The 121,896-nt window shown below is 44.8% G+C and overlaps 3 protein-coding genes across 5 annotated transcripts; 1 reads left to right on the top strand and 2 right to left on the bottom strand.

Moving 5' to 3' along the window:
• Positions 1-1,433: 1,433 nt before the first annotated feature.
• On the bottom strand, positions 1,434-8,309 carry ATOX1 (antioxidant 1 copper chaperone). The gene is made up of 4 exons (XM_056502031.1): positions 6,594-8,309; positions 4,694-4,769; positions 3,336-3,492; positions 1,434-1,634 (listed from the first exon to the last, which is right to left on the bottom strand). Exons 1-3 carry the CDS (start codon positions 6,597-6,599, stop codon positions 3,359-3,361), a joined length of 216 nt encoding a protein of 71 aa, XP_056358006.1. The 5' UTR covers positions 6,600-8,309; the 3' UTR covers positions 1,434-1,634; positions 3,336-3,358.
• Positions 8,310-8,475: 166 nt separating this feature from the next.
• G3BP1 (G3BP stress granule assembly factor 1) lies at positions 8,476-27,338 on the top strand. Of its 2 annotated transcripts, none has more exons than XM_056502174.1 (12): positions 8,476-8,889; positions 19,846-19,959; positions 21,111-21,192; positions 21,559-21,732; positions 22,521-22,611; positions 23,124-23,217; positions 23,598-23,802; positions 24,225-24,326; positions 24,717-24,828; positions 25,140-25,265; positions 25,372-25,481; positions 26,247-27,338. In XM_056502174.1, exons 2-12 carry the CDS (start codon positions 19,865-19,867, stop codon positions 26,451-26,453), a joined length of 1,398 nt encoding a protein of 465 aa, XP_056358149.1. In that variant the 5' UTR covers positions 8,476-8,889; positions 19,846-19,864; the 3' UTR covers positions 26,454-27,338. The 2 variants fall into 2 exon arrangements, with proteins under 2 accessions (XP_056358149.1, XP_056358148.1); XM_056502173.1 differs by having other exon boundaries at positions 25,351-25,481.
• A 12,395-nt stretch (positions 27,339-39,733) lies between these two features.
• GLRA1 (glycine receptor alpha 1) lies at positions 39,734-79,022 on the bottom strand. Of its 2 annotated transcripts, none has more exons than XM_056502326.1 (9): positions 78,056-79,022; positions 62,949-63,079; positions 58,854-58,921; positions 50,304-50,527; positions 47,673-47,755; positions 46,877-47,014; positions 45,930-46,144; positions 45,195-45,341; positions 39,734-42,008 (listed from the first exon to the last, which is right to left on the bottom strand). In XM_056502326.1, the coding sequence occupies exons 1-9, from the start codon at positions 78,109-78,111 to the stop codon at positions 41,718-41,720; spliced, it is 1,353 nt and encodes a 450-aa protein (XP_056358301.1). In that variant the 5' UTR covers positions 78,112-79,022; the 3' UTR covers positions 39,734-41,717. The 2 variants fall into 2 exon arrangements, with proteins under 2 accessions (XP_056358301.1, XP_056358300.1); XM_056502325.1 differs by having other exon boundaries at positions 41,409-42,032.
• Between the last annotated feature and the right edge of the window lie 42,874 nt (positions 79,023-121,896).

Here is a 121,896-nt window from a genome sequence, read left to right as displayed (position 1 = left end):
GAACCCAGAAGTGAAGAAATTAATCAAAAAGAAAAAAGAAACCAGCCGTGAAGTCTCGCTGCAGCTGGGATGACATATGCATGGCTGGCAATGCACCATGGACCTGGCCAGCTGCTGCTCATCCTGCTGACACATCACTCTTCCAGCTGCTCACTGGGATGTCCTGCACAGCCGGGGTGTCTGTGGTATAGGAAAGCTCCTTGTCCAAGTGCCACCCTTTCCTGTTTGCATTGCAAACTGAGCATTTCCTTGTCTGAAAACAGCCTCACAGCCTCAGTGTCTGGAATATTGTTTCCTGTGGAAAATATTGTGGCCAAGTTATTCATGTGGGCTTGTCGGGGTCTCTCTCCATGAGATGTAGTCAAGTTCAGGTTAACATGATAAATGAAGATGTTGCAGTTTGGGCAGTGGTGGAACAAAGAAACTCTGCTTAGGTTGTGACTCTCTTATTCTTTTAGTCTATGAAGTTGTTTTTTCTCCCAAAGCTTTTCCAGAAACCTCTCGGGCAGCCACCCTGCAGACCTGCAGCTCTGTTCAGACTCAACCATCCTGCCCTAACTTCCCTATCCCAGCTGTATTCAGACCAAATGCAGCCCAACACATTCCTTGAAGTTCCTCTCCAGCCCCTGCAAATGCATCTACAGCAATTAATCATGCTTGGATCAAAGGTAAAAAACGACTTTGAAGCAGTAAGCTACTCTAAAAAAGAATAAATTGCAATTATGTCAAAACGAATCTGAATTTGTTGTGAAAAATCTCTAAAATATAGAGCAACATTTTACTCCAAACTTTAGTTGCTTTTCCTTTCTGTAGAACAAGCTCTCTGTGACTGGTAGGCGTGGGAGACATCCCCCGTGTGAAACAAGAGACAGCAGACTGGGACACACACATGCAATCCCTCCACTGGGCTGAAAACCTGAATTAAATGAAAGCATCAGTACATTTGCTTTCAACTGTAGTGAAAGCAACTGTAGAAGACTGGTCACTGGGCCAGGAAATGAGAGACCTTGGATATGCCCACACCCTTCTCCTTCCTCCATCCCTTCTGTATTTCTCATCAGCTCAGGCATTCTCTTTTGTACACTTGTGTCTCAAGGCCACATCGAGCTCAAAAGGACACCTGGTTATCCTGGACTTGCAGGGGCTGCAAAAGCCCTTTTTCCCAGGACTTGAATCCCAAATGGAAAGTTTGTTTGTTCTGTGATGGAAAAACAACTTTCAAGATGCAGATTCTCTGAAACTAAGTGACATTCAAGCACAGTTCTCCTGAGATGTGTCCCTCAGGCAGAGGCTGCAGTCAGCTTCTAAGGATAGCTGCAATTTCCTGGGAGACTTGTCTTGCATGGAAAGGAGAATTTTCCATCCCTAAAAGCTGCCTCTTTCACAGAAAACTCAAAGCAGTACAAAGACACACAGGACACACAGACATGCACTGAAAGTTAAAAGCAACGCCTCAATTTACTGTGGGACTAGAAACCTCCTCCAGACCTCTCCACTTTTAGAATCCAAGGCCCAGCTGTCTCCTCCTGCCAGCCCTCTGCTTTCCAACATCTGGCAAAGGTCAAATGACACAGCAAGTTGGGAAGACATGCAAACAGTTAAGCCATCTTTTTGCTGAAGTCATGTGTGAGTTCCTGCAAAATAAATACATAAATGAATAAATGAATAAATGAAGGGAAAAGAACACTGAGGCTCAGAGGAGATAATGTTATACAGAGATGCCCTCTGCTGGTCAAGCAGGAAGAGGGCCAAAGGAAATCCATCCATCAGAGCCAGGGGTTTGCAACTTCCCTCCTTTTACAGATGGGCCCCTAAAAATATTCCCTATGTGCTGTGCAAAATTTAAATTTGTGGATTTTTAGCCTGACTACTGAAGTGATCTTGCAAGGGCAGCCCAGCCCCTCACTCTCCTCTGTTCTGGGTCTTAAGATCCTTGGGTAAGTCAGAAAGCTTCAGCTAAAATGCAACAGGAAAACAAAGGCATCCAGAGAAACATTCTGCCACGCTGGCCAGCTGAACTGACTCACCGGCTGCCTTGATGTCATGTAAGGAAAGAAATGGGAAAACTGGGCCAGGAAAAGAGACACATCCTCATTATTAGAGACTGACTTTACTGTAATAGTTAAATTCTGAAGACACTTAACACATAGTGCACAAGTCCCTGCAGTTTTAACAGCCCTTGCAGTCTACTAGGAAACTGAAATACACTGAAAACTATTTGAGGCACTGATCAATTCAGAGCATGCCTCCCTCTGTTGAAGTGGGGTTGTTATTTGATTACAGCTATGATTTTAAACAATTTCTAAGAAGCACTGAGAGCTTGCTCAAATGATACAAATTGCAGATTTTAAATCTGTTGTCAGTCTATTAAACTATGCAGATCTATTGCACACACATCACTATCAGCTCAGCTCTTTCTTGTATCAGTTTAATTCCTGCTGGTTTAAATCCCTGATTTAATTTACTGACTGGGAATTAATTCAGCATGAACTGGTTTCAGTGCATCTGTGCTGGGTATTTGTGATGATCCAACTAGACCATTAAAAAAAATGTCACTGGATGAGAAAGCTCCACTGACAGAAACAAATTCTTAGGAGATGCTATGTAATAATTTTGTACACTAAAAACAATACATGCAGTGAGTGGGCAGCCCTCTCCCACTTTGTTATTTTCCACTGAAATTGAACCTTGTCTGCCAATATATTTTAAAGGCAGCAGAGTTTTGTACATGTCTAGATAATGCTAAATTCTGGGAAAAATGACAGGCTGCAGCAATGAGGCACAGACAGCTGGCCAGGGAATGTGTGCACTGGGAGCTATTCTGAAACCCAACATTTTATATCCAGAAGAGTGCCAGGGAGCTGCTGTTTTCCATCCTTGAGTTTAGTGGAGGTTAACAGCCTTATCAAGAGAATCAGCTGTTGGAGGTCCTTGTGCTAAGAGCCAACCCACAGCACCACACACCCAAAGGGGTCTTTGTGTCCCATCACCCTTCCTGCTGTTGCTGGGACCCACCACTCTCCCTGGCCAGCTGTGAAGGGTGTTTGGGATTTGTTTTCATGCACAATATGCTCTGGCACACTCTAGGTTCACCCAGGAATGGCACAGAGGCTGTGTTCTACCTCTCCACTAAAGCCAAGGCTGGGATCACACAGGCTGTGCAGAACAGCTAAGAGGTCCCTGTGTGTGCTCCAGCTCCTTCTCTTATATGAGGGGTTTGCTGAAGCTGGACCTGCAGGTCTTTTTAAATCTGCTTTCCAGGAAGATGCCTGTTTTACTGGGAGAGCTGGAAAAAGCTCAGATGTCTCTCTTCCACACTGGATACTGTTATATACCTAGCTCCTCACACCAGGCAAGGCTACTGTGCAGACTTCTCCCCGAGGTAGGAAGCATTCTTTCCAGTCTTCTTGAGGGTTTCCAACAGGGTGTCAACGTTGTGCTCTGAGTCAATACACACCTTCTTGTTAGGCAGGTCAATATCAAAGCTGACACCTATGAAGAAAAAAATTTGCACAGTTAGAAGCAGTGAAATGGTGTGAGCACAGGGAAAGCTTACCTTCACACATCTGTGCCCCCCAGGGCATCAGTCAAATGGATATTTATCTCCTGCCAGCACACTCTGATACCACCACCAGCCAGCAAAACCAACCTGGTGTCCTGCCAGCAGTGGTATGAAGGAACTCAAATCTGCTCTAGCTCCACATCAGGCACCACAGACTCTCAACTGCTTTAATCTGCTCACCCCACCTTGGATCAACACAATCACTCATGTAAGAATCAGGGTAAGCTGAGTTCAAACCAATCACTAACATTTCCATCCAGCTCAGTCTATGCTCTGCTTTAGTGTGGATAGGGTTAAAAAAGGTTCAGGACAAAAGATGCTTATACTGGTAGTACCACCTAACAGCTGGAAGTAAAAGGATAGAAAAGGTGAGCCACTCTCATCCCAGTGAGAGGCACTGGACATGCAGCCTCTATCCACTTATGTATCTTCACAAAACCTGTAGGCATGAATCAGCTTTGAGAGCTCTGTAACATCATCATATGAGGCTGACACCAGCCAGCCTGTTGAAGGGTGATGGAGGTGCTCACAACCACACACAGAGAAAATGGGATTGTCAAGCCTTTGCCTTGGTGGCTGGAAGCTGTTCTCCCTCAGAGGGGAGCAGGTCCTCATAACTGATGAGTGCAGGTCAGATCCTTCTCTCTTGGAAATGGCAGCAATCAGGAGACATGGGCTATAATTTTCCAGGTAGTATTAAAAATAGGCTACACAGACAACCACCAAACGCTCTGCTCAGCAGCTCTTCACTGTGACTGCTGATGACAAATCTCAGGAAGCTCCACAGACACCCCAGGCCCCCTTGGAAACAAGGCCAGGCAGGACATTCACTCCCTTCCCTCTGGCAGCCTGAGCAGGGGTCTACCAGTGTCCTTCCCAGAGGGTTCAGGGTGAGGCCCTGGTGACTCAGAGCCACCTGCAGCCGTGGCAGCTCCTCCCTCCCTTGACACTTCTCCAAGGCTCACAGACCTGCAAACAACCAGCAACTTGTTACCAGCTAAGGAGCAGGCTCAGAGCAGAGCAAGGAGAAGTTTCCAACTTTCAACTTTTACCCACAGTGTTACCCTTCAGGCTGGAGGTCCCCAGGGCACTGCCCTGGAGCTGGCTGTCCCACACCCAGCACTGACTCACCTCCCAGCCTGTGCAGGACACGGGTGACTGCATTGGAGCAGCCCTCACAGGTCATGTCCACGAAGAACTCGTGTTTCTGCAAAGAAAAGAGGCAGTCAAGGGGTCAGGGAGAGCACAGCTGGAAATACACCATGAGCACTCCAACACTTGCCTTTTTCCTTGGGGAGGTGGGTTCAAAGCCTCTTGAGCCAAAAGGACCATACATACCCCACTAAGGGATCCTCAGCAAAACTGAGAACTCTTGGTACTCCTCCCCACGGTGTCCTTGTGCTGTCCCCCACAGCATAATCCTGAGGGCCTTTGGAGATGGTGTGGCTACCTCCAGAGTCAATATGAATCACCATCCCCATGGCCTCTGCTGCACTTACTCAGCCTGTCCAGGGGAGCCATGGAGAAGCAAATCTGCCTTCAGCTACTTGCTGTCCTAACTTAAGTCCGAGAGGTTTTCAGTCTTCCCCATCCTATTCTTCGTGCATTTACAAGGCTTCTGGTCTCCAACATAATAAAAATATAAGCAAACCACGAATTTAATGAGCATTAGTACTGTTTTTTCATCCTTCCACTCCACTGGGGCCCCAGTGATATCTTCACTACTTGTGAGCAACACTGGGTCAACAAAACACTGTTTGCCTGTAACTGAGCACTGCCTTCAACCTTTGGCATCAGATGCCTCCTAATTTCCTTCTCTATCACGTGTTTTTTACTTTCCTTAAAAAAGAAAAGTAAAACTATTGCTCATTTGTTACTTTCAACCCATATTTCCTTCTATTCAAAACCACCCTGTGCCCCCTGCCACTGCAAAACTAAAACCCTCTTGGGATCATTGACCCAGGAAGGAGCTTGGGATGGAAGCTCCTATTAGGTTTTTTTTCAGTGTAATTGCCGTTTTCGTTTTTATTTCCCAAAGGCTCTGGGTGCTTTGGGGAGGTGTGTGGGCAGTGGGGGAAGACAGTTCCATCAATGCTGCCCTTCTGTGTCCGAGCCCTGGGAGCTGGGGAGGGCCTGAGGTCTGGGGGAGTTCGGGACTGAGGCAGCCCTGGGAGACTGGGGGAGCCTCGGAGTTTGAGCGAGCTGCAGGATCTGATGGAACCTTGAGGGGCTCAGGGAGCCTTGGGGTCTGAGGGAGCTGCAGGATCTGAGGGAACCTTGGGGGGCTATGGGAGCCTTGGGGGTCTGAGGGAGCTGCAGGATCTGATGGAACCTTGAGGGGCTCAGGGAGCCTTGGGGTCTGAGCGAGATGCAGGATCTGATGGAATCTTGGGGGGCTGGGGGAGCCTGGGGGTCTGAGCGAGCTGCAGGATCTGAAGGAGCCTTGGGGGTCTGAGGGAGCTGCAGGATCTGAGGGAACCTTGGGAGGCTCAGGGAGCCTTGGGGGTCTGAGGGAGCTGCAGGATCTGATGGAACCTTGAGGGGCTCAGGGAGCCTTGGGGTCTGAGCGAGATGCAGGATCTGAGGGAACCTTGGGGGGCTCAGGGAGCCTTGGGGGTCTGAGGGAGCTGCAGGATCCGAGGGAACTTTGGGGAGCGGGGGAAGCCTTGGGGGTCTGAGGGAGCTGCAGGATCCGAGGGAACTTTGGGGGGCGGGGGAAGCCTTGGGGGTCTGAGGGAGCTGCAGGATCTGAGGGAATCTTGGGAGGCTGGGGGAGCCCCGGGGAACTAGGGGAGCACCGAGGACTGGGGGATCTCTGGGGAAGCCTTGAGGACTGGGAGAGTCGGGAGGTTTGGGGGAGCCCCAGACTGGAGGAGCCTCGGGAGGCTGGGGGAGCTCGAGGAGCTGAAAGAGCCTCGGAGGTTCGGGGCGTACCGAGGGTCGGGGGAGCCCCGCGGCGCTGCCGGCAGCGGACAGTGAGTGCCCTCCCTGCCCCGCCAATCCCCCGGCCGCAGACAGGCCCCGCACCCACCGGCATGGCGGAGCCGCGCTCCCGGATCCCGGATCCCGATCCCCGCCGGCGGCTGCGGGCGCGGCGCGGAGGAAGGGGCGGGCCGAGGCCTCGGGAGGCGGGGATGCCGCGCAGGGTGAAGGAAAAAGCGCTGGGGAGCTCTGGGGTGGTGGCTGGTCCATGTGGAGCTCCATAAACTGGTGCTCTGCTCGCTTCCAGGCTAAGGATCAGCACGGGCTGAGGGAGGAGGTGGGGGGAGCCATGAAGATGGGGCCGGGCTGATAAAGAAAGCTCGTTCCGCTCCGTCGTTTGAGGTTTTGAGATTTATTGGCTTGGGAGAGCTCCAGTAGACTGGATATTGAGGGCGAGGGGTTCGGGGGGAGTCTCTAGTGCAGAGCAGGTTGAGAAGAAGGGTGCTGGTTTCTGAAGATGTGTTTACTTTGTTTTGGGTTTTTTTCCCCTTCCCTGGCTTTATGGTCCTTTGAAGGAAAAACGAGCCCCTTAGTGGAAAACTTGAGTCAGGGTGGAGGAGGCTGTGGCAGGGCCGGGAGCAGCTCAGGTGCTTTCACGGGGAGCTGGAGAGGGGACAGAGCATCCCATCAGGGCTGGGAAGAGCTGCCTCTTCTGGAGCTGTGGTGTGTGTGACGCTTCCCGACCAGTGCTGGGTGTGAGCATCTTCCTGTGGAGAAGCCCAACCTGTAGCAGGGAATGTAACCAGCGTGTTTCTTGGCCACACCAGCTGGGGGTCAGGGCATTTCTTTTGAAATGCAGCAGGGTGCTGCTGCTGTGCTGGTGGTTTTGTAAACCATCTCCTCTGCAGATGGATGTCCAGGATCCCCCCCGGCAGAGTTTATTCGGGATGGGCTGTTGTGCTGGGTCACTGGGCTCACGTTAAACTTTTTTTTTAAAAGTCTGCAGTGCTGATTTATGAACTGGCAGATTGCAGCGTGGCTTAGGCTAAAAATAGCCAGGAGGTATTGGGGGAGGATATTCATGCCAAGCGTGGCCTCGCGCCAATCCACTGTCTGTATCTCTTGCTGCAAGGCATGGCAGGGAGGGGTTCAGGCAGCGCTCAGGGATGTGCTGGTAGGCAGGAAGTCGTTTTTATAGGGTGAAATCTATTTCTGAGTGCTTCATGTCATAGATACATGTGGGATGGGATGTGACACAAACAAATGGAAAGCTATGGCTGCCTGGAAGCTGCTTAGCTCTGGCTCACTGCCTGCTCCCATTCTCTCCTGCTCTCCTGGGTCCCTTGACCAGCACCTGCTGGCGAGCAAAAGGATCTGAGAACTTCCAGGCCTTTCTCCTCTTTTGTGGGTGTGTTAGAAAACGCTTGGATTGTCTTTCCTCCGGGGCAGATGATGCTGAGCCTGCTTTGCTCAGAAGCTATGAGTGAAACTCAGCAGCTGGATGAGGCTGCCAGGATGGGCAGGGGTCAGTGACCACCAGTGACCCCAGTGACCAGCACTTTCCGCTTCGTGAGCGGCCGGGGCTGTGTGTGGTGGAGGCACCTTGAGGCGAGCAGCTCCTTTTGCCCACCCCCGCTGGGGGTTTCTCTCAGGTGCGTGGGCCAGGTAAGTCCCAAGCAGCCTACGGAGACACAGTCAAAGCGGGGGGTCAATGCCTGCTCACTGCTGGGAGCCCGCAGCCCTCGGCCGCAGGGGCCGGGCTCCCAGCGCCCCCTCAGCCCGCACATGGCGCCCGCCGCCATGTCAGCGCCGCCGTTCCTCCAGCAGGGGGCGGTGCGGAGGGCGGGACGCCGCCCCGCGTGGCCGCCGTCTGCCCCTTTAAGAGCCGCGGCGGGGGCCTGTCCGTCATTGCCCGCTGCGCTCTTCCATTGGCCGCCGCTCCCCGCGGGGCCCGCCCCATCTATAACGGGGTTTACCAGCACCTTCTCAAGGGCGCTGCACTGCGGCTCAACCACACTGCGGCGCCCAGCGCGCGCCGCCTTGCGCTCCTGCTGGCGCGGGGAGCGTCGTCCCATTGGCCAAAAGGCAAATCTATCAGCAGTCGCCCACCGCCCATTGGCTCGCCCGTCTGTCAGTCACTCTCACGGCCCCGCGAAGCTCTGCCGCATGGTTGGCTGGCTGAGCTGCCCCTCAGCTCTCCGCCCGCCTCCTCACGGCTGCGGGCCAACCGGCATCCGAATAAGGGCGAGCGCCGCTCTCTGACTGGCTGGGCCGCGCCCGCTGGGGTAGGCTGCGCGCCGGATATATGCAGCCGGCGGCAGAGCACGCCGCTGCGTGAGGCGCTTCTCGTCCGCCGGGCCCTGTGGTGAAGCGGCGCCTCCGCTCCCGTCCCGCTCTGCCCGCAGGTGAGGGGGTTGGGGGGCACGGGGAGGCACCGGCGCGGCCGCGTCTTCCCGGGGGCACCGCGGGCCGCACGCACCGCCCCGGCTGCGAGGCGCCCCCGGCTCTCAGTAGGCCGCGGGCCGTGCGGGACGGCGCTGCCGGCGCCCCCCTCCCCCTCCATCCCGCCCGGTGCCCGCGGCGCTTTGTGGCGGGCGCCCTCCCGCCTGCCCCGCGGCCGCGCAGCCCTCGTGCGTGTCCGGAGCCCTCGCCCTCTTGTCGGTGCCGCGGCGGCCTCGGGGCTCCCCGCGGGAGCGGTGCGGGGCAGGGGGGCGACGGGGGATCGGCTCCTCGCGGGCCCGCATTGTGCGAGGCGAGGTGTGCGGGTCGAGCTTTGTTCTCGGATTTCCACGCTCGGGGGCTTTTTCGCTCTCTCCTTTTGGGTTTTGGTGGGGCCGGGGAGGAGCCCACCCGGAGGCCGAGGTATTCCCAGTTTTTAGTGGGTTGTAACTGCGGATGGAGGGGCAGTGCTGGGTGCTCGCACGGCCGCACCTGGCTATCGGCTCGGGGTGGCTCCCTTGGTGTAACTTTATAGGTGGAGGAAGTTATAATTCGAGCAGGAGAGCATGGATCTTATCCTGGTTTACCGCATGACCTTGGCTGAATCCGAGATTAAGCTAAGATTTAGATGCGAAGTAGTGCTCGTAATGAGACTTTCCAGCATCCTTTAAGGCCCCAGATGTACGTGCTGGAGAAACCCCAGAGAAAAGGTTTCGATACATCTTCCAGTACCTCCTAATGTTGATCCGGATGTTCCAACGTGTTCCTGATTCTCAGCGGGCTTACCTGGTGGCTTTCTGTGTTAAGGCTTGCATGCACAGAATAAGTACTCTTTACCAAAAAAAGGATTTTTTTGTTCCACCATCGGGAGAAAGCAGCATTTGCAGCAAGCCGCCATGTTTCCAGTGTGTGCTATTTTTGGCAAGCCCCTGCTCTCACAGCCAGGAGTGACAGCTTTAGGAAATCTGGACACTGCTATCAAGCTTTGGAAGCTGATGCTTCCAGATGCCATAAATCAAACGTGGGGAGGGGTGTGTTGGAATATTTTTTTTTTTTTAGCTAACAGGGCTTGTTAGGTTGATGTCAATAAAGGGAAGTGCAGAAGTTGACAGACAAAAAACTGCATTTCTGACCTTTCCTGATATTCTTCCGTTCGGCCAAATTTTCACTTTTCTTACTCTCTTATTCTTCTGTTCTCTGCCTGTGAAGAATAAGCCAAACGATTTTGCTAGATAGCTCTGTGATACTTCCACAGTGCTGATGCTAGCATCTTCTCATCCTGTGAACTGAACTCACCTTTCCTGGGCTGTTTCAGGCACCATATGTAATGATGTAAAGTTGTGAGTCTAGATTTTTTTTTTAAAGCTTAGTGGATGGCATATGTGGCTAATTTGGAGGTTGGCTGGTAGTATTCATGTGCTTAAAGTCTTACCTCCTTATCTTTATGGTGGAGATCTCACGACCTTTTTGACAGCATCACATGTTCCAGAGACTAGTTTGCCTGAAAGGCACTACTAAAACCTGCTAAAAAGTGTAATTGTATAAAGACTGTTAGGGGGAAAAAAAAATCAATGCAGGAACCTTTGCAAACGTATATCATAATTATATAAATCTTTTAAAAAACCTTAATCTTGTATACATCAGGGCATAAAGAGTGGCCTCAGTTCCTGGCTGGTGTGAATTTGCCCAGTTTTTGCTTGGTTGTGTTCTTTTAAGTGTGGACTCCTTTAGTTGAAAGCAGGGAAGCATAATGAAAATTAAAGTAGAAAACCTGGTGGACAAGACTTCATCTATGTGTGCCAAGCACATCAGGATCTTCTGTTGGGAATCTTTGCATTTGTAGTCTGAGAAACAACAAAAGAACACAAGAGGATTTGTTTGTGCTGTGATGGCAAGACCACTGCTCTGCTGCTCACTTTGCTGCTGGCACAACAGCATCAGTAGAGTTCAACACAGCTGATGGAGTTTGAACATCTGAATTTTAAACAGAATCTATAGGAACTCGCTGAAACAGCAGATTCTTTGTTTCAGAGCTTTATTTTGCAAATTGTAAGGCAAACATACAGAGTAATACTTACTGCAAGGGAAATAAAGAAAAGGTGATGTTCTTTAAATATATCTCGGCATTTCTGTTGAAAACAGTAGGATCTGATGAGAGAGCACTCACAAGACTGGCATAAATGGCCATAAATGAATTAGAAAACATTATTCTAGTTTTTAGTATTAGTACTTGGGCCTTTTTATCTGAGGTGATGACTGACGAATCAAAGAGGAAATCCAAGCAGAGCAGGACTTTAGCAGGGTGGTGCACATTGCTGGGCTGGCTGCAGTGTGCTCTGCTTGGAACAAACCAAAACCAAAAGTGATGGCTTGCTCTAGAGGAGTGGGTGGTATTTTTTTTTTAATGAGTACCTATATAAAATCTGCAAAGTTGAAGTAGTCATTTGTCTTCGTGGGGTACCTGCTAGTGGACTTGATAACCTTAAATAACCTCATAGAGTAATTAAAAAGAAAAACTGAAGTCTGATCCTCAGATACTGTAAAAGAATCCTTAAACTTTGCAAGCAGTGAAGGTTGTACTGGCTTGAGGTCCCAGCTTGCTATATTAAGTCTGGACCTGTTCCAGGAGGACATGGCTGGTGCAGTGCTGCTTTCAGAGCAGGAGCTCGGGTGCTGTCAGTTATGTAGGAGTGATCTGTGATGAACCTGATTCCTTGCTGAGGCAAATGTGCAGGTCTGCACTGGAAAATGCTCCTGCCCATCTTCCATTTTCATCTGCTCTGCCCTGTGCTGTTTCCTGGCTGCTGCTGGGCTGGCTTTGTTTTGTTTTTAATGTAACAGTGCCCTGATGGGTCAGTCCTGAGTGCCAGGATACAGCTGATACATCAAGTTTGAGTGTCTTCTGTGACCTAAGTGGGTAGAGGTAAAAGAGTTGATTCTCTTTGCAGTTGTCTGTTGCTTGGCATGCAGAAAATATTTTGAATCTTAATCTTGGTGATTCTAATCTGAGTGGCATGAAGCTTGAATTTCGCTGTAGTGTTGGTATAGCTCAGTGTTCTGATCTAACTCTCCTGACTGCTGATGAGTAACTTTTGCTGTTTTACTTTAAGAAGCTGCACTGGAGCCAAATGGAAAATTTGCAGACCTAAGAAGATGACTGGACCTGCTGCCAACTTCATCGAGATGTTGGAGCAGCTCTTGGATGTCAAAACAAAACCTGTTCTAATGGCAAAATCACAGGGTCTAAGTAAATGCTTTATCATGAAGTGGTTTGGAGAGCAGTATAGGCAAAAAGCTGACTTACTTTTTACTTAAGAAGGAGTAAACAAACCACTCAGCACTACCCTACTGCCCTTAGGATGAAATTTGTGTGTTTAAAATGTAATTTTGCAGAAAAACATTGCTTCTACTTGAGGGGTAAGTGAGGTTCAGTTAGAAAGGCAAGTCCTTCTCCCCACATTAGAGAGCCCATTTAGGATAATCTGATTTTTAGGATTATTAAAATGTAGAAATATTTCTGGGAATTGTTAAGGCTTTTGAGTTTTCAGAGAACTCAGATTTTGAAGAGAAGTTCCTTTTGGACTTCAGTCAAATCACAAGAGCCATGTGTTTTTCTGTAGTGCTAAATGCAGCAGAGCTGTCTTTTTGTGAGGATATGAAGTGCTGCTCATTAGGCTCAGGACAGATCAACTTAGCTTAATGTTACTGCAGATAACTGCTGAATAGAAGTAATGATTGACTGGTATCAAGTAGAAACTTGGAAGCCAGATGAAACAGCTTTAAAAAGGAGGGGAAAAACCCTCAAACCCCTACCATATTAAGCTCAGCACCCAGGTAAGGCAAAGTGTTTTGACGGAATCCCAAGCACCTTGTTGAGAGTTTCTTACTATATAATTTAGTTTTAACAGCAAATTTTCAATATCTTCCGGGTTAGGTTTTTTTTTTTCTTGTCTTTTGCTGTTTGTCTTTGGAGCTTTATGCTCTTAGCCATAGGAATAGTGTCTGGAATAATTTTCCTTACCCAGATGAATGTTCATCCCTCACTGTAGAGGTACAGATGCTGATCTCAAGTACACAACTTACACTTCAGGTTTTTTAATCTGCTTTTGAGCTTAATGCCCTGGAAATAACATTTCTCCAAAATGATCTCTTTTCTTTTAAAATCTGTCTGAAAGCATTAGAAGTATTCAGTTTGTCTCTTCCCTTCTTGGTAGAGCTGGAAAATACAAGAGCTGATTTTTGTCTAAAAAATGGCAGACTCCATTGTATCCATCAACTTGTGGATCACACTTAGGTTTGTTAGCAAAAACACAGGCAGACTTCTACACTGACAGCTCTTCAGCAATTGCTGGTTTGTTTATTTGTATTCTCCCAGTGTTTGAAGGGCTGTGCATTGCTGCTGAGTAAGGCTTCCCATCTGCCACTGGCAAGCAGAGGGATTTTTTGGTACTGGCACAGGCAGTGCTGAATGTAATTCTGAAATATTTTTTAATCTTGTGATGAAAACTTTTTTTTAATTGTGCCTAAATTGTTTGATTGCTTGGATGATTTGGTAGAAAATAGTTAATCTTGTAACTTAATTTTTCTTATCCATATGTTGGTGTAATATATGGCTTTTCTAGAGTGTCCCTTGTCAGTGTGGCTCAAAGCTTCAGCAGGGGCTCAAGCATTGCTCTGTCTTTCTGCTACATCTGGATAATTAGGCACAGAGAAAGCTGTTTGCCTGATGATTCTGGTTGCTGTGTGATTTATTTTTTTAGGATCTAGTTCCCTGTAACACCTCAAGTATCTTATGAATGTAGGCACTGCCTGTCTTTGTAGGTTGTGTGGGTCACAGTGGAAATGAGTCACAAGTGAAAGGAGAAATAGCTGTGCTAAGTCTAGATCCACGTTTTATTAGGTGTTGGTTTGGGAGATTATTAAAGGCTCCTCTGTCTGCATGATACATCTGATACTTCATACTGCTCTCAAGTGCCTGCTTCTGGTTGGTGGATACAGTCATCTTACAGACTATCTCAATGTTTCTTGGAGATGCTATTAAGAATTGAGTGTTGGTGACTTCAAAATTTGTCCCAGTTTGATCCTCAAATGTTTGTTTATTGCATAACTTATCCCATCATTGAGCTTCCATTGACTGTGGCTACCAGTGTAGTCTTACCTCCTGTGAAATAGTGCTGACTTTAGGTAACTTCTTCCAGGGTGAATAGTTTGCCTCTGAATCTGTCAAATGGCAGAAAAGGCGAACTGGTTACAGGTAGGCAGCTGTAATGGCTTGTGTCTGAAATACTCAGGGCTGTGCTGCAGTGACATTGTCTGCCTCTGCATCCAGTGGGAGGCGAGTAATGAGACCTATTTTTTAAAGCAGATTAGTGTTTTGGGACTTCATTTGCCTGCTTATTTGAGGGGCATTTTCAGCTCTATAATTAAGGCTTAGGTCAACAACTGGATTGTTTTGGGTTTCTTTGTTCCTCTTGGATAGTTAAGGCTGTATTAAAATAATAAGAGTATCTCAGAGTATCTGCAGTCTTTGTTTTAAATACACATTTACTTAACATCACTCTTCCTACTTGAGAGCAAGCTGGTGTGATGATGTTAATCCCCAGCTGGGAGGGGCCCTGAAATTTGCCGTAGGGTGCAAGTTTAGCTTGTGTTCCGTTGTTCACTTCAGTGTTTTGTATCGTGGTTCACACAGGTACCAGCCTCATGGTTTTTTTCTTTTATTGCTTAGTCAGCAGCAGAGCAGATGCTAGTCATGTAAAATGTGTGGAGAGTTGGAATTAACTGTATTTGTTGTTTTGTTGTTAAACTTTCAGTCTATATCATGCCTCTTAGAGGCCTACTGGGCATTTTCTTCATTACTATTTTTTTGGTCTGTAGCAGCAGCAGTAACTGCTTCTAGAGCTGGTTATTCCATCTAGATAAATGGTTTGTGGCTTTGAGCATGCTCACCTGTTGCTAAGCAACTTGGAGAAATCCCAAATGACACTTAATTATGCAATCCTATTAACTATTGACCAGACCTTTAATTTCCAGCAAACTTGCTGTTTGCCACATTTGTGGTGTGTTGTGCTTGGATACAGACACTTCTTTTCCATGTGAGCTTTTCCTGCTGTTTCTTTGGTTTCCAGAAAGCCTTTTTAAGTAAGGAATTCACTGATACCAAAATGAGGGAGTGTAATTGTGTGAAAAGTTTTGACATTCTGAATGGCTGTTTTGGCACCCTGTAAACTCCACCAGTTTGTAGAGATGGAAGGAGTGGAGATCAGATGGTCACCTTATAGCACTCGAGTAACCAAAGGAGAAGGGGTGAACTGCTGTGTAATGTTCCAGTCAGGACTAGAATGCATTGTAGGAACTTTGGGTATCTTAAGAAGGTTCCTTGTATTGAAATAAAAGTAAAAAAAATGTAATTAAAGATGGTGAAGAACAAAGAAGTGAGGCTAATGTTAAAAACACATCAGAGCCTGTTAAGATTATGATTCAATTTTAACTTGTCTTCTTGTTCTGACTTTTTTCTTGACAGAAGATGTTTAAAGTTGCCACACTCTTTGAGAAGTAAGATTTGGGGTTTGATCCTTTAACCTGTTATATCAGTCCAAGGGGATTTTGCCTAAGTCTTGGGACTGGTTGTCCTGAGAGCCCAGACATCCTGTGGTCTTCATAAGAAGCACTTCTGTTGTGTAGGAAGTCCAGTTGAAGCAATATTCAGGTGAAACTTGTCTGATTCAAAAATTAAAAAAAGACCCAAATCAACAAAAAGCCCAAACCAGTTGAATTAGGACAGCAGTGATTAGTTTGCTTTCACCATGTTGCAGTTTGGTAAGAAATTAATAACCAATGCCAGCTTTGAGTGTTGAGTCCATTTTTCTGAACACTAACATACTAATAGGTTTTGTGGACCTAAATCTGAATTTGCTAATGTGGAATTTACATAAATGGCTCTAATTTACATAACAGTATTTTAGAAATTCAGTGCCTGACATTGATTTTCTGCCAAGTGGGAGCATTGTAACAGATGGTGGAATTTTCCACCAGCCAGGTGATAACCACTGTAAAGGAGGTATTTGTCTTCCTCTAAGCCCTTGGCTTAAGGAAGGGACTCAGTTATGCTGCAGAATTGTTATGGTGCACTTGTTATAATTTGACTTATCCAATTTGTTTTACATATGGGATAATATGAATGCATGATTAGGAATGAATCTTAAATAATCAGATTTTCGGCTTTTCCTGTCAATTTTCACCCTTTCATCATTATGTCAATTGACAGGAAAATGTGTGGATAAGCTTTTATCAGGAGTAGTGTAGTGACAGTTCAAACATTTGGTGCTATTATGTGCTGTGCAATGAAAATGCAGTATAAAGTATTAAGTTTTTCTTGGATCAGGGAATAGTGGAGTAGTAAATTGCTCATGAGAGGTAGGGAGTAAATAATCTCTGAGGAGGTGCTTGGCTTCCACCATTCAGGTTGTGCTGGCTGGAGAACAAGAGCAGATGGCAGCTGGCAACGTAGCAGCAGGTGCAGCAGCAGTAAAACCAGATTGCTGTCCTCTGATTAGGTCATGTAAAGGTTTTTCCCATTTCTTTTCAGATCTGCTTGAGAACAACTGGGCACTCAGCAATTCCTCTTTTCATGTTAGGGGTTAGTTCTGATTTTTTTTTTTTTTTTAATACCCTTAGCAGGAGGGAAGTGGTCTTATGTATATTTTTAAGCATGTAAGCATGACAGACCTAATCAAGCCACTTGACTTCCAATATTTCTTGAGACCAGCATGGAAGATAATGTGCCTGTGGGTTATTGCAGGTGAGGGCTTTCACTGAAGAACAGAAATCTGAAAGAGCTGTTGATGAATCAGCTGTTGAGATTTGAGTGCTACAGGAAATTTTGCTATAATGGGAGAATGTCAAGTTTTGTGCATTGGTTTTCTAGGAAGCACTTGAACATAATTCTCAGAAGAGCCCAATTCATCATTTATCAGAACTGGGTAGGAAACCTACCTATTTCCATCTGTAGGAATAAGCTTGAATTCCAAGGAAACTATATCTTCACAAAGAAGTTAAGTGTATCTCCTGTCATTCTCCAAGTGGTGAACTTGGTATATGGTAGGACTGGCTTCCTGTAAACTGATAGCACAGAAGCAAATTTTTAAACTGTTGTGAAGCAAATAAATCCTACATTGTGAGTTAAGCTGACTGGAGCTAGAAGTGCAGGTCATTTCTGTCTACCGTCTGCTCCCACTGCTTTAGTGTTGGCCTGCTCCTAGAGCTTCACAAGTACTCAAGAGGAAACAAAGTGGGATGAGGAAGTCAGCAGTGTAGCCACCACTCAGCTGTACTTTACCTTTGCTGTGTTTTCTTATTGCCTGATAATATTTTATGGGGATCTCATTTAACATGCAGTAGAAGGCAAGAGTTCATCTCCTGGAAGTTTTTGTCACCTCAGGTTGTGCTGGGTGTTGGACATCTATATCTGTAATACATTGCACTTAGAGTTCAAAGGCTTCTGCAAAACCACAGATGATGGAACCTTCCTGAAATGAAAGTGATTTGCAGAATCTGAGCATTTCCTCCAGGCCAGACCCAGCCGTGGACTATTTCTTCCTCTTCCTTTCTGCATGGTTACCTCTTGAAAATCTCCTCAAACAGCTGAAAGCTTCTGAATGTTTTGAAAAGCCTCTTTGAGTTTTAGGTCATATTTAGTTTTATTTTTTCTGCATGTTACCATATAGGTAGCATCTCTTCTTGTGGTGGTAATATACACACATTCTGCTGAAAGAGAGGGAGTTCATGGGCACATCCTCTGGAGCCCACCAGATCTTTTTCCCTGTGTTTAAACCTAGGAAGAAGTGTTTTAAAATAGAATGGGAAGATTTCTCATTTATTCTAAACCTAAAAAGATGATCAAGTGTGATTGTATTAAAAGCAGAGAAGAACAAATCAATGTGTACAAAATTACAGTTCTTCTAGCTTGAACCTGCATTCCTCCAACAAAGTTGGATGCAGTGCATTCTGGCCACTGCTGAGAGTTTGGGTGTGATCACATCCTTGGATCTATTACCTGGGTGTTCTGACAGTGTGGTTAAACATTGCCTTGTCTCTTGATTATCATGTGTTGGGTGTTTGACCATTGATTGAGATATATGAAATTTGCCAGGTTCATTTGGATGTAGCTTTACCCAAAGTACCAGCTTCCATGGCATCTTTTTAAGTACATTCATCTCTTTGAGGCTTAGAGCTTCTGATTTGCATTCCTGGTCCCTCCAACAGTGTGGTTGTGACTTGCTTTGCAGCCCTGTGTATGTTGTGTGTTTGAAGTTGTCACTGCAATAACACCAACCTGGTCACCTCTGTCTTCTGAAGCTCTGCTGTCAGTTCTTGGTGTCTAAAGTACAAGTTCTCTGAAATACATTAAATCCAGTGGATATGTAATGTTTAAGATCCTTGGATGAACTGGGACAGGGCTTAGTACAAGTAGGTGGGAAAGCCAGTCTTTTTCTTTCCCTTTTTGCTATGTTTGAAGGATAAGTTGTGGGCAATTTAGTTTTCCCAGGATATGGGATGCTCTTGGTATAGTGACAAGAGAAAGCTTTTCCTAAGACATGCCTGGCTTGGCATGAGCATTTGCAGGCTCCATCTGGATTAGTCTTTGCTAAAAGACTGCTTAATTTGGCTTTTTTTCCCCTCATTCTGTATTCCAGCTGTGATCCACTCTGGGTCTTCCCCCCATCGTTGGTGCCACTGTTTCTTGTTGCTATTTATAGTTATCAATACTAAATAAAAGCAGATAAGTAATTGATGATTCCTGAATTGCTTTTTAGAGTGATGTCCTGGAGTGACTGAATAGTGTTGGTTTTGACTTGCACATCACACTTGGAGAGTGTGCATATGGAATTTGAATACCATGTATTTGGGAAAAGGGTTGTGCAGTGAAGGAGATTAGGCATCAGTAGTGAGGAGAAAGTTCTTTCAGCAGCAAAACTGTTTGCTAAGCCCCCATTCTCTACTGATTGGCACAACTGAGTGTGATGCAGAAAATCTCCTGTTTATTCTGTATTTGGTACCAAGAACATGCCCTGGTATTGGTGTTTACCCCTATGAGTTTAAAACTATTTTGAATGAGTTTGAACAGTGTTTGAGTATTTAATAACAAGGAAATGTGTGAATGTCCTTGATTCGGACTGGCCTGTCCTGAAGATGTGTATTGTGTAACCTACCTGCAAAGACTTCTTGTAACTAAAGATCCATGGTAGGTAGGTAGAAGGTACCCAGATGGATTTGTCCCTGGGCATGGGTGATGATGTTCGCTTAAATGGTGGTCTGAATTTAAGTGAGAAGTGACTTGCTGAGATTGGTGGAAGCAGGGGAGGAGCAGTGTATGTTTCTTTGTAGCATAATAATTTTAATATAATGTGATATTCCTCCAGAGCTCTTGACACGCACAGCAAATAGTGCTGTGCTGCTGATAAAAATAGATTGCACTTATTCTGACCTTCTGAAAATGCCCCTAATACAGTAGCACAGGCTTTGCCTGAGAACATCTGACTTTTAATTCTGATTGTGAAGTCAAGTGAGGTAAGTAGAATTTGGATCGACTGTAAATGTCTTAGCCTCTTAGCAAATCCTCTTGAAGGACCTTTGCTTGCCACCTGGTTTTTACTGAGGGTGTGTGGGATGATTACCTACTGGCAGGTTATGAGGTGATCTCTCTCGGCCTTGCAGCCTCTCCCACTTCTGGTTTGGTACCCAGGAATCCTCTCCCTGGCACCAAAACTCTGACTCTGAAAACACATTGCTTAAACTGCTTACAGGGGTAAAACACAGTCCTGTTGTGTGCTTTCTGCTGTGATTAGGTGGCTTATGCAATCAGGATGTGAACAGCCGTTTGAAATGCTTGTGCTTGATGGAGCTTTTGTTTTTTTCCATAGTTTTCAGTTGACCAAAGAAATGGTGATGGAGAAGCCAAGTCCCCTGCTGGTCGGGCGGGAATTCGTGAGGCAGTACTATACCCTGCTGAACCAAGCACCTGACTATTTGCACAGGTAAAGCTCTGCTTCACTTTCACCTGGTTTTCTCTGTGAATGTCTTGCCTGCTAAAATTGGTGAATGATCTAACTACGATGTCTTAGCTTGCTGAATTTGGTCACTTAAAAAAATGATTTATTCAAGATGCTGAGTGCCATTTACTTTTGGTTTTGATCAGCTGGGTTAAAAGATGGATAATAAAGATTACAGAAATTCTTTAATTATCTGAGTTCTGGTTCTAACTGAAATTCTGCTTGCCACTTGTGCTTTTAATTGAGACATTCAAGTTTTTCTGTAGTTTTTGGCTTGATAAAATGCCCCCTGACTAGGAGGAAACATTGAATAAGTTGTGTGCTTGTGTGCTGATCTCTCTTGGGAGTCACACCAGCTCTTTCTTAAAGGAAAGTCAGAAAATTTTGGATATGCAGCAAATTATAATGCATTACCTAAACAAATGGGTCCTGTTTGGTTTGACAGGTATTCTTCCTGAGACTAGTCTTGTTTATGAAGATACACTTTGTTTTGCTGTGTTTTGAGCAGCCAGATAAAGTTTTTGAAACCTTCCTGCTTCCACTCTCAGGAACACTTTCTCAGAGTTTCTCCACTTAGGTGGGCAGCTGACCTCATCCATTTGGGTCAGAGGACAGTTGACTTTGTGCCACGGAATCCATTCAGTCTTTTATGTCCTGGCAGAGTGTAGTACCATGGTGCTTAGAGCTTTCTGCTGGTAACTTTTCAGTTACAGAAAGGAAGATTTACCTGCAATAATTTTTTTACTGTAGAAGAGTAAAACAGTCCCATTGCTCCCTTCTCAAGCTTGAAATCAGAACTTGAGGGGGAGTCTTCAGCATTCCAGATGTTCAGGGTGTTGCTCTGGGGACCTCATGCAGAAAGGGGATAATGGGATTGGATCATGAGCTCTCCCATGAGACTTTGGTTGTGGCTGTTGGTGCCTGGGTCTCTGACATGCCTGAATGCTACAGCTTACATGAGAAAACTTTGTTTTTCCCCCACCCCCAGATTGGTAACAGGATTATGAGATTTTGTGGCTTTATTGTAGCAATTCAGACAGGAAACTTGAAAGTGTATTATTCATACTGCACTCTAATGTAGAGGCTCAATATTCTTACACAGCAAAGCTTGGCATTAAAATACTTCTTTCCTACAGGTTTTATGGAAAGAACTCTTCCTATGTCCACGGTGGCTTGGATTCCAATGGAAAACCAGCTGATGCAGTCTATGGGCAATCTGTAAGAACTTTGAAAAAGAAAGCTGTTCTTTCCTCCTTTGTCACCTTTATTGTTGAGAAGAGAACTGTATCCAGCTGTGATTCACCCCCTCCCTGTTTAAGTGCTTTCTGTAAACGAAAATAAAAATGGGGAGAAAAAACCTCTTGACTGTAGACAGCAATAGTTGGGCAAAATGTGCTTCCTTTACAGAAAGCCCATAATGTAAAATTGTTTGCAAAGCAAACTTAACAAGCATCCTGCCAGCTTTCTCCCCAGAGTTAGGGAATGTATCTTAAACCAATTTTTATGGTTTTACTTTCTCTGAAGTCTGCTAACTTGACAGAAATGGTTTCTGCAGTGAAACCCACGTTATGCTTCCTTTCCTAGGATATCCACAAGAAGGTGCTGTCACTAAACTTCAAGGATTGCCACACAAAGATCCGTCACGTGGACGCCCACGCCACGCTCAACGACGGGGTGGTGGTGCAGGTGATGGGGGAGCTCTCCAATAACATGCAGCCCGTGCGCAGGTTCATGCAGACCTTCGTGCTGGCTCCTGAGGTGGGTGTGCTGGCCTGCCACGCCTTCTCTCTGCCTCTGGGCTGCAGAAGGGTTACTCTGGGAAGAGAACTTGCCACAAAATTCAGCAGTCACATTCTGAAAATTCCTTTGGGAATTATAATGCTTCTGTATGATTGTACATTAACCTTGGATATTGAAATCAGTTATAAATATCCTGACTTTGGACTCCTAGGTTACTGCAACACAGTTTTTTTTCCTTAGGAATATTAAAATTATGTTCTCTTTGATTTGCTGTCCTAGCAACTGGTCTTTTTTACTGAAAAAGTAGTAGTAGAAAGAGAGGAATGCTTCCTGTAACTAACGTGCATTCCAGATTTTCTTGTTCATAAAGTGCTGACTTAGCATTTGAAGTGACATTTTTAAATAGGATTTTTTTTTAACAAAGCAGTTCACAGATTTAAAGATGATAGTGGAAAAGGAGTGTTGCAAGATCACTCTATTTTCCAATGTGACTTGGAGATAATTGATACTTTAGACACCAGGAATTTGTCACTCACACTTCTTCAGGGTTGTGAGCTATTGGAAATAAAACCACTTCAACGAATGTTTTTTTTCTTTGTTCCACCCATACTTGGCTTGCTAGGAGTGATGTCTTTTTTATTTCTTGTTTTCCTGCCCCAAATAACATTTTCTTAAAAGAGGCAAACTTGGATTAGTCTTGTGATAAGGATAATTTGCTCAAAGCTTTCTTGTTTTTACATTATTTCAGTTTTTACATTACTGGATTGTTGTAATTGATTCAGTTCTTCCCTTTGATTTGCTTTTAGGGCTCTGTTGCAAACAAGTTCTATGTCCACAACGATATCTTCCGCTACCAGGATGAGGTTTTTGGGGACTCTGATACTGAGCCTCCAGAGGGTAAGCAGCAAAAGTTTTTGGATGGTTCTGTTGGTGTTTGGTTCTGGATCTATATCAACATTCTGTTCCCAGATCAAAGAAAATCATCTTGCTGGAGAAGACAGATCAGTGTTAAATTTCATGTGCTTGTAGGTTTTTTTTTTCCTTGCCTGTAGTTCTTTACAGTCCAGCAAGGAGTTGTGACATGCAGGTAATTATTTTTCTGGTGTGATCTGTTTCTATTACAAGAGCTCTAAGACTTATTTTGGCAGTTGCAGTCAGATTTGTAGGCTATAAATCTGGTTCTCTGAAGTATTTGGAACATGTTTTTTAACCTTGGTCAAAACTGAGTAACCAAAGTGATAGTGGAAATATAAAGTCTGCTTCATGTCACATCTCTAAAGTGCTTTTTCTGTGCTCTTTGCTAGAAACTTCACCTGTATTTTGTGGTAGCTACCTTGTGTTTGAGCCTCATACTAAAGATGTGTTTTATGGTTTGCTCTCTTTTTCTTTTCTTTTCTAACCTTATTTAGAATCAGAGGAGGAAGGGGAGGAACCTGAGGAAAGACAGCAGACACCTGAGGCTGTTCCTGATGATAGCGGTGCTTATTATGAGCAGGCTGTCAGGTAATAGTATATTTATAGATGAAGTCAGGTGTTGTGTGAAACAGGCTGCTTGTAGAACAGGTCACATGAATCTTTTGCTATTAATAGTTCTCTCCTGACAGTCAAAACATTTCTATTTATTGATCAGCTGAAATCAAAATACTGTTAGGCTGAACATGGAGACTCTGGAATTTTTTATTTTTTTTTTTTTTTTTGCTGCTGTATAGTGTACCAATGCAAAACTTGCATCCTTGTGCAATGTGGCCTTACTTGGCCTTGTTCTTCCTCTCAGATGTCATGTGCCTGACTTCTATATTGGATAAATAGCACTGCTTATCACCAGTAACAGCATAAATACAATACCACCTTTTTTTCCTGCTTTTTGTGCTGCTGTATAATAGCAATGACATTGAGGAACACCTGGAAGAGACAGCTGCAGAGGCAGAGCCTGAGCCAGAGGCAGAAACTGAGCAGGAGCCTGAACCAGAGGCGCAGGAAGAAAAGTCTGAGCCAGTATTAGAGGAATCTGCTCCAGAAGAGACTGTGGAAAAGAGTCCTTCTCCAGCTCCTGCTGATCCAGCTCCTGCAGTGCAAGAGGACTCCAGGGTAATGACAGTGTTGTTTTATCAGTATGGCTCTCCTGTCTATTTACAGAGCTGTACTTTTACCTGGGGATTTTTGTCACTTCTCAGTGTTAAGGAAGGTAGAAGTGGACAGATTGGGACTTAGGAATCCAACACTTTGGTTAACTTTGGTGTGATTCTTGGTGTTGGGCCTTTGCTGTGTCCTGTTTCAACTCTGGAATTCAGAGATGGAGTAGAAGTATGACTCCATTGTCATTACACTGAGTCTTTTCAACTTAAGTAATTTGAAGGAAATTGTGGGGAAACTGCTATTGGCTGGCTCCTGATTTCCAAGTATAAGTTAAAATTTGTTCCTTTACCCTCTGTCTGTTACCTGTCCTATCAGTAATATATTTCAGCAGGAGATATAGTTATGTTATTATCATTCTCTTTCTTTTTTTTAAGACATTTTCCTGGGCGTCAGTAACCAGCAAGAACCTTCCTCCCAGTGGGGCTGTCCCAGTATCAGGAATACCACCTCATGTTGTGAAAGTACCAGTCTCGCAGGTAGGAATCCAGCACCTGGGGAAGTTTAAGCATTAAACTCGCTGACAGGGGAAAAAGAGTGAAATCTACATGCTTCTGGTTTGACTCCCCAGGCCCCAAAGACTCTAGCATTCTCTGATTCCTGATAGACTTCATGAAGATGTTATTCCTTGGTTTTGGGGTTGAGAATTCATGGTTTCTCGTGAAGGAAAACAGGGAATGTTCATATGACTGCTGCTTGCTTTTAGTATATAAGCTGACATGAGCTAACATGTATTTTAGTCACAGGTGGAAAATACTATTACCTTTTCCTGTATTTTTTTTATTACCAACTTGACATTGAGCTCTTAAAAGCTGAACATGCTGGTATGTCTGAGTCTTAACTGATCACTCCTTTTTGAATCGGTACAGCCCCGCCCTGAGGCAAAGCCTGAATCTCAGACCCCTCCTCAGAGACCTCAGAGGGATCAGCGAGTGAGGGAGCAGCGAACGAGCATCCCACCACAGCGGGGTCCTAGGCCAAGTAAGAGAAGCTATTTTCTGTTACTTAAAGATTTTGAGGAAGCAATGTGATAATTAAAGCTTTAAAATCTCATTATTTTTGTCAGTAAGCAAATGATTTTTACTCAAGTAAAAACTTCAAGCTTGGCCTCAGCCAGGTGATAAAAAAATCATTACACACTTGATAGTGTAGAATGCTTTTCTTTTTTATATATGAATGGATAGACAGTGTGAATTGGTTCTTTCTAATGGTGACAATTCTGACCATGCCTTGTTTTTCTGTTTGTTGTGGGGACTAACTTTTCTAAAATCAGTTTTGCTTTTCTGTTCAAGTTCGCGAGGGTGAACAAGGCGATGTGGAAACCAGGCGGATTGTGAGATACCCAGACAGTCATCAGCTGTTTGTTGGGAACCTTCCCCATGATGTGGATAAATCTGAACTTAAAGACTTTTTCCAAAGTAAGTTGATTGCTTTGCTGTCCTCTGGGGGTTGGGGGTACAGCCATGGTCGTGGTTAACAGAGCATTCTAATGTATGACCCAAGAACTCGGCTTCTCTCTTGCAGGCTATGGCAATGTTGTTGAACTCCGCATCAACAGTGGTGGAAAGCTCCCTAATTTTGGGTTTGTGGTGTTTGATGATCCTGAGCCAGTTCAGAAGATCCTTAGCAACAGGGTAATTAAATAAATTTCTAGTCAGTGGTTTTTGGTCTGTTGACAGCAGACAGTGTTTTTCAGCTTAAGCGGAAGAGATTGTACTTGATCCCTTTAGGTTTTCTTGAGCATATTAAAGTAGGTGTGATGTCTTTTCCCTCCTGTTACCAAGATTTGTGCAATCTTTTGTCATTGAAGTAGCTTGTAGCAGCTTATTACAGAGCCTTTTTCTAGTGGGAGGATGCTGAACACAGGAAGTGTATAAACAGCTTTCAGGAAGACGAGGTAGAGAGAGTCTGATTCTATGGACAAGTAGAATCTTGTTTGTCAGAGGCTGAAAGGAGAAGCTGTATTGGTGTGCACACTGAAAAGAATTTTGCTAACAAAGGCAGGAGGTACCTGCTCAGCCTGTCAGCAGTGATTGCTAATGCAGAATGTGTGCCCATGCCTGCCTGCTGTGGTAGGCAGGGACTCTGAATGCACCCTCACAAGCTGTGCAGTGAGCTTGTTTACAGCCCAGCTCTTTTCTATGACATTTCTATCAGAATGCTCAGTGTTAAGCCCGAGATGACTTTTCAAGGGTCACTCCTTTACATCTTTATTTTCTCCAGTAAAGCCCCAAGACTGAATGCATGGTTTAGCTATTGTCATTGTTCAGTAAGTAATCCTAAGATCCTTCAGTCCTTCATGGAGAGAAGGGTATGAGACAAAGTTGTAGGAATCTGCTTGACCTTGAAGAGCTCCTGGTGACCCATTAATGACAGTGCCTTCTCTGCTTCTGTTGCAGCCCATCATGTTCAGGGGAGAGGTGCGCCTGAACGTGGAGGAGAAGAAAACACGAGCTGCCAGGGAGGGTGACCGCAGAGATAACAGACCCCGTGGACCTGGAGGCACTCGTGGGGGGCTGGGAGGTGGGATTCGAGGGCCTCCACGTGGAGGCATGTCCCAGAAGCCAGGATTTGGAGCTGGAAGGGGGATCGGGCAACGCCAGTGAATTCATCGCCGATGTTGACATGGTGGCGCAAACCTTTTTCCTGCAGATTTGTGAATTTCAGCCTTGGGTATCTTGGAATGTGGCCCTAGCCCGTTATAGACTGCTACGTTTGATACTATTTTGGCCCCTTTTTGTTTGTGTTATGGTTCTGTGATTTATTTTTTTCTAGTCCTTGTCCCAGATTCCAGCTTTGTGGAACAACGTTTTAGGAAAAGTGGATTTTAAAAAGAACTGAATTTTCTTGTTCACCTCACACTTACGGACTGATTTTTGGTTTTTTGGTACCAGTGGTTTTTCCTAAAGGAATGTCTTTCTTTTTTTCTTTTGCCTTTTTTTTTTTTTTTTTTTCCCCTCCTCTCTTTCTACTGAATTTGGGTGCAGTCAGCGGAATAATATTTCACGTGCATGCGTTCAAGAGCCTGTAGGAAAACATAGTTCTTTGCAAGTATTCCAAGGGCAGAAAAGCAAAACTCTTGATGTTTCTTTGAGGGTCATATGAACATCCTCCAGTCTGGAGACATTGCCACTTGAAAAATTGACTTTCAGCTTTCTCTCTGTGGCGCTGTAAAAGTGGAATAATGGGTATCTGTAGAATCTCTTTTCCTTTTGATACATGATCACAGCAAGGAATTCGAACTACTGTTTTACCACTTTGAAATTTTGGATTGTGGGATAGGTTTTAAATGTCTAGAACTTGACTCTTCAAACACTTTTCCTGAACTTGTGAAATTTTTTATTGAAATAGGGAGTTTTTTTCATGTTTAGTTTGTATTTGTATAAAAAAAAAAAGCAAAATTGTTGTGCCTTCTATTTATCTCTCATTCCAGTTTTGGCAAATTGTTTTAAAAAAACAAAAATAAAAAAGGTCTAGATTTGCTTTATCAAGTCAAGAGTATGTTGGAATTTTTCCAGGGGGAAGAGACTCTTCAGTCACTAAGTTTACAAGGTAGAGGTGGTTGTAGCTAAAGTTTATAACACCTGTGCATCACTTTGGCTGCATTTAAATTACTGAAAACAAATACTTTTTTGGATGCAGAAGTTAATAACTTGAACTTGAAGGTGGGCAGGTCCTGTTGTTGTGACTGTTGCAAAGCAGAAATACTTGTGTCACATCCTTTACAGTTCCAACTGCTGTTATTTTTACAGTACTTCATTCCTTGCTTCAGACCTGAAGTGAGTAAAGAAGGAATTTTTTCAGAATATGGAAGGTGCTTGTCTGTTCTGGTGTTAAGATGTTGAACACTCTCCACTGCCTGCGAAAGAAGATGAAACTGAAAATAAAATACAAAACTGGGTAATCTCAATCCAAGAGATCCTGTAAGATGGTGCTGCACAAGGCAGTATTTTTGTAATGCCTGATGTTAAACATCTGGATAAAAATGGTGGATTTGTGTGTACACCAGACCTCCAGGTCTCTTGGTAGCATGATAGAGCTGCATAGGAAGTTTGCTAATTGTGTCAGGTGTCACTGTTTCCATGTGTCTTGGTTTATGACCTATAATGACTGTGCATATGCAGTGTGTCATCTCTTGACCTGTGCTTGCTGTAAGCTCTGGTGCAGAGCTGCCCTTGGTATTACCTGTCCCCAACAGTCATGTTTTGCCTTTTTGCTGCCAGACTTACTGGTTGGTTGTACTAAATGTTGCTAGAGTGCTGGTTTTGATTTTATTTTTCTCTTTGCATTTGTTACACTGTTTGTCCCTACCCTCCTTACAACTGTGTCTCAGATTGGCCTGCTTACCATCTGTACCTGGAGATTTGATTCCTTAGTGAGCTGGGGGAGAATGTGAGCTGTGGTGTGCTCTCACAGCCAGCATTTGGGGAAATTCTGCTGCTTCCTCTTGTGGTGGTAACTGGTATTTTTTTAAAAAAACAAAAGTTGTCTGCATTTTTCCTGTCAGGAATGCCTGTGAGCTGAAAGTATGCAATGGAGATCTTTCACTGAACCCTGTCCTTGTTGTTTGTGATATGTTTTTTTTCCCCTTTGTTTGGTTTCTACTGTTCTTGATGTTAAATCCGAAGACTGCAGTAACAGGTTGCACTTCAGACTTATCAAAGTGCTTTTAATAGAAGCTTTTATAGCTCTTAACCAAATCTGCAAAAGCATCCGTAAGCTTGAACCCCCACTTCTGTAGTGGGAGCTGGACAGTTCTGGCTCATTGCTGTTTGATTTGAAAGAAGAGTGTCAGTAAAGAATTTAAAAGGGTGAAGTGTGTGCTTGTTCTCATATGAATCATACTCAATATGTTGACCCAGAAAGTCATGTTCTTGTCCCAAGATGACAGGCAAAATAAAATATTTACGTAAAATTCTGTTGGAATGTCTTGTAAAGAAATACTTTTCCAAAGCAAGTTATGTTGTAGAGTGACTTGGTGGTTGCATTTTGGTGGCTCTGTGATTCACTAATAACAAGGTCCTCTGAAGAGACCTGCTGTAAGATGTTGCACATTGGTTTTGATGTTTGGGCTTTCTGTAGCCTCCAGCCCTTCTGGTTTCTGCCTTGCTGGACTGTTAAAACCTCAGTATCTCTTGTCTAAGGCCTCCAGTGCTTTGCATACATTCTTGGAAGATGGTGATGAAGAAAAAATTTGATCTTCCTCAGCTGGCTGCAGTGGGCTACACGAGCTCCAAGAAGGCTGACCTCTAGTAACCAAGGTAGTCCAGCTCTTTCTGGGAACCAAATGCTACAGTCTGAAATAAATCAGACTGTGAATGTCTCCTTTCTAGTCCTTCAGTCAAGACAGGTGGTGGTACTGAAGTGCTCTTGGTGTCCTGCAGGGAGTTGGGGAGTGAAGAAAAGCTGTCTAGAACTGTCAGTTTTTCACCCATAGCAGTCACATGGAGAGATTTGGAATATACTTCAAGATCATGATACTTTGAGTCCTTCTGAGAGTACAGAGAGTGTTTCCTGTGTGACTGATATGATCTGGCCTCTCCTGGCTGATCTATAGCAGAAGACAAGTGGAAATAAGGTCATTTCACTTGCAGGGGTGTTTTGTAGCACCCAAACCAGAACTGGAAGCCATGCTCTGCCTCTGCTGCCTTTTCTTCCAAGAGCATTGCACAATTAAAAAGGTTTAGTTACCCCTTTGTGCACAGAGGAACATCTGGAGTACTGGGATGTACCAGCAGATTTGTGTGGGGTGGTTTTGCAAAGCTGAACTGAGATTGTGTGTTTAGGAATACAGATGTAGGTAGGTTCTGCATTTAAGGATTCAGACTAGGATCACTTCCTTGCTCTGCAGGGCCCTATTTTCTTATTTTTTCTTTAAATTTGCTCAGACTGAAGCTCTGGTGTTCCTGGGTGTCCATTATCCACATACAGGTGAGTATAGAAGTGGTGAGCTTGCTGCTGGAAGCAGAGCTTAGCAGAGAGGATTTACTCCTGGGGCAGAAAGCAGCCTAAGTGGTAACAGTGAGCTCTAACTTGAATCTGAGAAACTTCCCTCTGGTGCCACATGGCAGAGATGTCCTTGGGACCTGGGAGTTCACTGGCCATAGTGAAAAGAGTGGTTCTGGGTGCTGATATGAAGATCTGCAGCTGATCTCTGCAGCTGCTTATTCTGCACAGCATGGAAGGGCATATTTTTGAAACAGTGTGTTTCTTAACTGTTTTTGCTCCATTACAAGGGGTTTTTTTCAGGGTAAGGAGCACACACTATGTGAAGTTTTGAGCTGTGTGTGCTGTGGGAGGAAGGAATTGCCTCATTGGTGATTTAATTTCCCAACAGTAAGATCTTTATCCTTATTTGCATGTTATATGGATGAATGGGGCAAGGTGGTCCATAAATAAATTTTTTGGTTATGGGGCAGGAAACAGTAAAATTGTTTCAAACCCCATCATTACTTAAAGGCAGATTTTAGAGTAGTGGCATGTTTTCAGAATAGATTTGAAGGGCAGGATCCTGCCCTTCTATTTTCTGCCACAAAATGCCATTTGCCAAGCCAAGAGGGATCTGCTGTTCACTGGTGATATTTCAAACTTGACAATACACCTGACAGTGGAAGGAAAAATACCTCATTGTGACTATCTTTGTGATTCAGTGTGAGAGGCAGTCCCCCTGCATTCTAAAATGTCATTTTGGGTGTTTGCACCAAGGTCACTCCATCTACCCAAGAATTTTAAACCTGTGTATAAATAATGTCCTAGCTTGCAAGAGTACAAGAAATACATTTTTCTTTGTGTTTCCAGCTGCTGTGTGGAACCTCCAGCAGTAAAAATCCATGGAGAGAAATTTCAGAAAAATCTTTAATTTTTTTTTATTGGAATCAGCATGAATGTATGATTCAATAAATATATTTTATATACATTTAACAGCAGAAACTTTACATTCCATCTTCAAACTGCTGAAATAGAACTTCTGTTTTAAAATCTTTTTTACAAGCCAGAAAAATAATTTTCCCCTGTGGCTGTGTGGTCATGCAAACTGTCTTAAGTTACAGGTTTATGTCTTCATGATGTAAAAATACTGATTTGAAGGAAGCAATTGCTTTGCACTTTGACCAATGTAGCAAAATATCCTTAAATGGAGCATAAGGCCATACCAATTTTGTGTATGTATAGATTTATACATATGTATATATAGTAAATTCATACAGAAAATACAGGGACTTTCCTTTTTAAGGGAGAAGACATGTAAGTACTTCATGATTAAGCTGATTTATTCCTTTTGAAGAATTTTACATCTTACATTTTAAACACAACTGTACTTTATATTTTGCATTTCTCACCTGCCTCCTTTGTTCTTGAAGGGAGAGTAGCATGAAAATTAAAAAGCACTGACTTTTCCATTCTTTTTTCACTTGTATAAATGAACCAGTAGAGGTACTCAGAGAGCACTTGCATTTCTCACTTCTTTCCTCCTTACATTAACTCTAGAGCTTTTTACTCTGAATATTTTTCTGACTATCTCCTGTGAGATGTGGGTATTTCAGCACCCACTTTGCAAAGAATAAAATGAAAACAGCTGCATAAGGAGCTCTTTCATTGTCTGTTTCAAAGATGCTCGTGTGAAGTTAAAAGGAGATGAGTTTTGTCCTATTAAGAGCAGCTGCTCGTTTTTCCTATGCTGAAAAGTTGATCAAACTGGGCCAATTTTATGTCACTACTTCTGAGATCTTGATAAGATTGAATAAGAAAAACACTGACCTTGTTGCCAACTCTTTCCTGTTGATGAGCAAGCTTGGGAAAACATCCTTTTAAAAAAAAAAAAAAATCAGTAAGCACATGAAAACCCACATAATTAGCTCAAATCTGGATTTAGTGCTTACAAAAGAATACTGATAAAGGGGCTGTGGTTGACGTGTGTGTGCTAAGAGGGTCTGTGTTGGCAAACCTCACATTCCTGCCTAAATGGAGGGTGGCAGGCATTGCCCTCCCGGGGAACAGGGAGTGCTGGCAAGGGATGGGACACCCTGTAACATCTCCCACCGCTGCTGTTGAACCAGCCCAGCCCTCAGCTGCCCTGCTGTAAACAGCATCAAGGCTCTGTTGTGTTTGGGAACAAATGAGCTTTAGTAAGCCAAGCTTTGGAAACAAAGATTTTCTTCATACAAATGGCTTGCAGATGGGAGAGATACAGAAAATGGGGCAGCACAATGCTGCTGCTTATAGGCTTTTTTTCAGAACTTTTTGTGAGGTATTCTTCCTAGATAGCAGATTTTGAGGGTTTGAGTAGTGAAGTAAATGCTGAGGAAAACTGAGATAATGTTTATCAAGGACACAAGGAAAACGCTGTCTAGGTGCTAAACTGTTCTCATTTCTATTTGTTTTGCATATTTTCACTTGGAAACCATTCCTGCTGAGTATCTCCCCTCCAAAGCAAAACCAAATGTGCAATGGTTGTCCTGAAGGGAAATGTCTTAGTATTTTTATTTTTGTTCTAAATTCATTTACAAAACAATGTAAATGGGTGTGCGTTTATAAATGGATGGGAGAAATTTCTGGGTCCTCCCCCCCGCTTTTTTTTATGTCACTTAAGTGTAAATTTTCATTACTCCTTATTTGTAATATAACAAGCATGATATGCTGTACACTGTGGTAGAAGGTGAGAGACAACACAGTACATAAAATGTCACTGTCCACGGTGTTTAGCCTTCTCATGGTTATGATTGATCTCAGGTGGGTGGTGACAAACAACTGCTTGGGACAGGCTTGTGCATCTTCAGGGTTCCAAGGCTGCTTCCAGACTGGTGTCACCAAAGCTGCAGGATGGCAAACTGCGATGAAATGCAGTGACCTTTGCACGTCAGGCCATTTTTGGGTGAAATCCTCTGTGTGTTGCTTTGTCTTTACATCTGTCAGGCTCTTAATCCACTGAAGTTTTGCTGTATCTCACACACACACACAAGTGTGAATGGCTTTTAGCACAGTTACCTCCTATTTAAGTTCTTTTGAAACAGTCAAACCTTTGCTGCAGCTCGATAAGTCCATGAAAGAAGAGGTGAGCTCTGGCCATGATTAGTGCTGTCATTATGCCATGACCAGACTTGGGAACCACACTAACTTCTCTTTTTGTGTAGGAATTCCATTTCACAGTAGGCTTGAGATGCTCCAGGTGGTGCATTTTTCAGGATCATTCATTCCCCATGCATGTGGTGAGGTAAGTCCCTTGGCCTTTGTGCCTCGTGCACCCCTGGAGCTGCCGGTGTCCCCTGACCCCTGCCCTGGTCACAGGGAGCACCAGGCTGGTTGTACAGTGAGGAGGAGCTCAGAGGCAGAGTTCAAGCACAGCAGGTCACTCTTCCCAGAGAGGGGAAGGTTAACTGCTTACCTGCCTCTCCAATTCTCACCTGACATCACTGCTTGGATCTTAATGTTTGTTTCCCAAAAGTTACAATTCCAGTGCTCCCAAAGCTGACAGATCCCTAGATTAACCTGCTGTGGTGACCCGATTTAAGGATGGATGTATCAATTATGGTTCTGAAATGTGTGTCTTTTAAATGCCCTGTCAACTGGCACTGGTCAGGGCTGGAGGGCTGTGAATGGCGTAGGGTGGGACATCAGTCTGGGTGTGGAGGTGCTGTTTTTCCAGTTCTCCACTCTGAGCAGGTTAACCTGGGGATTTGTCTGCTTGGCCCATGCTGTTTCTGAGCTTATTTTCTCTTCTGATCTAACCCTGGAATTGGAAGAATGACAGTGTTTTGCACAAAATTGTAGCAGATGTGAGAAGATTGGAATAGAAAGGAAAGTATAAATTCAGTGTAGGCAGAGCAGAGCATTTCAAAGCCCTGGTTCAGTTGTTTCTCTGGCCTAGATAAGCACAAGGCAAAGGAACTTCTGCTTGCTTGTGCTGACTTTGTTGGGTCAGCCTCTAGCTGAGCATCTCTTGTACAGCTGAGCTCTACTGCAGTGACCACGGGGACTGGCCACAGTCACTTAAAATGGTAAGGAGAGGATGTAACCATAGCCTAACTCATTAGTTGTTTGTTTTTGGTTTTTTAAAAATTATTCCAGTTATCCTGATCAAAAGTGGGATTGACGGCAAGTGGAGGCATGCATCTGACCAAGGACTTGCCAGGATAGTTACACTCCTGCCTGTGGAGGATGAACCTGTGTCCCACACCTTGGCATGCAGCAAGATGCATTCCCAATCTTACAATGCACCCATCTTACATAACAGAGGCTGCCCCCATCCATTCCTTTCCTTGCTGTTTTCTTGAGCCCTGTTTTAAGAGGTGACACTGCCCATGCTGTCCTGTGTCTCTTCCTCCATGGGACAAGTCCAGCCTCCTGAATTCTCCTTCCAGCCCCTCAAGGAATAAGCAACAGTATTTAAAGCCTTGACTCCCAGGAATACCATACTGATTGCAGTGACTGCACTTAACTACAGCCAGGAGCAAGTACTACAGGTTCCTCTGCCTCACATGATCCTTGATCTGCTCTTCCTTTCTCTTTTTGGATCCCTGTCTTCATTCTACTCTTGGCTGGGGAGCTGAACTCTTAGGACTCTTCTATTTCTAACAGTGCAGCCTCAGCAGAGCAGACCTGGCTGAGACGCTGTGGTCACAACAGAGTTGTGGCACATCACAAGTTTCAGAGCTGCCTCTGCTCCTCAGGAACTCATTGGTTCTTCACTCCAGCACAACTGTGGTGAGGATACCTCTGAAAATGTGAGTGCATACCCAGGAGAGGTGGCTAAGGCACCACCCGTGGCACAGTCTTCTATATTGCATAGTTTTTTTCAGTAAGGTCAGTGTTTGGGGTCAGGTGTCAAGCAGGAAACACTGGAGCCAGGCCCCAATTCTGTTATCATTGTAGGTTGTGTCCTGCTGATGTCTGCAGGGCTCTGACAGGGCAGTGCTGCTCTAAGCAGTTACCATGTCCCCACTGTAATTGTGGCTGTGATGGTGTCATCACTGCAAGGGTGGCTCAGGCTGGAACCTGGAGCTGTAATTGAGTGCCCAAATTCTGTGGTGTGTTTAACCCAGGCCATCTGGCTCAGCTGGTTTGCAGCCTAAGGCCCAACACAGGTTTTTGTCATACAGGTAACCCAGCAGTGCTGCAGTGTCTCAGAGTGCCTGGACAAGGCAGGTGTCCTCCCACAGACCCTCTGGGGAAGGGGATTTGGCTTGCTACGGTGCTAACAGTCCTGGGCCCAGCTTCCCAAGAGCCTTAGCAGCAAAAACTACCTGTGAGCTCTGGGTCCCTCAGACCTGGCAGCTCTACCTGCCTCTGCTTGTGCCAAACTTGACTCATCTGCCACAGCAGTGACATGCTCACAGCCTGGGCATGTGGTTACTGATGATACCTCATGCCCCAGTTTCCTGGATAGGTAAGGAGGGTGTCCTTGTTTGACTTAAGCTACTTACGCAATTCAGGTGGCAAATCTGCAAATAAAAGCTAAATTCAAGCTGTGCTGATGGGCTTATTTATGCTGGTGTCATCCTCTGCCCAGGAAAACACGGATGATTTTGTACTGGAAGTGCTGACATACTTGACCCTCAGTCTGGCACAGGGTTTGTATCCCCTCTCCTGGCTGGGAGCTGCTGCTCCCTCTCCCTTGTGCTTTTTGGGGCAGTGATGCTCTGAGGGCTGCAGGGATCACAGCAAGCCCCTGCCTTTCCTCAGAGTGGCAACATCAGCTTGTGCTGAATCTGTTCCATCTGTTTCCTCTCCCGGTGCATGGTCTGGGTCAAGCCATGGCTGACCCAGCTCCAGCACTGCTGGCACCCAGTCCTGTCCCAGGATGGGCTTCAGCACTGTTTGTAATAGACCCAGGAATATCGTAAACATAAGAATCCCTCATTGTTTCTGCTCAGAAACCTGGCATTGAAGTGCACAAGCACTGCAGCTTGGGTTTGCCAGACTTGATGGTCTTATTTTAATACAATCATATAATTCCTGCTGCCTTGCACCATGCTTGGCACTGTTGGCCTTGGATGGCAGGAGTGATGTGGCAAACTAAACCTGTCCTAGTGCTTTTCCTTCCCCGTCTCTGCCACTCTTTGCCAGGATCCTCATTTGACAATTTAACCAGTAATTTCCTCTGCTGGCAGCTGAAATCATCCCTCTTCTTGTTTCCTCCTGTGATTTGTGTCCTTTCCAATGTCACAGCAGTAGCCAGAGTGATGCTGGGACAACATGATGGGGTGAGGGAAGAGCTGAACCAGAAAGGCTGCAAACAGCACAGTCACTGTTCCTGGGCTTGGGGCTCTCAGGTTGGGATTCCTCACCTGGCTCAGGCTGTGCTTCCCCCTGCCACGCTGCCTCTGGCACCTCTAACCTGGGCTGTGTCCTTCAGTGCCCCTGCAGCCTGGAATCACCTGGGGGCATCACCCCAGGGCTGCTCATCCCAGAGCTCTCAGAGAACGTCTCACCCACTGCAAACACCTGGAGCAGCTCCAAGTGGATGTTGTGCTCAAAGTGCAACAGCTCCTTCCACCCTGCCTGGCTCACAGCAGCTGATTTCTTGTGGGGCTCTCTGCTCCACACCACAGTAGGAGACTGAGAATGCAAGGACCTGATTTCCTATCAACAGCTGCTGTAGAGCTGGATCAATGTAAAACAGAGACCACTACAGGAGTAACAGCCAGAGACTGAATTCTCTCTAACTGATGCTACTTTCTCTCACAGAGCACAGTCAAAAAAGCCCTTAGTGGCCACCTTGGCATTCCCCAGGAGTCCTCTCCATGCCTGGATGACCATGAGAGCACTTCTCTGGGAGCTGTCACCGTGCCTGCCTTGGGGAATAATTTCAGTGCTGTATTTTGCCCTGTATTTCCCAAGACACTGATCCCAGGCCCTTCAAAGTTTGCAGTGCTGAGAAATGAACCCCACAGGAATGAAAATAGGAAGATGAACACAGAAATGTGCATTAGACTTGAATGAAGTGAGAGTCTTCTGTAGGTTCATTTGAGCAAGAGATGTGCAACTGCCCTTAAGAAATAATTGTTAAGGAGGAAGAGAAGAAAATGGGTAGACTTAAAGAATCTGAAGTAATTTAAGATGCTAAAATTAATGACTATTAACTTCTGCTTTGGTGCTCATCCTAGCATCCTGAAGAACAATCAAGTATCACAATTTTCTCCTTAACTAGTACACAGTCTCTATGCAAATCATGGAAAACTATTGATCCAGGAGCAGCACATGACACCCCTCCCATCCACCTCCTCCTGAGGAGAAGACAGGAATGTGTGGGGCTTCCAAACTGGGAGTAGATTAGATAATTCCTTTACTCTGGGATGCTGTAGCAGGAATGAGGTTTGTGCTGCACATGGTGCTGTCCACTGTTGCCACTATCAAGGTTTTGGAATATGGAATAGGATATTGAAAGAGATTGTCTGTCTTTGGCACAGGGATAGGAACTATGCTTTATTAAGTAATGGTAGTACAGTACAAAAATATGATTGTATACAATGTGTGAAAAATATGGCACCACTGAGAACAGCTTTTTTCCTTTCATATGTGCATTTCTTTTCATAAATATACACTGTGAATGCTTCTAACCTTTTTTCTACCAGTGCTGGGAAATGAAGCAAAGTCTTTAAATCACAGTCAAGATAAAGGGCAGCCAACAGTTTAATTTGAATTGTCTTGACTTTGCTTTAAAATGAAAGATCTTCAAAAGAATAATAAAAAGTTTCCAGAAAAGTGAGAAAAGTTCCTGTTTGGAGGATGTGAGAATATTAAGAGTTTGAAATTGTTTGGTGATTTTAGGAGCAAAGTCTCCCAGCCCTGACAAGCAAAGTCTTCTAGGACAGGAGAATTAGAGCACCACCAGAGCCCCAGAGGGAGTGACCTGAGTGCTCCCAGGCAGCTGGTGCTTGGCCAAGGCTGAGCTCTGCAGTTTGCAGCAGCCCACATGCTCACTGCTCTCTCCTGGACCCTCTTCAGCACCTCTCTGATTTCCATGGCTCTGGGATCCCAGATGGATCAGGTATTAAATGGGAGAAACTCTTCTACCCGATCAAAATATAGTAAGCTGGTGGTTTTCAATTCTGGACAATTATATTTATGTGTAAGGAAAAAGAATTCCTGCTCACAGAGCATTATGTCTCCAGCAACATCTGGAAATAATATTTGGGATAAAGCTCTCTTTTTCCAAAGAAGCCTAGTGAATTAGGACTCAATTTTCTCTCTTTACTGCCAGACAACTGCTGTTTTATTCAGGGGTTTTGCTTCTGAGATTCATTCTTAAGAAGAGAGAACAATTATGGAGTTAAATTCCACCAATGTGCCTAGAAGTTATCCTCCAATATCAAACCCTGTGCATTCTTACTAATAAATATAATTCCTGGCACCATTAAAGCAGCCTACTTTAAAGATGAGATAAGCTATCAAAACAAGTTCTTTTGCAATACATGACTAAACACAACCTGGTACAGATGGAGAAAAACCTTTGACTTTGGAAACTACCCAGACCTGCCAGGGGCTCCTAGGACAGTCTAAAGTCTTGTCTAGGTCGTGAAACTCTCTGGCAGGACATGCCTGGAACACTTATCTCAGCACTGTCACACCTTCACCAAGATTCCTGTGTTTCCTGTTGGGATGTCACTGCTCACTGTCAGGCAGCTCCAGGGCTGCAAAATGGCCCAAATGGAAACTGGCTGCTTAAGGAAGAGAAAATAACACTGCTTATGGTGGGCATCAGATGTACCCAGAGCTTGGCAAAGCTGAACTGGAAGCCAAGGCAGGCTGATAAGAGTGTGGATCTTTTTTCAGTCCCTAAACTTCCACGGGCTCCTCTGGCAGCTGAAGTGCTTCTGTATGGGCAGGAAACAGCACCTTTCTGATTTTTAGTCCCTGCATGCCAGTTTTATTCTGTGCCAAGAAGTGGCACTGGAGCTCTAGTGAAGCAGTAGCTGTGACATAACTTCATCTGCACCTAGAAGGTCTAGGATGAACATGGGATTCTTTAACAGCTGGAGCAGAATGAAATGAGCCAGGAATGTCTCTCTCCTCCCTGCTCTGCTCCTGCCCTTGGTGTTTGGGTTTGGTGTAGGGCCAAAACTCAGCTAGGAAGATGGTGCATGGGATTTGTTGACCTACAGGCAGCTCCTTTAGGAAGGAAACCTGCAGCCCTGCTGTGCCCTGCAGAGCCATCCAGGTGCCTGGGGGGATGGAAGGAGTGTGGACCACGGCCAGATTGCCCCACTCCTAAGTGCAAAGGTCCAGGCATGAGACAGGACGTTTTTACCCAAATGACTGCAATTTGAGGTCATTCACCTGCATGAGGAAGGAGCTGTGGTATGTGGGCTGCCAAGCCTCTGCTGTGCTGCTGGGCAGGGAGGGAAATTCCCTGGGTTTGCCTTTCATCTCAGACAAGGACACGGCGTTTGAAGCAATCGCAAACCGCAGCTGGCACAGCAGCCCTGGCACACGCAGGGAGTTCAATAATTCAGCAAAAATACCCAGAGCCAGCAGCAGACTTGGGCTCCAGCCAAGGCTTGGGATGTTGTCCCAGCATCAAATAACACCTCTGCTTGAGATCTCCCTGCTTGGGAAAGCACCCTCTGCCAGGGGAAGGAGAAATCCTCAGCCTGCAGGTTTTCTGCTGCTCCAGGGGAGGGAAAGGGCAGCTGTGCTGGTCATGCTCCCACTGACCGGGTGACCTTGTGACCTTTCCCTGTCTCAGCAGTACAGAGGGACTCAGAAAACTGTGTGGCCTTTGCTAAAATATTTGCTCTAGTCCACAGAGTGACCACTGTGGTTTTAATAATTTTTTCTCCCTTTTTCCCTCTCGCTATTCTTGTCCTTTGTTTCTTTCTCTGTATTTTTTTTTTGTTTTTGTTTTGTTTTTGTTTTTGTTTTTGTTTTTTTTTGTTTTTGTTTTTTTTTTCTCTTAAACTAAAGTGTGTTTAGTGCTGGTGAAAGGTGCTGAATTGGCAGCCTTGGAGATGGATGTCCCTCTACCCAACCCCAGCAAACCCTGGTGTTTTCTCTGGTGTTTCTCCTCCTGGCATCACCCCTCTGCAGGACAGCTGGCAGGTCCCTGGCTCCCTCATCCTCTCACCTGCTTCTTTCTGTGCTGGCTGGGATACCCAGCATGCAGCCTCCCATCCCAGGCTCTGGTGCTGCTGCCCTGGGCCAGGCTGGCAGTGCCCCAGGGCACTTTGCTGTGAGCTGTTCCAGCCCCTGCAGGAGGGAGCCTGGAGATTCACAGCCCAGCCCAGCTCTGCTCCCATCCTGAGCAGGAGAGGGAGGAGAGAGGATGGATCCCATGGGTACCACTCTTCTCTCTGCCTTTTTTGGCGCCTAACCCAGCCCTGACCCCAAGTGCTTCAGTGCAGACTGATTGTCTCTTCCCTCGTGCTCTCTCTCACCTCTCTCCCTAAAGTGCAAACAAACACAACAGTCACCCTGGGTGCTGCAGCCAGCTCACACCCAGGGGCCCAGAGGGACAAGTGGGACATCAAGCCCTTGGCTTGCCCACAGACCCAGCCAGGCTTTCAAGTAACGCCCTAGAGGCGTTTGGCACATTTCTCCCCACCCCAAACACCAATCCCAACCTGTGCTACCTCTTGGGCAAAGAGAAACCCCTCTGCCCACCCCTTCCCACCTCCCTCCCCCCTTTCCCTATCCCCACCAAGCTGTGCCAGCCTCCCCCACGTCTCTGCCAGGCAGAGAGGGGCAAAGCAGCCTGCTCCATCTTCCCATCCGTGTTAAAGGTAAATGCAGCACCAAAATAGATACAAAAATAGAATTTTGGGTCCTTCGGCCCAGCTTCACTATTAATATAACTGCTATGAAATGTCAGAAAATAAAAGCTGCTCTCTCTATACACACCTGCCCCCCACCCCCCTCACTGTCAGTATTGCCACACGCCCGGTCCTGTCAAACAGGCCATCAAGATGCCTGTTTTCTCTATATTTAAAATACAATTGCTTCCATCCCCCCATTGTAAACAAACATGGCAGAAAGGGGTTTGGAAAAGAAAAACAAAAAAAAAAACCGAACAAATAAAAAACTTTTTTAAAAATTCTTCATCATTTCTAGCGTTCTGAATATTTCTGCCTCCCGGGGCTCAAGTCCTGCCAGGTTGTTTAAAAGGACAGAAGGTACCTGTGATTTCTGATGAAGGCCCTGATGTCCTTCTCGGGTTTCCTTTGGATGCTCTCTGGTGGGGATGAGAGAGATAATGTATTTGCTTTCCTCTATGCAAAAGTCACAAAGTGTTTGATCGGCAAACCCGTGACTAAAAAAAGTAAATATATAAAATAAACAGCGATCCACAGCCTCTTTCTTAAGTTTCCCCATCTATCCAGTTTTCAAAGTGCAAAACCTAGAGAAGCACAGAATGATTTTTTTGAGGTTTTTCCCATTTTGTTAGGGCTTTTCCCCCCACGTGCTTGACTGGAATGGCCTTTCTATAGCAAAAGTCAGATAAAGCGTAGTTGCAGTAATTCTGCTCATGGAATCATGAATCATTCCAGTGACTTGAGAATCTAAGCTGTTAATAGGCTAAAAAAAGTATTTTTTTTTGTTGGTCTTTTTTTTTCTTTTGTTTTCTTTTTGCATTATAATTAAGCATGAATATATATTACTATATTACACTGCTTGGATTGCTGGAGCAATCCACATCTTCCTATGCTGTAAAACTAACTCCCACCCTGCTCTCCCCAGATCAAGAGCTTCTTTTCTCCTCCCTGTGCCAGTTACCCTCAATTCACATGATTAAAAGTCCCCTACCAGCCCCCCCCTTTTTTTTTTTGTGTGTTTTTTTTTTTAGTAGATATTGCCGCATTCTTAAATTCATGCATTGCTGCATTGCTATTGCACATATATAAAGGATTGCTCGCTCCCTCCCGGCTGCTCCCCTCCCCTCACTGGTTGTGCACATCCTCTCTGCGGACAATCTTGTAGATGATCCAGTAGAAAATGTTGAAGATGAGGAAGGCCATGGGGAAGCCGATGCGGGAGATCTTGTCGATTTTCTTGGCTCTCTGGATGAAGAGTTTCCTCATCTCCTCGGGCGAGCGGGACGGCGCCGGCACCGGGTTGGCCGTGTTGTTGTTGTTGGCTCCCTTGACAGAGATGCCATCCTTGGCTTGTAGGCAAGCTGGCCCCATGCCATAGGCAGTGAAGTTGAACCTGCCTTCGCCAGCTTCGTCCTCCTGGAACAGATTGAGCATGGGACTCTACTTAAAATGAGATATAGGCAGTGCACCCTCGCTATAAGGCTCTCCGCTGACGGCGTCCTGCTCTGCACGGGAGAGATGCTCCCACCCTGGGGCAAACCCTGCTCTTGGGAGAACAGCCTTATAGAGGGGTGCCAGCTGTGTGATGCACAGATGCAAATCAGGGGATCCAGGCACCCCGTGGAGAACTGGACTGACTTCCACCCCACTCAGGTCTTTGACGTATTGAAGGGTTTGTGGCACTGCTTTCGTTTTTCCAATTGCATCCCCTGTTTTGCTTCTGCCTCTCCCTACCCCCCCCCCACCTCCTATCAGCACCTTCTTTGCTTTGCCTGTGCAGTTTCAGCTTGCCCAGAAGGAGTGGGCTCCATGTAACTCACGTAGCCAGAGCAGCAGCTCTTCTACAGAGTTACATGGATGTGCAGGAGCCAGGAGCTGTCCAGGAAAAGAGCTCTGCAGGCAGCGTGCAACCAGCCCTCACTCACCTGCCCATGGCACCCCACAGCCATCCCCATGAGCCAACTTTTAGGGGAGGAGCTGAAGTGCCCTTCTGTGGGTCAATGGTAAGACATGGCTGCTTGTGGTAATGCCAATTATTGAGAAAAAATACAATTTGTGTTCCGATCTAAAGGCAAATGGTGTTGCTGTTTTTGGTATTTTTTTTTTGGTGAAAGCTCTGCTGGAATCCCAGAATGATTTAGCCCTATTTTATTGAATACAAGAATGTAATGACAGTGAAAATTAAGTTTGGCCCAAGTAATTCACACAGTGAGTTGCAGAGGCAGAGTCAGAATCTGAAGTCTTTTGACTGAAGGTCACCAAGGCTAATTGTAGACCAGTGGCACTAATTAATCATTAACAGATGCTGATCCATGCAGTGTCCCCCAACACTGACCTAGCAGCCCCCTCTCTTGTAGCTGCCTGCCCACTGTGCCTTCCCCTGTGCTTCAAAAGTGTCTTTTCTGGATGGCCCCTCATCCCACAGGCAGCTGCATGGGATGGAGGAACAGGACACAGAGGAAACTGGCATATCAGAGCAAAACAAAACTACCCAAATAAAATCAAGAGCTGGCTTTCTGCAATACTCAGAGCTTATGGACCTTCTCACCATGTCTGTAAAACAGGATTCAGGTAAAACTGCCTCTGCTCTTTTCCCATTGCACAAACAAACACTGGCACGTGTCTGGTTTTACCTAATCCACTCGATCCTTAATTTACTGGATTATTTTCTCTTCTCATTTCTGAGGGGACACTGACTGACTTTGTTTTGGCCACTGTGCCTTTGTTTTGGTGAGTGCTGTACTGGAGTTAGAGAAGACAATATTGCCATTTTCAAGGTGCTATATCAAAGGAGAAAGGCAAAGACACCACCAGCCACACTGGGGAGTGTTTCCAAATACACTTCATGTGGGTCTGATGATGGTGTCATGTTAACCAGACTTTTCCATACCACTGCAACATCTCGCTTTTTTTAGCCTGGTGTGTCATGCCTAAACCAGTCAGAGGTACCCAGACAAGTCAGGACATCAGGACAGAGCAATTAGTGCCTTTGGCAGCTGCATTAGCCCATTTGCATATTAACAGTCAGCTTAGTTTTCTGATGAGCCTGCAAACCTTGTCCATTTAGCATTTGCAAGTGTTTTTGTTTATGCTTTGCTCCAATTAAGTAGCTGTGAGATGGGGCAGGGACTGTGCTAACAGCCTTGTGTTCAGTGGAACAGCTCTGGCAAGTATCTCTTAAACTCATCTGTGTATTGGGGGCTTTTTTTCCCCCTTTTTACTGTTTTATCAACAGACTGATCTGCATACAGCGCAGATCCAGAGACAGGATGTCTGAATTAGAGATAAATGCACTGTGGAGGCGCCCATGGGGGTGGGTGTGGCTCTGCCTCCATTCAGCAGCTGCATCTTGTGAACCAAAGCTGTGTTGATTTTGGGATGGCAGAGCCATGCTCTTGTCAGGAAAAACCAGTGGGTGCTGAGGGTCTCATCTGTTACTTTTTTCCCCTTGCATTTGTTCAATGCTTTTCATCCCTGGTCCTGGCTGAGTTGAGCACAAGTGAACAATTATCTCCTGTTTTGCAGATAGGATGACTAAAGCAGAGAGAGAGAAATCTAGAAAAATACAAAGATTCCTGCTCCTCAGCCCCCACTTCCTCCTGGGGTGGGAGCAGTTCTGCAAGCATACACTGTGAAGTGCTGCAGGACAGGTTAGACCCTGGGAAAGACTTTTAATGGCTGGGACAGTGAAATGATGGAATGGGGGTAGGTTTCTGGATGGGATGGATCATTGAAAGTTGGCAAATACCTATGAGGAATTTTAAAGCAGACCTTGGTGGTCACCTGCGGCTTGCTTGGGACTTTAATCAGCAAAATTGCCTTTTTCTCTCCTAGCAAATGTGCTGGTTTTTAATGCTCTCCCGAGGGCAGCCTCTCTGGCCTGGTGCTGAAAATTTCCTAACTCCTTTCCTGAGTCTACCAGTTAATTAGGGACAATTCTTCACTGCCTTTGGCCTTGTGATCACAGACACCTTTTTGTTCTTTCTAGTGTGTTCTGTGAGGTGAAATCTTTGCTGTGGCACCTCAGCCTAAAAGCTGTTAGAGCCCAGGCTGGGGAGCTGTTGGAGCTGCGTGCATGCTCGGATTGGGATTGGGATTGGGATCGGGATTGGGATTGGGATCAGCCATGGCAGGTAAGCATGGAGAAGGGTAAGGCTCAGAATAAAGCTCTTTCCTTCCAGGAGGAATTTGCAGTCTGAGAAGCAGATGCTTTTGAACACAGAGATGGCAGAGACAAAAGAAGTGTCACTTACCTCTGGGCTACTGTAGGCTGTCATTTTGGGGGTGCTGCTCTCTGATAGACACCCCTCACCCCTCTCTGCCTGCCTCCCCCAGCCCTGGCTGCAGCTTCTGGGAAGGAGAACTCACACCAGAACTTTGCTGTGTGAAAATTGTCCTGTTGAGAGCAACCCTTTTGGCTGGCTAACAAAACCCAGCTTGCTGAACTCCTGGGGTCAGGAGGTTGGAACAGACCCCATTCCTTGAGCAGCCCTGGTTTTTTGGTGTGTGAGCCTCCTTAACATCTGACCAGGGGGCTAGTGACTTGGTTCAGTTGATCATGGAGTCAGATTTCAGCTGTGTCCTTCATGCTTTATGTATTACCTTATGATGCCTCCTCTTCCTCCTGAACCTGAGCAGCTCTTTGTGCTGCCGAGACACGAAGTTGACAGCAGCATATTCCAGAAGGGCAGAGAACACAAACAGCAAGCACACAGCCATCCAGATGTCAATGGCCTTCACATAGGACACCTAGGAGTCAGAGAAAGAGGCAGAAATGGGGTGGCTTCCTTACCCAAATGCATTTTTACTTAGTGTTTTACGTGGCTGACATCATGTTCAGCTTGTCTTGGATACCAGAATCTTGCTCATTTCATGTGAATGTGTTATCAGGTCACTGAAACTCCTCATGGGCTCTTAAGTAGCAATAATTTCACACCTTTTAATTTATTCAGGCTGTATGTATTGTCTGTGATTGTTTATATGCAAGGAAATCAGTAATCCACCATACCAGAAGCCCTTCATAAAGGGAAATCCAGTACTGTTATAAAAGTAGGATGGTCAAGTGATTAAAGAGCTAAAATGTAGAGTGCACATCCATGTGCAATTTTTGCAGGGGTTTGTAAAGTACAGAGCTCCTGGTTACTGAGAGCTATAGTGAGTGTTGGAACTTAGGGGAAGTTTTGCTGCTAGTCCTAGAGAATTCAAAAATCTTTCAGGATAGGGCTGGAATTAGTTCAGTTTGCCCTTAGACTGGAATAGTGCAAAGGCAGCAGGAGGATCTGTGTGGGGATGCACTGGGGTGCATGATCTCCCTGGTGAGGACAGGGTGGTCCCTACCTTGGGCAGTGATGCTCGGGAGCCAGAGCTCTGCGTGGTCATGGTGAGCACGGTGGTGATCCCCAGCCCCACACGAGCAGGTGCAGCATCCATATTGATCCAGAAGGAGATCCAGGACAGAATGACAATCAGCAGGCTGGGGATGTACATCTGGATCAAGTAATAGCCCATCTGCCTCTCCAGGTGGAAACGAGCTTCTATACAGGTGAACTTGCCTGAGGAGGATGGGAGATGCATGGAAGGTTATTGGTGGGGCACAGTGAGCCTCCAGTTTGCAGCCAGTGTCTGGGGATTTCCTTGCATTGCCTAAACCAGAGCCTTCTTAGGGGAGGAAATGAGCAGCTGCTGCCCAGGGCATGTAGTGATAGGACAAAGGGGAATGGCTTCAAACTGAAAGAGAGAAGGTTTAGATTAGATATTAGGAAGAAATTCCTCCCTGTGAGAGTGGAGAGACCCTGGCACAGGTTGCCCAGAGAAGCTGTGGCTGCCTCATCCCTGGCAGTGTCCAAGGCCAGGCTGGACAGGGCTTGGAACAACCTGGGAAAGTGGAAAATATCCCTGCCCATGGCAGGGGGATGGAGCAATATAGTCTTTAAGGTCCCTTCCAACCCAAACCACTCTTGGATTCTATGAACATTAACACAGCAAAGAAAGCCCTTTGGCACTATATCCTTTGTAGCTTAAATTTCAAAGACAAAAGAAGCTTCTAGGAGAGAGGATCCCAACCAAACACTCTTGAATTGATGCAGATGTTACTGGGCACAAGAGGATTTTGCACATTTGTGTCCATTAGCTTTTCATTTGCTGTATATATTTCTACAAGTCTGTTATCTCTGGAAGTGTAGGACAAGGCCAGAGTGCCATCAGACAGAGCAAGAGACTCTGGTAAATGCACAATCCTGAATTCCTCTCTACTGAAGCCCCAGTTAAGGGTTAACAGCACTGACCTGTGTTGTAGTGCTTCGTGCAGTATCTCAAGTCTTTTTCTTCTTTGAGGATAAACTGAGGCAACGTCAGCCCATCAGCAACTTGTACTGCTCCCTTTTCTTGCCACTCAAATATGAGATCATTCATTGTGTAGCCAACTGTTGAGAGGAAGGGACAAATGTCACGTGAATCACATTAAATACTGATCTGGAAAGGGACAGTGCTGCAGAAGAGAGCTTGGAGGCAAGGGTGCATCCTGGCCTTCCCTGACAGTGCTGTCATGAATGGGATTTGGGTTGAGGCAAAACTGCTCTTCATGTGGTGAGAGCCAGGGCAACAACCTCCACTGGAGCTTTTTCTGCAATAACTGGAGATTTTCTGCAACAAATAACATTTTTTTTCTTGAATTTGACCTGCTGAACTGTTTTCTACTGTTTCCAACTTGACCTCATTCTCTGGAAGAAGCTCATCATCTTTCCCTCCTTTGGGATAAGCAACATGTACCAGTGGCAGATGTTCATCCAGAGAGAAAAAAATCCTGCTTGCAGCTGAAAGCACTTTCACCTCTCTCTGCAAAGTGAAAGGCCAATGTAAACAGAAGCAAGCCAGGGCTCCTCACATGGGATATTTGGAGGTTTGGCTTCTCCAGCAAATGTCACGTGCTGAATGAATGGAAAATCCTAAGCAAGAGGTTCTTGAGCAAGCTCTGGAGGCTGGGCTGGGAATGGGCTGCAGCTGGGAAAGGAGATGGCAGGGGGGAGGCAGAGGGACAAGAGATGGTCTCCCCTCCAACAGGGGGGTGTGCACAGGACTCACAGCTTTCCAACTGCATGATGCACGTCTGCACGTCCATGGGGAAGTTCTTCAGGTCCATGGGGCAGGCCAGGGTCAGCGTGATCCTGAGGGGAGAAGAGACCCAGGGAATGCCAGACAGTGGGCACTGCTGAGGGCTGAGCCCCAGGCTGGGGGGAGGACTGATCATCCATGGCTCCCCTGCCTGTGCTCTCACTCTGGAAAGCATCAGAAGTGCTGAACATTTGGGTGTGTGACACCACTCCCAGCAGAGCTGCTGCACATGGCACTGCAGTGCTGAGACTGTCTAACAAAGGGTTCCCTCACCTGTGGGTGCTAGTGACACTCAGGGAAGAAAAGCAGTTTGAGTTTGCCCAAGCTACTCTAAGGAAAACAGAAAGGAAAGAATTAATAACAAAGTTTAGCACCTGTGGACAGGAGGAGTGCATGAGGAACATGATATTTGGTAAAAGCACCTTTACAAGAGGTGTTGCCTTCCTTGGACCAATGAACTTTAATTCTATCCTTGGTCCTGCCAACCATATAAAAATGTGTCTGCTTCTGCAATAAATTGCTTTTTCTGCCTTCTGTGTAGCTGTATTCTGTCACCACTCCCTAGCCCTACAGTGACACTCACCAAACCCTTCTGCTGCTTCGGTTTTCCTGTCTTGCCTCGGGCTCACAGCAGGCTGGATTAGCAGAAAGCCCAAGCCCACTCTCTGGAACCCCCAGATGCATTTCTAGAGACTGGCACTGTTTGTAAATCTCTGAACAGAACATTTCTGTGTCATAAAAAACCACCAGAAAGAGGTTTGATCAAGATCATATGTTTGTGTGAGGGGAATGAAGGAATTCAGTGGGATTTTCTGCAGGGAAAATGCCTTGTGCTAAACCAGTATGAACTCCTGTGTCTTCCCAAATTCCTGCAGAACCCTTGAGACCTCTATTTCTGTCTCCATTTTCCACTAGGTGCAGGCTGCATTTTCTGTTATATTGTTGTGCTGCTCTGTACCATGATCTATGCTTAAAGTGTTTGATTGGTTCAACAAGCTGATACTGAATGATTTGCTCCAGATAGTTAGACTTGAGTTATCTGGTTTGATAATGTTGAAAATGCTGTTCCCTGAAGTGTTCAGGGTTTTCAGCTTTTTGCCTTGATGTAGAAATAGCAGAATTACCCGGGGGACAGAAATTGAATTTTTCTATCATCAGAACTACAAGAAACTTATCAGGAGGGAAAGATACTTTAATTTAAAATCTTATGTTGTGAGAAATTCTCAGCTTGAGTTTAGAGGCATGTTGGGACAGAAGATGTGACAAAGTCCACCTTCTTGTAATGCCTTGCCTGGGGTTTGATTATTGCAAATATTAGTAGCAAAGAACCAGTTAGAAAATGGCAGAGCACCTTGGAGAGATTATTTTTTTTAAGGGAAAGACTATTTCTCCTCCTGGAAACTCTGCATTTACAGTGTGCTCTTCTTAAGGAATATCCTCTTTCTTTTTAATTTTCACAGGAAAATGTACTCATAAAAACAACTGTATTTTCATTTGGAGATGAGATAGGAAAGTTGTTCTTTTTAAACAAGAATATTTTCAGATTTTTGCCTTGAAAATGGTGATTTTTTTCCATGTTCCCTGCTGAGTCATTGCCCCAGGGCTGGGACACCCTGCATTTCCCCTCTGTGCCCCTGCAGACCCTCCTGGACTCTGTGCCATGCTCACTATAAAGTTGCTGTTGTTAGTTTTGCTCCCTGCCTGGTTTTTAAAATTAAGAAGTGTGATGTTTCCCCATTCAGCCAACACTCAATTCTCTCATTGTTTTGGCCATGAGGGAGCTGGTCTTTGGGCTGGAACCACCTTGGTGTTTGATGGAGGCCATCTACTTTGCAGCATTAAGCTGTTTATTTCACATTTTACAGCTCCACACTGCTTTTCACTCCTATAGCTGCCACTGGGAGCTGCAGTGTGAGATGGGGTGTGTGTTCCATAGACAAATTTACATTTTACATGAGGTATAAAAAGTCTTCAATGTAGAGTTAAACTTTCCCAGTCTAAGCCAGTGAAGTTTGATCTTCATTTCATTGGTTTAAAATAAAGTGTGAATGGGGTTGGAAGTGAAGGTGGGACTGAGGTTGATTCCCTGTGGGAAATTCAGTGCAATTAGTTCAATTTTGCTGATGGATTCTTGGATCTAGCAATAAAATGATAAAACTGGGAAAAAACTAGGCTGAGACAAAGCCATGGGGCCCTACTTAGCATTTTTCCTGATTTTTACTTTTTTTTTTTGGTCAGGAAATGCTGCAGCTTTGAAAACAGAGTGTTCGTGAGCTTCTACTGGTTTTCACACAGCACAGCTGCTTTTAGGCTTGTACTAACATAAGACAGATGAAGTAATTTTACATTAGGAATGTACTAGCAAGGAGCAGAAGTCCTTGAACTGAAAGAGGTAAAGATGAGTTAAATTCCATCCCAGAACAACCCTCTGTCTCAATACGCTTTAGGAGAGGTCTCTTCCTTCCACATTGCTTCAGCACTGCTAATTGTATGACTCACACCTTAAAAACACCTAAATTTATTATCTCCAACAGCATTCCCAGAGTGCAGGCTGGAATGGGGGCTCAGCTGAGCCCTCCCCAGCCTGGCACAGCCCCTCACCTGATGCTGTAGAGGACGTTGCCGTTCCGGGAGATCCTCAGCAGCTTGTTGTCCGTGGTGATCTCGTGGAAATGGGCCCCTTTCTCGTTGGCAAAGAACAGGTCAGGCTTCCAGATGGAGTCCAGCATGGAGGGGTCCAGGTCCAGGGAGTCGTCGGGGTACTCGTTGTAGGCCAGCCGGGGGTCGTTCCACTGCTGCCGCAGGAAGATGTTCACCCTGTAATCCTGCACACAGACACAGCAGGGCTCAGAGCAGCCTCAGCTGCTGGGGAGGGAGCACGGCCTGAAACCAGCCTGAAATGAGCCAGACCGTGTGGTTCCCGAGCTATGCCAGGTGTTTTTGGTGCTATTCCTCTAGGAGCTGTTATTAATTTGTAGCTTTGTAGCTTACAGCTGTGTCATAGCATGAGCAGCTGCCTGTCCCTGCATCCCTCTGTGACAGCAATTGCAGCTGTGTGGGCAGTGCCAGGACCTCTCTGTCTGCACCCTGGGGCTGCAGAGGCCATGAGCAGTGGTGGAATCAGAACTGCCACTGTCAGCAGAGGATTTTTGGGGAAAGAAGCTGAAACCAGCTTCCTTTCAGAGCTGAACTGTCCCATACTGTGATTATCTGTGGTTCTCCCAGCACTGGGAAAGGAAAATCACAGTGAGACAGGTTGTCCATGAAGGAGAAATTCCCTGTGTGTCTGCTAATATAAGGATAACTCAGATGCACTGATGGGAGCAGCTGTCCTTGGTTAGCATTTATGAGCAGGAGAGGGATATGCATGAGGTCTGCTCTCCTAATCCTGAGCGTTCTGGGTTCCCCTCTCTAATGTCAAAATTTTATTTTTCAGATTTTATAGGATGACCATCTTCCTTAATTGACAGTAGTCCCTCAGCACTATGCAAAATTATACTTGCTTCATAACCACAAGTCTTACAGCTCCCCTAAGCTCGCCAGGTCAAGGCTGGCTGCTGATGCAGAGTTCAGACACTACTGGAAAATTAGAGGCAGTTTCTCTTCTTCCTGTCTGACCAACAGCTTCCCAGGGTGATCTGCACGCTCCTTTTCTTCTGACTTTCACATAAGAAAGTGAACCAATAAATTAAAATGGGGAGAGGATGTGCCAGCTATCAGGAGAGGGATGAAAGCTCCACAACCATAAATTAATTGACATTTTCTAAGTATAGAGGCAGACTGCGTCTGAAGAGCAGCATATAATAAACCAATTCCACTGCCCAGGCCCCAAGGAATAGCTGTTCTCATGATTAAGGGTTTCTTTGCTGCCTTTCTAACACAAATGTACTTTGAAGACTTTTATTAGGAGACAGGTAATGGAGGGTGTCTGACGTGCTCGCTGGTGTCTGATACCTGCTGCAGGCACTCGGTGAGAGGCTCCCCCTCACTCTGCCACCAGGTTTGCTCTTTCCATCTGGAGAGCACAAAGCTCTGGAGCTGGAGGATGCCTCAATAGGAGAGACTTTCTGATGCTGCTGCTCACCAGCTCACTTGACTGTGCACCTACATCCTCTTGTCCAGGAGGACACGACTCTCGCGGTGTCCAGTGGCACTGGAGGGCTGGGAGAGGGTTGTGTTGGGTGCTCTGTGCTTTGGATGAGGCACTTCCTAGCCAAGCACATGGTATAGAGTCTGTTTCAGGCCACTTAGTGCCATCTGCATCCTCAGAGCACAGAAGCTGCTAATGACATTAATGATTGTGACAACAGCAAATGAACCACGGACTTGATGCTAAAAGGAGCAGACCTCTGAACACAAAACAGAGTTGCAACACTCTTTCCTTCTGCTGATATTCCAAGTGTCACCTTCACAAGTCCTAGTACATCCCTCTGACTTAATTATTCATGTCTGTCGACCCTGGATAATGTGTCTGGAGGAAATGTGAATAGCTGGGGACAGCTGGGGACCAGGGGCTCAGCACAGGACCAGCCCATCACGCAAGCCTGGAAAAGGAAAGGACCCATGAATTCCCACTTTCCACAGCAGGCAGCAGCTCCCAGAACTATGTGCATATTTTCAATTCTCCCTTTTCTCTGCATCAAGATCTGCAGCCATTTTAGTCGGGGAAATCAATGTCACTGACCTAATAGGTAGAAAGCAAAAGGTTGTTTTGCTTATTCAGCTACAAATAAGCTAGATGCTAGCAGGTCAGCTCCAGTTTGGGACTTCTGTCATGTAGAACACAAATTAAACTCGTGTTTGGAAGAAACTTCAGTGGTAGCTGCCCAGAAGTGTGCTCAGCCTGATGGAGGAGTAGAAGGGGGGAGGGAATGGAGCCAAATTCCCTACAACAGCCTGAGTTACTGCAGGTAAGCTTTGTTGATGGAGTAAATTCACTGTTTTGGCTCCAAAACTTGCCAAAAGGACAGGAAAGGGTGAGACAGGAGGTGGTGAATGGTTTATATTGCCACCACAGCAGGGATGAGAGCCCACAGGCAGAATGATAGCCATAGTCTGTCACTATGAGGAGGCATCTTAATTAAATGCAGGTGGGCCAAATGAAAATTAACTTCTCACAGTGGATGGATGTGAGAAGGCCCCTCCTAACTCACCTCTAGAGTCACAGTGTCCTGTCCTCATGTCCTGCTGAGAACAGTCCAGGGGCACATTGTGAATGTGGTGTGAGAAACTGCACCACCTCCACCCTGGGATGTGCAGCAGTGTGGGGACTAACTCTGGTTTGTGTTACTCTGTGCTCCTCCTTTGGAGACAAGTGTTTGCTGTGGATGTTTTCTGCTTTGGAATACAGAAAATGAAGCATTTATGTTGTGATATAAAAAAGGCAAGGGCAGAGAAATATGATACATGCACTGAATGCAATACTCTGGCTTTGGCATTTCAAGGCATTAATATTTTACTTCTGTCTATGCATTTATGAAGATCTTCCTACTGAGGGAGTTTATTCCACAGTCCTGCCCTTCTCACTGAGAATGTGGTTTTCTCCCAGATGCCTTTGCCCTTATGTCATTGCACTGCAGTGCTGAAAGTTCTGAGCAGCCTTTTAGGTTTCTTGTGTCCAGCCTTATTTGAACATAAATGTAAAACCAAGCACTGTGACTGCAAACTGGACATGACACTGCCTGAGGAGGCAGCAGGAGGCATGGAGAGCAGGCAGGGTATGTGTGTGCTGTGACACAGGCTAAGAGAAGGGTTACAGGGCTCTGTACCAGCTGAAGATCCTCTGTGCTGGAAGCTCTGTCCTCAGCATTGCAGTCAGGCTGAGGTGATGAGCCAAGCAACACTCATTCCTTGGCTACCTGGAGATATGCAGCATTCCTCCTGGATTAGGAGATCTTCATTAGCATCCCCAAGAAGTTCACAGTTATTCCTAAATGATGGACAGCATTGGCCAATTTCTGATGTGAACTTTCAAGCAGAGAAAAAAGATGTTTGACTGGGGCTGTAAACTTGGCAAAAAAAAAAAATTCTCTTTCTCCATATCCTTCTTATTCCTCACATTCCTCATTTGTGTGCCTATCACATCCGGGCATTGATTATCTTGTGCAGCCTGCTCCTCTGGCTGGCTGGGGAGAGGGGAGCAGCAGCTCTGTGCAGTGAAGGCATTCAGGAGCTTTGAAACATGGCACAAAGGCATTTTACTCCCAAGGGGGAAATGACACAAGGCAGGAAGAGAATAACTGGAGTGATCAAAGTAGTTCAATTTGATAATGCTGAAATGAAGTTCTGCTTAGTGACCTCGCAAGGAGACAAGGAAACAGAAATCATTTGAGACTCCCTTCCCAGGATCCCATAGCCTTGACATCTGCTGAAAGCAGAGGAGGCTGAAGGCAGTGCTGAGCAGAGGGGATGGAGCCTCTCTCACTCAATGGATTTTCCCTCCTGACTCAGAGGTCCTGTCAGAGCAGCCTCTGCACTGAACAGCTTTGGGGAGACATTTCCCCTTTGATAAATTTACATTTTGCTGTTGGAAAAAACAGGGTGGAGACTGATCTCCTTCAGAAGGGGATTCTGGGACCCCAGCTGGGTAGCAGAGCATGAGGGGCTTTATTAGCATTGAGTTAATTCTCTAGAATGGGAATGAACAAACATTTTGAAGGCAACCTGCCTTGTCAGGACCACTACAACAGGCTGCAAAAATGCCAAGCACACCAGGACCAGCCCTAGGAAGGGTTAATAGCCAAGTAGCCAGCTTGAAGCCTGGGTGGAAACACCTGGATGAGGGGAGGAGGAATCTCTCAGAGAAGGGCAGGCACTTGGTGAGGGATGGGAGCAGTACCCTGGTGCTTAATAAGGGTGGGGATTTTTATGATGGAACCCAAAGTAGAAAGTTTTTCTGTGTCTCCTACAAAAAGTGGGGAATATGTTTCTTTCTGAGCCAGTGGAGCTGCTGGGATGTGAGCTGCAGCCAGCATCCAGAATTGCAAATGTAGGTATTTAGTAGTGAGGTTTTGTTTTTCAGCTTGAGGGGGTTTTGTGTCCTTGTATTTGAGTTGCACAGCCCTATTTCATGGCTTCTTATTGTTGTTTTTTCTTTTCCACACCCCTTCTCCATTAGTGTGAAGACAAACTCCAATTACAGACAGCTGGAACACTGCAGGTCTAACACTGAGATGGCAGCAGACTGTGAGTTGTTGTGAAAACCTTTTCATTTTGTGTTGTGTGACTTGTTAGGTGCTTATCATCTCTGTGGGACTGATGGTTGGGTTTAAGAATGACTGACTGCAGGAAACTTTGCTCAAAACCTATCTTTTGCTATGGGGTTTGTGCATTGAAACTCATATCTTTTGCTGATTTTTGGAGTGAATGGGACCAGTATTAAATATGTGACCCAAGTTCTTAGTCAGAATCTCTGCTGAACTGGAGTTTCTGGGTCTTGATTGAATTTCTTGGTCTGCTTTGCAGGAGGCTTTGTTTTTTCTTGTTGGAAATCTCGTGTGCAGATGTCTCTGAACAAGCACTTAACATTGGGACAGTTGCAGCCTCCAGCTTCTCCTGTCCTCAGGAGGTGCTGGGAGCCCAGTTGTGGCTGTGCTGCAGCTGGCTGGAAGGTCACATTTGCTTTGCTCTTTTCAGATGAGATAACTATGGCATGAAAGCAGCAAAAATGAATTTGCATATTTACATTGTGTCTAAGGGAGGCTGTGCTGGCTCTTCTGTGATTTTTCTTTCTTTTTCAGTCTCTTCTTTGCTGTGTGTGGGTCCTTTTAAAAGGAAGAGTCTAGAATCATCCTGCTAGCATTGCTAGGTGATGATATAAAAACATATTCCTTCTTCTCCCTGTGCTTCCTCTGTGTACAAAATGCTCCCAGCTGCCTAAGCCAATGGAAAGCCATAAAACTGCAGTTTCCATTGGAGAAGTGAGCAAGGGCATCACTTAATTTCAAGTTTGCTGTTATAGCAGAGAATTTGTTAATGAAATGCTCAGATAATCCTACCAGTTTCTTCATGCCCCAAGGAAAAGCCAAAGCTGGTGCAGTTTATTCACTTAAAACCCCAGATTTGTTCCTAAGGTGTTTCACTTCTGTTTATTTGGAATGAGGAATTTCTACATTTGCTATAGGTTTCATAATCTGGTATGGCTGGGGAGCTGTTTGTGCTTTTGAACAGCAAAAAGGGATTTAAGAGCTTGTGTTTGGGGGTTGTTTGGTGTTTGTCATAAAAATAATTTGAGAGAGTGGCTGTATCTTGCACTTGTCCTTGGGAATCCCTTGCTGTTGGCTGCACTATTGCAGAGATGCTTTGGGACAGGAGGAATCTGCACTCATCTGGCTACTGGGGTTGCTCTCCTTCCCTTTGGAGCACTGGCTGGGCTCACAGGGATGTGCTCCCAGTCCTCAGAGCTGCTGGACACAAGCTCTGAGCTGCAATCCAACATAAATGCCCAATAAATTGTGTGCACCACTAGTGGCTTTTATGTTGGGTCTCCAGCTCTGCAGGATGCTTAAAGGAGTTACTCCCCTTGCTCTAAATCAGCTCTGCCTTAGGAATTCAATTTGGTGGATGACTTTGCCTTTTAATTATTTTTAAATTCCTTCTGACTTTGCAGCAGTTTTCAGATCTCCATTTCTTGCCTTGTTTATTTGGAACCTTTGTGGGGCAGATAGCAGCTTTCTGCCCACTCTGGGGAGTTTCTGCCTTCTCTTGCCTGCAACTCATTTTCTTTCCTTCTGAGGTTTGTAGATTCAGCTGTCTGCATCAAATGCCTGCTTTTTTATTATTTTTCTGTATTCTCTCCACTTTCTCTACCTTCCATGAGGCCTCAGGCCATAAGTGAGCACTCTCCCTCTAATTTCTCTAATCCTCTCTATGGTGAGCTCATGGTTTACACAGATTTGTGGTATTCAGGCAGTGTAAACTTAGAAGGGAGCATTGGTATTTTCTGTAGGAAGTATCAGCCCACTATGGAGATATTTTAAAGCCTTCTCTAACTGCTTGTGGGGTACCCATAAAACCCTGAGGTTTCTCCTGCAGATAATAGTGTAATAGAAATGAAATATGAGGTGATGTAGTACTCAGACCTGAACCTGACCAGGCTTAGAGTGCCTAATGATGGGGGTTTAAAACATAATTTTCTTTCTCTTTTTGGCCAGTGAAGTAGCTGGGGGAGTTTTGCCATCTTCATTCCCAGGAGTCAGTAATAGGCTATGGGTAAAACTGATTTTCCCCTCTCCATTTTTTTAAGCTGCCACCCCTTCCTCTGATGTTTGACCACTTGTTCCACTTGTTTGAATTCAAAACAGCCAGGTCTGTCTCAGAAGCCCTTCAAGACAGGACAGTCTGTTCTCCCCAGGAGCTGACACTGCCTGTTTGTCCTGCTGCATCCTCAAACAGCAGGGAGGGACTGGCAGCTCTGCAGAGGAAATCCCAGGTAACAAATCCCCAGGACCTCTCCAGCTTGCTGAGATCTCTTTCTCAGCTGTTTCAGTACTGTGTTTCCTGTGTTGCTGTTGGTGTTTACGAGCAGAACTGCTGCTCCCACACAAGAGCATTGGATCAGGCTGTGTGCAATGCTGTGTCAGCCTGGCATCTGGGCTGGCTCCTCAGAGCTGCCTTGGATATTTCTAGACAAAGCAATGTGCCCACAGGGTGTTCTTGGGTTCCCATGGGAAGTTTTTTTCCTTCCATGGAAGATTGCCCATGGAATGAGTGGCATCTGGAGATGATAGGAAGTCCCTGCAGCGTGTCTTGGAGGTGAGCTGCATCTCTCTCGTGCTAGTCTGTGCTAATTTTATGGAGCATCCTGCTCTACAGGGATCATGTGGCATCTTTGGCTGCTCCAGTGCATCTCTCCGTGTGGGACAGATGAAAAACACGTCAATGGAATGTGCTCTGTACATTGCACAGATCCTTTGTGGGCTTGTCCTGCTCCCAGCACTCTGGATTGGTGTAGGAGCAGCATTTATTGCCTGTAACTCCAGAGGAGGGAACCACTAAACAGTAAATTAGGAACAGATGTGTATTTGGGTGGCAGTTCCTCCTCTTTTGCTTTATATAAAAGGAATCCATGCTACACTCCTCACCTGTGAGCTCTGACAAATTCTGCAGACCAGATAGGAAATCTGTTTCCTTGTTCTTGGACAGAATAACAGCTTTTGTTTCCTCCTCTACTACCAGAACTGAACTGTCTCAACCCAAATATTTCCAGCAGAATGATGTAGTGTCAGGACAGACTTATAACCTGAGCTGTGTGGCTGTGGCTCTCCTCTGACAGTGGTGTGCATGCCAAGTAATTTGTTCAAGTCAAAAGGTGTGATCTATATGCAAAGCCTGAAACTTCCTGCCTGAATGCGCAAAATGCCTGAAGCTGGAGCCTTGCATTCCTCATTCAACATTTTTCTAGAAAAAGAATTACCAGAGGGTAATTAAACACCATATTTCTGGATTATCTTTAATTAGCACAGCAGTAAGGCACAGTACCTCCAGAGTTTTCCTTTGCTGTTCACTGGTTATGTCACAACCAATCTTTAATAGTTTTCAGATGGAGCAATTATCTCCTATTCTAGTGATCCTCTGTGTCTTGCCAATTAGATACAGCCTTTAGCCATGCTCACTAATTTTGTATGAAGTGAGCCTTAACTCAGAAATATTGGTTTTGATTTTCTACTAAAAATCATTGTCTACCAGAAATATGTCTCCAAGAAAACAATCATCTTAATCTTTAATCTCATCTTTCTCTTAATCTTTGGGAATCTGAAATCCTGGTGCAAGTTGAATTTGAGTTCAGTTGATTTCCCTTCTCTTTCAATCCAGAGTAATTTTGGATTTATGCCCACTTAAACACAAAGTATCTGTAACTGTGCTGAGTTTGGAGCCTCAGGCAAATCTTCAGAAAAAGGTTATTTGTTTTCTTTTCTGGCCCTTGTCCTTTGCCCATGGAGTGTTTTTATAAGATGCAGATGGAAACTGTGTGGTGTTCAGCTACATGAAATCAGTCTTGTGTGTTGACCATTAATTTACTCAAACCCTGAGTGAGCTTGGGAGCAGTGAGTGTTTTTCCCTAACCACTCTGAGGAGGGTGATGCTGCATTTTTTGGGAGTGCAGTGAGGCTGAGCCAGTAGCTGAGCAGCTGTGCTGTGATTTGTACTCACCATGGTTGTTTCTGCAATCGAACCAAAGCTGTTGATGAAAATGTTGCAGCTGACGTTCACTGGTGGGCCTGCATGACAAACACAGATGGGAACAGCAGATCACTGTGTGCTCCTGAAACAAAGCACTTCCACTCTGTGGAGCTGAAACCTGCAGGGGGAATGGGGCGAGGAGGGGAGGGAGGTCTGGGTGACCCAGCCAGGGCTGGTCTTGGTTCTGGTGCCAGTTGGACACCAGCAGTGCTCCTGCTCTGCCTCTGCTCCCCTGTTTGGTAGAGTGTTTATCCATCAGATGAACAGGAATAGATCAGACCAGCCAGGACAGTTCCCAGGTATCTTGACCTGGCTGTATCTCACCTAGAATGTGATAGCAAAGTATCCCAGAAAGGAGCTGAGACACAATTGACTTTTATTTAGAGCAATACTCATGAAACACTCTCTGTTCCTGAACTAGGGTGATGTGCTCCCATCAGAGCCAGTGCAGCAGGGTGAGCTGTAGGATCAGGCTGGCCAAGGCAGCAAATACCCCACGATGGTGGTGGGGAGCAGACACTGCCTGCTTGACCCTCTGCATCCTCAAACAGCAGGGAGGGACTGGCTGCCCATCACAGCAAATCCCAGGCTACAAATCCCAAAGACCTTTCCAGTGTCCTGAGATCTCCTTTTCAGGTGTTTCAGTACCTGTGTATCTTGTGTTGCTGTGGGTGTTTCCAAGCAGAATTGCCTGTAAACCCCAAACCCCAGGTGGTGATCCTGATCTGGCTCACACTGGGTAGGGGAATTCAGGGCTGTGCCAGCAGGAATTCTCTGTCCTGTTTGGACAGAAGGTAATCCTGGTCTCTGGGCCATGCCTCTCCTGGGTTTGATTTGCTTTCAGACCAAAGCTTTGCTTACCCTGCTCTTACTGGAGAGGTTAAGGGATCACCAAAGGAGGGGAGTGAGGGTTAAGGGATGAAGAGATTTGGTTTGAGGGCATGGGGTCAGTCTGTGTGGTACTGATGCCCAAAGGAGTGACTGGAAGTGTTTCACAACATTGCCTGGAAAATCTGAGGTGGAAATGCTGTATTTACACAGAGGGAGATGCCAAGAGCTGCAGTTCAGCACAAAGCAAAAATCTGGGCAGTATTTTGGAACCAGGGCATACCTGGGGTCTGGCAGACCTATGGCTTTCCCAGATATAATGAGAGGTTTTTTTGTAGAGGGTTGAAGCAAAAGGGGCCTCTGCTCTGGGGGCTGCCAAAGCTGCTGTGGGCACTGCTCAGATGTGGTGGGGAAAGTCAGCCAGGCAGAGAGCAGAGACTGCCCCAGGGTCCAAGGTCTCCTTTCACACCAGAGTTAATCTCATATCATCCCTGTGACAGATGCTTCTGGGAAGATAAGATCTGTGCAAGTAGAGAGTGTGGATTTTCAGATTATTCCCCCATTTTTTATGGAGTCAGGGATGGTGTCTGCATTTCAAACACTGCCTGGTGGCTTAGCCTGCTGGGGGAGAGATGTTCCTGTTAAGGTCACATCTGCAGTCTGGCTGCTGCTGCAGCATGAAATACTGGGGGGGAGGAATGGCTTTAACGAGAGCCTTGTGCCTCTAATCAGGGCAAACTTCCTCCTGTGTGGAAATTAATGGATTTCCATGATTGCTGAGGAACATTTGGAGCTTGGTTTTCTCCATTTGCCTTTCCTCCTCTCCTCCTTTGGCCTGCTCTGAAAGTTTGTGCCTGTCCCCTGCAGTGATGCTCTCTGCTGGGTTTTCTTGGTGTGAGTCCCAGGCAATCTGAGCAGCTGCTGTCTAACCAGCCCCCAGACAACCTCTGCCAGCTCAGCAGCATCTCACACTGCTCAGTCTGTGCAGCTTTCTCCAGGCTGTTAAACACTGGCATGGGCTGAGCTACCAGACACAATAATTATATATATTTTCTACCCACCCCTGCATTCACCAAGCCCTCTTACCCAGAAGTTTAACCACAGGCTGAAAGCACACAGTTATCAGGCTTTAGTACTTGATTCATCCCTTCTGTTGAGATTAGGGGCATTGCTTTCTGATCTGGATCCATTCATGAACCACATGAAAGATCCTTGAATATGTGATTCTCCTCCAAAAAGGCACAGTATAAGGAAAACACTGAGCTGATCTCCTGATGCCTGCACATTCTCATGGCTGTGACAGGTATGGAATATTTTGGTCCCCCTGCTCCTGCTCCAGTGCTGACACAAAGCTGAGTGTGGGGTGGGTTTGGCAGTGCATGTGAAGCTCCTTGGGGCAGCCCAGCTCTTGCTGAGGCACTGAGCTCTTCTCAGTGAGTCCAAGGGGAGCCATGAGCTCCCTGCAGGATTTAGTGGTTTTTGGTATTTTTTAGCATGTGAGAGGCTCTAGAAAATTCCCTGCCTGCCACTGAATATTCCTCCTCTGTGCTGGGGTGCAGCTGGGAGGAAATGGAGTTTTCCAGCAGCAGGGACAAGGACACAGCCTGGGTGAGAGGTGCCCTGCCCAGCCCCTGCCAGGTTCCTCTCTGTCGAGTTCCTGACTTCATCCTCCAGCTTCAAACCCAAACACCACTTTGTTCTCAGAATGTGAATCCACAGCTAAGCCCAGACTTTGCAGCATTTACAGAAAAGCTGCAATCTTCTTTTTGTTAATCTTCCCCTCCCCAGAAATCAATCTGATATGGATCTTTGGTATTATTTTCATTTAGATCTAAGCAATTAAAATGTCCTTATGAGTTACTGCAGTTAATTTAAATGATGTGCTTTGAGAGCTACAACCCCAAGCTCTGTAAAACACCTCCTATGCCTCCCATATAAATTGGACCCTGATTTATATGTGGGAGGCTAAGCCAGCAAAACTGCCCTGAGGGGAAGGTGTAGTTCATTGAAGTAAAACTGAAATTAAATTATCTCAAATAAAAATGCAATACAGCTGCCTTCAGCAGGAAGTGAATGTATACATTTCATTAAATATTAAAGTTTAATTTGTGTGTGTGCATAATTTAGAGGTAGGCAGGTTTATAGGGTGGTATTTTAGCTCCTTGAGATTTGGAGAAGAACAGCAGTGTCCTCTGTTGCCTGGTTGGTTGCTGGGATGCAAGATTCCCACCTTTCTTTGGGTTTAGAAGAGTTTATTGTTTGAAGCTGGGTGCCAGGTGCTGTCACCAGTGATTAATGGGTCCTGGGAATCCTGTCAGCCCTGCCAGTGGCTCCAGGGGAGAGGGAACTGCTTGCAGGAAACTAAAGAAGTGAACAGAATGAGCTTTGGAGATGGCTGGGCAGTGTCTGAGAGGGGCCAGTCCTGTTTTATCTCTGGGTGTGATTTGGGCCAAAGAGCCCTGAGAAAGTGATCTCAGTTAAAAATAAAGGAAAACATAATCACAGAATGGTTTGAATTGGAAGGGTCCTTAAAGTTCCATCCTCTGTGCAGAGACATCTTCCATTAGAGCAGGCTGAAAAAGCCATCCAAAAAGCCCATTGCAGAACCCCACACCTCACTTGCTAAAAGAGGTGTTTTGAGGAGAAAAGAGGTTTTGTTGCCTCTGCCAGGGCCTGATTCAGTGCTGCTTGGCTGCCATGGAATATGGGTAGACTGAAAAACTGAGTGGGAAAAACAGAGCAGTGTTACTGATGGGGGCAGGGGGGGGCTCAGGCTGCCCCTGGCATCGTGTGGAATTTCTTCAGAGCTGATGGGAGAGGCTGCTCTTGGCTGCAGTGGCTGTAAGGGTGGAGCATTGCCTGCCATCAGCACTGTGGGCAGCAGGGGAAAGGAAAGTTGGGGATTTCATCTCAACCCCTAAAGATGTTCAGCTCCCTGCCAGTCACTGCTTGGTTTCACAGGATCCTTGATCCCTGTATTGAAGCAGGGATTGGGGACCCTATGTTTGCAGTATGTGAACTTCTTACATGGTTGTTTCCACTCTGAGCAGACATTTATTGATGTCTTTCCAGACATCTACAGGGATCCATGTGCCAAATATTGTTATAATACATACTTCATCAGAACATAAATATTCGTATTTCATGTAGCATTAGGAAGATATTAATGAGGGTTGCATGCAGTTTTCTGTGCTAAAATGAAAAAAAAAAAAAAAAAAAGCTGTTATTTTTGCATACCTTTAAAATTTGGTCTGATCCTGGCATCGTATCCTGAAGTTCTCCCCATCAACTTATCCAAGAAATCAGAAGGAGACATGGGTTTGGGGGCAGATCGAGCTGCTGCTTCAGCTTCCTTGGAGGCTGCCAGGCTGTGCAAGCAGAAGTAAAGAGAGTTTCAGTGTGTATCCCATGCTGGGGGGGCTTGGGGTCCAGAAACAGAGCAGTCAGCATCTTATTCCTGCTGAGGCAGGATGGGTACCCATGTGAATTCCTAATGAGGCTGGTCTCAGCTAATTTGTTTGCCCAGCCCAAACATCTCCAAATACAGAATCCCAGCTGCCACCAAAGCAGAAGAGAGATGATGAGCAGTGAAAATCCTTTTGTGAGTTTAGGTATAGCTCCTTGGTGTGCCACTAAATTACAAATGTGAACTCTGGGCTGAGCTCCACAGGTAAAATACACTCTGAGATTAGCCTGGGGCAGCAATTACTGCTTAATTACAAGGCAAATAGCAAGGAGCATATTCAGTACTCTGACAGTATGATTTTCCAAAAGGCAGGTAGGATCAGAGGAATCTGGGGTTTGAGGTTTAAATGAGCACCACATGATGGTGCAGCTCGTGCAGAGCCTTTGGGGCTGTAGGGGACAGGGGTGGTTCTGCTGATCAGTCCTGCCTTTGCTGTTGGTACCTGCAATGCAGGCTCTGAGCTGAACACAGAACTGGAGTGTTCTGAAATTTTGCTCATGTTGGGTTGAAGGTGAAAGGAAATGGAATCTTTCTGGGGCTTGTATGGGCTCTAGGGCAGAAAGAGTGAAATCACCAATTTATCTGTAGAAAACGAAAACCTGTGGCTGGCAATGCACCTTCTGACTCGATGGGAGTCTGCAAGATCTGCAGGGTGATGATTTGGGATTAGGGAGTCTGTTGTGACCCTTGGTATTGGGTGCTCATTCTCAGCTTTGCAGGAAGGTTTGACTTCCTAGGTAGGAACAGGCACTATTCAGTACCCTCCCTCTGGTTGTAAGGTTTGCATTTGAATACCAGTCTGTTCCCAGGCTGCAAGTGTTGAGTAAAATTGCCTAGATTATCCAAAAAATCCCCCAAATCTCCTATGCAATGTGCTGAGGGTGAGCCTGTGGGTTCAGGTGCTGGGTGAAACCTGCAGGCAGCATTGCAATGCAAATGTGCAATGAGCCAAAGGAAGCTGCTCAGGAGGAAGTGAGGCCACTGCTTCACACTCCACAAAATTCCTGAATTCTTTTAAGTTCCAAGGCTGTGTAGGAACGGTGAGGAGCCCCTGACAGAGCAGTTAGTGGAACTAAGGTAATTTACAACAGGCACAAGCTATTTGGGAATTCATATCCTCACAAATGACACCTGAGTTCTCTGACAACATGAGAGCCTCACCTTAGGAAGTTTTGCAGTAGCCAAACCTGCAGGAGCGATGCTAAGTACTGACACAAGATCTTTTGGGAAAAATTTGGGGCTGTAGATATGCATGGTATTCATGTGATCCCACCCCCAAAGATAAGCTCTTCCAATGCAAGTCTGAGCTGAAATCCCAAAGACACTCGTTATCTTGACAAAGCCTTGATAAGAGCATTTTGAACTATTTGATTCCTCAGAACTTTAAAAAATCAGATGGGATTAAACAGTGCTTGGATGCATAATATCAAAATCAGGAATTGGGTAACCTGCGTTGCATTGACTTTCTTTTCTGGTGTCAGCAGTAGTGGCTTGCCAAGCCTTGGTTTTCAATCCTGCAAACTCACAACTGCAGTCTGGCTCCTCTTGCAAGTTGCAACAGAGTTCTCTGATTGCTGGATTTTTAGCTGTTAAAAATAGTTTAATTTGCAGTGAAGAGGGGAGATTAATTCCAGATCGCTTCCAGTGAGAGCCTAAACCCAGGATTTTATTCCCTCCTTTGTGTACTCCCAATCCACTCCCACACTGGACCCTGTCTGAACAGGCTGGTGCACTTCTTCCTTTCAGGTGCTGACCTGACAAGATGTGGGTCTTGCTCCTGCTACAACCATGTCCCCTTTCTTCTCTTGTCCCCATCTCTGCCCCAAGAAAATACAAAGCAGAACCAATGCGTTTCAGGGGTAAATGGGGTTGTGGAATGGGTGATGTTTTTAAATTTAATTTGTTTTTAGAAGGAAAGCAACAGGGTGCAATTGATTTGCAAACGCAGAAGAAAGCTGGGAGTGGGAGGACAATCAATACTGGGCTTGACTACTGCATTCCAATGGAGTGTCTGCATGGCAATGAGTCCAGAGAAAAGATTTCAATTAAGCAGCAAATGACTTGGTAACCAAAGACTTCTGCCACTTCAGCAAGATGCCAGACAGTGCAATACACTGATTTCTTCTCATTAACTGTAGACTGGATGAAGTATATGGAAATGGAAAATGTGTGTGGGAGGAGAAGGCAATACAAACCTAATAAGCATCTAATAATCTTTAAGTGGAAAAAGATAATTAGAAACTGCAATTCCCCTGGCATTTGTTTTAAAAAATGAGGTGGAAAAGCACAGAAGTCGGTGCTCATCTTCCCTGTAAATTCTGTGTGAAAGCCTCTACTCAATATATTCACCCCACTTCCAATGAGTGAGTGTTGGGTGCCTTTCTGCATCAAAGTTGCAAACAAATTAAATTCTGGGCTCACTTCCTCACTCCCTCACTATTTGGAAATAAATAAACTGAATCTCAGAAACCTCTGGGAGATGACCACCTCTCCCAGTCCCACTGCTTTCTGCAGCTTCAGCCCCATCCCTGTGATCAGTCCCTGGGGATGTTCTGAAACTGTCACACAAGGCTTCAGTGTCTTGATGCATGTTTGAAAATCTGTCTGGCTGCTGTGTGGTGTTGACCTGGGAATGGTGAGTTCTGAGTTCTCTCCAGTTCCTGTTTGGTTATTAGATTATTTCCTAAAACTAGACTCCGCCTGGATTTAACAAGAAAAGACAAGAAAGCAGAGCATAGGGAGCAGCAAAGCCTTTCTAGAAGCAGGCAGCTGAGTCCACTCTCTATCTTAGAAATGATGGCAGAAAACACCACTGGGAGCTACAGAGAGGCTGATGCACCCCACTGCTTTAGGTGGATGGATTCTCTCTAACAGAGCCCCAAAATCTTCACTCTGGTTGTGACAGCTGAGCTTTGCAGTGGCAGCTTAGCTCAGACAGCACCCAAAAAATCTGCCAGCTTCCTCTGTCTTCCAGGTATGTCTGGACAAGTGCTTTATGTGCTGCCTTGGGAGCTTTCTGGGATTTTCTCCATCCCTCAGTCCTTCCAGAACACCCTCGAAAGTCCCACAGGACTGTTCGTCTCCTGGCTCAGCAGGAGGAGAGGGAAATTGCCAAGTGATTGAAAATTATTGGCAAGGGAAGAGAATTGGAAATTTAGTGTGGGTTGTGTTGCTCAGAGAGGAGATTTATTCTGTGAATAAACAAAGGGAGGCAAGGGCTGTAACAAAGGCACTGAGGATGGAGTTTGCACTGGTGTAAGAGCTGTCTGAGCCGAATGTCTGGGCACATTTTAATAGCAGTCTGACACAGGTTTATCTTATTTATGCTGCTGTAATCCCTAGTGGATCTGGCTGAGAAAGTGCCATCAGGCAATCATCACAGCAGCTACAGTGGGAAGGATCTCTTCAAAGGGTCGATGAACTAGCATAATCTTTTGTGATATTATTGCTGGTGTGTCAGCAGACACCAGCGAGCCCCTGGGAGATCCAGCCCATGAGAGGGTCTGGAAGTGGTGGAGATGAGCAGCCCAGGATTGCATCCCTTAAAACAGAGCAGTCAAGCTTTGCAGGACACCTATTGCTGGTTTTTCCCAGCCTATACAGGCACTGTTTACTCTGTCTGCATCATTTTGTTTCAGCTAAACAGATGATATATTCTTACAATTATTTGGTTTAGAAAGTGGCTCTTCTGCAGTCTGGATGTGTCTGTTCACTTGATTCCTGGCTCCCCAGTTGGCTATCCCCTTCTCTCCCTCCTTCCATTTTCATGATCATTGAGCAATATTTTCATACCTTTTTTTTTCCTTTTTTTTGGCTGTGGCCATAGTTGTCCATCTAATTAAGTCTAACATCACAAAATGCTCTGTTCTGGCTGAATGCTGATACCAAGAAATGTATTTTTCCTTTTTTTTTTTTTTTTTTTTTTATTTTCAAAGAGGAGTGATGAAGGAATTTAATTAGCACAGGGCTTCTATTCCCTTGTCAAATAATTTAATTGTTAATCATTAATTCTGAGTGTAAAAAAATTATGTCTGGCAGCAGAAACAAACTGTTGCAAAACAAGTGTTTGTAGAGGAAATATCTCTCTGCAAAGTGTGAAAGGCTCAGGTCCCTGTGAAGATAAAGTGGTGCCACATCAGTGACTCCAGAGAAATGGGATCTCTGCAGGCTGGGGAGATAGAAAATACCTCATCCCCTACCCTGGCTCTGTGCTGCTCAGCAAAGGTTTCTGAAATGGCTTGTTTAGGGTTTTTAAATTTTATTTATGAAACACAGCAAGCCAGAAACCTTGGCAGAGATGTGCTGGGAATAGTGTTCAGGTGAGCTGCCTTACACATTTGTCCTTCAAATGTTTCATGTTCTTTAAGCAAATATCCCAGGGGAAGGAAATATCCATCAGGGCTGAGGCAGGGTGAGGTGTGCAGAATAACTGCTTCCCCCATTACCTTCAGAGCCAGGCTAGGGCAGTGCTGGGGCTTGGGGACGTGGGAGAATTCATCAGCTTCATTTTATTGACTGCAGCAGGCTCTGAGAGGGGCAGTTGCAAAGAGAACATTGAATATCTGGGCACAGAAAGGCACTGTGCTGTCCATGATTAACAGGTGCAGCCCAGGGCAACTCTCTTCTTCCTCTTCCTGAACCCCCTCCCTGGGCACAGAGCAGATCCTGGAGCTCAGCAGAGCCCAGCCTGGGTTCAGATGATGCTGGGGCTGCCTGCTTCTCTTTTCTGCTCTGCAGCAGGAAGGACAGATTGTCCTGGCGAATAGAAAAAGGGGCAGCCCTAAACTCTGCACCCAGACATTTATTTCTGACTGCACACCAACATGTTATCTGGAGGGGAATGCTGCCAGACCCTTGCTGGGAAGGCTTGGCAGGGACTGCAAGCAGACTTTTTATTTTAATGATTAGATTTACTATCAAAATTAATAGCACAATCAATATTGATATGCAATTCAATTAAATAGGATGAAACTCACTGCCTGCGTGTTTTTCTCTGTCACCTTGTCTGAATTTCTGGCCTGCAGTATTAGAGGTGGAAAGGAGATGGAATAGTGGAGGTGTGTGGGAGAAGAGAGCCCCAATACTGAATTTTTTGCCTGTGCTGGTGCTGAGTTGAAGGAGCTGTGAGTGTTACAGATGTGCTGGTTGTACAGTTGTGATCTCAGTCCCTTGGTCGTGCTCAGCTGCTGATGTGTTCCAGCCCCTGGGTGTGGGCTGTACTCAGGGGTCAATTTTGAAGTTAATTCTCACAGGTGGGAAGGGAATTTGGACATGGTTGTTTTCTTAATTCAGCTGAGTGTTTATGCAGGAGAGGCAGGGAGCAGGCCTGAATACAGGAACAGCTTAGGAAAGTAGATTTCTCCAGTGAAGCTGGAGAAATACAGAAATTGAGAAGTTGTGGAGAGATTTCACTCTGAGAAAGAAATGGTCAATGAGCTATTATTTGTCTCCATTAGTGGCAGGAGGATGGGGACAAGAAAGAAAGAGTATGTTTGTTAAATGTTTCTGTCCTGCATGCTGTGCTCTGTTGCTGTGAGCTCTTTAAACCAGTTCTAGCTCTTGCACCAGAAGTAACTGCATTGCAGCAGTCACAGAATGTAACCAGTTAAAGTTTTAACCCAAAGCATCCCAGAACACTCTAAAGGTCCTGCACAGCCCATGTTGTCACTGATCCCTGTGGCTGTGCATGAGGAGAGGAGCTGGGAGGTGCTTTGTCATGAACCTCAGGGAATTAACCCTCTGTGATCATTCCCATGCAGGGAAAGCTGTAACAACTTAACTGGAGTGAGAAAAATCTCTTCAGACTGCAGCATTCTGGTGTCTCTGTGCTCTGCTGCCACGTTCCTGCAGCCCATGGCTCCTATGCCATATGGCAAAACACTCTGTCCAGAACTATAAACCATCCCAATTACACTGATTAACTCTATGGAAAGACACCAGCACTTGGAACATTTGCTGATGCTGCCTGGACAGAGCAGTAAGAAAATAATAAATGACTAGACAATTGGCTGGGGGGAGGAGAAATCTGTATGTTGTATTTAGTTGGGAATAGCACAGGGAGACCAATAAACTATGTGGGAATAATGCTCAAATTTGTGCTGGGTCTCTGTTCCTCACAAGGATTGTTGTTGTGTGGTCACACTTGCTTAGTGCATATTAAAAGTGTTTGTTAAATTAATTTTTGAGCCACAGGCGTTATCTCTAGTGACTTTCTCAACTATTCCCTCTTCCAGAAGCATCTGCAGCTCTTGGAGCCCATGCAGTGACTTTCTGGAGATGTATGATCCTAAGCCTCTGAGACAGGTTTGAAAACAGTTCAAGCAACAGAGAAGCACAAGCCAAAGCTCAGGTTTTAACCACTTGTGAGATAAATCCAACAAACACCAGCATTGACTCTTACCTGTGCCTATACTGAGAGGTTTACAAAAAAAAAAAAGTTATAATTCCTTTTTTTCTTGTTGAAAAACAAAAGGGAAAACATCTTTGCAAAGACAAAAGCATGTGTCTGTAGCTTCACACACACAGAGAATATTCCTTTTAAAGTCAGGAGGGCTAGTCAGGTATTCAAAGTCATGCATAAACAGCCCTCCTGAAGGCAGTAAATAAAGGGGGAAAATGTCTTAACAAGATGAAACTTCATAATCTAGGTAAGAATATTCTCTTTGCTGATGTGCTCCTGATGTGGTGTTTGGATGGAGAGCTGCAATGGGAACCTCAATTGACGTCAGAGGGTTTTAGATCACAGAGCAGACAAGTGTCAGAGAATTATGAGAATTCCTGGATCTCTTCTATCTATAGCTCTGCAGTCATCAGTTCAAATAGCTCGCTACAGCAGCTTTTTAAAAATTAGTTTTAGTTTAAGGATTTATGCTGCTCGTTAAGATTGGGTAAGGATATTGTAACATTTTTTGCTAAATCAGAAGTGGTATGAATAGAATTCTTTTAAGAGATATGACAAGTAGTGCAGAGTGGTGGTGGATTTTATCTTCTGAAACAGAATTTTTTGCTGCAGATCCTTTGAAGAGGTCTCCTGAGCTAACCTGTGTAACCTACCTACAAAACTGTGGGTCCCATGGTAAAACTGGGGCTCTCTGATGAATTTTGTGCTGTGTAAAATGAGTTGTGTGATGAGAGCGCTCACGTTGATATTTTCTGATGGAATTGATCATTGTCATTGCAATGCAAATACCCTGCTAGACTTGAATGTTCCCTCTGCGCCCTCTGCCATTCCATCAGTTTATTCATGAGCAATAATGAAATGTAACTTCTGGAATCAAAGGCTGAGCCCTGGGTCCCCTGCCCAGAATGGATTTTCTCCTCCTCACTCCAGGTGCCCTCTGACTTTGTTTTGTCAGGGAACTGAAGAACCAAACTCCATCTTTTCAGCCCTGATGCAGGGAAAGCAAGCTGTGTTTGATGAGGCTGCTGCTTTGTCAGCCACACTGCTGGGGGATGATTTCAAACTCCACAGCTCTGTGTCAGGGTGTGATGGATGGGGCTGGAAGCTGGACAATGCTTGTAATTCCCAGGCCCATGGGGTGGCAGGAGAGGTGGGATACACACATTTTGGGTTGTAAGTGAGATCCTGGGAGACCTGGTGTAGGAAAGAATTCTGCGTTGTATGTGGGTGTGCCAGCAACCACTGCCCTGGTCAGCAGTGCTTCCAGAGGGTGAAAGTACTGTGAGCAAAGAGACAGGATTGTAAACATACCCCTCAGAAAGTCACTTTTTTGTCCACAGCCTGTCTTCACATTTTTATAAGGAAAGGTTCCCTCACCCAGCAAGCCAGAGCTTCTCCACTGCTACCTGTGGTGAACACACCCTGCTGTTATGGGGGACTGAACCAGCATTGCCCAGACATTGTTGGCACCACCAAGGACATTTGGTGCTAAGGCTCTTTAAAAGGGTGCTGGTAACAGCTGGCCCTTGCAAGCTCTCAGGTTTTATAAAAGAGGGGAGGAGGGGTCTCTGCTCGAGGCTTTATACAACGCATCTTTATACTGGCATCAGCTGAAAAAAAAATAAAAACAAACCCGGAAGAAATCAAGTGAAGGTGAGCAAACCATGATTTGTCTGGATTTCCTGCAGGATTCCTGGCTCAGCTGCGTTTTGCTGCCGAGCCAGACGCGCGGCAGCGGCACGATCCACCCCGATCCCGCCTGTGCTGCTGTTAAATTGATTTGTGTGTTTGATCCGGCCCCGCCGGGCTGGGGAAGGGGATTTGCATTCTGGGCGAGCGGTGGCAGGCGGCGCTGGCAGGGCGAGGGGAGCTGCTGTCGGCAGCCCGGGGATGATTGATGGCACTGCAAGCCCTGCTGCTCCAGCCATGCGACACTCCTGGGCTTGGCAGCCCCCTGGTGCTCTGTTCCCTCTTCACCCACCCCACGGTGAGGCACTGATAAACACAAGAGGGTTCCCTGCCTGTCTGCTAAGGCACTTGGGTGCTTTGTCTTTTTTTCCCCGTTTTTTTTTTTTTTCTTTCCTAGCAGTCTGTGAGCCTCAATGGAAGAGTGAAGTGGGAGAAATCAAAAGGAAAGCAGGGATGCTAAAGTATTTTCTTTTTTTTTTTGCCCTCCCTCTCAAAATCTAAATTTTGTTTGGCTTGATAAATGAAGATTTCTCCTGCTCTTCTTGCTGGCACTTGTGTCCAACAGGATTTGTTTTTACAGGATGCCAGCTGTGTCCATGTGCCAGCCAGATGTGGTGTGGTCCCCAAGTCAGCAGCTCACCGTGGTGCAGTGTATGGATGGGCTAATTGCATAATGGGAGAGGCTCAGCTCCTGTGAGCAATGGGTGTGTGCATCTGCCTCCATCTATTTCTGTTCTCTGCAGGCCCCCTCTGGGCTTTGGCCTTGCTGAGGGGAGGACAAATATTGTATTTCTGGATTTTTTCAGTTCTTCTGCATTAGTCTCTTGAAGCACCAGAGAGATTTAAGAGCAGCTTGGAGGTGTGTATGGGATCGATAGCACCAGATCAGCTGGACTGTATCAGCACTTTCCCAAGAGGGGAAGGTAATTATAATAATTTTCACCAATCTTGCCTAAAACATCCCAATGCAAACCAGCTCCTCTGGAGGGAAATGGTTTCTGTTCTGTCTGCCTTTGTAAACACCAATGTAAATTGTTTGGATACTTTGGGGGAAGGGTGAGAGAAAAGAAAGCAATGAAATTTTTTGTCTCTTTAAAGGACACTGACCTGTTGAATTAGCAATGGTTTATTATGCTGGGTACAGTGCTAAAGTTACTCTTTCCTGGGCTGTGCTAGTAGGTCTGGAAGTCAGCAGCCAGACTGGTGTTGAGTTTCCTGGTCATGGCTGTTAATGATCCTTCCAGTGCCTTGCAGGAGGAATTCCTTCTTCTCTCACTCCTTCCTTTTTCCTTCATGTATCCCAAGCTGATGTTGGGTCTTGGTGTGTTGTTGGTCTAGGTTTTTGTCATTTTGTTGGACTTTTTTTTTCCAGACTAAAGTTATCAAAAGTTCTTGGAATTACTTTTTTTTTTTTTTTTTTTGAATCAAACTGTAGTGGGGAGGGTGTGCTGGAATGACATTCTTAGCTTTTGAAAGCTTATGATGAATCCTTTCTCTTGGAAGGTGTGAGGTGCACAGGTGTAGCCATAGCTCACAAAAAACCTAATAATTTGTGCTCTTGCTCATAGATAAAGGTCAGTAGAAACATGCCAGGTAATGAGAGGAAAAGGGTAATTTACTGGACATAGTGAAACCCTGATTTAATGTGCCACAACAGTGAGAGCTAATACAGACAAATAAACCAGATGGAAGTATAATTTGTAAACAGCCTATCTGTTGTCTTAACATTGATCACTTTGGGATGTCAGAAAACTCCAGGTTATAGAAAATAAGCAAGTGAGAATAAGTGGTGTTATTTGACATAATTAAATGTTGTTTGTGTGACTTTTAAAACATGTTTATTTTTTTTTTTTTTAAGACTCTTGTCTTTCATCAGTACGTAAATAGCAATTATATTCATTAGGTTCTTGACACTGGAATTTGGAGAGTCCTTCTAACCTGCCTGCTGGGATGAAAGGAGAACAGGCCTGTGTACTGGTTTCCTATTGCAGATAAATGATTGCTGCTCGGTGCTGGGATAATAAAGTAATTTAATTTTGGACATTGATTAACTTCTTAATTCAGATATTGGGATCCTTTTCTATCCAGGACAGCTCTTGAGGGTTTGGCGAGATGAATTTCTTAAGCTCACAGGGGATGTGTTTGCCCAGGACCAGGGGGAGCTGCTCTGTGTTATTGCTTATGAGGGCTTTTCTTCCTGGCTGGAATCACTTGGTCAGCAGCAGAGTGAACTTCCTGAGCCTCTCCCAGTGCTGGGACACTCAGGGTCAGAGGGCTGCTGACTTGCTTCATACCTAAGGGTGTCCAACACCTCTTATGGAAGAAGAAGAATAAGGATTCCCATGCCTAAATTCTTGTTTTTGAAGAGTTTCTGTAGTGCCTTTGCATGGAAGGGCATGGTCTGACCATTCCCTCCAGATCTTGATCTCTTTTCCAAAGCAGCTCATCCCAGGTATTTGAACAGTAAATCTCTGTTCTGCCAGTGGGACTTGCTGCAGTGTAGGGTAATATTCAGAGAGAGCCAAGATGGACAGCCAGTCTACATTACCTCAAATCTGCACAGCACCAGTGCCTCAAAGACCAAGGATATTTTATTAGTCCATGTGAGAAACAACAACATTCATTGTAATGGTTTTGATAGGCAGGTTGGTTATTTAGGGTTTTCCTGCACTTCGTACCTAACTTAAGGTGGGGGGAAAATAATGGGGTTTTCTTCACAGACATTTGTGGAGCATGTTTTTATCTCTGAACCATCCACAGAGCAGGTCTGGAGTTGTTTAAGGCAGCTGTTTGGCTAAGAAGGCTGTTAGAAAATGTTTTGTGTTTATGTTGATTTGTCTTAAACGCAAGAGACAGGACGGATGGATCAAAGTCCTTGCAGAAGGCAGGGTCCCAGAGATTTTGTGCTTTTACTGCAATGACACCAAATTAATCTTTCTTTACAGAATGATTTATAAGGGTTTCTAGAATTGTCTACATCGTCACATTTTCAGACCTTGGCTCTGTAACCCTTTTAGTGGGGTCTCTAAAGGGGCTATTAAATGTTGCAGACCAAAGCAGCTGAAGAGTATCCTTAGAATCATCTGGTCCAAGACTGCTAAATCATTTTTATTCATGGAGATGAGGGACTCTGCAGAGGCATGACAGGTCATAACTTCTAGTAGATTTTAGTTAACATGGGGAAAATATTCTGTGACTATTGAGAATATGTGCTGCACTGTTCATCTTGTAGGTCTGAGAGCCTCTGGTTAGAGCTCCACTCTGTAATGTTACCTCTTCCTGCAGAGCTATAGTAGGAGCCTTAGAGATGCAGCAGATTATTCTTCTCATTCTTGGTATTTTCAAGGAGATGAAACCAGCAACTCCCCAATCATCCCCTTTACTTCCCAAGACAGTTTTAGGAGAAGGTTTGTTCCTGTTTTTTTTTTCCCCCTCCAAACAAAGTTGAGGCTTCATGCTTACAGTGGCACCTTCCTGTTGTTTTAAAAGCTGGCAATGAAGAGCTCTGTTACTGACAGGAGGGAATATAAACACGCCAGTTGGAGCAATCCAATAGGGACTGAGGCTGGCAGCAACTTTTAGCCTGTGACTCACTTGGAGCAGTTGCCTTGAATCACTCCTGCTAGCTGACAGATTGTTGTTCAGAAGGGGCCAACCCTGATCTTGAGTCACGAAGGTTGTGCTGCTGATTCCTGTTATTAGGACCAAAATCAGCCCCAGGAATTTTCCAGAGCCTCACAGGACAGTGTCCATTTGGGTAAGGTGTCAGTTCTAGGGCATCTTTTCTCTCCTAATTTGACAAGGTGCATTCCTACCTCCAGTTTATGCAGTGGTGTTTCTGGACCATTAGAACTATTAAAATTTAAAGGTACCACAGAAAGTCCAGGCAAGATCATCACAGGATAAGGGAGCATTCTGTTCTGCATGAAGGAATTCACAACTGACCATTCAGGGTGTGTAGTTAGACTTTGGGAGAATATTGATTGTAAATGTTTCCACAGATACAAGCAGGACATTTGGAAATCCCTGTGTCCAATATTGCCCCAAACTGTCAGATTTATTTTAAAGAGCTAGCACTTTGCTTTACCTAGATACCTGTAAGGAAAGCTTGGTCAAACAAGCTGTCTTCATCCCCAACCCAGTTCCCATCCCTGCTCCTGCCCAGGTTCCCAGTAAAAGCCTGAGTCACAGCTAAGTGACTGCAGTCTGAGGAGGCAGGTAGCAGGATGGGAAGTGCTCTTCCATAAAGAAAGGCATGTCGGAATAAGCCACATATCACAAATTCCTTCTAAAACACCCCAACTGGAACAGAAACAAATATCATATTGGCAATACCATAGTGTTTGCATTTACACACCAGCTGTTACTCTTTCCCATGGGGTCTTGTTTTTTAAAAGGCTGGCGGAGGACATTTTTGTTAAGCAACAAATCTAGCCTTATTTTCTATATTGGCTAATTTTCCTATATTGGCTGTATATAATTTTCCTTTGACTGTTAGATTTTCTTCTTCCTTTTTTTCTTTCTTTCTTTCTTTTTTTTTAATTTTATTTTTTTAAAATATTTGTGTGGTATATGTGGTAACATATAATGGATTCCCTTTCCAGAATAATTTGACAGGCTGACAATAACATGTGGTGCACTCTGTAATTTAGAGCAATGCATACTTCTCTTATGGATTATTGGATTATCAGCTTTGGGTTTGTTAAACATCGTGTATGACTGAGTGCAGGAGTAATTGGCACACTAGATTAATGAATGACTGTTAATTAATAAATTTCTCTTACTGAAACTGAAATAGCAAAGCTATTCCTGGACTAGAAAGACTGGTAGATTTTTGGCCTGTAATAAATTGAACACATAACACAAAGTGGGAGAGAGAAAAAGAGAAACATTGCAGAGAGTCAGTTCTGAGCAGGATTTACTGATTTGCTTTTTGTTTGGGTTTTTAAAAAATGTATTTCATAAATGATTGCAGTATATAAACCAATTTGATTTCATTCTTTGCCTGTAATTGAATTAAAGCATTTTCAAATATTCATAAATGTTGATTTTGGGGAAAGTAAAGTTCCAGAAATGCCTTTTGGATGCAATATGATGTAATACCATGTATGTCTGTGTGTAATTTATAACATTACGAACGTTTGCATTAGAATCTGAAGTGACTGGTTTACCAGGGGTTTGAATGCCCATGACTGTGATTGCTGTGCTGGGAACCTGTCAGTGCTCACAGTGTGGTGTGAAGCACAAGTGTGAGCAGGATCTGCAGGACGAATGTGCATCAATTTCACTCTTCCAGCACTTCAGAGGAGACCTGGGCAGAGGCTTCAGTACCAGGGGCACAGCAAATGCAAGCCTGGAAATACTCTTTCTTTTCAGTTATGTGATTTTCCTTTTGCTTTCTGGTGTTTGTGTTGTTTAGTCTTGTTTGCTTTGTTTGTTTTTTTAACAAATAGTTCCCCACTGTTGAACTAAGTTTATTGCACATCCATTTGCTCCCTGTCCCTCCCACTGTGTTGTGCAGGATTGCAATACACTTGTGACTAAGATGAGAAAGGATGGCTCTGAAGTGCTGGTTGTTGGGCACTGCTTCTCAAAGATTGATGATTTTAGTTATTTCTAGAACTCTTGTTTTACCTAACATAAACATTTACTGCTTTGAGTTCATGAGGCAATCTTGCTGACTCTGAATTTTCATGGATTTACAGGAAAAAGTGAGGATATTTCATTTTTTATACCTAGAAAGACTTTTGTATTCAAAAGGAAGGAGAATGCTAGCTCAAAGTCTGGTCAGTATTGACCAGTCTGCTACTGTGATTCATAAAATAATAAGTATTATGCCAGTGATTTTATGCAAATAATGTCTGCGTTTTCACATTAAGCTACAAGGTGAGATTTTGGCAAAACACAGAAATAAGAGCCACTCAACTGAATTGAAGGCTGAGACTGATGAGCAAGTTCAGGTCATGAAACAGGGTTTTTTTCTCCAATTGCCTATAGTGGATGTCTCTTACTTGCACAGCAGGCTGCAGTTTTCATTAAAATATAGAAGCTTATATAGAAGCTTCTATCGTCCAAACTTTTTTTTTTTTTTTTTTTTTTTTTTTTTTCCATTTAATAAAAGCAATGCAAGGATAGATGGACAAGAAGCAATTCTTTAAGACTAAAGCTGTTCCTTCTGTCTTAGCCTTAATTAGAAACTGAACACATCTAAGCCAGAGTAAAAATACAGCTGGGTGATGATAATCGGCACAATTGGAAAAAGCTCCCCCCATCCCCTTTGGCTTTCATTTAGATTCTGCAAAGAAAGAATATTCAAAACAGCACGAAAGGAGAGGAAAAAAAGTTGGGAAGGAAGGAGATAATTCTTTGTTTTCGGTGATTTTAAACACAGCCAGCTAAGGATTGAGGGTGAGCCCTCAGAGGCAGGCAGTGCAAACATCCCATGGAACTCACCTGCAATCTGAGGATGGGGAGGGGGCGAGGTGGGGATATTTACCCGGGCAAATTCAATTGCAGCATTGCCAGCAGCCACTAGCTGTCACTTTGCAAGCAGTCGGGGTCGGTGTTTTCAGCACTGCGGTTAGCGAGATTGCGGTGCTAATTAAACGGAGTAACTCCCCGAGCCGCGGAGCGTCCCGAGCCCGGGGCTGTGAGAGAGCAAGCTCGAGGCACCGAGGGGTGGCAAAGGACAGCTCGGGGCAGGGGAGCCGTGCCCAGGGGCTGTGCCCCGAGCTGGGGTGGGCACGGTGCTCAGCCCGGCCGCTCTCCTCCCGTAAAACCGAGCCTTACCTGAAGAAAACGATCGTCTCCCACACGTAGACTCCGAGCGCGTTGACGTTGCACATTTTTCCAGCTCTCGCTGTTGTTTTTTTTGTACTCCGTGAGGGGTGGGCCGGTGGGGTTGGCCAATAAAGTAACCGGGCACTTGGGGAGAAGCGGTGGGGAGAGCGAAACAGCCCCGGGGCACGGGCGGACAGCGGCGGGCGGGCGGGCGCGTTCAGCACCGCGGACAGCGCCCGGTGCGCGCCCGCTCAGCACCGCGGACAGCGGCAGCACCGCGGACAGCGCCGGCTCCGCTCCGCCGCTGCCTCGGCTCGTCCCTCCTCCGCCGGGGCCCCGCCACCGCCACTGCAGTGCTGCTCGGGGCCGGGGCTCCGGGCTGCCCGCACGGAACCCTCCCTTCAGCGGGATGTCGCTCCGGACATCAGGCTGGCGACAGGGGCGGACGCAGCGGGTGTAGGTTTGCCATCAGGGTGCTGGCGGTGAGGTGGGAGGGGGGGACGACGACCCTCAACAACCCAGGGTTTAATCTCCGCTGCTGGCCGGAGTGTCTTCCTAATTACATCCACAGGAATATGTCAGTGTGGAGCCGTGCTGCAGTCCCGGTTGTGTCGCTTTCCTGCCCGCCGTTTGGCTGCTGTTGATTCCTGCTTCCTGGGCTATTTTCCTGCCGAATAAGTTATTGCTGCTGTAGGGGTGTCCCATTGCTCAGGGTTAGAGCGGAGGGGAGCGAAGGGGAAGTTTCTTGGGAAGCACTTCCATTGTACTCGGAAAGAAAGTGGTTCAGTGTCCTCCTAATGCATCTCATCTCCCCTCTGCCCTCTCTCCCTTGCTAGGACTCGCCAGATCTTGGGAGTTTCTTGCTGCATTAATTTACTAAACTAAAAAAAAAAAAAAAAAAGGACCGAAAAGAAGGGAAAAAAAGGAGGGGGAGGTGGAGAGAGGGAAGGCAGAGGGGAGGGGGTAATTCAGCCTCTCCACCATCCCAAGGCCCTCCTCTTAGCTGTGCTCATTGGTCTCAGGGCTGAAAAAACTACTCTAGGACGTGGTTGGATAAACGCATGTTGTTCAGCAGAGGCCGTTAACCTTTAAAGCGCTGATACGTTTTGGTTTTTTAACTTGAATTGCTGTCTTTTTAAGAAGTCTCTGAAATCGTCTCCCTTGACAGGGCAACTGAAACGTGCCTTAAGTCTCCATCTCGTGGAAGATCTACTTGGCTGACAGCTGATATATGTTGCTGTTGGCTTTTAAGGAACTTCTCTGGGTTGTGTTTCTTTTGTTGTTTAGCTCTGATTTATTATTTTTTCCTTTTTCTCTTTGTTTTGTTTGATTGTGATTTTTTTTGTCTTTTCTATTTGGTTTTTCAAAGAGCTTTGGCAAACACCAGAGCCGTCAAGGCCAGGGCAGGTAAGGAGCATTCAGTAGTTTCTTATCACAGCTCCAGCTGTGCTTGCAGAGTGCTGAGCTGGAGGTCGGGGTGGGGAGGACTGGGCTCCTCGGTCACTTTGTCAGTGTCACTCTGCTCGCCTTCTCTTCAACTTCGGAGAAATGAAAAACTTAGCTCTCCTAAATAATCCAGGATTTTTTTTTCTTGTCTATTGTCCCGTTGTAATGGGTTTCTTCTTTAAGTTCTGTTTTGTTTACTTTTCCTGTGCTTTGCAAAACTCCCCACAGCAAAGATTCGCTTTTAACCCCTGTTTAACTGTCTTTAATCTGTTCAAGGACTCTTCCTATCCCACGTTGAAGGGTGGAGGAGGACTAGGAAATTAGTTTTTCTTCTCCCTTTGGGTTGCATCTCAAAGGACCTTACTGCCTTACTAAAATTCAACTGATGTTTTTGATCTTCTGCTTTCTTGTTTTGTTCTGTTTTGTTTTATTTTTTTTTAGTTTTGTTTTAAAGCAGCGTGTTTATGTAGTGAAGCAGACAGAAATATCCTTTGGGTCACCATTCAAAAGAAAATAAAGACCTGCTTGGCTTCTAGCCACTGGTACAGTGGGAATTTAATCAGATTTACTCCAGCTCCTGGGTCTCGGTGTCTGGATAGATTAATAACAGGCTCTGATTTCACCTCATGGAGATTCCTGGGGACGTGATTCCATGCAGCATTTCCTGCATGCTGCTTGCTGGCTCCTCGCTGTCCCTTCTCTCCTGACATTTATTCCCACATGGATGAGCCTCTGTCACTGTGCTTTTCCAGTCCCCTGTGTGCTGACAGACCAGAGGAGGAGCTCCAGACCGAGTGTTAACAGGACCCACACAGCAGGAAAGAAATGGTCTTTCCCTTTTTTTTTTTTTTTTTTTTTTTTTTTTTTTTTTTTTTTTACTGGGGAGCAGTACAAAGAGCAGGAAGCAGAATAATCTCTTGGCATCTGTGGGTTAATTGTAGAGGCTGTCAGCCTTCTTGTTCCCTTAGAAATGGAAATGGGCTCTGTAGGAGATACCAATGTCTTATGTGATATTTCCCTTGCTTGCAAGTTTGATCTTTATACCAAAAGATCTGGGCTTGTCTCTTGTCCCCACTTGCCGTCCCTGCAACTTTTTGGACCAGGGGAGCAGGGGCTCTGTGCTTGAAATAAAAAAAGCAGATAGATCTGTGTGTATGTAGGATAAAGAGTCTTCTCGTCTGTTACTGTTGAAGGGTCTCAAAAATGCTTTTCCCAGGGAAAGAATTTCTCCGTTTTGCACTCAGCTCTCCTGGTGGTGGTGACCAGGGGGCCCAAGGACACTTCTGCCGATATTCAAATATTTCTTTCTACTGGAGAGGACCAGGAACATTATTTGCTTTGATATTTGGAGAAATGGAGGAAAAAAAGATTGCAGCAGAGATTTGGAGCAGGTCTAGGCATTGAGGTAAAGTTGACCAGGGAGTCAAAACAAAATAAACGTGAATTTAAGGGATATGAATTTTGCATGTCTTATCAGGATGACCTCAATGGTACCAACACGTTCTGCTTTACATTTTTGTCTATGCTGTACTATCTGACTCTTAATTGCTTGCCTTGGCACAGTGCCCTGTACTGTGCTATGTGAACACGTCAGGCCTTGGTCAGGATGATTTCAAGTCCTCAGAATTCATATCCTCTGGTTTAACCATGGTGATTCCAGAAACGGCCTCACTGACACCCATCTATAGTTTCTGTCTTTTCTAGTTCCTGATGTTCTTTCATCTGTAGATATCTGTGATGAAGTTTCCCACATTTGTTCTGTACCATGCCAGATATTTAGATTTTCTTCTTTTCTCTAAGAAGTTAAGGGCAGATAAACTGGAAATAGGTCTGGAGATCGAATAATGGCTTGAAGTCAATTTTATCACTGTTACTTTAAGTCACCCTTGTCATCAGGTACTTCTCTCCCTGGGTCTGTCCTGGCTTCCTCTTAGATCAGATTTTAGCTTTCTGCTTGGTTTTGCTGCAGTGGTTTGTGCTTTATTTTTTTAGGGGAAAAGTTCACTTGCCAGGTCTGCTGCTTTTCAAGCAGAGTCCAAATGGTTTTGAAAGGCATTAGTCTTTCTCTGGTGGCACTTGTACAAATTACAGAGTTGAAGATAACTTATCATTATGTCAAATGAGGCTCTTAAAATTAGAATCACCTGCTGCGTGTTCATCTTGTTCTTGTTTTTAGTTTCAAAGTAGATGAGTCTTGTAAAACTCACTTGTAGGTGAAATTGGGAAGATTCTTTGTCATCTTCTCTCTGGACTGGGAGTGATGGATTCTCTACAATATAAGACACCACAAAGATAATGGTTTTAATTTGTTTTTCAGCACTGAACTAAAATTTGGGAAGGGTGTGCATGAGGACTGATAAAAGCCAGGGAATATCTGTTTCTTTGGTTTCCTTTATGCTGCTCCTCCCTGATCCTTTCCCTTTGAACAGTGCACGTGAAATTCTTCTCTGTGAAGAAAACTATTCTTCCTGGTAGGCTGTGGCTTTATTTTATTTTTGATAGTTGATAGAATTGCTTAAAGACAAGGAGAACACAGAAGGCCTTGGAAATCATTCTGTAAAGAGGAGACCATGCATTCTATGCTGAGAATTAACCTAGAGATTCATTCACAACTGCAAGTTGATTTCATTTCTTATCTGTTTTCCATCTCTGGATTTTACAGCAGGTAGAGTAATTCTAGTTTCTTCTGTTCTTAGAAGGCTCTTAGAATTCAAAATCTGATCATAAATTCATCATGGTGATAAACTCCTTCAAGTTGACCATGCACAGCCTTCCTTCTCCAAATAAATGACAGGATTTTTGGTGAAGAGGTGGCCAGCACAGCAATAAAATACACTCAGCATTATCTTGGGAATTCTAAATCCATTATTGTCAGTTTGTTCTTTGGAGAATGGCTAATGAGGAAACAGTGCCCCAAGAACCTGGATTGTGATTCCCAAGGCAGAGATTCAAATTGCTACAGCAGCACTACTTGCCTTTTTGACACTGAACAAATGAAAAACAAATTTTAAATTAGAGTTAAGTTCACAGAATTTTACAGAAGGTTCTATAAAGTAATTTCCTATTCAGCTAATTTCCATGTTGAGTAAGCTAGTTCTGTGCAAGATGGTTCAAGTAAATACAATTTTATTAGAAACTTGAGAACTTGGAATTCTTTTTTTTTTTTAAGAAAGTAATTGTTGGTAAAATAGCACCATAAAGTGTTTCTGTAATAATTTATAATTCAGAATTTATAAAGTGCAGAAAAAGATTCTTTACTTAAAAGATGTACAGATGAAATAATTCACTGAAAGTAATGTAAAGGTCCATTTTCCATTACTTTTGGAAATATCCATAGTCTAAAACTATTTTTAAAATTGAATGCTGATGAAAAGTTTGATAAATTCTCTTTTGATATGCATTGATTCTTTGGGAAACAGTCACTGCTGTCTTGCATGGGAAATTCAGTGGCCTGAGACTAGAAGGTTACAAGGGATGGAGGTGAGGGATTTGTGGTGCAGGTAATTGATATTTTGGACTGAAATTCAAAACAAATATCACTGTTTGATGGCCTATTACCCCACAAGTTTCTAAATTACAGGTCTAACTATATTTGAGGTTCAGCCCTACAACTTCCTCTGCAGACAGAGCAGTTCCATGGATTGTCCTTGACCTTCCCACTCCTGGGCACTTTATTTCCTGACAAGTAGAGTAGGAACTGATTTCTCACCATTGGAAACATGGGCCCCATGAGCCTGGTGATGTCCAAGATGTGATCACAGACTCTGGAGGGGGAGTGGATCCTAAGCTAGGATGACTTCATGACACACTAAAAGTTTGCAGAAGGCCAAGCAAAGATCTTGCTTGAGTGCAACACGATTTGAAAGCGTGTTTCCCTCCACCATGTCCAGGTTAAGGCAGCAATCCCTTACTGGAAGGAAGAGGAAAAAAAAGGAATGGATGTTGGTTTCCCCCTAGGAGTGCTGAGTTATTAATAAATTTCCATGTCTTATATGTCATATAACGACACTTGAGCTGTGAGTAGTCTTGCTGAGTATCACAGCCTTGTCATGGTTACAATTTATGCAGTGTCTTGCAGTAAGAAAGCAGCAAGGACCTTGTAGCCCCACAAAAATCACACTGCTAGAAATAAAGTGCAATCCTAAAATTTAATTACACTCCCACTAGAAGCTTGCAGGATTTAGGTTAATTGTTTCTGACCTGTACAAACAACTACCAGGCAATTCCCCAAAATCCAGAAATACTATTTCTTTCAAAAATCTTGACCAATAAAACTTCTTTTGGTTGCATTACCGTGTGAATGAAAAAGAAACCAAAGCTACTTTTATAGCCAGTCTTGTCAGAACTTGTTGGATGTTGAGCATCCTGCAGTTGTCAGAAATATTCTCTTAGCTTTTAGTGAAGCCCATTGCTCCTGCCATAGCTGGCCCTCAAATGCTGTGGGAAATTGAACTTTTCTACCCTTTATCTTGCTTTTACATGAAAGAAACCCTCTATTTATTTTGATGTGAGCTGGCACCAGGTTTTGCAGAGGTATAGAAGGATGCAGGGTAGACCTAGAGCTATTCAAATTACCCTCTTCATTCCTGTTTTTTTTTTGGGAATAAAAACAAGTAAAACATTTTATTTTATTTTATTTTATTTTATTTTATTTTATTTTATTTTATTTTATTTTATTTTATTTTATTTTATTTTATTTTATTTTATTTTATTTATTTATTTTATTATTTTACTCACGTGGCAGTGGCAGCTTTGGCTGTTTCATTGCCATCCAAAGCAATCCTGCCATCCCTGGTGGGGTAAGCAGGGATTTTGAGAGGCAAAGGATTTTTTCCCCAGCTTTATTTTCTTTTGTTATTTAAAACTGTGGCCCTGTGGATGTGCAGAAATTTCACTGAGTTAACTTGTTTGGGCTTCACACAAGCATCTTGCTTTTGCCCCTGTATTTCAGACAGACAGTGCTGATGTAGGGCTGGGTTAGTAAGGACATTTCTACATTATATAGATTATATTATTTACTGGTAGCTGTTTCTGAAAGTCCTAGAGGGAGGTGAAAGTTGCCATTTGAAAATCTCAGCCAGGCTATGTGAGTTGAGATACTTACCTCACCTAAAATCCTTGCATCAGGTTCGATATCTGTGCTGCAGGTGAAAGACAGAGAACAGAGAATTTAACACATTTGCTAAGTTGCTTGTTTTTGCCTTGGGCTATGTATTTCTCTGCAGCTTGCTGAGCTAAACCCTGTGACAGGTACAAGGCCTCTTTCATGCCCTCCCTCAGCTCGGTGTTCGCCCAGGGCTTGGACAAAATTCCCCTCCTGCCACCCCCGGGGGCTTCCAAAGTTTGTTCAGTGAGCTCCAATTCCAACATTTTCTCTGGTACAAATGATTCACCAGCTGGAGAAGGGGATTAGCATGGGCTGCTCACTGGGCTCTGCAGAGGGAATTTGGGAGCTCTCAACACTGACTTATCCTCTGCCAAATATGAATGGAGGAACTGCTCCTCTGTGATCAAGCTCTGCTTGATCATAGCACTTGATAAAGATTCTCCTCTAAATGACTGCCACCAGTAATGAATGGAATTCCTTGATTTTCCTAAGATACTAATGATCAACTTCCTCTTGCACAGTGAGTATTCTTACAGGTGCATGTTGGAGAATCTTAGATCCCAATTCTTTTTGCTCTAACTGCAAGATTGCTTTTTCTGCCAGAACCAAAATTCTCTTCCCTCTTGAAAATATTAAAATCATGATGGGTTCTAACGACTCTGCAGGCAGACAGCTTCTGTGTCTGCAGTTCAGATGACACAAAACCAAAGTGCTACTGCTGCAAGTTCTGCAGCATTGCTCTGTTGCTGCCTTTACATGCTGTGTGCTGGCAAAGCCCAACGTTGCAAAGCTTTTGCAAATCCCTGCAAGCATCAGTGGCCTGTATTTATTGAAAAGAGTGAATGCAAAAAGCTCAGGGTGTAAAGAGAATGGATTTTTTTTTTTTTTTTTTTTTTTTTGTAAAAATACACTAGCTCTGATAATTTTTCCCCAAGCATCAATACAACTCTTTATAGTAAAAAATCGGGGTGTTACCATGAATTTTTCTTTTGGACAAATCAGAGAAAAGAAACTCCAGCCTGTTCATCATGTTGCACCACATTGGCTTTTTTGTCTTCTATAGCTTTCCCTCCCCATGAAAACAGTTCTCTGCCAAGGCAATTGAACTGATCAGAAATGATTTATGGAGTCTGTGCAAAGAGAAAAGGCTTTGTTAGATTTCAGGGAAGACATGGAAACACCAGGGGTGAGAAGCAGCTTGGCTGAGACATGGGAACCACAATCCTCTCGTTAAATCTCCATGCCTATGACCAGACTGGCCTCACTTTGCATTTGCTGCCTGATTACCGAGTCTATGAAGCTGCTGCCTGGAAACAAAAAGCAGTAAATCAAAGCAATGGGCAGCTTTCAAAGGGAGCTGGGGGAGCCTGTGTTCTCCTTTGGCTCCTTGTCTGATTGTAGCAGACACCAAAACCTGTCCCTGGACATTTCTGCTTGCACATGGAAGTGCAAATATAACTTTTTAACTCTTCATGTCGTGTCATCATGGTCTAGGAGAGATTTCTCATGGAAATAAATCTTCCATTCTCCTCCAGATGACTTATCCATGGCAAAAGCAGTCCCTTCAACTGGTAGAAAATTGTGTTTGTCATTGTGGGCTGTGATAGGAAGAAAAAGCCTTGGATTAGCCTTGGTTTGAAGCAGTTTAATTCAATACTTGGCAGAACTTTGGAGACTGTCACCTGGCTCCTGTGTGGACAAAACCACTGGAGATATTTCTGATATTACACTCTCTGTACTCCTAGTATTTTAAGTGGAAAAACTCCATCAAAGAGTCAGAGCTTGGTTGCTGAAATAAATTTTGGAGAGCTTTATTGCATAGGTGCGAGCTGTTCTGATGTACTTCTCTTGGTATTTGAGAGGCGTCTGAATTGTCTATGAAGGAATCACCAAAATATTATAACATATTTATAAAACTACATTTGCAAATCTATTATATATAATATAATATGTATTATATTATATGTATAATATATTATTATCTCTATTATCTATTATACATATTAATTTTTGTACCTCCAAGCTATTCTCTGGAGACTCACAGGGGAAGTACCTTAAAATCTGAGCTGTGCCACATGTCCTGCCTTGAGGATATTCATGTTCATTCCCAGGAATATCAGAGAACTTCCAAAGTCTCTTTCTCCCACATAAAAGTGACAGTTATCTCTTTAGAAAAATTTCATGGTTCCTGGACTTTTAAACAGGAAAATACTCCTTTTCTAAAGTCTATGAATTGAAGTTCTGTCCAACTTACCGAATTCCTCTGGGCAACTCCTTGGATAAGGAACTGACATTGAGATCTGAAGCACTTCAGGGCTTCCAGAGGTGATTATTTTATCTTTATCCCACATCCAAATAGTCTCCAGATCCTGGAGCTGGGCCACTTCTCATTTAGCTGATGTTCCTCAAAAAACCCAGGGAATCCTGGAAGAGTCTCTTACAAGTCTCAGCATTCAAAAAGCTCCAAAATCTTGGATATGAGAACTTGAAGATTGTGTCTATTACATCTGGGGTAGTCTTTGCTCTCCCAAGGATGTGCTCAAGCAGTTGTCCAGTTGCAGGGGAGAAGAAAGTTCTGAGAACTTCTATGAACTTTTGGGAATTGAGGCATTCTAAGGACCCACAGCTTGGCTGGAGCTGGACAGATCTCACAGAGACATCTCCCAGCCCTTTGCATCTGTCTCTTCACTCAGGATCACTGGGAACAGGATAATGCCTATATAAATTATACACAAGATGCTTTTTTAACATTGCTAAAACACCATTTTTTCCTCAAAAACTCTGCAGTATTTTGGGGGAAGGCTGAAGAGGAACCCAGTATAAAATTGCCATAACAGAAGGTGGACAAAGTACTAAATGAAATGGGGTGTTACAGTGGATTTTGGGCAGTCTCACACAGAGGCTCTGCTCCTGGCACTGAGTGATGTAATGTATTTATTGTCTAATAAATCCCAGTTAATATTACACCAGCTATCCATAGAGGGTGTGCCTACTCCAGGATAAAACCTGGGACCTCTGGGACCTTGTCTGTTAAACAGTTTGTTGGCCCAATAAACAGGCTCACATGGCACTGCTGCATGCTAGAAATCAATACAGCTGCTCCTGCCTTGTCCTAGCACAGGAAGGGAAAGCTCCAGGGACTGATTAAGTTCACTTTGCTGAAAAAGCTTCTGCATCCTGAAACATTTTAAATAAATGCCACTCGTCTACAGGTAGTTCTGCATTTAATTCAGACTTTATAAGAGGCTTGCTGTACACTAAATAAATGAAATTTGATTATAAATAGCTTATTCACTGTAAACACGCATCTTATTTAATAGATTGTACATCTCATTATGTTGCTGTTTCTTAATTAGTACGGTGAGCTGTCACAGTGAATTGTCACTGGCCAGGCTTTCTTGGTGCTCTTGTGACTAAATTCAGTTATCCATTTACCATCACAGCCCCAGAAACAGTCATTTACTTATGAAATGCTTTAATAAGCCAGATATCATTTGTGCTCATTTTCACTTGGCTTGACAGGCTCAAAGATGTTTTACTTCATGTCCAAAGCCCTCAGCTGCATCAGACTGCCCCATGGAGCTGGTACTCTGAGGAAGAAGAATCTCTGGGAAAGGCACAAGAGGTGTGAGTGTGGGGTGTATTTGAGAGATTGCCAAATTTGTAAGTGCCCAAAGATTTTGAACTGCTCTTCCTCTCTTGGACTTGTGTTAATGAGGAGTCAGAGTGAGGGCTTGGAGAAGTTTGGCTGTGGTGGTGGCTGGGTTTGTGTGTGGTGAGTGTGGTACTTCTGCCAGCCCTGGTGATGGTGAGTGCAAGTGACACATGTCTGATGAGTCAGGTCTGTCCCTATTTGCCCCTGAAGAATTCAGGACTAAAATATCACTGAGGATCCATTTGGGAAGGGAACTAGAGCTGCCTCAGGGCCAACATGTGTGTTCCTTTCCTGCTCCAAGCACTGAAAGGGTCATGCAAGTGGGAATCTCCCAACACCTCACACTTGCATGTCTATGTAACTCTACATGTTTATGTCTATTTTATGTGCCTGTGTTTACCACTGAGCAACAAAAAACCCCTCTCCCCAGAGAAATGAGGAGAGAGTCTGTTGGTTTATGCTGCCCTGTAAATGATTTAAGTGAAACTTTATGCACACGACTTGTGTGGTTACCAATTACCATTCCCAGAGGAGGAGCAGAAGGAGGGAGAAAAGGGGAACTTGCCTCATTGGTATGATGGGAGTTAATAATCAGTTTAATTCCCAATCTCCAGCTCTTCAAAGGAGTTGCTAATAAGTGTTTGTCTTCTCCTTCCCTCCCACTCCTTCCCCCTTAGGAGCTAGTGAGAGACACAGACAGCACTGATCAGAGAAGGCAAATTGTAAAGGAGAGAAGAAATCCCCAGTGGAAACTCTTTAATCTGCCTCTGGAAAGGCCAATTTGTGTTAATAGGACAAAACTGTAACGTTTAATATTAATTATAGGGATTGGGGGAGGAGTACATGAAGGATGGGGGCAGAGAACAGGGAAGGAGAGATCCCACTGCAAGAGTTTTTTGCTGCACTAGGAAACAGAGCAGCCAGATGAGCTCTGTTTTTTCTGTCAGTGAAGGAAGGTTTATCTGTACAGCTACCAATGAATCCTGCTGCTAGGACAGAATCTTCACGTGCTGCAGACAGACCCTGTTCCTCTGATGCACCCGTTGGACATTGCTGAGCTCAGGCAGGGTGTGTAAAAGATGAGTTAAAATGTGTGCACTGGATTTCATTGCACAGAAACTCCTGCTCCCTTGGGCTCTACAGTGCCCCATCACCTACAACCTGGCCAAGGAATGGGACCTTCCCCTCTCCAAGGAGTTCACCTCCAAAATTTACAACTGGGCCCTGTGGGCTGAGAGTGAAGGGGGATGCTCTGGGGGCAGCAGTGAGTTTTCTTGCATGCCTGAATTAATGCAGCCCTATCAGTTTCAGCTCTTGCTTCTGCTGCTCATCTGAGCACTGCATTTGGCTCCCATTTCTTCCCTCCAAAGTGTGATAAAAAGATGATAGGAGATTTAATTTCCAAAAAGGGACACCCAGGCAAGCAGCAGGATGCCAGCTGTTGGTTAGATTAATATGGGAAGTTTTCTTATCAGATGTTTAGAGTCTCTGTTACAGATAAGCAATGTCTATTAAAAAATAAAAATACATATAAATGCCCCTTTGCTGATGAAGCTTCTTGGTGATGTTCCATTACAAGCAGGATGAACAGGAGCTGGATTTCATCTGACCTTTAAATTACCTCCATTTTATCAGTTCCATTTCATCAGCAGCTCTTTTGAGAATGAGCCCCTACTTGGAATTAATAGATTCCTTCAATGCAGAAAGCTGTCATGGGCCTGTGAATAGCCCAGCCAGAGAGTGCTGTTCCAGAAGAGATCACATCTGGAGAGGAGCACACTGACACATGGGCAGGGTGCTTGGCAGGGCTGTGTCTGCCTTGATAAACCCACACTCCTTATAGGAGAAAGTTCCTCACAGACAAATGGTGACAGTGGCATACAATCCTAATTCCATCTTCTGTCTGTACTGCCAGACCTGTAGGGGCAGAAGACAGATTATCCCCTTAGCATCTAAGAATAAAAGAAAATAACTTCTGTAATTCTGGAGATAGAAATCAAATTACTAGGTGTGTGAAGGGGTTGGATCTGGGGATTCTTAGGGAATGATACTGGATTTTTTTTTTTTTTTCTGTGGTGCCTACTGCTGACTGACTTTTGTTACACCTTCCCAAGGCTGACTTTTGCAGCAGAAGCCACCAGCCATGGGCAGCTTTGGCAGTGAAGTGGTTTCCTGGAGAGGAGCACTGGGTATGCTGGGGCTCCATCCTTCTCACATCTTGCTGTGCCTCTTGCTGGCAGCACTCACAGGACAGAAAGAGACCTCAGAAAACGCTCAGGCTCTGCCACTCCCTCATACAGCTGCTCACGTCCAAGCCATCACAGTAAATGGAGTTTTAATCCCACAGACAGATGTGTCCAGGGGGTGAAATGATGCAGAGAAGCTCACAAGGATCAAACCTGCTTTCCTGGCCACAGAGGAGCTGGGGTGATGGTGCTCAACTCCAGCAGTTTGTGAGGCATAGCTCCCAGGACCTGTACAGCACAAAAAGGATGTGAGAGGCTGGCATGGGTTTCCAGCAGAAGGTTGCTTCCTATTTAGCTGAATTCTTCTCCTGAGCGACCTTTTGGGGTGTGATTAATCCCTGGGCTGTGCATGCACAGATGGGTTTTGTTGTCTAAACTGTGCTTTGTCACATCAGTTCCTGGCAGTCTCATCTATGCACAAGTTAAACATTTTTTTTGTTGTACTATTAGGAAACTCCAGAGTGAATCATGGTCATAATGTCATGTATTGTCTTCCACAGTCATTTTGAAGTTGATCCATATATTTATATTGCAGGATGTCACCTCTCTGATTGAACCTCCCTCCTTGCATCACCTTTAGGGCTGCTCCAAACAAAGATGCATTTGGTGAGGAAGATGGAGTTTTATAATGGAGAAATATCCTGTTGATAGTAGTTAATCTCCTTGTTTGAAGAAAAAAGACCCATTTCATCTTCTAATTTAATGATAAATTGCAGTGATTCATCAGGGAAGGAGGGTTTATTAATAGAGAAGATAATAAATGGGCTGCAGAGAGATATGAGAAAATAGTTTTGTCAAGTAAGGGACTTAGTGGGGGAAAAATGCAGAGTTTGAGTCAGAACTGGGATCTTCAAAATCACTGGTACCTCTCTGTACCCCACATATCAAATCAAGGATCTTCTCTCCTTGTCTCAGACTTGCTGCTTTAGGTTAAATGATCCAAGAATGGAAATACCTACAGACCTATGACATGTCTCCAGATCTAGAACAGGCAGGAAAATACTCAGGAATGTTCTGAGTTGAGGGGAACTGGAACCGTTTATGATTTTGGGTTGAACTTAGGGATTTGTTTCTGACAAGACTTTCAACTGTTAGACAAAAAAAACAAGATACTTTATTTTATTTTTTTTTTTTAATAGAATATGGGTTTTGGAATTCCATAGTCTGGTTTTCACTTTGCAGAGATGGTGTAGGAAAAGCCATCCATGTGGTCATTTCCCTTCAGTACCATGAAATGGGATTCTTCTTAGGTTTGGGTTAATAGTAACTGGAGTTTGACATCTGTCCCTGCAAATGCTGTTTAAATATGCTGGGGACAAAAACTAGGAGTTAGATTTAAAAAAAAAAAAAAAAGTCCTTGTTGTTAGGAAATGTTTGCTTATGAGTGAAGATACAACTCTTTTTTTTCTCCAGATAGAGGGGAGAAAATCTGCATTTCCCTTTCCTGGCAGGAACAGGCAGAAGCTGTTGACCTTTTGAGAATATCTACCCCTTCCTGTCCTTTGCTTCTGTCATGGGAGACTGAGGTAGAACATAATTCCTGTATGGCACTTGAAAGGTTTTTTTTGGGCAGATAAATGAGTTGCTTTAAAGTTTTGTTTTGGTGAACAAAAAAACAAGCAATGTTTTGATCAGATTTTTGTGGGATTTTTTCTCATTTAGGCTGGCAGCTAAACTGATTCTCCAGCACTCAGCTGCTTTCCAGGCCCCAGTGCTGGAACAGCCCAGCTTGTGGAATGGCTGATCCTCCTGATGCTCGTTAATAAACACTTATTAATCACGATTCCTTTCTACCTCCTTTGAAAGAAGGAAAAGGTTGGAGGTGCAATGCTCTGCTTCTCTTTGCCTGGGAGGAGAGGAGAATGTGGGTCAGGGAGAGGCATCACCTGCTGTGGCAGGGGATTGCTGCCCATGTGCCTGGTGCTATTTAAAGAAACAGATTAGGAGAGGGGAGGGAGAAGGAAAATCCCTCTATTAACAAACTCATTAGTGCTGGGACAAATCAGACCAAATTGCTCTTCAGAAAAGCACTGTCTAGCTGGATTTATTATTCTCTGTAATTAGGGCCAAAACAGGATGGAGTGTGGTACAAGCAGGGGCTGAGAGAGGAAACGTGGCTGTTCAAAGCCAATTATTTGTAATTACTCAAGTCGAGATGTGACATTTACACCAACAAGAGAGTAAGATCACAATGCTATTTCTCCACACAAAGAGCCTGTGCTGTGCTTTCAGGCTGTCTGTGAGGGAGATGGTTTAAAGGGATTTGGGTGTGACAGATGAGAGGTGGGATGCCTGGACATTTGCATGCTGACATTTAGGTTGTACCTGGGGAGTGGATATTTGTCTGCCTTGGACCCAGCAGCTCTGGGCACTGCTCACAGCCTGGCAGAGTCAGAGCTGGGCATACTCAGTGAAAAGGAGCCTTGTGGAATGACCCCAAACCTCAGCCACAGCTGCTGGTGGGTACCACAAGGCTTTCCAGGGAGGATTTTCTCTGCTGGATTTGAGTTCTTAGTGCCCTGGTGGGGAGCAGCAAAGAGAGGGGCAGAGCCTCCCATAGCAGGGAGCAGGAGTTCCAGCTCCGTCTGCCCCAGTGAGCAGTCCTGGCTGAGCTGCCAGCAAAGCTGTCCTTTGCAGAAACTGCTGCAGAAGGGAGGAAAAATGGGCTCCCCAGGGAAATCTGCCGCTTATTCGTCTGCCCAGGAGAGGCTCTGCAGGCACTAGTTGCAAAAGCTTTTGTCTCTGCCTCTTCAAACGCAGCAGCCCGAGGGGTTTCTTTGAAAGCGGCTTTTTGGTGAGCGTCTTTCAAGTGGCAGGAGATGTGTGCTTGAGCCGCAGGTGGTCAGCTCGGAGTCTGAGCAGTGTGTTTGCAGGGGCTGGCAATTCCAAACTCCCTGAGCAGAGAGGACGCATCAGAGAGATTTGAGGTTTCTCCGTGACAGGATGTGGCCCGGACTTTGGAAACAACACAAACTCAAAATGCTTTTATCAAAAAAGTGTGAGCATCTCTGTGGAGATCCACAGCTGGCTTTAATAGTGATTTTACAAAAAATATAAGTTATTGATCAGAGTAGAATCACTTTAGTTTAAGTCTTCTTGAGTTCAGCAGTGTATGCCTAAAATGTATTTAAAGCAAATATAATAAAAACTTAATCTGGTGTAGTTCCCCTACTCCTACGCCTCCCTCAGTGTGCAGTTGTTCTCTTCATCTTGCAAATCTCACACTGTCCTTCTGTGGAGGTTTCTAACCACCCCGTGCAGGTTTACTCCCAACAAGTTTAGATCTCCTGGGTCCCACAGCAGTCATGGGCAGGGCAGTTTGAAAGCTCTGCCAGCTCTCTCTCAGCTGGTCTGAGATTGTTTCAAAACCCCCTGCACAGCTCTGGTGCTTTCTTTTCCTTGGGTGATCCTACAGTAGATGTTCTGAGCCAGAAAACGGTCCAGCTATGAAATGCTGGTCTCCAACACTATCAGAAGTGGATGCTCGTGGGAGTGCTGGAAGAACAAGGCAAAGGTTTCCAGCAGCTTGCAGCTCAGCAGCTGCTTAAACCACACTTGATATCTTTGTCTTGATGGAAGTTTTCTCTTCTGAACTTCTCCAACTGCTTTCTGAATTCTGGTAAGTATTTGGCATCCTGAACCTCCTGTGGCAAGCAGTTCCATAGCTTAACAAAGTGCTGTGTGAAGCTTCTTTTCTGCCTGCTTTGAACCTGCCACTTTCTAGTCCATTTGGTGTCACTCTGAGTGTGAGAGACAGTGAACAATTTCCCTTTTTACATGGCTAGAATGGTAAATGCCACACTCCTGCTCAGCTCTCTCTTTTCTGCTCTGCTCAGTGCTTGGCTCAAGTATTCCACAGAATGTTTTGGGTTGGAAGGGACCTTAAGGATCACCCAGTTCCCACCCCTCTGCCATAGGCAGGAATGCCACCCATAAGATCAGGTTGCCCTGATGGAGTGTTTGGGGGGGATAGGGATAACTTCTCACCAGATGTCACACTGATCTGCATAGTGGGAAGGGAATGTCTCTGTTCAGCAGGATGAAGAGTTCTCAGAAATGAGACAGCCTTCACCTTTCCCTGTGCTCCTCAGTGGTGCTGTTTCTCTGGGTGTGTCCCTGCTGCAGCACAGTCAGCCTTAAATTAACTTGCTTGGATCTTTGGAGCTGTCAGACACTCTGCAGCAGTTTGGCTGCTGCGTTCCCAGGGCTGCTCTGTGCCAGCCTGTGGGTCATGGTGGCCACAAGCCTTGTGGCAGGTAGGACTGTGTGGCAAAGAATCAGAGTTCTCATGGCTCTACAAGCACAGGTAATGCTAACCAAAGACTTCTCAGGCAACACAAAGAGGTGTCCCAGGGTTTTCACAGAGTTCCCTTGCACGTGCTTGAAACTCTCCTCATTGTCTTCAGTTTTTAATCCTCTGTGTAGGACAGGAAGGGCTGTACCTGCAGTGTGGCACTTGTCAGTGATGATGTTTGTCATGCCCAAGGATGCTTCTGTGGAACAGTCTCTGTGGTACCCAGGTGCTGGGGCAGAGAAAATGCCACTCTTTGCACATCCCTGGTACTTCCAGGTTGGAGAGATGGGCACCCTTGTGTAGTGCATTGTTGAGCTCCAGTGTTAGTCCAGCACCTTGGGCTGGCAGTTCAGTCCCCCTTTCTCAGCACTGTCTCATAGCTCAGCAAATGTAAAAGCAAACCAGAGCTTTCTGTCTCTACCTCTCAGCCATTTAAAAGGACTCGATGGGAGCCACTTTGCATGGTGGTTGGACACACTTTTGTGTTTGTAGACACCTCAGTGCTGCAGGGAGCTGCGGGGCAGGAGGCTTGGCAGGGTGGATTGCTGCATTGTGGAGCTCACCTGGCGCTCTGCAGAGGCACAGCTGCAGGGCTGGGTGCAGCACTAGCTCAGATGTCCCTCTCTGTGGTCCCTGGAGAATCCCTGGGTTCAGCTGCCTCCAGCCTCTCCCCCTCTCCATTCTTGATTTAACACAAAACTCCTTTTACTTCTAATCAGTTTGCTCTCCGAAGTCATGTCTCTCGGCAGCACTAAGCAGTTTCCAGATATGCTCTGAGAGGGGGAAGGGAGACAAGTTTCTTATTGATAATAGCTATCTTTAACTCTACAAATAGCCCAACCTCTGGGGATGCACCTGAGCTGATGAAAGAATCGTTTATATTGGTCCAGTTCCTGTGCAAAGCTTGAAAACTGACAGGAGAATAATGCACAAAATGTCTTTCTCTAAGAAAGCAGAGCATGACTCGGTGCTTTCTTATATTTCCTTCAGGGAAAACGGGGTTAAGAGCTGGTTTATACAGAAAGAAAGGAAGAGCAAGAAGAAAACTCAGTGCAAAACAAGCAAGGCTAAAACTGATGCTATGAGATGGCTTCACAAACCAGTAGAGAAATTGGGTGCTGAACTTCAGTAGAGATGAATGTTATCAGACAACTTTAATTTTTGCTCTTGCACCTACCTGACCAAGCATCCAGAGAGGATATGTCACATAGCAAATGGGCTTGTCACCCTCTGGAAAATACAGGTTTTGTAGCTCAGGACAGGAATCCAGGAATGAGAGAGGATGATCCAGCACCAGGAGCCTTGCAGTGGGACAGGCAAGGCTTCCATGCAGAGGAATCAAAGACAGAGGGGAATACAAGAAATCACTGATAAAGTGAATGTGTAGAGGAGGAGAAGGTGGTTGAGTTCTAAACATTTTGATTTTCTGTAGAGTTAGATATATCTTGTCTGCTTTGGCTTCTAGAGACAGGACCCTGAGCTAGAAACTTCTGCCAAATGCTGTGTCAGTTGTAATTTTCTAATCAAGTTCCTACTGCAGCACATCAGAGACAGATAAACAGATTCTCTTCAGTCTCCATTCATGTATGAGCCATCATTGTGAGCTTTGGGGCATTCAAAGCTACATTTTTTTGGGTGGGGGTTGTACCTGATAAAAATAGCAATAAAATCATTGTGGAGGATTAAATCATGACAACAAAAAGAATAAATTCGGTTCTTAACATTTGTTGAGGTGTTTGTTGGTGTTTTGTTACATTTCTGTGATTTTTTTAAACTTCAGCAAATTACCAGGATTGTTAAACTATGCCCTTAAATTTGACACAGTTTTCAGACTGTTCCTTTTGTCTTGGTCTTGTGCTATCCATTATTCTTGGTGTTTGAGGGGTCATTTAAAGTCCATGGTATCATTAGTGAATCTCAACTGGAAGAAATCCAGACTAAATTATGTCTGGACTATTGTGAAGATGGCGAAAGAAATTACACATTTTAGATGCCTTTATTCCAGCAGTGCTTCTGAATCTTTTTGTTTGTGCATTTGTGAGCTCTTTGGTGTCTGTGACTGCATCTGTGGGGGGAAAAAAGGCATTTCTGTGCATGCTTGTGAGTTCTGTTCAATAGCACAATATATTTGGGTGAGTCTCTCCTCTTACTCTGATTTTTGTGAATGTTTCTTTCCTTTTTATCTTCCTTTTTTTTGTTTTCAATTTTTTTTTTTTCCTTGAAAATTTAATTCCAAGGGTTACCTGCAGCACACTTGCTAAAAGCCCCCTCCCCATTTTGTTGCAGTGGAAACAGGCTCATTAATGGCCTTATTCATAATCTCCAGCTGGACCTAGCCAGGGACATCTGTGGGCTCTGAGTTAAGGTGTCTGTGGCTACCTCTGCCAAGAGGACATCTATTATTTTCTCACCCCAGCCACAGAAATGACTCCCCTGACAGAGGCACTTTGCTATACCACAATAGCCAGAGATTGCTGAATATTCATTGTATCTGACTGCCCAAAGTGCTTTGCCAGCACATGGTATTGGAGCCAAGATGTTTTATTACCTTCTTGCTTTTTGCTTCCCTTGGAGAAGGCAGTGTGGTTTCCATGGGCAGCTCAGTTAACTCCCTCGTCTGAGCTCCTTCGTTCCTGCTCTGCTCTGAGGAGGGGGAACAAAGGGGGAAAACTGATTCAGCCCGAGTGCTTTAGTTCCATGAAAGTGAAATTTGCAGCCCTATTATTCTGCTGGAAGATTGATTAAAGAAGACAAGCCTTTGAACTTTGTTTCAAACAAGAGGCAGTTGTAATAACTGTAATCTTCTGTTTTATATTTCCCAGTGTGAGGGAGGGAGGGAGGAACTCCATTTACCTCTCTGTCATGGTGAAAATGAGGGATGTAGGTGGCCTGCATTCAAACAGCAGTGGCCACAGACCCTCTTTGTACCTCTCAAAATCTCATGTGCCCATTTTGTGTTGCTTACTGAGACTTAAAACTGGCTCAGGTTCCTCCGTGGGCTACAGCCCGAGTGAGGGTGAGCAGAAATAACCTGGGCTGTGAGCTCCATCCTCCAGCTGGAGTGAATCCTGCTCCCTGGGATTTCCAGCCTGTCTTGTTTGCTGCTGGGGTGCAAACCAAATGGTCACAGAGAGACAGTCTGCAGGTGCATGCAGGGGTTGTCTTTGACCAGCAGCAAACAATGAAAATAGAGTGTATGGAAGGGAATATAGACATAGCTGGCTTTCCTCTGTTCTGTAGTAGGAAATGCCAAATCCTTGTGGTCAAAGAGATGTGTACTCTTCAGGCTTATGCAAATTTATGAAATTCCACTTTTTACAAAAATCCTCTTTTATTCACTGTCATTGTAAGAAAAAGGCAAAAAATGAAATGCGTATTTGATCATTATGTAATTACTTGAGGATTTATCTTAATGGTTATAGGAGATTACTTTAAAAAGCAGTTTTTCATTACAGCCCCCCTCCCGATGTTTTGAGTGACTTAAATTTAATCCTTTCCTCTGTCTGACTGGGTTCAACCCTGCTTTAATTGTTTCACAGAACATTTCCCTGGCAATTAAATTGTAGGCAGGGGTTTGTGCATGTGAATGAAGGCAGAACTGCTTCAGTAGTTGTACTTTATGTGTAATTCTATATTCAGCAAGGGAAAGCATCTCTTCACCTTGATATTGTCAGTCCCGAACGTTCTGAGCACCCAAAATACCACATCTGGTGGGCAAAAGCCCTGGGAGATTGTGGTTTATTTGGTGGCTTGAGAGGTTTCTAGAAATGTAAATTCAAATACTGTTAGGTAGAAGAGGGAATTGAATCCCAGTGCTTTGCCTGCAGCACAGGGCATGAAAGAAAACATTGTTATTGTCTGATGTTTGTGGGGTTTAGTGCCTACTTAAAGGATGTGGCTCAAATCACTGATAACCTGCTAAGCCGTGCCTAACTGTAGTGTTAGCTCATGTGTTTCATTAATTCCTTTTAATTAAAGGGCTCATCCAATGAATTGAGTGTTTGCACTTGCTGAGGTGCTGAGCAGTATTTAACTCCATGCAATTTTAGGGCTCTGCTGCATTGACCAGGACTTTTTTCACTGATTGCATAATGAGATTTCTGCTTTTCCTCCTTCTGCAGGTGATATTTTCTCTCCTCTAAAGAAATTTAGTCATCAAAAAACAGGGGAATGGAAGGAGGAATAGGCTTTATATCCCTTATACCTTGGATACTCTGCAGAGATCCCTTTATGCAAGGTTTTATGTGCAAGGAGTACAGGCAGGAAGATGTACATGGAAAATAATGTCTGTGATGGCAATGATGTGGAGCTACTCTGTTTGATACCAGTTTAGTTTGAGGGTCTCTATTCAAACTCTCTTGACATCACTGTTGTAAGTTAATTCAGAATAATTATACCACAATTTACTCTCTGCAGATCCCACAGTCAAATCTCTTCCCATTGATGTCACCTAGTTCTCAGCTCAGTAGATGTGCCTTCATCCCTGGAAATTAAATTATCTAGGTTTAAAATACATTTTCCCTATACTTAAAAAACCTGTTAGGCAGTTTTAATACCAAATCAGTTCCAGCTATAGAAGCAGAATGGAATAAACTGCCTGTGTGTCTGGCTACAGGCATCAGAAAATCCATTTAAAGAACTGGATTCTCTTGTTGCTTATTCAATGTTTGCCTTCACTATATCCAGCCACACTTTGCAAAATAATAGGTTCATGTACTCTCTCTGCCAACAATATTAATATTTCAACACTACATAGCTGAACCAGACTTCTTTGTTTGCTTCAGTATTAATTCTTTTTATGCAAGTCAATACTGCCCTTAGCTTTGTGGGGCTCTGCATTTTGTCTTGCTTTGGGGCTCAGCTGACTTGGTCAGCACAGGGGATTTGTGGTTTTGTTTTCCAATCATAAGCACATCACAAACACACCCTGCTTTACAAGCAAGCTATTTTCCTTTAGCTGAGCATCCTGCCCAAGTTCAGAGCACCTCAGTAAAGGTCAGCCCTGCATTCAGGTTTGGCTACAACAATCACCACAATGAAGTGAGGTGCAGGGAAACATCAACACTGTGTGAGGGTAAAGTGTGTTCTTCATGGCTGGACCAGGCTGGACACACAACTGGGCAGTCTGATGAAAAGAGAAGCCACAATGTCAAAAACAGGCTGGACTACCCAGGTGATGGGAAATTTAATAATATTTCAAGTTTCCATTTCAGATGCTTTACAGCTTTGGAAATTTATTGCCAGTATATGGCTTAAATTTCAAACTATTTTAGAACTAACCTTGGGATCAAAATGTTCTTAGATTTTAATTTCTTTTTTTCTCCCTGGGACAAAATATTTAACTTTTGAAGGAGCAGTGCCAAGCTTGTACCTTTTATGAGCCAGTATATTTTTAGCTAAATCACAACACCTATGCTATCCTTTTTTATTATTTCTCATACCAAATACAGGAATTTTTTCCTTCAAAAAGAATTTTTAAATAAAAGCAATTTTCCTTTATCAGTAAGGAATTAAACCTCTGTCAGGATCCTTTGATTTCTTCAGTGTACAAAAGGTAGGGCACAGGGGATTTTTAATTTCATGGTTTGTTTGGTATTTCAGAGGCAGTGAACATGAGTGGTTAGATCAGCTGATAGAGGATCAGAAATCACAACATGTTGTGTAGCTTTTATCAAGTCTTTAAGCATTCTTTTTCCTTATTAACCCCTTCTGACAGGGTGTTATACTCTACTTTAAAATGGGATTAAACCCTCACAAATGATGAATTCACCAAAAAGCAGTAAAAGATAATAAGTAATTTAAGCACAAAAACGAAAGAGGATGAACAGGATTTCTTCATGGACTGGTGCTGTTAAACCACTGCTCCAACATCTTGTTCAAATCCACCCCAAGGATGGAGATTTCTCTATGGGGTTATCTGGGGACACCCAGACCAGACAAATCCCTCCCCTTTGGAGGAAAAGTGTCCTCTACCAAGTTGGACACGTGGGTAAAAGGACATTTTGGGACAATGTGTGTACTGGCATTTTCCACAGTGTGCTTGCTTGCACATAGCTAGAAGAGGTCAACACCAGGCCAGTAATTTTTTTTTCTCTGTTCTAAAAAGCCAAAATATTTGAGCTGGTTGGTGGTTTGGATTTTATCTTTTTTAATTTAAAAATTATATGAATTATCAGAATCAGATTCTGGTGAAATATTCTGCAAAATTTTGAGCAAAATAAATGCTACTTTATCTGGGATTGTTTTCAGAAATAAGATGTATGAAGCACAGCATAATAGCAGTAATAATTCAAAACCAGAACTTTGAAAATCGTTTTGTTCAAAGTCTATAGAAATCCTAATGAAAAGAAAAACCCAGAAAAATATGAAGCAGGGGCAATTTCCCAGAAGAAAATTGGCACCTTTTAACAGAAAATAGTTTATCCATTCTGATGCATACATGTATGTTTATAATTCAGCAATTATTTAGGCTTATGTTGCTTTCTGTATTTTAATGACCAATTGATACTTAACTACCTTGTGATTACTAATGCATTTAATTAAAGCTTGCTGTTCCTTCCTTACTGGAACAAAGGAATCCTGGATACAACAGCAAAGCCATTTCATCTCCTTGCAGCAGGGCTGAGGCTGTATATTGAAAATCAGGTTTATTCTGTGCTCCTGTGTGAAAAGAAACACAGAATAAATATTTAAAAAAAAAAAAAAATTAGGAAAGTTCTGCTCCCACCAGTGCTCAGGGGGTCTGGTTTGTGTCTCTCTGAGTTCATGCCATGATTGCAGAGGAGCTCTCTGCCGTGTCCTGTGTGATGGGCTTTGGTACATTTGGATGGAGAAGGGCTGGAGGGGAAGGGTTTGAGGGGCACTTGTGTGTTCAGCTGGACAAGAGGAGGATCAGGGGACACTCCTCACATTCTACACCTTCTGGTGAGGGGGAGAGGAGGGGCAGACACTGATCTCTGGTCTGTGGTGACAGTGACAGGACACCAGAACGGCTGGAGCTCTGCCAGGGGAGGTCTGGGTGGATATTAGGAAAAATATCACCCAGATTAGGAGAAAATTCACCCAGAGAGTGTTTGGGCACTGGAAGGGCATCCCCAGTGAGAAGAATGTTGGATTTCTCTTTACAAACAACCTGTGGATCTGCTGGTATATAAGATTAGCACTGAGAGATAAAAGAAACAATGAGATGGATTCCACTGACTGATGAATGGAAAAAGATACTTGCTTTTACAAACTGTAGGTTTGTTTGTAAACATTTGTTTCTCATTCTCTAAGAGGCACTGGTTTCTTTATTTCTTTTAGGGTTGGTAGGAAACCAGTCTCTGAAGTAGCTAAAGCCTGCTAGAAATTTGAGCCAGGTTCCCATGCCCCTGAAAAGTGAAAAATCTCTGTCTCAGCTGGGAATGTGCTGCTGGACCCCTCAGCACCTCCTTCTGTGCTGCTGGGAGGAATTCTGCTCTGTCTGTAGCCTCTGAGTTTAGGGAAGGAGCACTAAAGGGTCAGAATAAAACCCAAGGCACAGCAATACTTTCTCCACCTCTGGGCATCTTTCCCTCATTCCTAAGGGAAACCTTCATTCTAGGAAATTCAATAGAAATATGACAAATACAACAGAAATATAGCAAGTAAGAGTCCTGTGAGTCCTTTCCTCTCCCACACTGCTCCTCACTAGAAAACTCTGTACCTCCACCTGATAGAAAATCTTATCTGACCTGACAGCAGCTGATTTATTTACCAGCTACAAAAGCAACATCAACAATTCTGCTGTTGGGGAGGAGCAGATGCTGTACTAGGAAGGTGATAACCTAGAAAGGGATATTTCTGCATAGAGAACTTTGACTGAGATTTGATGTTTGGAAAGGAGCAGGAATGTAAGGATGTGTTTTTTCATAGATGCTGAGGAAGGTCCTGTGAGCAGGCTCTTGCATTTGTGTGACTCTTGAAGTGCTTTCAAATGTCAGATTTTCTGCACAGTGGTGCTGGGGAATTGTCCCTGCTCCAAGGTGTGTACCAAAAGTGCAGAGTGTTTGTTTTGGACAGGATGTTCTTATTTACTGCTGCTTGTAAAGCCTCTGGCCCAATGGGATTCCCTGCCTCGCTGACATGAAGATGCTGTCACTGTAAATATTCCTGCTGTTCTGCATGCCTGCCCTTGCAGTTGTTGGGGTGGTGGGAGAAATCAATCAGAGTATCAGTAAAACCCATGGGTGGAGATCTTCAGAGCTGCCAGTTCCCCAGGGCATCCAAATCCCCCAGCAGCTTTGGTGATCTCAGCTTGTGATTATTATCAGTAAACATCTTGCTGTTGGGAGCTGGTGAGGGTGGCTGGAAGGAACTGGCTTAAATCCAAGGAATTTATCTGCCACCTTATTATCATAGTAACTGTGTCAGGGAATAGAGGGGGTGTTCTCTTACTGCATTTCACCACTTGGTGACTGAGACACAGAAAAGCCCACAGTCTAACCAGAGATCTCTGTCCATTTGGGAATTTGAAGAGAAATGTTCTATATTCCAGGCCAGTGCCCTAATGTGCATCTTTCCTCCCTTGTTATCATGCATTAAGGGAGAGATGGATGATTTCAGTATGTCATTTTCATAGGGAGTGTTGACATTTCATTGTTTTCTCCTGTATTCCTATGAAATAATTTCTGAAATTCTTTCTTGTAGTAAATTAGGCATTTTGGAGTTTCAATTTTTTTTAAACAATGTTTTCTTACTGTTTCTATATTAATCCATGCTATTTCCAATTCTGAATTTGTTTCATTGTTATTTTGATTTACAATAAACCAATATTTTAATTCAACCTCGTGATTTGTCCCAAATCATCATCTTCAACAAAAATTTTATTTGTGATTGATTTCACTATATGTCCATGTGAAAATAGCAAAGTGGAAGTAATATCAGTATACTGTCAAGCATTCCAAGATGAAATTAAAAGAAAAAAATCCAGAGGTACAAAAGATCCAGTGGTTTTTTTAAAATTCAAATTGATGTAATATTACTGAAACATAGAAATCAGTTTTGAACCAATAGCTTTCTCACAGTGAATCTGTTGAGATGGAAAGATTGCAGCCAATGTTGTCTGAACCAGCTAAACTCTCACAAAGTAGATATAAAAAAGTAGCAGTAATATTTTCACAGCCATAGCCAGAAATTCTTGTACAAAGCCACTGCTACAAAAGTTTTGAATCAGAGCAAAGATGAACATTAAACAACAAAACAAAATTTAGCACTTCTCTTTACCTTGTTCTGCCATCCTCTCTCCCCTTGTAAACCACCTCCACGGAACTTCATCCCTTCTGTTTTTGCAGCAGTGAATCTGATAGGAAAACAGAGTGAAAATTAAAGTAATGTGGGTGGTAATTGTGTCCCACCTCGATTCCCCTGCTGCTCGCAGCTCTGTGGTGCCGGTGCCTCCAGGAGTGCAGTGAACAGTGCAGCTCACAGCTGGCACGTGTTTGTTCTCTCATCCCTCCTCGGGGGAAGCCACTTCCAGCTCAGCGATTTGGGAGGAATTCTTTCTAAATATGTGCACATGGGATGCTAAATATTTGCTAGGAAAAGGCCAGGCCAAATGAATTCCTGCTGGAGTGGAGGAAAATGGAGTTTGTGAGGATTATTGTGTCTCAGGAGTTGATACTGCAGTAATTAGTTGCCTGCACAGAGATGTGGTGCTGCTGCCACGGATGCAGCATTCCTTTTGGGAGGCTGGCAGGGAACAGGGTGTCTGTCAGTGAACCTGGAGGTCAGGACTCACAGAGAAAGGAGAATATACAATAATGTAAATGAAAATATTGACTTAAATTATTGCTTAAGCAGAACCCCCAAAGCAGTGCCCTAGCTGGGAGGCAAAATCACTCATGGAGCCTCACACTGAAAATCAGATCCAGCTAATCTGTTCTCAGAACTGTTCCTAAGTTATCCAACATGCAAAGTGGAAACAGGACATGTTCCTCCTGAAACACTGAGCCTCCAGGGCAGAGAATGCCCTGTATCTATTGCCCTGTGCAGAGTTGTTGTGTGTTCCCATATGCAGAGCTTTGTCCCCGACAGCTGCTGGCATCTGTCTCCCTTTCAGAGCTCCCCTGTGGGACTCCTGGCTGTGCTCTGTGCATCACAGCTCTGCCTCACTGATTCTGCACTGATCCAGAGGCACTGCCTCCCTGCCAAGGGCTTTCCAGTCTCCTCACCACGTTTTCTGGAGAGGAAGGGAGGGAGTGGAAGGGAACACCACGGTAGGATGGTGAGCATTTCACTCTCTGTGCCTCAGCACCCCTAGCAATAAAAATATGTAAAATTTTCTTCTCCAATAAACTTTGAGATTCAATTTGTGACTGTTCATAAGGGCAGAAGCTAGTATAGAAATTGATTTTTTTGAATGTTCAGTTAATTAGTAGCTTTAAGAATTATCACAGCTCTGAGCTGAGTTTTGCTACACATCCATGTTTGTCCCTCATTTCCTACAGCAATTTGTTTTTCCTGTGAATAAAACATTTACAGGCATTTTAAGCACTATTTTCTTACACCAGTGTTTTTGTTTAGGGTACAAAGTAGATTGGGGTGGCAAATTTGGTTGTCTCTTAATTAACCTCTTACAGAGTTGAGTATCTTAGCAATACAAGTTCTTCCCCAGGAAGCTTGTACCTGGACTGTGTGTCCTGTAATGGGACAACTAATTAAATTCAGCAAGTTTGGGTGAAAAACATAATCAAAATGCAGGTGATTTCTTTTTGATGTAGCTTTCCTGCCTTTCCTTGCCCAACACCTGCTTGTTGCTGCTGTACTGAGCCCCTGCCTGGCTCTTTGTGCTCTCCTGCCCCTGGTCCAGAGCATCACTCTTGGTTCCCAGGAGGGCTTCAGGCTCAGGGGAAACTGCTGTGCTGGGAGAGGATTGATAAACAAACCCTCTGGTGCCTCTTTGTAGGGGAATTAAAGGTCACAGGGAGCTCTTGGGAGGGGATGAATAGCATGAAGGATTGACACCTTCTCCTGCTGCTTTCTGTGAATCGTTTGACACCCAGGTATAAAGTTATAAAGTGAGCTTAACTTCTGAGGGTTTTGCCCTAAAACAGGCTCTGTCCCCACTAGAGGAGAAGCCATGGCTGTGTGCAGGGTTCTGGCTGAGGCTGTTTTTGGGAAGGCTGAGTGGTTTCAAGACATGGTGTGGGGGAGCTGCTGCTCCCTTTCCTTTGCTCTGTGACTTTCATGCATTCACACGGACAACTCTGCTCTCTAAACAGCTTTCCCAAAACTTGGAAATGAGCTAGAGGGGAAATTAAAACTATCAGCTTACCTCAAATGCCCCTGAATATGATACTTTTTTTTTTTTTTTAAATAAAAGCTCTTCTAGATGTAAGGAACAGCAATCTATCTTTCTCCAGGCTATTGACTTTCCTATAGAGAACAATGCAGAACAGTGTCCTTCCTGCAGCAATCACAGAGCCTGTTCAACACCACCTCCTGGGAGGACCTTGTTCCCATCTAAGCATGATGCTTTTCTGACTAATTTACATTTATCTTTATTCAGCTTCATTGCTGTCAGGGCTTCTCCTCAAAATAGAACATTTCCATAGGTAAAAATCTCTAAATGCTGGTCTGGAAGGAGGCACACTTATGCCAGATTTTTAAAGTTATCTATTTAAAATTCCACTTTAAAAACTAATATTAGTTAGTTTTAAGATGATATTTTTATATGAAGTGGCTTTTAGGCAAGTAATTTCTTTTTTGCTTATGTTATTCCCCCTCCTTCTATATTATCCTGTGCAACATGGCAGGATAACATTAACTTTGCTTTGTGGATATCTTCAGAGCTGAGGTCATGGTAGCCTCTCTGTGAGGGATCTAAGAGTAATTTTTGATGTTTAATGTGATTAATTTTCTTCTTCCCAATATTTTTGTAAAGGATGGTTTCACAGTTCTCTGATATTTTCTTTGTAGAGACTTTTCCTTTGATTTGTCCTCTGTGTTAGAAAACATAGGGTTTTGCAGCAAGGCTGGTTTGGTTTGATTCTAAACATTTCTCTGCTTTTATTGCCACTGAAGTCAACAAAAAAACTCAGTGTTAGGAAAATAGATATTCCTTTCCTTGTACAACAGGGGCATAATGAGAGAATTCTGGTGTCCCCTCTGAGCTCCCCTTTCCAGTTTGTTCCCCTTTCCAGCTGTTGCTCAGATGTTGACACCATCTGCAACTGCTGGGGAGCTGAGTGTGAAGCCAAGGGAAAAGAACACAACTTGACTCAGTGGCTTTTCCATCCTGGAAAAAGGGAGGAGTGTGGAAGACAGAAGGAGCAGTGATAGCTGCAAGGCTGAGTGGCTTTCCAAAGGATTCTGTGAGACATCAGCTGCTCTGAAAAAGCAGCAGCTGAGAACAATTCTGCTGTAAAACTGACTTATTTCTGATCACTACCATGAAATACTGTGATGTGCTGTGATAAAAATTGTCATGTTGATTTCTTGGCAAGCTTGGCTAGTCATGCACCATTGTCTGTCCAGTCTCTGTTGGCTTTGGGATTTTTGCATCATCCTTCCCATGTTAATAAATGAACTGTAACATCCATTAAACTTTTCTGAAACAAATCTGGGATTAGCCTAGTTCAGGGAGCATCTGGATCAGTGGTGCTGTGCCCTGTGCAGTGAGAAGAGGCCAGGAGCTGTTTTTGTGATGCACTGGCTGTTCTAGGAAGTGGTGGAGTCACCATCCTTGGAGGTGTTTAAAAGACATGTAGATGTGATGCTTAGGAAGATGTTTCAGTGGCAGACTTGGCAGTACTGGGTTAAGTTGAACTTGAGGGTATTTAAGAGCTTTTGCAATCTGGACAATTCTATGATTCTGAACTGGTGTTTGAGGCTTAGTTTAAAATACTAAGCTTAATGTATGTGTCCAGTTCCTATCTGCTGTGTGGTTATTTAAATGAAAATGTCCTCCTCTTGCTTTCCAGCCCTCCATCCTTCTCTTACTGATGCTCTTGACCTGAGCTCCTTGGGTGCACCTCTGCAACTCCAATGTGCAAAATTTGCAAAACTATCTGCTGCCTCCAATCCCAGCCTTCTCCCATCCTTGGGAGCTCCCTCCAGCTCTGTCTGGTAAGTCTCCTGCCTTTCACATTCAAATGGTTCTTTAAAAAGTCATAATACCTATGCAAGTAGTTAGGTAGATCCCAGGGAAATCCACTTTGGGAGTAGTAAAACAAGATGTATTTTGCACATTCAGCATTTTCTTCATTGAATTGAAAGGAAAGAAGTAAAGTACAAGAATTTTTAGCTTCTTGTCTGTAAAGTTTGGAATGCTGAAATGCCTCACTTCAGTGTGGACTAAAGCTCTAAAGAACGTGATAAAAATCATGAGTGACATGACTTGGTTTGTGTGAAAGGCCAAAGAGAGCTTGCCATGTGCTGGCAAATCACTCAGGTGTCCTGGCAAAGCTGCAGTGGGCACTGCCCTGCCACAGACCTGGAGGATGCTGGGGGTCAGTGCTGGCTCAAACACTGGCTCCTTCCCTGCCTTTTGCTCTTCATAAGGGTCACCCAGCAGAGAGAACACAGGTATGGGGTGGAGATAATTTCTTTTTAATGATGGGTGTGCAAATGCTGAGTTGCTACATAAGGAGGGTGCCATGTGCTGGTTGTCTGAGCTCTGTGTTTGCTTCCAGCACTTTCCCTGTATGTGTGATACTCAAAGCTATAGAAACCTGCCAATGTGAATTGTCTGGGCAGCTGCTGTGGAGCTCATGTAACTGCAATAACTTCATAGAAACTTCTCTCAGATGTGCCAAACTGTCAGCACTAAAGAACACTCTGGGCCAGCTCTTAGAGAGTCCAACAATTTCTTGTGGTTTAGGCAGTACTTGAGAAGGTTCTGGTTTTGCCCTGCTGATTTCTGAAGATGAGAGTTTTGATTCTCAGCAACATCTGGACCTCTCGTACATCCAGCTGATGTGGGAAGCTTATTAACCTTTGCTGAGCAGAGTTTGCTTTTTAAAAAATGGATCAAAAGAACATGTTTTGATACATTAAAAAATGCATGTCATAAAACTGCTGTTTCTGTGCCTGCTGAAGCCAAGAACTGCTCAGGCGTGAGAAAGAGCAAAGAGAAAAAAAGCCAATAAAAACTATCCAAGCCTAACAGAAATATTAGGAAAGGAGATGAAAGACAACCACCTGGGATGCCCATGAAACAACTGATTTTAATCCCCTGCTGGTGCTACATGTTTCCTTAGAAAGGGAATTTATAGATGAAGGGAAGATTGCATGCAAAATGTGCTTGGTCAGTGCTTGTAACCCTCAGCCTGGGGCCAAAAAATCCTGAAAGGCAAAGAATGATGCTTTTTTTTGGTAGATATTAGGAATTCCCTTATTTCTTGCATGTTCTCTGCAGATCTGATAGTTCTTTAGGGAAGGAGTGTTGGCCTCCAGTCATACAGAAAGGAGGCAGCAAACATGCACAAGGGGGAAGTGCTATGGACTTAGGAGCTGCTCAGTCTTTGGAAAAATGTAACTGAAAGAAATCTGTAACTGATTGGAGAGGCTGGGAAGAGTTTGAGAACGATAGCACCAACTTCATACTGCTGAGATAAAACTTACAATACAGTGGGCTTGTGAAAACCTCCAGGATTTATCCTCATGCAGCAGTATGAGTTTGGACAGTGGCCAGGATGCCATCTGCAAGTGTCCAACAAAATCCAAAACACTTTAGAGAATAGATATTGCCTTCCCTCTACTCCCCAACAGCAGTTCCAGCCAAGTGGGAATGGAGGAATTTTATAAGATTAGTGGGCTACAGGCTGCAAGCAGAGAGCTAACCTTGTCTGCCTCTAAAGCCAGGGGTATAATCTCTAAATTAAATTTACATGATTTATCACATCCAGGAAGATTGGTGAAACAACCAGAAAAAGTAGAGGAGAGGGGAAGAGATGATGGCCATTGGACTGGAGGGGTTTTGTCTTGTCAGTGGTAAGATGCACAATTCAAACCACTGAAATGGGATTAGTAGTGGGTGCCCAAACCAAATTGTACTGAAACACAGAGGTGCTTAATATGTTGTTTGCAAAATGCAATATCTCAGGACAGAGACCCATCTGTTGTCACGGAGGAATCAGATGGAAAGTGCATTAAAAGTTGGAATTAATCCCCACTGGGAGATCTGCACTGAGTCATGGTGATATATGGGATCTGTGCACAGGGAAGAGACAGTATTGTCCCTATGATTTATGCATTGCACAGTCACTGCCACCTTCTGCAGCATCCCTGCTCTGCTGGCTGCACACAGCAGCAAAGAGAGGGACCCCTGGCTCCTCTGCAGTCTCATTGTGCTGGGGTTTAGTGGGGGGGCAGCTCTGTTAGGATGGGAAAAGTGTTTGAAAAGCAAGGAGAAACTCCAACAAAATGCAAAGGCCAACAGAAGCTGGGCCAGAAGAAGAAATAGCAGATTTGATGCATTTTATTCACTTGGTGCCTTAATGTAGAGTCAAAACATAGAAGGATGATTTGTTTAAACATCTCAAATATGTTCCTTCTTCATGGCATCCAACAAATGCACTGTACAAATGTAAATCTGTGGAGAACAAGCTGGGAATTAGGGCTGTGCAAGACCAGGCTGCCTTTGGAACAGTGTGGGTCTGCAACCAGGCTCAGTCCATGGGTCAAGAAGAGCTAAAACCATGTTTGTCTATATTGGTAAAATAAGAGTTAGAACCAGGACAACTGCAGCTGCTGAGTCTGTGGTGCTGCTAATAAAACTCACCCTGTCTTCCCTTCTGTGATCCCCTGCTCCAGCACTCCCCACTGCTGCTCAGCTCTACAGGCAGTTGGTTTTTATCCAGCCAAGTGCTCTGATTTTACTTTGCTGATTCTGAAGTAACAGCTACAACTAGGGCAGGTATAAAGCCACATCTTGAAATCCTCCCCTACACACCTTGCAGATTAAAGCTTTCTTGTTATCCCTGGGAAATCTGGGCACCTCCTAAGGAAGAGCTATGAAATTGTTTCCCATGTTAACTGCTAGGATCTTCTTGGAAATCCTATCATATTTCATATTTATTACCTGTTACTAGAACTATCCAGGTGGCATATTGAAGAACACTTGTCAAAAAAATGTAGCATTTTTCTTTTAGTAGGAATAAATGAAATTTACCTCATAACCCAATCTCCTGCTAAAATAACTATGGATCCAGGCAAAAAGAGATCGAAGATAACGTATTTTCTTCATATATTGCATTAGCATTCATCATCTTTCTTGTATTTTTCCACTTTTTTTTAATTTTTTTTTTTTTTAAATAAACCCCCCAGGTATTTAAATGCTAGTAAAGACCACTTTGTTTTGTTTTTGCTCAGTTTTGCTGGTTAGCTGAAGCTGGCACATGGCCAGACTCACATCCACATAGTCTCTGTTAAAACTTGGTGGGGTGCCACTCCAAGGAGACACCTCATTAAATTCATGTTGGCAAATGTTTGCCACCTTCTCAGGAGCTCTGCAGTGATTAAGGTTGGGATTTTCCTCACCTCATCTCTGAGCCAGTTCCTGGATCCATGCTAACAGGCATTTTCACTGGTAGCCAGGATTACTTGTCCTCTAAAATGTCTTTCTCTGCTGTTGAGGGAGCCTGGATGACAGGCCCAGGTTACATACTTCATTTTTGGATGCTTAAAACGAGATGAATTCCATCCTCCAATTCCTTCAAAACTATTTACTTGATTTTTCTTCCCTGCTGCCTCTGGCAAGAGTACGTCTCAGATCAGTCCTTCCCTGCACGAAGAGATCCTCGCTCAGTTGCTCCAAGCCTTGACCTTTCCTGAGCTTCTTCATTTACCCACCTGCTTCCCACATTTGACATAGCCCTGAATAGTTTCACATCATCTCATGAATTCTCTTTGGAGTCATGTTTTCCCTTGGTCACCTCTGAGTCTCCTCTCTCCCAGTGAATACAGGTCATGTTTGCCCAGTGCCTCTGTGTGAGGTGCCAAGCTGCTGAATCAGTCTTGTATTGCCTGAGCTCCTTCCTCACAGCAACATCTCCTGGGCCAAGCCCTGGCTTGCTTGGAATGTGACAGTGAGGGAGGGGAAGGACACGAGGAAATTGTTTTTCCTTGGCAGAGGCTCTTGTGCTGGAAGAGCCCTGGTGCAGCTGAATGTCTCGAATTGGAGGTTGCTGAAGGCAGTGCAGTAGCTCCATGAAGGGGGTTTGTGCCAAGATCTATATCTTGGGAAATTTTGGGCAAAATGGAATAGATTCATTGCTCTCTGGCTTTGCCTTTTTTTTTTTTTTTAATTTTTTGTTTGTTTGTTTTTTTGTTCATTCATTGCTCATTGTGTTTTTTCCCTCAAAATAAACATTTGGGACCCTCAGGCACAATGAAAAAAAGATTGGAAGTTTGGTGAGCAGCTTCCAGGCCACATACATTCATTTCTCTTTCCTTTATTTCCTATCCTATCTAGCTACCCTGAAATTCTCTTTCCTATGATCTGGGCTGTTCCTTCAGCTTGGGCACCAGAATACAGTGCAGGGAAGGAGCAGAGAATGGCATTACCTGAATGGCACAGCTGTGACAAGTGCTGCAGTTTGGGACTGGTTTTGTGTAAATCACTTATCCAGCACTGTGTATTGCACAAAGTGGAGCATCTTGATCACAATCTCAGCTCACTGCTTGCTGAAATCTAATCCTTCACCTGCTCTCAGGAGCTTTAATTTAGGTGCACACAGAGCCTTGGGACAGCAGTGTAAGGAAGGCTGATATGAGAGAACTGGGTTTCTTGAGGAAAAAGACTGATGAAGAAATGGAAGAGAAGCTGTTTAACATTCTGGGCTTGCTCAGGTACATAGAGAGAAATCAGTGTCCCCTCAGGTGAGGGAAGGGGTGGACCTGTCCTGCCCCACTCCAGCTTGTCCCTGCACTGTCCCAGCCTGCTCCTGAGACCAGGCTGAGCCTTGCAGTGCATCCACCTCCTTGGCTCTGCCTCTGCTGCTGGAGCCATCACAGGTTGTGTCTGCCAGAGCTGGGTGATCTTGCTGTGAGAGGGGAAAAATATCCACTGTAAACCTCACCCAGAGCATCACTGATCTGGAAGAGCAACTCCCAGGAGCCAGGCCAGTGAATGATTTATCAAAGGCAGTTTTGACCCTTGCCAGGGTCATATCAAACACCTTCTTTCTTTCTGGCTGGCTGGAGAGACTGAGCATGTTGATATACGTTCTTCCCATTTTATTCTCCATTATCTGAGCCACAGTGAGAGAGTTTCAGTCTTTGAAAATGTGTTGGGCTAAGCTGAAAAGAAATACACAGAAAGATGGTGTCCTCTGCTGTTGTAGGGGGGGCAAGTGGTTTGTGGCAATTTTAGTGGGAATTATTTATTTCTCAGTCTGATATGGAGAATCTGCTCTGGTCCCTCACCTGCAATGGAGCTGCATGTAGACAAATTTTGGTTAATTTCCATAAAAGTATGATTGCTTTTAGCTGGGGGATGAACTAGGTGATGTTCCCCAGGGACAGGAGGGGCTCCCCAGTCCTTGGAAATTTCACATCCAAAGCTGATATGTCCCACCCCAAGTTCAGCCCATCAAATTTTGATTCCAAAGTGTCTATGTTACCCTCCAGACAACCTCCCATTTCAGTCTGGAGAGCAGACAGGCACCTGCACAGGGCTGAGACCTCAGATTTAAAAGATGTGTATGTGACACTTGAGAACATGGTTTAGTGGTGGCTTAGCAGAGCTGGATCAATGGTTGGATTCAATGAACTTGAAGATTTTTTCCAACCCAAATGATTCTGTGATTCTGAATGAATCTATAATTCTTTGTGGGACTTTCCAGCCTTTCACTACCATGAGTGTGAAGGGGAACCTTATATTTCCCACCTCAGGAGGGAGGTGTCCCTTGTCCTGTGTTTTCAGGGTGACAGCACCCTTTGTACCATAAGGTTTTTAACTTCACACTGGGGAAGTGAGAAAACACTACATTTTGTCTAAAGAAAAACCTTTGAATCTACCAAATATTTGTGATAGATTTGCAAATATGGATCACAAAACTTGCAAAGTGTCTGGAATGTGGCTGGTTTATGGCTGCTTTGTGGGTGTAATTTTCTCTGCTTGCTGGTCCTAAGCTTTATTTGCTTTGGGAGAATACCACTGTGAGTGTTTCAGTGTGACATTTACAGTTTTCCTCATGCAAATTGGCCCAGCAGCAGCCCAGGGACAGCAGACCATGAACTTATAAAGGCTGGCAGGGAGAGTGTACAGGGAGGTCAATATGGGGGTGTGATTTCTCTCCCCTGCAGAAGGGGAGCTGGATCAGTGGCTGTGGAAGGATGCTCTGGAGAGCTGATGCAGAATTGTTTGTGTTCTGTTTCAGCTGCCCTTTTTTCCCAGCTAAATCAAACTGGTATTTTGGGGCCACACTGCTTAGTTTCAAGCCTTGAGGCATTTTTCTTTCTGAGTGATGCTATTTAGTTTATTGGGTTTTTCTGTCTGTGTGGTTATTTTTAAAAAAGTGGTGAGGATACATATTGTTCCTGTCTTCTGTTTCCCTAGACCCTTACACAAATTTATAAATCACCTGATCCAGTTTGTGGTTTTTTTTTAAATTTTTTTTTTAAAGAGGAAGGAAGAGAAAACATACTTTGGATCAGAATTTGAAGATCTACCTGGGGGAAAAAAACCAAAACATTTTGGACAGAGGGAAAATCAAGTTCTGTAATTGGAATTGATTTTTAAGGTTCACCATGGAGTTTGCACTGCAGTGTAGACTTAAGAGCAAGGAAAGAAGATGCACAATAGGCACGATGAGGCAGTGGAATCAGGCTCTGTAGAACTTGGTGGTGCAGTGTAAGGTGAGATACTGCAGCTCTCTGAAGAGGTGCAGGTGCTCATTCTGATATCTTGGAGGAAGGTGCATTCTGCAGCAAGGGCTGGCACTAGTTTGTGTTTGGCTGGATGTGGCACTGATGTATCTCAGGAAGGAGCTCCGTGCAGCAGGGTGCTGGAGGGAGATGCTTGCCTGTGATTTACTCACTGTGCCAAACTCGCTCTGAGTTTTATTTTTAAAAAGCCTGTGTAGTCTCTTTTCCCTGCCTCCCTCTCCTGCTCTGAGCAGCCCTAAATGCTGTTTGCCACTGAGGACGTTTTAAACTAGTTTTTCCAAAGTGCTGACGAAGCAGGACACTCTTTTATTGCTGTCATAACAGCGCTCAGGCTCTCTCCCCTGATTGTCTGTAAAGCACCGACCTTAATCAGCTCTCAGGCCGAGCAGCCCCTGGGTGCCAGAGCCCATCTGCTGCCTGTCCTGCTGGCCAAAATGACTTCATTAGCATGACTTCATTACCAGGCAGCGCCGAGGGGACAGCAGGGGCTGGCAGGAGAGCTCAGCCCCGCTCTGGTCCCGTGGTGCCTGCCAAGGGAACTGGCAGGTTCTGCTCCCCCTGCTCTTTCATGGCCCAGCACGATTCCTGCCAGTGGGGAAACGTGTTCTCTGTGTCAGCACATCTGCAGGCTGCTGTGGGACCCAGCTGCACACAGGACAGGGGCAGGGCAGGCCCAGGTGAACAGGCAACTGGAGCCCATCTTTGCTTGTCCAACAAATGTTACAAAGCCCTTTCAACCAGCTGCCCTCAGCAGCACAAGAAGTTGGAATTTTGGGGACCCCACGCACTCCAGACCCAGTAATAACATCCTGTGTCTGTAACAAGCTGTGCCAGGAGAGGTTCAGGTTGAACACCAGGAAGAATTTCATCACTGAAAAGGTGGTTGAGCATTGGAATGAGCAGTCACCATCCCTGGAAGTGTTCAAGGAATGACTGGATGTGGCATGGAGTGTTCTGGTTTAGCAGCATGGTAGGGTTTGGTCAAAGGCTGGACTCAATGAACTTGGAGGTCTTTTTCATCCTTAATGATTCCATGTAGAGCAGCAGCTGTGTGCTGTCCAGCAGAGACTGACACACATCCTGGCACCGTGCAGTCCAGGGCTGGGGACAGTCCAAATCAGAACTGTCTGCCTGTCTCTTCTGAAGAGGAGGCAGTTCTGTAGTCAGGCTCGAATCTGCAGCATGTAGTGCACTGTCACAGGCATGAGAAATGTCTCCCTCAGCTGAAAAGAACATGAGCCAAGTTCTTTTGATCTCCTGATCAAATCTGCAAATTTCCCTCAGCTCCAACCTGGGGCACCTGCAATCAAATCCAGCCTGCAGCTCTGTTCCTGTCCCCTGGGTTTGACCTGCAGCTATGACATCACTCCTGACTTCTTTGGTTCTCCTGAAAATACACAGTCTGTCCAACCACAACCTCATTTCTTTCTCCCTCTTCCACCCTGGGCTCCTGTCACCCTTCAGTCCTGCCATTGCCCCTGCTGCAGCCAGAAAGCTGCTGTGGGAGCAGTGGTCCCTGTGCAGGGCTGCCCTGGGCTGCTGCAGCCTCCCTGTGCACATCCACAGTGGCAGCTCCCTCACCACAGCCAGGGGCCCTGCTATTTCAGTGCTGCCCTGGGCTGCAAGACTCTGGTGGCAGGTTGTGCTGTGATTCAGTAATAATGATAAAAGGTTGGGTGTTCACAGAGCTGTGTGTGCTCACAGCTGACTTATCAGTAGCTAATTAATTTTCCCAGTGTTGTGATTCACTGGGGCAGCATTTTCTCCAACTAAAACCCTCTCCAAGGCTTTGTCCTGTCACAGACACTGGCAGAGGATGATAACAGACATCTGTGTTCTCACCCCCTCTTTGCTTCTTCCTGTTCCTTGGCCTATTTTTTTGGGTCCAGGTGAATATGGAAATGACCCCTGAATGGAAAAAAAATAGACTCTACTAAGTCTTGCTGGGGTTTTTATGTGAAGCATCTCCTGCCTTACATTCTGCCTCTCCCTCTCAGTGTTTCTTGGTTAGGATGTTGTGCCTTCAAGTCATGTCTTGATGAGAATCAGGCTGGGCACTGAGTCCTCTTGGGGAATCAGATGCTGGGGGTAACAATTGAAGCTTTTTGGCAATTTGCTTTCAAGTGCCTTGGCCACAGGAATAATTTAGAGCTAATGAAATAGATGAAGGGGAAAGAGGAGGTCATCTCTCAGGCTGGAAAAGGCAGCAAGTGTCATTTGCTCAACACTGGCTTTAAGACAATCTAGCTGTCCCAGAGCAGAAAATGTTATGGGTTTCTTCTCCCTTTTCTGTCTTTGATGTAGGCACTCACTTGGCTGCAAGAAGGATTGAGGCATATCTGGGCTGAGTGGGACTCTGCTGGGGCTGAATAAGTGACAAAAAAAGAAAATCTTGGTGGCACAGACCATGTTTCTTTGCCATTACAAAAAGCTCGTGACAGTAAAAACCATGTAGATTTGCAGAGTCATTGCAATATTGGTATAGGTGTGAGCTATCCCTGGCCTTTGTCTGGAGGAGAGGGAACAGCGGATTGCATCTCTGAACTTCTTCCATCCTCCCCAGATCCCATGGTGTCAACCTTATTGTCTAAGGAAGCACAGAATCAATATTTTTGGCTTGTCAATATTCTTGTCCAGAGTTTTTTATCCTGCTCTCTCTCATTGCACTCTCCACTGCAGCTGTTTTATTTTTGCTTCTCTTGATTTCCACCTCCACTCCTTTGTGGCATGACCTTTCCACATCTTTAAGTTCATGGTCTTCATTCTGTGTGTTTGATACAGTCTTAAGCAGTTTTGTAGTTTCTTTTCCTCCCTCAGTCCCTCTGGAATAGATATCACTCAGTCAGGTCATAATTTCCTCTCCTTCTATAGATTGAAGCTCCACTTCTCCACCCTGCTGTTATAACTAAGGTCCCTCAGTCCCAGACTGACTATGTGCATCCCTGTCACAAGCTCTGCATGCCTTTGTAGTGATCCTTTGTTGGGCTGCTGTCAGCAGCTAAATGCATTTCCTGACATTCTCCCTCTCTCTCATGCCCTGCATGTCTGAGCAAGGTGAATGGGAACATTCTCATCCCTGTCTCAAGGCCCAGGGAAATGGTCTGGTGAGAATGGAGATGTTTGCTCCACTATCGATGCTGACACGTGGGAAATTGCTTTGGGAGGAGCCAAGAGCCAGGGCAGGTGCTCAGTTACTGTATTTTGGTTTGTGCCCTTTGCCTCTTCTCCTGACTCCAGGCACCACTGAGGAGAGTTTGGCCCTTCCATCTGTATTTCCTCCCTCAGCTATCAATACACATTGCTGAGGTCTCCCTGAGTGTTTTCTTCTCCAGGCTAAACCAGCCCAGCTCCCTTGACCCTGAGCTCCTTGGACACCTTGGACATCTTGGACATCTTCCTGCCCCTCCAACACACCCACATCTCTCTTGTTCTTGGAGCCCAGCACTGACCCAGGACTGCAGATGTGTGTCCCCAGTGCTGACCAGAAGGGAGTGACCACATCTGCCTCAGCTGCTGGCACTGCCTGTGCTGCTGCTGGCTGCCTTGCCATGGGGCACATTTGCTGGCTCACACTCAGCTTGTCCACCAGGACAGCACTGCATGCTTCAGTGTCTTTCCATTTAATTTGTGTCATTAGTGTTTCTCCTGGCTGCTGGAGCCATTCTGTTTGCATTAGAGTGTTCCAGTTTTCACTGAGTGTTATCAGACAGCAATTTGATGTGAAATGGGCAAAAGCTGATTGAAGGGCCAAGGCAATTCTCTCTCTCATCATCTTCCAGAATAAGCAATGCTGTTGTAAGCTCCAAAAACACCTGTGAATGAAAGAGTGTTCTTAAATTCTTGGATGACTTCCAGCATCTATCTGTGGGGAGGATAATCTTTCTGTGAAGAAAGGATGGAAGCCTGTATGTATACAAAGGTGACAAGGTGACATTAAACTAAGCTACCTTTCCACCACATTTGTTAATAATCCATTGCATGTGTTTCAGAGGCTTAAAGGACCACTGTGAATTTCTTCCTGGGAAAAGGAGCCTTGCACAAGATGGATTTTTAGGCCCTAGAGACAATCAAATCTTCCTCAAATATTTTGAATCATTGATGGTATTTGTTCCAAGCTTTAATCACTCCTGTCATACCAGTCTCATTTTCACCCAGGTGACTGTTCCTTGTGGCAGGAGGGTGACACAGTGGCACTTTCACATCAGAATGGAGATGTCTCAGCACAGTGAGAATCCCCAGGGTTTACTGGAGAGGGATTCAGATCCTCTGAACAGTGATAGGATCATAGCAGAATTTGCTTCTGAAACAACTGCAAGGGCTTCCCAAGGTCCTTCAGAGGACTGTTGATTCAGACTTCCACATTGTACATGGTAATCATTTCCCTGAGCAAAATTTCAGAGAATTGCAGCCTCTTCAGCAATCCCTTTTCTATCCTGTTGTTTTTGATAACAGGCTGTTCAGCAGACATGGAAAAAACTGCCCAACCTTTTTCCTCTGCCTGTGGCAATCCTCAGGTGCTCCCACATTCCTCTCTCCCAGCACCACCAGAAAAACCCTGTGTTGCTCTTCAATGCAAAAAAAGCCCAGCCAGAAGTGAGAAGTTCCTTTGCTGTGGAGGGGCAGCAGCAGGTGGATTACACCCTGAAAATCCCCTGCCAGTTCTTGGAAAATAGGATTTAGATCTTTGTATAAAGGCAACTTTTATTAAGCAAACTGCTATCCAGTTGGCTCCCTGGAGTGCTCAGCTATGTGAATTTAGGAGGCTTTTAGCCAGGAAATTGGAGGGACACGGTGATCTGTCACAGGCTTAAACCCTGCCTGTGCCCCAGGGGTGATGCTGCTATACAGATACAGGGAAAAATCCATATGTGCTCCAAGCCATGAGGAGGGGAGCATGGCTGCCAGGTGATACTATTTCCATTTAAAATCAAAGGGAAAGTCCTTAATTGATCATGAGGTACTTTTGGGTTATCAACTAAGAGAACCTGAGGCCTATAAGCACTGCAGCTTTCTGTTTTTACACATATAATGGTTCTGTTTGGCATGATTGCTCTCCAAAATATTGACAGTAATGTGCTGCTAGTAGGAAGGTTTAGGAAGGAACTGAGCAACAGCTTTGTTTCTGAGGGAAGAAGTGAAGAAGGTTTGGCCATTACTTGGAGAAAAACTACATGTGCATGCATGTGTATTGCATATTTTAGAAGTAACACCTGTGGCTGAGGTGCATATCAGTGCTCAGATAGACCCCATGAACACAACCTTTGGGCTTAGTCTGAGCATATTCCTCAGGGAAATGAAAAAGCTTGAAGGTTGTCATCCTCTGCAGCTGCCAATAGCTCCAGTGGCCCAGTGAAAACTCTGGGCTCTAGCACACTTGAACCTTTCATGGGATCATGTTTGCCTGGGTTAGCATGATAATGGCATCTAGAGCTGCCAGACTGGCATAAATCTGACCAGAGATCCTCTTTTATGGCTGTGCTTCTCTGATGGAGTTGGGAGCTGTTTGCATTGAGCAGTAGTTGATCTGGTCCTGGAAATCTTGAATGTCATGGATAAAGTCAGCAGAGAGCTGAGACTTCTCCAGAGCTGGAGAAGAGTCCAGATAAAAATCATCTGAGCTCAGGGAGATAAGTTCTAGTTGCAGGGGAAAAAAATGGAACCTTTTAACTGAACTTTATTTTTTTATTTTTTATTTTTTTCTCTTGTGGCATTTGGGCCTTTTTGTCCTTGTCCAGAGGGAAGGGTGCTCTGGAGGGTGTATGTTGGATGGGAGGGATGTTCCTGCCTTGCTGCACAGCAAATGGGGCTGGTGAGGACTGGTGGACAGCACTGAGGCCACAGCAGCACTGCAGTCACCTCCCTCCTGATTAATGGGAGCAGACAGGGACCAAATGGGTCATAAATGTGCCCCTGAGCTGCAGGGGAGCTGCACCCTGTGATGGACCCCGAGGGGCTTGTCCTGACACCATCTGGGTGGGGGAGCCTGCTGGATGGCTGACGTGGGGTCAGGGAAAGGCTGAGACACTCAGAGCTGTCTCAGAAACGCCTCTGGGTGCCACAGCCCAGACACAGCCAGGGACACCCCTGCCTGCTCCCGCCCTGGGAGGGACCAGGCTCAGCACAGCCACCTGCACATGGCCTGAGCGTGATGTTTGTGTGCCATGCTGGACTCTGCCCTGCTGGACCCTGCTGTGCAGCTCCCCACAGCTCCCCCAGGCCACTGCTGCTTCCAAACAATAATTGCACATGATCCTCTCCCTGCAGAGGTGCAGCCAGGCTGGATATTGCCCTCAGTGTACGGAGAAGATGGGTAGAAGGAGATTTTTGAGTTAATGAGACCTTCCAAAAACAAAGCTTTCTTAGCAGATAGCATTCCCCCTTCTTCATTTCCCCTCCCTGTCCCCCAGTGCTCCCTTCTTCCCAATCCAGGTGTTCCTGCTTCTGGAAAGACATTTATCATTTCTCCATCTCTGACAGTAGATTTTTCCCTCCCCCTCTCTTGCTCTCTCATTTTATCTTGCCCAAGGGGTCTGTGCTACCTTTTATTAGCTGACACTTCACTTCTGCAGATGGAAATGACACTAATGGAATGTGGCTGAGGCTTTATTACAGAAATGCTATTCGCCCTGCACAAGCAAACTTCCAAATAATCCCGCAGGAAAGGAATAAACCTTGAAGGCAGCTGCAGGAGCTGCAGATGAAATAGAAGACAGGAGAAGGGATTGATGAGTTAAGAAAGGAAAAAAAATAGGGAAGGGGAAGAAAAAGACTAGGGCATATTCTTTTGCGTCCAAAAAGAAAGCAAAGGTAGTTTAACTGAGAATTAGCTGCATTTAATGTCCAAGTTGCTGGCAGAGGTTTCCAGGTGAGGAGCTGGGGCAGTGACATCCCTCTGCCTGGCTGTCACTCCTGTTGTTGCCCCAGCTCCTGCTGAAAAGCTGTGCCAGTGAAAGAACTGCTAAGGGTGGTGGATGCTGTTCTGTAAGCTTTGGTTTGTGCTGCTGTGAGCAAGCAAAGGGTTTTTGAGCCAGAGGGTTGTCTCACCAAACACAGCTGTGCTGAGCCAAGCTGACAGGCCTGGGTCTTTCTGCTTTTCCTGAGCATGAAATCCCACCCATGACACACTGAGAGGGGACATCACCGTGTCCTTGCACTCTTCTCTTCCAACTTTAGAGAGGCCAGACCGATTCTCTGCACCATGAGGAGATGTTAACCCTTGCAAGAGAGCTGTTTTTGAATCCTGCCTCTTGG

Source organism: Oenanthe melanoleuca, chromosome 13 (genome assembly GCF_029582105.1).
Source record: "Oenanthe melanoleuca isolate GR-GAL-2019-014 chromosome 13, OMel1.0, whole genome shotgun sequence".
NCBI lineage: Eukaryota > Metazoa > Chordata > Aves > Passeriformes > Muscicapidae > Oenanthe > Oenanthe melanoleuca.
This window is presented reverse-complemented; position numbering and strand designations above follow the sequence as displayed.

Excerpts from the sequence above, each read along its gene's own strand:
- ATOX1 (XM_056502031.1), bottom strand. Across the intron at positions 3,493-4,693 it reads TGTCCTGCACAGGCTGGGAG|GTGTCAGCTTTGATATTGAC; the intron begins GTGAGTCAGTGC and ends TTTTCTTCATAG.
- G3BP1 (XM_056502173.1), top strand. The coding sequence starts at position 19,865 with ATGGTGATGGAGAAGCCAAGTCCCCTGCTGGTCGGGCGGGAATTCGTG. Across the intron at positions 24,829-25,139 it reads ACAGCGGGGTCCTAGGCCAA|TTCGCGAGGGTGAACAAGGC; the intron begins GTAAGAGAAGCT and ends TTTCTGTTCAAG. Across the intron at positions 25,482-26,246 it reads AGAAGATCCTTAGCAACAGG|CCCATCATGTTCAGGGGAGA; the intron begins GTAATTAAATAA and ends CTTCTGTTGCAG.
- GLRA1 (XM_056502325.1), bottom strand. The coding sequence starts at position 78,111 with ATGTGCAACGTCAACGCGCTCGGAGTCTACGTGTGGGAGACGATCGTT. Across the intron at positions 46,145-46,876 it reads CACGAAGCACTACAACACAG|GCAAGTTCACCTGTATAGAA; the intron begins GTCAGTGCTGTT and ends CATCCTCCTCAG. Across the intron at positions 42,033-45,194 it reads GGAAGAGGAGGCATCATAAG|AGTCCCATGCTCAATCTGTT; the intron begins GTAATACATAAA and ends CATTTTAAGTAG.